Here is a 120,934-nt window from a genome sequence, read left to right as displayed (position 1 = left end):
TTGGCATTTAACAGAAGTTTGTCATTCTACTTGCAATAAATGAATTTATTAAAGCAACTTTTAAAGGATAAACACACACATATAAATCTAAGCTGATATCACAAAAATACAGCTGCTCACAAAATAAGATGTCCATTCCAGCTGTCATAGGGCGAGATGGGGCTAACACAGACAGGCAGGCAACCACTGATACATAACCCCATGCATGTGTTTAAATTGTGGGAGGATTCTTGAGCACCCAGAGAGAACCCATCCATGCATCCATCCAACCCTTCTCTTTTGCTTATCCAATTTAAGGTTGAAGGAGGGCTGGAGCCTATCCTAGCTGTCACAGGGTGAGAGGCTTATATACAAACAGAGAATATATAAGACCAATACAAATAAGGCCCTATGCTGGATTAAACCCATGAGCTTCATGCTGTGAGGCGTCACTGTTAACTGAAATGCAGATAAGACGGTTATAAGAATATAACAACGTATGATAATAGATTATAACCAGTAGTTTGGAAATTTGCTCGGCAAGCAGGAGTTGCTAGTTCAGTTCCAGCTGGAGACACAAATCTCTCTTTAGGGAGGAAGCGTGTCAGGTGAATGAAATCAAACATGCTGAGCTACCTGCTGTGGCGACCCCTTTTGTTAAAGGAGAAGCCGTACTGTTATTCTAGAATAAAAACAAACAAACAAACAAACAAACAAAGAAACAAACAAACAAAGAAACAAACACTTTAAGCTTCTCATACCCCCCCCCCCCCCCCCCCCAATTTTAGTTCACATCTGTCATAAAACTTTATCATAAACTAGTATTCCGAAAATACAGGTTCTTCCCCACGAGTCTTAAAATGTGGCACATTTGGCTGTAGTTTTGGACACGTTAATGAACTCGGACCAGGACGCGCCCATTAAATGCAGGGTTGTTTTTAGCACCATGGTCAGCGACACAGTTGCTAGGTAGCTGCCCTGTGTTTGTATCAGTCAGTTGAGGAGGAAGAGCTGTACCTACACTAAACAACGACCTGAAGATGTACGAAATCTCATTCGCAGTAGTGGTATCACTTTTCCCTTCCTTCACAGCTACTTAGTATATAAATATAATATGTGCTGACTTAACATATAAGCCGCTCAGGGTGCTAAATGTCACGTAGTTGCCAGATTGCGAATACAAACTTCAGCACTTCCTTCAGGCTTCCCCCCCCACTCTTACACAACGAATGGTTTTGCCCATGGACTCGCTCCAGCACTCCTAGCACACAAGAGCACTACAATATACAGATTTTTGTTGTCTGTCAGCCAACGTCTGTTTTTTGTTTAGTGGCGGTAACACGAAGCAGGCACTGTTAACGTCTTGTAAACAGTCCAGTGACTGGAGGGCTTCTGCAAAGACGTCTCCAAACGGTGGATGTGTCGTCCGGATGAGAGCAGCAGAAGCTACACTGCCAGCGCTCGGAATAAATAAGGTAACGTTGAGGGGCTACTTTGCTTTCGCCTGTGCATTCTTTGCTAGGCATTGCAGCTAAGCTAGCTGTAGAGTAGCCTGGGGGTCATTATGTTGTCTTTGAGTAATTGTGTCATTAGGGAATATATTATTTGTTTTTATGTTACAAAATTGAATAAAAATGCTCTCATTTGACTACACTGCAAGCGTTGCAGTGACGCTGAAAGTTAACTGGATGGTCACACTGCCAGGTTGTTTCCTTGTGCTTTGATTCTTCCACCTGACCTATGCAATAGCAGCCTAGCGTTAGCTACTGCTTGCTAGCAACTCATTCATGGCAGGAAAACACCTGCTCAGGCTATGTGACATTTCATTTGCGAGCACAAGCAGTTTTCTTGAAAATCCAATATATTACACGCGAGATTTTAAGTAATCCTATTTGGTGCTAATCTTTAAATACGAGGAAGATATATTAAAAAAGAGGGGGGGATGGCCTATAATCCCACCACTGATCTGGAAGATACCATATTGACTACTTTGCTGTGACATGCCGAGATTCCCCCTTTTACTCTTGTGCAGCAAAGCGTTTTAGCTCAGACCAGCTTTGCAAGAACCCCTATTTTATTTGCGCTAACATATGGGTGAGCAATGGGAAGCTTTAATTATATGATGAATACGGAGCTTGAAGACTGGATTGATTCTGTGCTTTTTGCAGTCTAGTGTGCCACTTGCAGACCACATGCCGACAGGGCACCCTGCTAGTGACCATTCCCATCCGCGCAGATGGATTACATGTTAATAACAAGCTTAACATATTCTGAATGTCATCCTGCCTGTAGGCCATATGCCAGACACACGGTTTTTGACATAAATATAAATATGATACGCTTAATCTCTTATTTTCATACATCTTGTGATGTGTAGTAGTAATATACTTTGTTACATTTGAGTAAAGGTTTCGTGTGAGCAATTTAACCTTACTTCAACCATTCCACAAATGCTAGTAGCATTGAAGAGAGGTTCACATTTTTACAAACTACAGGCGTGTGCTGATGGTTATTTTTTTACTATGGCCCCTGTGCTCTGTGCAAAATGCTTTGCATAGTAAGCAAATGATTTCATTAAGCCAAAGGCTTTGTGCCCTTTTTCTGTTTGTAAATCACTTTTCATTCAGAGCTTTGTGCAACTGTGGACTGAGCACTGTCCACACTGTCCATGTTTTTTCACCCTGTCCCATTTTATGTAGATAAAGCTTGAAGATTGCAGTTAATGTATTCAGTTAATTTCCTTTCCAAGGGGGTGGCTTTAATGTAACATTTGACAAGGTAGCATAAATTATTTCTGATGAAGTTATGCTTAACATTTAACTGTTGATGTATTTCAGTACCCTGTGGGCTGACAGCTCCCACACTTGTTCCTCTTCATATGTTGAGGAAGGCGTGAAGTCAGTGTTGGGTCACTGGTTGGAGCTAATTTTAGATCCACAGGCAATTCAAAGCTCTCTGCTTTCCTGTGAGAATTGGCCACAAATTTAGCCCTCATTATTTTTGGGCAGACAATGAGATGTCAGTGGTCAGATAGTTAACTAAATAAATGTAATTATACTATGTTTATTTTATTATACTTTCTGTTTTTCACCGTTAAAATATGCAGTGTCACTCTTACAGTTTTTCACATGAGCGACATTTATTGAATCCTTCCAATGTGTTCTCAAAACGTGGCAAAACTATTAAACACATCAAAACTCTTGAAATTTTATAAAGTTTGAAAATATATGGAGTAAAAATTACAAATTGAGCCCCCCCCCCCCACCGGCACTTAACGGAGGACAGTTGTATTCGGGGACTTTCCTTAAGTGATTTACAGAAACACAGTAAAGAGTCAAGATTACAGTAAACGAGAATCAGCTGGGATTGGATTGTTCAGCTCATCTTGCATTCACATAAGAAGAAGAAATAGAACAAGAAATGCTGTAATTGTGTATGTTTTATATGTGTTTTATATCTCACAGGATTTATATACAGTCATGTAAAAAAGAAAGCTTTCACATCCCACGATTCAGTAGCCCGCAGAACAACCTTTAGCAGCACTAACTTGATATTATCAGGGGATCATTTTTACAGTCATGTGAAAAAGGAAATGGAAACCTAAGTACACCCCATTATTTAATAGCTTTCAGAGCCATTTTAGCTGCAGCTACTTAAGTCATTGAATTGAAGTAATTGTTTTCTGTATATCTGTCATGTCTGAGGTAAGGAGGGGACCCAAACGCTTAACTCTAAAAAGGCAGTTCATTTATTTACAGTGAACAACAACAAATGTGCAAGCTCCAGCAGTGTGGCTCCCAAGATGATTCCTCCCGAATTCCTCACAGTGCAAAAGTGCATGGCGTGAATCGTGACGACAACGAACTCCTATCCCCCGCTGTGGCTCTGCTCCCGTGCAACACCCCGCTCCCGACTCCTAGTGAAAAAATTCCAAAACACAAACGATGACTAGGTAATCCTTTCGGTAAAGAGGTTTTCAAAAATAGAAAGCCGTGGCTGTACTAATGAGTCGAACTCAACGATCCACCGTCGACTGAAGCTCAGCTACTTGTTTAAGAAGAGACGGTGGTGCAGACTGTAATCAGCTACACCTGGCAACAGCTGATGAGCAGCAGGTGTGGCAAGCTCCAGCGCGGGAACGCTTCCAGGATGAACGGCCCTTGGTGCCCAAGCTTCCGGGTCCCGATCGTCCCGTAACAAAACATAAACACAGGGAGGGGAGGAAGGGAGAAACACACACAAAACATCACACACATACACAACAGCGGAGAACTGCTACACCGTGACAATATCAGTCTCTCACATTGTTGTGGAGGCCTGCTCCTCTTTACAAAGTTGCTTCAAAATCATTGAAGTTTGGACATTCATTTCTTGAAGAGACCTTATTCAGTTCTCTTGAGGTCTTATTACACCATGTCAGTTGGCAAATCTCTTTGACTGGGCCATTGCGACACCTTGATTCTTTTTTTTTTCTTTTTCTTTTTTAAATTTTTCAGTCATTCTGTTGCAGATTCGCCTGTATGTTTGGGATTATTGTCCTATTGCGTGAAAGAATTTTATGTAAGCTGTAGCTGTTTAATAGATGGCCTCACATTTGACTCTGGAATACTTTGGCATATAGAGGAGCTCATGGTTGTTGGTGGTTTTGGCTGCAAAACAAACCAAATCATGATCCCTCCACCACCATGCTTGCCACCAAGTGTTTGTGCCTGATACACTGTGTTTGATTTTCTCCAAACATGGTGCTGTGCATCATGGCACATCTCCATTTTTGGATGGGCTACCTAAAAGACTTTGTTCCTGAAGCTTTATTGTTTGTTCAGATCCAACTTTGCAAACTTAAGCTGTGCTGCCATGTTTTATAGAGAGAAAAGGCTTTCTCCTGGTATCTGTTTCAAGGACGCCATACTTGTTTCTAATTGTTTCTAATTGTACTGTCATGAATTTTAACATTTAACAAGATAAACAGGGCCAGTAGAATCTGAGAGCCCTTGTGTTTTCTGCACTTTTTCTGAACGTTGTGTGCTCTAACCTTGGGGTATTTTTGCTGCGAGGTCCACTCATGGGAACACTTTGGCTTTGTGTTAGCATGCCTGAATGCTTCAGACTATCAAACTACCAAAACATCTGATTTAAAGATCTATATTTATAGCAGTGGTCACAGTTGCTGGATAATCAATTAATCAAATTCATTTAATTAGCAGCATCTGGCTGCTACTTACCGTCTTAATTCCTATGGAAGCAGCAAGGGTAAAATTAGTTTGCAGAGGACTGCACAGAGTCCTGTGAAATGTTTCTTTTTCACATGACTATGTGTAATACTGTTATTTCCTTTTGAAAGTGTCCAGTTTCACTTTTTGCTTATCCAGCATGATTACAAGAAGTGTGAATCAAGTAAGTAGTTAAGTAAACGTGATATTGGGTAAGATGTTAAAGACGACTCTGCTGTAGCATTATAAAGTAGAAGAGCATCTCTTTGCAAAAATATGTTTTACTGGGTGAGAACAGGTTTGCAAAAAAGTTCAAATGAAGTCGGCAAATTGTTTCTAAATAGATGGAAACTGTTTACAATTTATATGTTTGATTTATGTTTACGAAAGAGCAAGAATTGGGGTTAGAAAAACTGTGACGCATGAAATGTCAAATGTCACTCACAGTTTTCTGCTTAAATTCTTTGTTTACTTTTGCATTTTATCTGTGATGGAGCCATGCTGTAATAGTACAACATGGCTCCATTCTTAGCCAGTGCCTTCTTCTGAATGCTCGTACATCCCCTGGGGTCCCATTGCTGCCGTAATGGCAGGGCATACTGTACATAGAAGAACTTCTGTCTGGAAATCCTGCTCTTTCAGTATAACACAAGGCTAAATGGTATTTCCCCAGGACTTTCTATTGATTCTGTATTTGATTTCTGCTTTCAAGATGTAGTTTCATGTTAGGCTGGAGGAATATAAAACAAGTCCCTCTGGGATGTACCACTAGTTGTTGACGGGACTTGTGTAATAGGTGTGACACAACCTTGTCATGTACAAACACAGTCTTCTGCTTAAGCTCTGCTTTTCCTTTGACTCACTACTTTCAGACTATTTACGTGGTCTTTGTGGATTCGTTTTTGGTATAAAAGAGGTTGTTTTAAAGAGTGATTTGCTGTCATCTTAAAATACTGAGATAATATCATCCTGTATTGCACGTTCCTCTATGGATAAAGAAGAACTGCAAACCATACCAGCAAAATGCCCCGACAGCCAAACAGAGCCACTGTATGGGTCAAGGACTCAATTGTTTTCCTTTACTTTTCCACTTTGCCTGTGTGGGGAGAAAACCACGGTGTGTAGTAGTATGACTTCACATTTACCACCTGTGCTGGATAATAAGGGTGAGATTGTGCATAACAATGCCCTGAAAGACAGATATGCATTTGTTGAGCAGCATGAAGAGCTGACTCGCTACAATGAAGCCTTTCTGTGTGGTGTGGCAGGGAGGGAAAGTGCATGAGCTAAGCATCCCTATAAGGTCTGCAGTCATAGGAGCACTGCAAATTCTCAGATGGCCCTTTGGCTCACCCTGTTGGTGAAAATGTGCTACTGCTGCAGAGGATTAAGTGGAAACTCCACTTTATTACGATTATATGTAGGGACGAATAGTAATTTGTACTTATAATGCTGTCAGTATTTATGAATATGACAAATGTGACAAATAGTTATTAAAACCTCCAAACCAGATTTTGTTGGTGTTTCTATTCATTACAGAGTCCTTTAAATAGAAATCTGAGGACCCGATTAACAAACTTACAGGGGGCCTGTGGCTGTTAAAGAAATGCAGCTGCTGCCATTTTCTGAAGGTTGCAGAGTGTGGTGCATTTACGGAAGAGGTTGCCTAATACTTCTGTGATTAAAGGAAGTAGGTGTTTTTGGTAACAAATATGGTTGTTATGGACTTGCAATGTATTTTTTTTGTAGAAAAGGCTAAATCATGTTTTTTCTAAATCGTGTTTTATATTTTATGTTATAAAATTTAAAAGCTGAACCTTTTTTTTAAAAAAATCCTGTGATATATTTTACATTTTAGACTGACTAGGATGATTGTCACAAAATAATGTTTTTTTTTAAGTTACTGTTAAATAACACTAAATCCTCAGCTTTCAAGTGAGTTCAGGTAAAATCAGGCCATCTCGTGGTTTATAGCCACCGCTACCAGCGAAACAAACGAGCAAAACAACAGCAGGCCTCTTTTTGCTGGATCATCCATCAGTGTGCCGCTGAAATGTCTCACCTGCAGTGTTGCCAACTCCTCAGTAAGGAAAATCGCTATTGGCTGTCCTAAAAGTCGCTAGAAGTCGCTAAATGACGTCATCACCTAATTTGCATAATTGGTCATGCTAATATAATTGTAACCTATGTTGTTGGAGAGAGAAATAACATCGTGGACGAGACATAAAGTGAGTAAAAAACGTCCTAAATGCATTTAGAGTTTATTTAGAACTACAAATTAAATTTCTTTTAGCAATTATTGTTTTTTTAATGTCACAATTCCAACCCTGCTCCTTTACCCGGGCCTGGACCAGCAAAAGTGACCCGAAATAGGCCCTCTGGTGGAGTTACTTTGTGTGTGTGTGTGTTTATAAGTAGTTTTAAACCTTGTGATCCACAAAACAGCATAAGAGTAAAAGAAGAACTGCCTGCGTTACAGCACCCGCTGCTTGTTGAGAGTAAAAGCATACCCGCTTTCACGTCTTTTTTAGCAACTTTTTTTTTTTAGAAAAAAAGTCGCTAGGGGGTCTGAAAACTCGCTAAATATAGCGACAAAGTCGCTAAGTTGGCAACACTGCTCACCTGTGACCTTATATGGTCGCAAAAACAAGCCTAGATAGAAAAATCCGTGTCGACATTTTTTTCCCTAAGATACAAGGAGGGGAAATTAAGTCATCTAATCAGTGACATATTTACCGACATACTTATAGATATATTTATGCGCATGTGTATCTTGGTTTTTTTGTTGTTTGAGGTTGAAGCAGGCTTTATTACAGTAGCTAATTTTTTAAAAAAGTGTAATTTATAATGTCTGTCATGTCTGAAAAATAATTATTATAAATCTTGATTAAAAACACAAATCCTCTACAATAATTCTTCTTCAAATTAGGAATAAATAACCCTGCAATACTGTGCAGGATAATTAAGAGTAACAACACGGCATTTGCCTGGGGACTGTGTATCATTTTCATTTTTTAAAATACTTGCATTAGAGATTGTGTGCACTTTCTGCTTGTATGTTAGTTTAGTTGCATCATATGTGCTTGTCAGCTCCACTGTTGTTCCTGAGGGTTCACGTGACACCAAGGTCTGCTGCTCCTATGGAGACAGTATTCCCTGCCTACTGTACAGAGAGCCAGTACACCGCTGGGAGGTGGGGGAAGATTGTCAACAGCACAGCTTGCTTCACTTTATCACCCTGACTCTTTGTTGTTGCTCTCCCTCCCTCTCTGCTGAGCTCACTTTAGTCTCCGTTCGTCCCAGGATCAATGCCGCGTGCTCTCTGCAGGCAGACCAAGAGGCTGACAGTGACGACTACTGAGTGATCAAGCAAGGCGATCAGATTGTTTCCTCATTCTAATTTGTCCAGAGGCTGCTGATGGGATCAATAAGGTCGCTTTGCAAGCTAGCCCGTGTGCTTGTGCTCAGCGCTCCTACAGGAGAGTGTGTGCGTGTGTGTGCGTGTGTGGACGGTAAACACTGGTCGATAGGAAATGGACTTTTCCGTGTGTTCTCACCACTAGAGGCTACTGTTGATCTCTTTATGAAATGCAGTAGAGACGCCACGAGACGGTGCACTGTAGATGTAGTATCACTAGTTTATGTTTCTTATGATTTATGTGCTCTTTATACAGTGTGACGAATAAGTATTTGCCCCCCTTACCTGATTTCTTCATTTTTTGCGTATTTGTCACACTTACATGTTTCAGATCATCAAACAAATGTTAACATTAGACAAAGATAATGCAAAAAAATATAAAACCCAGTTTTTAAATGATCATTTCATTTATTAAGGGCAAAATGCTATCCAAATCTACCTGCCCGGTGTGACCTATTGACTCAAGAGTCAAATAAAACTTGAAAAATTAATTGAGCTAAAAGATCTCAAAAATAAACCGATCTGCCTTCCCAGCAGTGGTTAGACTACCAAAATCACTCTATGAGCACATCAAAAACTCATCCAGGATGGCACAAAACAATATCTAAAGAACTGCAGGACTCAGTTGCCTAATTTAAGGTCAGTGTTGATGAATTAACATTAAGAAAGACTGGGCAAAAATGGCATCCATAGGAGATTTCCAAGGCAAAAACCACTGCTGAATAAAAAGAACATCTTGAATCCACAAGACGTCTGGGAAAATGTTCTGTAGGCTGAGGAGAGTTGAACTTTTTGGAAGGTTTGCTTCTCGTTACATCTGGTGTAAAACTAACACCAGTTCATAAAAAGAAAGTCAGTTTTGGAGTCCTTATTTAAATCCAAATGAAATTCTTTGGTGTGACTTTAAACGAGCCTTTCGTGCTTGAAAAGCCTCCAGTTTGGCTGGATTAAAATAATTTTGCAAATGATATAAAAAAATACATGATATAAAAAAATATCGCAAATGCTTGATTGCAGTTCTTTTTGTTAAGATTATCAATGCCAATTATCAGGGTGCAATTACTTTTTCACATGGAGCCAGGTAGGTTTAGCTTTTTTTCATCTTAATAAATCATCATTAACAAACTGCATTTTGTATTTACTCTGTTTATCTTATCTAATATTTAATTTGCTTGATGATCTGAAACATGTAAGTGTGATAAATATGCAAAAAAAAAGAGAAATCAGGAAGTGGGCAAATATGTTTTTATGGCAAACTATAATATATATCACTATATTTCACAGACTTATTAATCTGTATCTTGCTAACTTTGCTATGCTGAAAATCATATCAATTTATTTCAAATGTATGCATTATTATATGGAAGTCGGCGTTGTCCAAAATGCAACACATAGCATTTGTCATAGAAAACATATTTTAGTGACACTTTGCCTTTTAGACTTAATGGTTTGGCACCCCTAATTTTCTTCTCAGTACTGTGTCAACCAAAATTATTTTTTTGAAGCAAGACCCTCAAGATGTAATGTCATTCAAAAATAGTAAGAATGAAAAATTAAAATTAAATTAAAAAGTAAAAAAAATAAGTTGGTCACAGAAAAACAATCACAGCGTCTTGTTAATTACCTCAGAACCCTTCACATGTATCACGGAACCTCTTGTGGAGATTAAAAACTGTCAGACCATTAGTGATGGGTCGGTCACGAACGAAATGGCTCTTAGAGCCGACTCTTTGAAGTGAACCACGCGAGCCGGCTCTGTGGTTTGTTTGTTTTTCTTTCTCTCTCTCTCGCACTTTTTTCCGCTTCACTCCGCACGCGAGCCTTGTGCTTTGCGCTGGGCAGAGGGGGGAGGGGCGGTAGTTACACTCACAGTAGCATAGGAACAGAGCGGGAGGGAGAGAGAGAGAAAGAGAGCCTGGGACAACAACGTCACATTAGAAAGGTATAGTAATCATCCACAACTATTTTCAGTTGCAGATGATAAAGGATTCAGAAAGTTTATTCATGCAGGCCCATATGACAGAGAATATGCATCTTCTTTTTCATATTTTAATTTATATTTAATTGTGCTGTGGTTTGCAGTGTTTTGTGTTGTTTCATTTTAAATTTGTTTAAAAGGAAAAAGCTGAAAATTTAAATAGTTAAAAGTTGAAATGTAAATAGTTGGTTTTTGTATTATATGATTTATTTATTACATTTTATGTGGAGTGAATAAATAAAAGTATATTTACGGTGGCCCCTAGAGACAAAGCAGCATGTACAAACTTCAAAACACGTAAAAACTCAGAAGCACGTAAAAACTCCAAAACACATAAAAACTCAGGCTACGTCCACACGTACCCGGGTATTTTTGAAAACGGAGATTTTTCTATGTGTTTGCACCTTTCGTCCACACGTAAACGGCGTTTTCGGTCTCTGAAAACGGAGATTTCTAAAAATGCCTGTCAGGGTGGATATTTTTGAAAACTCAGTTTTTGCATTTACGCGTGGATGAGGAAAACGGAGAAAACGCAGCGTCAAAGATGTGCGCCTTTTTTGACGTCACACTGTGCGCCACGTTTTGTTTCGGTGAAATGAATTTCTACAATACTGTTACTGTTAATTGTACTCTCTGCAGTGTTTAAATGCTCACATATACACACACAGTTACTGTCCCTCCACACATACGACTCGGTTCTGCTTCTACGCCCCATCTTTATTTACTATTTCCCACCGAGGCTTCTAGACTTCTGATTGGCCAACATTTCTACACGTTTAGGAATATATCGGCACCTGTTGCTTTGGCATGCTCCTAGCAGCGTTTTCCTTCATTTCTGCATTTACATGTGGACGGGATTATTTTTTAAAACGAAAACGGAAAATCTCTGTTTTCAAAAATACCCGTGTACGTGTGGACGTAGCCTCAGAAGCACGTAAAAATTCCAAAACATGTACAAAAGACAACAGAAGTGCTCCAGAATGCTAGGCGCAGTGTTGAGCTTTTGTTACCTAGAGGCTACACAAGCCAGCAAGTACCAACGACCGGTGTGTGGTAGTAAGAGGTAAATGAACTTTTTTTTTTTTAATTATTTGAATATATATGAGTGCTTGTGTATAAATACACAAACAATACACATATGCTTTCAATTGTGTAATTTAAGTGATCTAGGTAGCTCTGTTTTGGAAGTTCAGTTAACGCTAGAAATGTGTTTTGGAGTTTGTACGTGCTTTTTGGAGTTTGTACGTGTCTCTGGGGGCCACTGTATATATTTATATATAAACATAAATAAAACCACTTTTTTTTACATTAGTAATTCCATTTGTGCATAATTTTATATTATTGTAATAATAAATTAATTAAAGCAACAAAACAACCTGAAGAGCCGGTTTGGAGCCGAAAGAGCCGGCTCTTTTTAGTGAGTCGAGCCGAAAGAGCCGGTTCTCTAAAAAGAGCCGGAAATCCCATCACTACAGACCATTAGTAATCATCACTGCTGACTCCAAATTCAGCTTCTACAAACTCTCCTTTTTACTTGTGACAATCACGAGTGGCTGAAATAGTTTGTCTATGAAAAAAAGAGGCATCCAGGTTTTTAATCCTATTCTAGTTTTGTTGATATTCAGACTGTAGCCATGATAAACTTGGTTATTCATGTGTGGACATTAAAGCACCCAGGCTTAATGGCTGCTATCAAATCTAAAATTTGACAGTCAAATTGGATTTAGCCATTGTATGAGATGATGAGAGTACTTGATCCTTTTTTGTCTGACATATAAAACTGTTACAACCTATGATGAATGAAAATGTAAGAAGTAAAGAAGAGACAAAAGAAACACCCTTCAACAATGTCACGAGTGCTGATGTTACATTATTTGTCCACTAGAGGGCACTCTGTAGCTTCGCTAATGGGAGTGTGTGTTTGTTTTTCCACAAACACAACAAGCAGCTGCTCCAAGCAGAGTCAGGCAGAACATATGAGTAAGACACGACTTCTTGTGACAGGTAAAAAAACATTATTTTTAATGTCATATTGTCATAGTTAAGAACAGCTACATACAGCAAATTTTAGAATCTATTTACATATTGGCCGTTTCTCAATTCTCAAGTACACAAACACTGCACGATCGTTCTGCAATGGGCATGGTGGTGTGCTCGATGACATCTCTGTTCCGGAGTTTTTAGCCATTCCCTCTTAATTTAGCTGTGATTAATATTTGCAATGGAATGATGTAATAGATTTTTTTAAAGAAAAAAAGATAATTTAATAAAGTATCTTAAGCACTTTGGCAAAATTTGCTTTTAAGCATCTGTTTCATAATGTTAAGCACAATCACTACGTGACAGAATCACAAGCTTAATCTCTCTCTTAATAAAAATAGTATACATGTATGGCTGAATAAAAACAAACAGGTGAGATGTTAGAATGCTTTTATTTTTATTTTAGTAAACACTCAAAACTTACAATAGACAGTTGCTGGGGTTTGGAAGAGAATTGAACAAATATTTAAAATAGAATCTGATCATTTTTGGAGCAGCCTTCGGGATCTCAATGTATTAACATGCTGAATTTGCTCCCGGTGAAAATGTTAACTCCCGAATTTAAATATTTTTAATGTTAGAGTCAGCTGTTTAAATCAGAACAGCACATTAGACATCAGGGGGTATGACAGGTGAAATTCAAAACTGACAGCTCTCCAAGTAAGACTTCAATATTAAATAAAATGGTCCAGTTATGAAGCTTAAATTTAGTCTTAGCCAGACAGATTTGCTCAGGAACTAATAAAACACTGAAAAAAACCAAACATTAACATTTAGAAGTTACCTAAGTGACTTATATATCATGTTTAACCTGAGTAGCGAAAGACCGGGGGTGTTGAAAACGATGTGCCGAGAGTCTGCTGTTCTCGCCGGCCCTAGTGAACATTGACCTCCCGGTCAGCTTTGGAGCTGGTGGGTAACAGACGTCTCCAAAAACGTCTGAGCACTTTTGCAAATATGTGATGTCTTGATTGACAGGGGATTTCTTTAAATCACCCTGCCGTTCTTTCTTTAGCCAAGACTCCTGAGGTAGAAAGCACAAACACTGCAGTTGCCTTTATACTCGCGAGGGCAGCCATGGACGCACGACCTGCGCCTCATCACTGTCTGCGTTCTTTATTTATACAGTTCTGTGTCTGTCTGTGTGTGTGTGTGTGTGTGTATGTCTGTACAAAGGTTACAAAGTGACAGGGGATTTCTTTAAATCACCCTGCCGTTCTTTCTTTAGCCAAGACTCCTGAGGTAGAAAGCACAAACACACTGCAGTTTCTTTTACTCGCGAGGACGGTCACAGAAGCGCTCGCACAGGAGACACTCATGGACTCGCGCTTTGTCACCGTCTGCGTTCTTTATTTATACAAGATTGTTCTGTGTGTATGTGTGTGTGTGTATGTGTGTGTGTGTACAAAGATAACAACATTATTCTCAGAACTCAGAGCTGAGGTTCCCCTTTTCTAAATCTGTATGTTCTAGAATAAAAAGAGGAAGCTGTAAGTTGTTTATCACAGAAGAGTTCATGTCAAAAGTTATTAGGTGAAAAGTCACGTAGACATGTGCTTCACTGATAAACATAAAGAATACATTTCATGTAACTGATCAAAACATAATTTTCTTCTGACACAAAGTTATTCTCAGAGCTGAGGTTCCCCTTTTCTAAATCTGTATGTTCTAGAACAGAAAGAGGAAGCTGCAAGTTGTTTATCACAGAAAAGGTACATGTCAAAAGTCACGTAAACATGTGCTTCACTGATAAATATAAAGAATACATTTCATGTAACTGATCAAAACATAATTATCTTCTGACATCCGGCCCTGTTTATCAGAGAAATGAAATGTACAATAAGTAACTACTTGTCTTTCACATTCTCAGTTAGTACATCATTTGTTACACTTCATCTTCATGATCTTCATTGATTTCAGTACATCTGCGTATGCTGTGAATGATAAACTCATCATCTGTGAGATTACAGCTTTCAAACAAGGAATAACTCAAATAGAGAAAACAAAATAAAATCAGGAAAAGTCCAACGACAATCAACAGTCTCTTTAGCATCTGAAGCCATGTTTGAAGAATGTACATTATCTGGTACGTAGGTGCAGCATGTGGTGTTGAACAAAACGCACAATCCTCCTTTCCCAGCCAGGATCATGTGCAGTGCTACACAATGTTGCATTACAGCAATTCTGAGAGCGTCTATTTCTTGATTTTGTCCCTCGTTGACCTTCCAGGATGCTTTGAGGAACAAGCCGAATCCATAGTCCATTATCTCACTTCTGAGAGCATGTTTTCCAACTCCTGCCCACAGGAAGAGTGAGTTGAGTATCTTTTATCCAGTTGTCCAGAGTTTGAATTCTTCAGGTACGTCGGTTCCCCAGATTGAGTCATGTGGTCTGACTGTTGAAGTTGAGCGTTTCTTCCTGGATGAGGATGATGATGATGTTGTTTTTACAAAAGTCATTCTGAAGGTGTGATCGGAGATCAGAATTAGTGCACCTGTTCCAGGGTGTTTCCCATATATGGTTGTGTTACTGTGCTCGGCATGTGCGAGCAGACGTAACAGTCTTTCTCTGTGGTTTTGTTAAACACATATCTGTATCAGGCATTTTTCATCCAAAGATGGATGTGATCTTGTGTCATGTCCATTAGGTGTAAGTTGTCGTACGTCCATCTTCTCTTTCTGCCTCGTGGCTCGGCTGCTGTTGGCATCAGCCGGGGTCCTGTAAGGGTGAGCCTTGTAGTCAAGGTAACCACCAGGGTTCCCCTTCACACCTACACCTGGCTGCCTAAAGTTGATCGGATAGAGAGCGGAGTGCGGGCTTACCCCACGGGGGCCCAAGAATCGCACTTACCACCCTCACCCCCGAAACAACCAGGCATAGGCGCTTCCTCCTTGGTGTCGGGGCTTCCCGGGACCTCAACCTTTTTGCAGTGGCTCCGATGTATCCAAGATGGTCTCTCTGCAATTTTACAGGCTATGGGTGTTGTCAATAGCACTTGGTTTCAACCTGCAAGAGACTGGAGAAGAGTCTTACGGCAGTTTATTGTTCAAAACAATATCCTTATTTTCTAGTAGTTTTGCCATCCATTCTACCAGAGTTGTCCCTCCGACAGATTTTTCTAAGGGTTCACTTGTCACTGGGAGTGGAAAAGGTCTCCCATGAACAACCTCAAATGATGTCAGTTTTTGAGAGGCTTGTATTATTTTCATCCACATTTTTACTAGGCCTATGCACTCAGGCCATTCAGGCCAGAATGATTGCATAAACATTTTGCAACTGAGATTGCATCTGCTTTTTTCACTGGATAAATCTCTGGCCATTTTGAGAATACGTCTATAATCACTAGAGTATAAAAGTGTGTATTAAGGACCTGGACTACCCCCCCGAGGACACATGGGTCACCCCATGTGTCACTAATGCTGCTGTTCTGCACAGGGACTTGGGGAGTATCGGTTTACCTTCACAAGTCATAAGATCATTTTCTAGCTGCGCTCCACACTTTAACCATTTCTTCTGTTCTGTAGTTGGTGCGGCTATTTGTTCATCTTTAAGTACATCAAGTGGTATTTGCATAGAGGATGCAGACATTAATGTGTCTACAGATTGTTGTGAGGCTAACTTTGCTGCTTGATCTGCAAAGTTGTTACCTTTAGTTATTTTTGATTCATCTTTCTGATGTGCAGCACATTTACATAATGCTAACTGTTTTGGCAATGTAATCACTCCTAATAGTGTTTTCAGAAGATTTGCATGCTGTACTGGATGTCCAGTAGATGTAATCACTCCTCTGTTCTGCCAAATTTTTCAAAGTGACGCTGCTGAAAAAACATACTGACTGTCAGTATATATATTTATATCTTGGCCTGTGTGTGTGAGAATGTCAACAGTTTCGCTTCCGCAGCTCTCTGTTGTAGTTACTGTATAGCCGATGGCTACTTTTAGACGCTGAGTCGTCTACAAAACGTCAGTGGAACCAGCTTGTGGTGTACAGTAAATGTCAGCTCGCGGCTTTGTCTCCTCATCTAGTTTTGTTACACAGCAGTGTAGATGACCTTCTTCGGGTGAGGCCAAAGGTGTGCTCGGGTTCAACTGACATCATTTATCAATTCTAATCTGTGATTACGACAATAAGATTCCATCATTTTAGAGTTGTCTCGCATGTGTGAGGTAAGACAAATGGGCTTAGATTAAAATTGAAGTCACTAAATAAACTATATTCATCTGTAATGCTAGTTTCAAGTTACTGAATGCTTCTTCTGTTTTATTTCTTTTCAGGTGCAAGACTACATTTTGACTTAAGGCATTTAGGTCATTTCTATTTTTTCAAAGAACTCACACATCTCACATATTTCAAACTGCTAAGTTAGGATTTTTTTTTTTTCTTAAAACCTCCATTTACTTCATCTACCTAGAGTTTAACTTGTCTGTCTCTCTTCTCTGGGTGCACACTTGTCACAGTGAGTTTTCCCTTTTATGGGCATGTAGTTCCTGTTACACACACTTCCTGTTACACACACACACAGGCACACAGAGCCATATTTCCTGTTTCTTCAGACTAATCGAACTCTTTGTTTTATTTTTAAGGTCTACCAACCCTCTTTAATTCTACTAACTCTTGATCTAAAATGTAGCATCATTCACACAATAATTTCATAATCGTCTCACACACACTACCTTTTAGATATACTAAATTCTTTGCATTTTTACTCACAGCATTCACACACTTGAACTGCGACAAGAGTTCAGGAATATAACTCAAAATACGCTTTCCTAAAAGTATTTTAGACATGCTTTTCAGAATCAGAAAGAGCAAGTCCAAGAAAAACAATTGAAACCTCTAATCATTCTCACAGCACACACATAACTGGAAAAAATAAATAAATAAATAAATGAATAAAACACACCAGCATTTATTGCTCAAGATAGGTTACTACTTAAAGTAATATGTTGGCCTTAGGTATTGTACAATACATTCAATATATATCAAAACTCAGTGAATTACTATACATACTGCAACAACTCAAAACTTTATTTATAGGCCTCTAATAAACATAAATGGCATCTTAAACACACACATTCAACAATGTTTGCAGCACTATTTGTGAAACCAACGGTGGTTTAAGCAGGTCACAGCTTACTCATTTGCATTTTCACATTCACACACAGTCTCTTTTATATTACTCAGACGTCTTTTATTTACAATCACTCTCAGGCCTGACAGCTTCTCAAACCTGTAGCTTTAGCTGTTGTATTCAGGGTTTGGCTTATTATTTGTTAGTATAAGTTTGCTCCTCATCTCAACAAAGTCTCATCTAGGATGACAGGTTTACAACCAGGTCAAGTGTCTCTATGCACTTGATTAGTTTAGGTATTTTCCTTATTTTCTTCATCTCATATATCATTGTACTGAGTTTGAGCAAACCTTAAGCTTGAATCAGACTACTTTTAACAATTATCCACCTCACATCATAACTGACTTCTTATTAACTTCTTATTAATAGTATGTCATGCAGCAATCAGACCTTATTGGAGTCACAGAAACGTGTCTGCTGTTTCCATCGCTAGGCTCGAAGGACCAATTTAAATGACAGGGGATTTCTTTAAATCACCCTGCCGTTCTTTCTTCAGCCAAGACTCCTGAGGTAGAAAGCACAAACACACTGCAGTTTATTTTACTCGCGAGGACGGTCACAGAAGCGCTCGCACAGGAGACACTCATGGACTCGTGCTTTGTCACCGTCTGCGTTCTTTATTTATACAAGATTGTTCTGTGTGTATGTGTGTGTGTGTGTGTGTATGTGTGTGTGTGTGTACAAAGATAACAACATTATTCTCAGAACTCAGAGCTGAGGTTCCCCTTTTCTAAATCTGTATGTTCTAGAATAAAAAGAGGAAGCTGTAAGTTGTTTATCACAGAAGAGTTCATGTCAAAAGTTATTAGGTGAAAAGTCACGTAGACATGTGCTTCACTGATAAACATAAAGAATACATTTCATGTAACTGATCAAAACATAATTTTCTTCTGACACAAAGTTATTCTCAGAGCTGAGGTTCCCCTTTTCTAAATCTGTATGTTCTAGAACAGAAAGAGGAAGCTGCAAGTTGTTTATCACAGAAAAGGTACATGTCAAAAGTCACGTAAACATGTGCTTCACTGATAAATATAAAGAATACATTTCATGTAACTGATCAAAACATAATTATCTTCTGACATCCGGCCCTGTTTATCAGAGAAATGAAATGTACAATAAGTAACTACTTGTCTTTCACATTCTCAGTTAGTAGATCATTTGTTACACTTCATCTTCATGATCTTCATTGATTTCAGTACATCTGCGTATGCTGTGAATGATAAACTCATCATCTGTGAGATTACAGCTTTCAAACAAGGAATAACTCAAATAGAGAAAACAAAATAAAATCAGGAAAAGTCCAACGACAATCAACAGTCTCTTTAGCATCTGAAGCCATGTTTGAAGAATGTACATTATCTGGTACGTAGGTGCAGCATGTGGTGTTGAACAAAACGCACAATCCTCCTTTCTCAGCCAGGATCATGTGCAGTGCTACACAATGTTGCATTACAGCAATTATGAGAGTGTCAATTTCTTGGTTTTGTCCCTCGTTGACCTTCCAGGATGCTTTGAGAAACAAGCCGAATCTATAGTCCATTATCTCACTTCTGAGAGCACGTTTTCCAACTCCTGCCCACAGGAAGAGTGAGTTGAGTACCTTTTGTCCAGTTGTCCAGAGTTTGAATCCTTCAGGTACGTCGGTTCCCCAGATTGAGTCATGTGGTCTGACTGTTGAAGTTGAGCGTTTCTTCCTGGATGAGGATGATGATGATGTTGTTGTTGTTGTTGTTGTGCACTTTACAAAAGTCATTCTGAAGGTGTGATCGTCCATCTTCTCTGTCTGCCTCGTGGCTCAGCTGCTGTTGGCATCAGCTGGGGTCCTGTAAGAGTGAGCTTTTGTAGTCAAGGTAACCAGTAGGGTTCCCCTTCACACCTACACCTGGCTGCCTAAAGTTGATCGGATAGAGATTGGAGTGCGGGCTTACCCAACGGGGGCCCAAAGAACGCACTTGGGGCTTCCCGGGACCTCAACCTTTTTGCAGTGGCTCTGATGTCTTCCAAGATAGTCACTCTGCAATTTTACAGGCTGTGGGTGTTGTCAATAACACTTGATATGGGGCAAGCTCCAATTTTTCCCTCTGGAGCACACGTAACAGGACCCAGTCGTCTGGTTTCAACCTGCAAGAGACTGGAGAAGAGTCTTACCGCAGTTTATTGTTCAAAACAATATCTGTATTTTCTAATAGTTTTGCCATCCATTCTGCCAGAGTTGTTTCTCTGACGGATTTTTCCATATGTTGGGATGAAATGATTGCATAAACATTTTGCAACTGAGATTGCACCTGCTTTTTTCACTGGATAAATCTCTGGCGATTTTGAGAATACGTCTATAATCATTAAGAGCGTGTTCTGAGCCTTGACTTTCACTTAGTTCAATAAAATCCATGTGAATGGTGTGAAATGGATGAGGTGGTGCGGGGAAATGTCCTCAGATTGCCTTGTGAGTTTCAAAATTTAGAGTATAAAAGTGTGTATCATCTGTATCATCCCTGCCGATGACACATGGGTCACTAATGCTGCTGTTCTGTCAAGGGATTTGGAAAGTATTGGTTTAACTTCACAAGTCATCAGATCATATTCTAGTTGTGCTCCACACTTTAACCATTTCTCCTGTTCTGTGGTTGGCGCTGCTTTTTGTTCATATTTGCATAATGGATGCAGACATTAATGTGTCTACAGTTTGTTGTTCGGCTAACTTTGCTGCTTGATCTGCAAAGTTATTGTCTTTAGTTATTTCTGATTTATCTTTCTGATGTGCAGCACATTTACACAATGCTAACTGTTTTGGCAATGTAATCACTTCTAATAGTGTCTTTAGAAGATCTCCATGTTGTACTGGGTTTCCAGTAGATTTAATCATTCCTCTGTGCTGCCAAATGTGTCTCTCTGTCTGCTTCTTAGACACAGTCAGCTCCTTTTATGGGCATGTAGTTCCTGTTACACACACGATTTCCTGTCACAGACACACCACAGGCACACATATTTCCTGTTTTTGCCGACTAATCGAACTCTTTGTCGAACTTTCCATATAGCGACAATAAGTGTCCAACATTTGAGAGTTGTCTCACATGTGTGAGATAAGACAAATTAGCTTATTTTTAAAATTGAAGTCACTGCGTGGGGTACTTGGATGATCAAAGTGTGGCCTAAAACAATGTCAGCTGACTTTTTTACTGCCTCTGCTGCAGCTGCACAGGCTTGGACACACGTAGCCAGGCCTGACACAACAGAGTCTAATTTGCAGGAGTAAAATGCAAGCGGACGTTGTTTTTCACCAAATGCCTGTGTTAAAACTGCTTTCATGTAACCTGCACCTCCATCTACATGTAAGTAGAAAGGCTATTTTCAAGTTACTGAATGCTTCTTCTGCTTTTTCTTTGTAGATGCAAGACTACATTTTGACTTATGGCATTTAGGTCATTTCTATTTTTTCAAAGAACTCACCCATCTTACATATTCCAAACTTTCAAGTTAGGAAAAAAACTTTGCATTGCTTACAGCTCATAGCTCACAGCTCTAAAACTAGGCATTAGTAAATCATATGCCTAATCATTATTTGTCATTGTGATCCACAAGTATGATCACAAATTTATTTTTCAAACCAACAAAACAAACAAACAAAAACAAAAAACAAATTGCCGATGTCATGAACGCTCTCCACACATGAGTCAGGACACAAAAAGAAAAAAGAAAAAGCTGCTGTCAGAAACAAAGCAGAAGTGTGAGGAAAAAACTGATCTCACAGGCAGCCACATATGTGAGCTTTTAATATCATTCAGCTTCTGCTCTGAAAAACAAATTAAAAAAAAATAACTTGCTGTGTAGCTTGCTCATCAGCTTAGTAGTGTCCACATATTTAATTCAGCTTCTCAAACCTGTAGCTTCAGCTGTTGTATACAGGGTTTGGTTTATTAGTTGTTAGTACAGGTTTGCTCTCCATCTCAACAAAGTCTCATCTAGGCTGACAGGTTTACAAGCAGGTCAAGTGTCTCTATGCACTTGATTAGTTTAGGTATTTTTTTTTTCTATTTTCTTCATCTCATATATCATTGTACTGAGTTTGAGCAAACCTTAAGCTTGAATCAGACTACTTTTAACAATTATCCACCTCACATCATAACTGACTAAGGTGCCTCATATTATTAATATTATGTCATTATTCATGCTATTATTGTTTTGTTTTGTTTTTTATAACAGCAGTAGCATATTACAATATTTTATTATGTATCCATCAGGGGCTGGGGGTGATCTGCAGCTTCACCCCCTCCCAAGCTGGAGACACTTTTCTTTTCACACACTTTCCTTGGCTGAACAATGGCACAGCCTTAATATACCTTATGCAACTCTCTATTTTATTTAATATGTTTTCGTGTGCATTATCTGCATTCATTCATTCTATGCATTCTGGGCATGGCTGTCCACCCAATTTTGTTCCAGTTGGTAATACCAATTTACAGGTTGTTATCCTTCCTATTATTAGTTTGAATATAGTACAGATAAGCTCTAATTTAATTTAACCTTTTGTTTATTACACCTATTTCTCTTGTATTTATATGTATTCAGTTGGGTCTGTATCCAGCCCTTTTTAAACTTTGATCTCTAATCTTTTATATGACGAGGGATTATTATGTTCTTCCTAGTCTGAACTGCTTCTTTGTTTCTTGCAGTCACGTACAAACTGTCCCTCTTTCCCACACCTCCAGCATATAGTAATAGAGTCACTTTTTGGTGTGTGTTTAGGTCTACCTCTACCTCTTGCTGTTCCACTATGCATTCCTCTGTCTTTCTTTTGGATTAGTCCTACTCTGGTTTGTTGTTTTCCTAAACATTTCTCATCAGGTGTTAATTTTGCTTGTTTATTCTCCATACTCAAAGATTTTGCTGGGCCATCACTGGCACGCTTGACTTCAGGGTGGTGGCTGACACGCCCTTCTACTCCGCGCACGGAGCGGTGTCAGTTTTATGAGACTAAGCTCAACCTTTTCCCTTTTGTCACCAGTACTTGGGCTTTTTACAGGAACACAAAGATGGAAGTAGTTCAGCAGTCTATTTGTGCTGTAAAATCAACTTACTTCCAAAGACATATACATATATACATACACACAGATAGACATTTGCGCGCTAATTTGTCACAAAGTATTTCACGGTCACTTCTAAAACCACTCTAAACACGGTTCCTTGTGGCGAACTTAAACCTTATTTGTCACGAGGTATTTGACGGCTACCTCTAAAACCACTCTAAACACAGTTCCTTTTGGCAAACGTAAACCCTATTTCACGCGTATCACGAAGTAATTCCGGCTACAGCAACCTATTTTGCGCATTTCACGAAGTAATTCCGGCTACAGCAAACCTATTTTGCGCATTCTCCTAAACCCTTCCGGCGGTTTAAAACCAACAGTGTTTTCTCACCCTCAGTCTTTTGCTGGTTATCAGGTCATCTGGATCCCAACGTCGTGGACCAGAACTAAACCACCGGCCTGGACCCGAATTCAACGTCCCAGGACTCTCACCTCTACCTGGAGAGGGCTGTCGACAGACTTCGGTGCTGGTTTACCCACGACGTCAGGATGCAGAAGTCAGACCTTATTGGAGTCACAGAAACGTGTCTGTTGTTTCCATCGCTAGGCTCGAAGGGCCAATTTAAATGACAGGGGATTTCTTTAAATCACCCTGACGTTCTTTCTTTAGCCAAGACTCCTGAGGTAGAAAGCACAAACACTGCAGTTACCTTTTTACTCGCGAGGGCAGCCATGGACGCACGACCTGTGCCTCATCACTGTCTGCGTTCTTTATTTATACAGTTCTGTGTCTGTGTGTGTGTGTGTGTGTGTTTATGTCTGTACAAAGGTTACAAAGTTATTCTCAGAGCTGAGGTTCCCCTTTTCTAAATCTGTATGTTCTAGAACAGAAAGAGGAAGCTGCAAGTTGTTTATCACAGAAAAGGTACATGTCAAAAGTCACGTAAACATGTGCTTCACTGATAAATATAAAGAATACATTTCATGTAACTGATCAAAACATAATTATCTTCTGACATCGATAAATCGAGCAGATATTTGAAGCTTACACAGCTACATTCTCGCCTGAAAATATCTTAAAAGTTTATTTTGTGACCGAGAAACAGGAATATTTTAAACTTTTTCCGCTTTCCTCCGCCATTGCCGCGTTTGAGTTTTGGATGAAATGCATTCTGGGATATTTGGCTGCACCAAGTTGACACAAGTCACCACCGATGCATGCTCGATAAAACGGGAGGAGCGAGAACACATTCTGGAATTTTTAGCATACTTGGCTTGATGCGTACTATGAATTGGAACAGTACTTGGTCTGCGACTGATGACATGTCACAAGTCCAGTTCTCATCTAGAACTGGTTTTCAGTTACCAAGTTGTAAGGCTGCATGAGCCAAGGAAGTTTCTGTCCTTTAGTGCACAGACATGGTACGCACCATTTAGATAGCTGGGACACTGAAACTAAGACACATGTAGAAGTATAGATGCCAAAGGATTCGTTAGTAACAACAGTGCAGGTTGATAAATGAATATTCAGCTCGGACAATCTGAATTGAAACATGTATCTTCAACTGATACATCAAAGCACCAACTTTTACGAGGAAACCCTGACAGGTTCTTTTTAACCTCTGTATGGACTGGTTCTTATATACTGCTGGTGTATTCAGTTTCTCACCATTTCAACCACCGTCTTTCTTTACAAGCAGAAAATGTTCCGAAATGTATAATAGGTGATTACATAATAATAATAATAACTTTATTTATAAAGTGCTTTCAAACAAAGTGCTGAACAGCTATTTGAAGATAAAAAAAAGATAAATAAATAAAAGCAATACAGAAAAAACAATGCAATTTAAAAACATACATACAGTATCCAGCTTTCCATGTAGTATATACAAGTTTCTCAAAACCACGATAAGCTCATGCTCAGTGCAACACATAACCACCAAACCCTAAAAATCAGCTCTGTATAAGCACACTCGGTGTATTACTTGTTAATCCATCACTGGATTAACGCGTGTGCAGTTTAGATTTTCGAGCCACCTGATGCTGCCTTTTTTTTTTTTTTTTTTACAGCTAGAGCACAGGGACTGCTGAAGTCATAGGGAAACATAGAAACGCACACAAATAATGCAGGAAATGAAGCCTAGTCCAACACGTGTCACTGTGAGGGAACATTACCAATCATCGAGACACTGTGCTACCCGAGCAGCAACCATTTTAATCTTCATAATGGTTGATTATATTCAAAAGAGGTTTAAAGACACACTCCCTGACCACAGCCAAATAATAACAGAATTTGGCTGGTGACTAGTGTTAATTTCCCACACAGTTTATAGCCCGGGGCATGTTTTTAACAAACCACTGTAAAGATGCCATCTGTTTGAATGAAGTGACCTCCCAGGCATACAATTAAACCCAGCTGGCACAACACACAACGAGTAGCAGAGAACTCTTTACTTGACATCCACATTAATATTTCACAGTGATTCCAAATAATGGCAATTATTACTGTAGCCATCACACAGCTTTATCTCATTAGTAGTATTGCAGTTTCGCGGCTGTATGGAGTTCTTACTGAACTCTGACAAGTGTCAGATAGACTGATGTAGCCTGGGTTAGGCCTGTGTGCTGCTGCTGGAGCTGCTTTACATCAAAAAGCACGTCCAATGCGCTCCAGTCGAAAGCACACACTGATCCACGCTGTGCACTGCAGTCACCCTTTGAGCAGTCAACCTACTACTACTGTTCTGCAGCTGTAAAATATGTTTTTTCTTCTCCTCCACAGGCATTCCTACCCGCTCCCCTCCCCCCCGTCCACCCCCTCCCCACCTTTCTCCTCCTGGGGATGTAAATAAGCTGGGGTTGTGCAGACCCTTGAGAAGTCCTCCCGCTCCCGCTCTTCCCAACCACTGCTACCCCCTCTGGCTTCCCTGCCCACTCACACTCTGCTGCTGCCGCTGCTGTTTATGCAGCTGAAAGGTGCCAGGGAGATGCTCAGATGATCCATTGGGTCGTTGTGAACCACTTCGTCCACACAGCCCTAGACAGGGAAGACTAACTAGTGTGAGTGTGAGAGAATCCTTGGGGGTGCTGCGAGCACCCTGTGAGGCCCGCCCACCTGCCAAGCCTGGCAGAAAGCTTGGCTTGTCCCTTTACTGTCACGACCTGCGGGATCGGCAAGGCGCTGATCAGCATCTCTCCACTCCTAGCCCCCCTTCTCTCCTCCTTTTCCTCTCTCTCTCCCCTTCTCTCCCCTGTTTTGCCGGGGCGGAACTCATGGCGGGTTCACGCCCTCGGTCCACGCCTTCCCGGATTGTGCACACCTGGGCCTCATCAGACCAGCTGGTATATTAGAAGGAGGAGATCAGCTGTTCAACGCTGGATTGTTGTGAAGGCTTTTGTCAGTACACACCCAGCTCAAGTTTCCTGTGCCTCTGTCTCAGAGACTTGACGTGTTCCTTTGTTCCTAGATTCCCCGGACCCGTTCCCGTGTTTCCCTGTGTGGAGTGTGGAAGGAGTGACAGGTCGCTAGCGGAGAGGAGAGAGGCTGTTTTGAGCACGTGTGTGATTTTCCTTTTTCCCTGGAGCCCTGGACCCCTGCCCCTCACGTCTTGTATATAGCACTAACCCCGCACTGTCTGTACATACACTTGGTGAAGATCTGTAATAAACAATCTCTGTTTGAACGCTACCCAGGAGTCCTGCGAGTGGATCCTCTAAGCAACCCGTGACATTTACTCCTCCAACCCCTGAGATGCCCTCCCCTCCCAATGATGGAGGTGAGTAAGAGACATTCAACTTTTTTGTGTGTGTGTGTGCATACACCACCTATAAAAGTACACATTAGCAGAAATACACACACAAATAATTTAGGGATCATGATGCATGGAGCTACGCCGACATAGATGCCGAAACATTTACATTCTAGCCCCATAAACACACCAGAGTAAATCCCCTGCAGAAATGAGCAAAATATATTAGAAGACTCAGTCTGGAGCACAAGCTGTGACTGTATCTAGCCTTGTTGTATGTTTTCTCCTCCTCCAGAGGATCAAGGAGCGTCCCCCGTGAACAGGCCATCTGTGGGCTCCTACCAGAGCAGCGGGAAGAGGAAGGTGCACACCAAAAAGAAAAAAGGCACCATTACCGCCAACGTCGCTGGCACAAAATATGAAATTGGTATTGTAATTTACTTTCTTGTATTTATTAGTGAGAAGCATTTGAAATTATTTGACAATAGAAAAATAAGAACAAAATAAGTCAATAGTTGCTAAAACAGACATACAAACCACTGTCTGGTGTCGGGAAAGATGAAATCTTCTCTCGCCATAACTGAGGAGCTTGTAAAAGATTCCACTACAGTGCGTTTAACGTAGAGTCTCCGAAATTCAAGCGTCTGAATCTTTATTTTGATTCATTCCTCGTGAAAATTTCATTTGTGAGTGAGACCAACAACTCGTGTGTTTCTTCTGCAGGTAGAATTAATGTTCTCTGACAAGGTGAATTTCTATTAATCTCGGAAACAGCCCTCAGTACGGCTTACTCTGTCTGTCAAAACCCCACAAATTCCAATCACAGTGTTTTCTCAACAATAAAATCTAATTTGCTGCGTTAGATTGTTTTTAAAGATACCACCTTTATTTAATAGCTTCAGTTAAAACTAAAAGAGTTGCAGTCCAGCAAAACAGTTCTCAAAGAGACAGCTTGGCTTCGTATACATGCATAAATCTTTGTTGAGGTAATATAACTTAGAGGTGAGCTTTTTTAGATTGGCTGAAATAGCATTGTAAGCATTCCTCCCATGTTCAATATACTGTGTGGCAGCAGGGCTCTCAGGGGTGAACTACAACCTATGAAACTAAAGAGTCAGCAGCAGAAAGTAGAAGTTGGATGCTGCAGGGATCTTGTAGGTAGATGGAAGTCCAGCTGTGAGTCAGTCAGCTAGCTGTGACGAGACCCTCACGGTGGCCATTCTGAGAGTAGAGCAGGGCTATTTTGGAGGGAAATTAACACTAAGGGCCAGATAGATGGCTCATTTTTGCTGTTACCTTTTTTTGCAGCTGTCTTTTTCTGTTTCAGAATTGATAGCATTACGAGAAAAGGTTAAAGGTTAGGGAGTATGTGGTTGGAAATCTGCTTTACACACACTGAGAAGGGAATGCCGACTCTTTACCCTGAGGATGTCTATTTAGTAAGATGTGTAAGAAAGGCAGATTAAATCTTTTTTTTGTAGTCAAAGCCCTGCTAGTTACTGCAAGCATAGGCCTGCTGTGATGTAAACCCTTCCTGTTCCAGTTAGCAAAACACTGTGAGCCTCTACCTACGTTAACAGATGGATGAAGTCACATCGGAAACACGCAACATTAGGCAAGCCTTCTCCAGGTTTGTGGAGGCTTTCAAGAAATTAATTAATACCTTGTTTCGTTAGGGCATATGAATTTTTCATTACTCGCTGAATAATGAATAGTTGTTGGATTAATGTCCAAATGGGCTTGCCACCTATCTCTCATACTATGGGGTTTCCAGTGGGATTTGAATGCATTACAGACAATTAATTTATCTTTTTGAAGAGAGGCATTACGATTGGCTGCTCTGCAACCATTCCATGAATGGTAAATATTGCTGTGAGCTTTTTGATCTATAATCTCCGGGTCTCATTCCTCCCCTAATGTATACAAAAACAAAATTTAAGCCTAGCAAAATGTTTGAGTGAAATATTGATCTGCAAAGCAGAAATAATTGATTTGTGGGTCCAGGTCATTTCTTATTCTTATTTTGCATCAATATCATTGAGTTGTTTTGCCCTCGTGAATATGTATAGTCAATCCTCTAGGGGTGTTTTCCTAAAATCAAAGTGTATGTAAAGCTTATTTAAGTGACTGCATGTCTCATTCTATTAATGGAATACAATCTAATGAGAGTGTTTCCCCCACAGTTCGTATAGTCATAACTGAAATGGACTTCATCAAAACCCGTGATGATGATGAGACTGCCAACCTCATCTGGAACGACTCAGCTGTGCAGCATGAGAAAATTGCTGAGCTCAGGAATTATCAGGTATACCGCATGGTTACCATGACAAGTCAGTGCACCTTTATTAGTGGTTCAATAGCCTAGAGGTTATAGAGGAGAGCTCTCTGGATAAGGGTTCAATTCCTCTGCTGACCAGGAAAATATGGCTCAAGAATATGGACCGGGACGTCAATTCCAAGGAGACAAATGTAACTTTAGGAGCAAGACGTCTGAAAAAGATTATTATTTGAGTAGGAAATGTGAGATTTTACCTTCCTCAAGAATTTAATTAGAAGAATGTGAAAGATGCCTCTGATTGAAATGCACTGTCAGTAAAAACAAGATTTAGATGTTGTAATAACCATGCTGCTTATAACTGATTTTTCTATTAAAACTCTCTTCAAATTCTACTTTTTAAGATGCCATAGACGGTTTCTTACATAGTCAGAACAAACTATTAATTGAAATGTGAATAAATCTTAGCTACCAGAGGTTTGCCAAGAATTAAAGATAGAATTTCAAAAAAAGGTAATTCGTGTGTGTGTGAAGACATGTTTAGTGTAGAAAAGGAGGGTTTGCTGCTTTATTATCCTTCGGTTGTGTAAACCACAGCATGTCAAATTTATAACGTGTAAACCTGCTGATGTTTAGCTTTTGATAAAATAAATGAATACAGGAACTATCATATGTACACTTTAGGAAACAGCTGTTTCCATGAAGATCGTGACTGGGATTGCTGAACCTGATGAACCCATGTGTTTCTGTACAATGTGGTTTCACTGACTACACAATCCCACCCAGGGTCTCTTTGCAATACCAGTCTGCCTTATTTCTGTCTACCACCAAATGACAACTATTAAACTGTAAGTATATTTAAAAAAGAAAGGAGGTGAGAACAGATGGGAAGGAGGCGGTATTTGGAGAATTTAGCCACACTGGAAGACAACTGAATGAGAGCATTCAGTTACAATAATAAAAATTAAATAACAATTAAATAAGTTATAATAGGAACAATTTAATAAAATATAACTGAACTAAAGGAAAAATGATAAGCTGGCAGAAGACAGAGTCTGGCTTCTTGCCCTCCTTAAACCATCAGAGGAGTGAGAGCAAATAGTAAGGAGGGGTGAGCCCAATGAGAGCGAACATCTTCCACAGAGACGGGAAGATTGACGGGTAAACTGACAAGTTGTGAGCAGCAGGGGATGTTTGGGCGGGTTTCAGACGTCACCTGTGATGTTGATAAGAAGGCCCTGAACAACAAGAGTTGCTCTGAGTTCTCCATGCTGGTCTGAGAGTGATCTTACCTCTGTTTGACCCCCCCGTCCTGCTGAGTGAACTTGGCTGATCCCGGTCAGCTCTGAGCATTAGCTATCCATCTTCTCGAGCGCTTATTTGATTAGACTGGGCACTAATGATCGATTAAATCACAGGCTAGTCAGGAATAGTATGGCTTGTTAGGAAAGGGGCAGCAAGAGTTCAGCTAAGTAGATTGAATATTACAAATACTGTAACAGCTTAACATGTTGTAATGTGGCTAATGTTTCACGTAGAACTGGTGATGTCAGGTTTTTTTCTTTTTTTTAAGTGCTCCCTCACGCTGCTGTGGTGCTTCATGAGATCATTTTTCAGAAGAAAAGTAGAAGTCCCTCAACAATTGGTTTTGATTTCCCCTCACGAGTCACGTCGTCTCGCAGCATTGGCATAATTGTGCAATCTCTTCCGAATCCCTAATTACGTCTGTCTCGTTTGGATAATAATCACGCATTCCCTTTACCCTCTGCATCCTTGTTTTTTTTCCTTTTTTCCCTCCCTTCTCCTACTCTTTCTCCCTCTTTTAATTTTTCCTTTTTTCCTTTTAGTGATGTACTGTGAGAGTTTGCTGTCAAGTTTCACTTCATATGAGCCTAATTAACGCCCCTGTTCAGGCTCATTTGGTCAAAGAATACAGAAAACCCAGAGTTTTTCCTATACCCCCACCTCCCTTTCGGCACATTCAAAGCAATTCATTCAACTGTCACTGCAGGAGCTTGCGATGCAGAACCAATTACCTTGGCCCCTCTGAGTTGAGATTGATCTTTTTTTTTTTCCTCGCCTCTTCCCTCCCCAACCTTTAAAGTATAAAAAAAAACCCATGGTAAACTAAATAAAGGTTAAGAAAGGTCTCAGCGTCACCTTTTTGTTTTGAGTCCGTAATTGGGCATAAATGTCAGAACATCGTAAGCTCACTTCAGGTTGCTGCCTTTAATGTGCTCATTTTTATGAAGGGGTGGGGGTGAAATTGAGTGGCGTAATGGCCCTAACAACATTATTATGTCTGCTTGTCCCGTCGCAGAGAATTAACCATTTCCCTGGGATGGGCGAAATCTGCCGAAAAGACTGCCTAGCAAGAAACATGGCCAAGTAAGTTTTTTGTTCCTCTCTTACAACACCGGCTAAATTAGAAGACGAGTTCAGTCGCAGATGTGCGTGAAAGCCTGCATGCGCTACAAGGTACAACAGGGTGCCTGCAGCATTGCACGCTTAGGAGACAAATAAGTAGACACTGCAGTGAAAGCACAACTTGCACCTTTAAAAACTACAAGTGGCTGACTCTAGATTGTTATAAAAGGGCAAAAAAATAAAACACATTTATGTTACTCCCCTTCTCTCATTTTTATCTCTCCAGAATGATCAAGTGCCAGCCTCAAGAGTACAGCTTCATACCCAAAACCTGGATCTTCCCTGCTGAGTACACTCAGTTCCAGAACTACGTCAAAGAGCTACGCAGGAAACGCAAGCAAAAGACCTTTATAGTCAAACCTGCCAATGGAGCCATGGGTCACGGGTAGGTCAGAGGCTAGCGAGCGCCCTGGTGCAATCTGTACGCATCCAGAGGAAAGCAGAGCGAGCAGAAGGAGAGATAGCTGAAGGAGATGATAAGTAAGTGGGTGAAGGAGGAAATTAGCGCTAGAGCAAATGGAGGACAAGCACAACAAAACAAGGCAATAAGAGGTTTGTGACCCTGACATGGGTGTCTGTGGAAATAGCATTATAGCTGGGACCAGATTGAGTATTTGAGCTGAGAGGGTGTGGTGAATCTCATTGTGGGCTTCATTGTCCTCGATGGTCACACTCTCCATAAATCAGAGGTTATCGCCGCCATTGGAGGACACACACACACATGCACACATGGTTGCTGGCAGTTACTGTAGTTCCCCCCCTGAAGGTCTCTGCATGTGATTATTGGAGTCCTTTATGAGGCACCATCAGCAGAGACCAGTCAGATTAGAAAATGGACAACGATGGCTGCTGCAGGGGACTCCGTCTCTCAATAGCATCACTTTATCAGAAGATGAGCCGGCTGTGGTACCTGAATGCATATTTCATACTTTGCAGTCCCATGGGCTGAGTGCCTATCTCATGCTTGTGATGTCATGCGCTCATTGTATGTTTTGACTACAGGAGAGTTGAAACATGAAGAGACCAAATGCAAGCACAGAGACTTGGATTTTTTTAAAATGTATAAGGTATACTTGTGCACTGTAAGCAAGCAAAGAGACAAAACCCTGGCAAGCAACACAACTGACCTAGTTTGAACTGTTTAGCTTTTGTTGATGAGCAACTTGAGTAACTTTCAAAGATGTAACCAGTGATGTTTTTGGCATTATATTGAGAGGTGCGCCTAAAGGAGGAGCCAGACAAAAATTATGCAAAACAGTGTGCGTTCAATAGATCCTGAGGAGGTCCAGGGGGTGGAGGGGCACAGTGCTCTGATGATGCACCTCATTCTTTTTTTGCTATTTAATATCGAAGAGAAAAAGGTAAATATCCTAAATTGTATTTCATATTGTGACATGAACCAGGCAGTCAGGGTCGATTTAACCTGTGTGGTGGTCACAGTCACATAGCCAAGCGGAAATGAAGTGAAGTGGTTTCGGTTTTAAATATTCAGGCCAGGCTGGTTTTTGTGACTAATACAGTTTTATAGGATAGAAAAATAAATAAATGAATAGATGAAATATTTTTAGAGGCTAAAATATGGGAAAATAATCTGATTTGAATGTTGCACCATTTCTATCTCAAGCTCTGTAGAATATGTTGAAATTTCTGAAAATACCAGATATTTATTTAATATTCTTTCTGACTTATTATTCTTTGAAAATATGATCCCTGAAGTGTGTGTATGAAGAAATCCTTTGGAGTGCCATCATCACTGGCGCCAATAGGTGGGGATATTGAAGTACAAATAACTCAGTGTGCTTCACCTCTCCCTCTAATTCTCTTTGAATTTGTCCTTTCTGGTATAATGTGCGCATTACTTATAACTCCATGCTGCACTAAGCCCTTATTTATTAAAGAATAAAAGGCAGCAAAGGCTGAATTATTGCAATACATTAAGAATATGAAAGATGATGAGTTTAGCTCGACCACTCAACGGCAGGCGGCTCACAAGATTAGATTTTTCTCTTTTTTTTCCTTTTTTTTCTTTTGCATGGTGTGACGCGGCAGGAAATTAAGTTATATCTACCCCCTGTAATTTATTTTTCCGTCAACCAACTAAATGAAGTTATTGTTTGTGTCTGAAGCCCAGCTTGTTATAAGGGAAACAAAATAAAAGCGCGTGCAGAGCTTAAAAAGGCGAGCTCCCCTCCAGTGCCAAATTAAATAGGCAGGGGAGAGTGGGCCGTGATTATCTGACACCCTGGCTCATCAATCATGTCGTCTCCTCTGCTACTTCCACTCGACTAACTAACACTGTTAACCCTGTCTTCATCATTCAGCTTTCTGTCTGCCTGTTTAGAAAGCCCCTCACATCGTCCATGAAATCCCCCCTCCACATAAAAACTGAAAAAACTTCTCCCTGTTCTTTTCCGTTTGAGTGCTGCAATAAGCAGGCAGGTAAAACGCTCGTCTATAGTAGAGAAGTCGGCTGGTGCCACCGCTAATTGATAAACCCAAAGTAACAGCGACACTATACTCGGATAGATCTACAAGTAATGAATTTTTTTTAATCAAGCTTAGCTAAGACCTTATTTGATCATAACCTGAAAAACTAAATCTAATCCCAATCTCAATTTAAACTTCTCCTCTTGGATTTTAGTAACCCCCCTTGAGGCTTATCAACAACAGTGCGGTGTTCTGGTAAGCTAGGAGTTGATGAAGTTGACTGAGCAGCTACATTCTTAAACTAAATAAGAATATATTCTGATTACCTAGGGCCGAATAATTTTTGACCTCTGGTAGTTTTCTACCACCACTCTTGAATATGTTAAATTACTTTTTTGTGTGTGTTTGTTTTGGAGCAATCAGTTCTTCACATTTTAGCCCTGTGTTGCGTTTATGTGTGCAGTGTTCCTGCTCGCTTGCATATAATGGAGCCTTCCTGGCTGTGCACGTAATCAGGTTAGCCCAAGTCTGCCTTAACTATGAGTGATGGTGATATAGGTCAGTCGCTTTGTGCGCGCATAGTGGAAGATTGTTTAAAAATGACCCCTCACCCGCACTGCACACGTATGTACACCACACACATTCAGACAGACGCACACTGTTGCGCATGTCACCCCCCTCACACATACAACCACATGGACGTACACAAACTAATAAAACACATCTTAAGTCCAGCCGGCAACAGTCTGGTCTTTATAAGAACTGAGTGCCAGTGACATGAGACCAAAGCAAATGAATTAGAGTGGAGGTTAAAAGGGAGCGCACTGTCTGCTGCTATTAACCTGCGCATGGCTAAATGACCCTATTAGAACATGTGATGCACTGTGCCATTTAGACAGAATGGAGTTTGGCTACAGAAAATCACAATAATCTCCAGATGCTGACCGGCTATGGCCCAGACAAACCATTATTTGCGCTGTACCTGTCTGTTTCATGCACAATCATTTCTCAAACCGTTCTCTTTAGATGGCAAGGTAATGAATAGAGTAACACCATTTTTGGATGGTCGAATGCGTCGTAGTGCCAGACAGCTCGTCCTGCTCAAACTAGACTGGATTGCACTCATTTTTACATATTTTCACTGAAGGTTCTGGGGCTGTGGAGGCTCACTGAATACCATCAGGGCATGCCTCTGACCCTCTCAGCTATTAATGCTAAACGCCTTTATTATAAAAGTATTTCTAATCATTTTGTGCTCAGTAAGGACATACTGTTATCTTCTCCTTCCAACTACATCTATTGATTAGTAGGCTAAAGCTATTCTTGGCATGCGAAGATTTAAAGTATCACTAGTATTGGCATATGCGGCAAGCCAGAAATATATCTCCAACTTTTCCAGATGACTTTGAAATGAAATATTGTGTTGAGACACATAAAATCTGTATCTTGTTTGCCCCCCTCCTTTTTTTCCCCTTCAACATGTATATAAGACAGTGCCAATGTCATCAGTCATGTTCATGGTCTCTGCTGTGCTCCCATCTATCATTTTTTTAATTATCTTTTTTGTCTTTACTATGCCATATTTTATTATGCTGCTGACGACACCATAATTTCCCCCCCGAGGATTAATAAAGTTTCTCTCGATCCAGGATTTCACTTATCCGTAACTGTGAGAAGCTGCCAGCGCAGGAGCACTTTATCGTTCAGGAGTACCTAGACAAGCCCTTCCTGATGGAGGGCTACAAGTTTGACCTGCGGATCTACATCCTCGTCACTTCCTGCGACCCTCTCCGCATTTTTCTTTACAACGACGGCCTCGTTCGTATGGGCACAGAGAAGTACCATGCACCCAGCGAAGCCAACCTGGTGAGTGACAAATAATGAAGCTACTATTATGCAGGTATTCACACACACCTGCGACTTTTTCTTAAGCTTGATAAAAGTACATGGCACTGTGGTGCATTTATATTACTGAAAAAAATACATATATAGTGCTCAGCGTGTTATAAATTCAGTAATGCACTATTAACATTTTATTTATTATGCACTTCCATGACCTGCAGCCATAGCCTCATGCAACTCAGCACAATCAGATTAAAAACAAACGAAACAAAGGTTGGAAACAGTGTTGTCTTTACATAAGAACATGCATGCACACATATAAATAGTCCACAATTGGCAATAACTGATATTGTTCACATGTACACATGCACACACACACACACACGCACACAGACGCAAAATATGCAGACATACTGTATGCACACAAATGCCCACATGCCAGATGTCTCCTGTAATATCAAGCCGCTCGTATTTGCCTTGAGGTTCTGCACCTGCTGAAGCACAGTCTGTTGCTGATGATGGGATACATACGCACATGCACACACGTGCACACACGCACACACGCACTCGTGTATCAGTGAGTTCAGAGGACATTATGGTGGCTTACACTCATTTCCTGTAGGTTTGCTCTAGTCTTAACCCTTACTGCTATTTGCCGAGCCCTGACTGCTGCCCTGGCCTTAACCCAACCTTACCCTGTCTTTAAAATTTGTCTTCACCTTAAATTTAATGAATTACGTTATGGGTGCTTGCTTTTTGTCCTCATAAGAAAGGCACGGCCTCATAACGTGTGTAAATAGATTTACATGAGTAATGCCTGTATCACCGCTTCCTATCAAGCACGGTACTTATCTAAAATATGAGCACGCACGCACGTGCACGCATAGACATGCAGGACCTCTCCCATGACATGAAGCGTGCATTGTGTTAGTCTGTGACATATGATGGAGTGAGTCATGCCATGGAGATGGATGTTTAATCCCACAGAGAGTGGCTTCCAGACAGCCATCAGGTGCTGGAGTGGCCTGCGGTCACAGCGGTTATTACCTTGTAGGCTAAGGACAAGGATGTATTGTCTTCAGGTGTAAGGGATGGTGTTTAAAGAGAGGGATACAAAAAGTTAAAGACAACCATCCAATAAAACATTTTAACCATACACTATTGGGCAGTATAACTCAGATTTTTATTCTTAAGATTTTGCAGGTCTGTGATTGTAAGATTGAGCTATTGGCTTGATTTCCACTTATTCTCATGAGAATAAGTGGAAATCACCCAAGGAGCGTTTCTGAAATACATCACTGATAATCTCCCGGTTCACACAGTGATATATTCTTTATTTCTTTTACTATAACACTCATTCCACCATCTCAAGTTGCCAAGGGACTAGCATGCAATATTTTTACTTCAGTCTTATTTACCTACTTTACTTTTAGAGAAAATGTTTTGCACCATATTGGGGGCTGGTGCTCTGTAGTATAAAATCACGAACACTCCTGAACAGGTTGTTAGAGCTTGTAAAAAGAAGTTTTATTGTTATTCACTCCAAACGCTGGATCCAGCAGTCACATTTAGTCAAATTATCATCAGATATATTGCATTCTTCCATATAAAGGGTTAGCCTCGTTTCGCGCCGACAGAAATGTAGCCCTGTGCGGTAAGACTCGCAGTGGCGGCTTGTGTGTTTACATCAACGCGAAATGGTGCAAGAACTCTGTGCTAGTTTCTAGTTATTGCTCATCGCTGGTGGAGTTTGTGACTGTTAGATGCAGACCTTTTTATTTACCACGGGAATTCACCACTGTTTTCATTATCGGAGTGTACATTCCACCTAGCGCTAATGCTAAGGAAGCGCTATGGGAACTGTATACAAAGATCAGTGATCTGCAAAATACACACCCGGATGGACTGTTTATTGTTGCTGGAGATTTCAACCATGCAAATCTCAAGTCAGTGCTTCCTAGATTCCATCAGTATGTGGACTTTGCAACGAGAGGGGAAAACACGCTGGATCTTGTTTACACAAACATCCCCGGCACATATCGGGCAGAGCCCCGCCCCGACCTCGACTACTCAGACCACATCTCTGTTATGCTAATTCCAGCATACAGACCACTCGTCAGGCGATCAAAACCGGTTCTGAAGCAGGTGAAAACCTGGCCAGCAGGAGCCATCTCTGCTCTTCAGGACTGTTTCGAGAGCACTGACTGGAACATGTTTAGGGAGGCTGCAACTTACGGTGACTTCACTGACTTGGAGGAGTACACGTCATCAGTGTCCAGCTACATCAACAAGTGCCACTGTCTCCAAGACCATCATCTCACGACCCAACCAGAAACCGTGGATTACTGCGGAAGTGCGTGCACTTCTGAGGACCCGAGACTCTGCCTTCAAAGCGGGAGATAAGGTGGCGCTTAGAAGAGCTAGGGCCGAACTTTCTCGGGCCATCAGAGAGGCGAAGCGCGCACATGCCCAGAGAATCCACAACCTTTTCAAGGACAGCGGCGACACACGGCGCATGTGGCAGGGCTTACAAGCCATCACTAACTACAGGACGACATCACCTGCCTGTGACGGTGACGGCTCCCTCCCAGATGCACTGAACAACTTCTATGCTCGGTTCGACAGGCAGAATGACGTGGCGGCGAGGAAGACCACCCCTCCTCCGAACGACCAGGTGCTGTGTCTCACTACAGCTGAGGTGAGGAAAACTCTACGCAGAGTCAACCCACGTAAAGCTGCTGGTCCTGACAACATCCCAGGCAGAGTGCTCAGAGAATGTGCTGAACAGCTGGCAGATGCTCTCACCGACATCTTCAACATCTCTCTGAGCAGTGCCGTCGTTCCCACGTGCTTCAAGGCCACCACCATCGTCCCCGTGCCCAAGAAGTCTTCTGTGTCCGGTCTCAACGACTACCGTCCTGTTGCACTTACACCCACCATCATGAAGTGCTTCGAGCGGCTCGTCATGAAACACATCAAGACCCTGCTGCCCCCTCTCACTGGACCCACTGCAATTTGCGTACCGCCATAACCGCTCAACGGACGACGCCATCTCCACTGCACTCCACCTTGCCCTCACACACTTGGACAAGAAGGACACACACGTTCGAATGCTGTACATAGATTTCAGCTCAGCATTCAACACGATCATCCCCCAACAACTGATCGGTAAGCTGAGCCTGTTGGGCCTGAACACCTCCCTCTGCAACTGGATCCTGGACTTTCTGACCGGTAGGCCTCAGTCAGTACGGATCGGGAACTGCACCTCCAGCACCACCACACTGAGCACTGGGGCCCCACAAGGCTGTGTGCTCAGTCCTCTGCTGTTCACACTGCTGACTCATGACTGTGTAGCAACACACAGTTCAAATCACATCATTAAGTTCGCTGATGACACGACCGTGGTGGGTCTCATTAGCAAGAACGACGAGTCAGCGTACAGAGAGGAAGTACAGAGGCTAACGGACTGGTGTAAAGGCAACAACCTGTCTCTGAATGTTGACAAGACAAAAGAGATGGTTGTTGACTTTAGGAGGACACGAGGCGACCACTCACCGCTGAGCATCAACGGCTCCTCTCTGGAGATCGTCGACAGCACCAAATTCCTGGGCGTCCACCTGGAGAAGGACCTCGGCTGGTCCCTCAACACCAGCTCCCCACACAAGAAAGCCCAGCAGCGTCTCTTCTTTTTGAGAGGACTGAGAAAGGCCCAGCTTCCACCACCGATCCTGACCACCTTCTATAGAGGAACTATTGAGAGCATCCTGAGCGGCTGCATCACTGTCTGGTTTGGGAACTGTGCCACATCAGACCGCAAGACCCTACAGCGGATAGTGGGAACAGCAGAGAAGATCATCGGGGTCTCTCTCCCCTCTATTGAGGACATCTACACCACACGCTGTATTCGCAAAGCCACCAGCATTGTGGCTGATCGGACACACCCCTCTCACACACTCTTCACACTCCTGCCATCTGGAAAAAGGTACCGAAGCATTCGGGCACACACATCCAGACTGTGCAACAGCTTCTTTCCACAAGCCATCCGTCTCCTCAACAAAAAGGGACTGGTCTGATAAACACACACGCGCGCACACACACACATTATCACTCAGCTTAACTCAACTACCTCAAAACATTGATAAAACTGGTGTTGCTCTTTTGCACAATATTATTACTGGACTTTTTTGCACTAACTTCTTTACTTCCTAATTATTGCTGCTACACTAAGGAATGTTTACGGTTCCTCCACTATGTTTACTGTTCCTCCACTACCTCAAATCATCACCACAAAACCTTATTATTATGTTACGTTGTTGTCACACTGTCACTTGTTGCTCTTGTTTGCACATTTGCACGTACACTTTGTCTGCTGTCTGCTAACAAAAAAAGAAAAGAAAAAAAAAGTCTTCCTTAGAATAGTTAGTTTTTTTGTTAATTTATGTTGTAATTTATGTTAGGTCAGTCTGTCTTGTCTCTGCTAGCCAGCTAACTTGGCCTCTTAGTTAGCTAGTTTAGTGTTTTTCTGTTAATTTATGTTGTAAATTTATGTAACATGTAGCACCTTGGTCCTGGAGGAACGTTGTTTCGTTTCACTGTGTACTACCTGTATATGGTTGAAGTGACAATAAAGCCAACTTGACTTGACTTGACTTGACTTGATAAATGAAAAGGGCAAAGCTTGTTTTGAGCATATTTATTTATATCAGGCTACTTATGTAAAAGAGACACGTGTAATTAGTGATGGTAAATTTGATTCTTTTTACTGAATCGAGTTTTAATGAGTCACTCACCAAAGTGAATCGGGTTTTTTGAGTCATTTGATTCACTGAGTCAGTTGACCAGAGAGTGCAAAAAATGTACATTTTCACTCAAATTTAATTTCTTTTCTCTTTTCATGTAAATCCTACTGCTAAGATGAGTGATTCTAAAAGAAAACAACAATTTTATAAAGCAAAAAAGAGCAAAAAAATTTCTAAAGGGAACATTTATCTTGTTTACTTTTATTTTATTAGTATTTTCCTTAAATGTGTCAAGTATATATTTTCTCATCTAAATGTCCACTGAGCCGTGAGCCAGGGGGCGGTAATGCGCCTTAACATTGGTTGCCAACCAAGAAGAAGAAGCTTTGAGCCCGGAGGGAGGGGGTGAGTGAGTGAGTGATTCGTTTGCTCTATGATTCAGCACAGGAGGGAGGGGGTTAGCGAGTCCTGAGTGACTCGCTGGCTCTACGATTCAGCACAGGAGGGAGGGGGTTAGCGAGTCCTGAGTGACTCGCTGGCTCTACGATTCAGCACAGGAGGGAGGGGGTTAGCGAGTCCTGAGTGACTCGCTGGCTCTACGATTCAGCACAGGAGGGAGGGGGTTAGCGAGTCCTGAGTGACTCGCTGGCTCTATGATTCAGCACAGGAGGGAGGGGGTTAGCGAGTCCTGAGTGACTCGCTGGCTCTACGATTCAGCACAGGAGGGAGGGGGTTAGCGAGTCCTGAGTGACTCGCTGGCTCTACGATTCAGCACAGGAAAGGAGGGGGTGAGTAGCTCAAATGTGCTGTTAGCATGTTAGCAGAGCGATGCTACTGTGAACCGAGGAGCTATTGTTTTGATGTGAGCTTCTACTCGGTTTTTTCTTCCAGTTCAGAGCAGAAATGTTTTTGTTAAGATACTGGATGTTGTGTTTTTCTCCACAATTTTAATTATAAGCTAGATATATTGCTGCTAACAGCAACAGGGATGAGTCAGTGAGTCAGTTGGGCTTGTGAATCATGATTCATGAGTCAGTAAAGTGATTCTCGAGTATTGAACGATTCGTTCATGATTCGCGCATCACTACGTGTAATGCAAAAAGCCTCTTATTGTTCCCTTTTCTCTCCACAGAGCCAGCTCTACATGCATCTGACCAACTACTCGGTCAACAAACACAACGAGAACTTTGAGCGAGATGAGACGGTGGACAAAGGCAGCAAGAGGTCCATCAGCTGGTTCACCGAGTTCCTCCGCACCAATGACTATGATGTGGCCAAATTCTGGGGCGACGTCTCTGTACGTGGGCAGTCCACCCAAAACACGTGCAAACACAGATACAGTTACACTCAGACGCGCTGCGCCTGACGTGCACTTCACAAACACTTTAACCTTGTTCATTTTCTTTCATCATTGTCTGTTTGTAAAATTCCTTCACCTTCTGTGCCTGATTAATTTTTCTTTTTATCTATTTTTCCCTTCTTTTTTTAAATTTGTACATCCATCCATGCCGGTCATGTGCCTTTTTATCTTTCTGTTTCAACTCTTTTAGTTACTCCTTTTTGTTTGACCCATTTTTTTTTAGGTCCTTTTCATGCGCTCAGTATTCAGTATCATTTTCTCTTTTATTCTTGACCTTGAGTCCTTGTCCTGCTGTCCATAATCATTTGAGTTGTGTGGTCCCTCAGTACTTGTTCCCTGCTTTACGGCCTGCTCTCATGCTACCACCACTCAAAACCAAAATGAAATCCCTTTGGTTATTATTCTGTACTCGAGGCAAGCTTTTATCTCTTCTCCTTACTGCCTCTTTTTTTAATTTTAATGTTTCTTCATGTTCATGTGGCATGCGCATTACTTGCTGGGAAAATTTGTTGTTTAGATAACATTTTCTTTTCTCCCCTCTTTATTCCCGTCTCATGTCCACATTGTGTGATGTGTCCATGTGAACTAACATTTCCTTTTCTGTATTTTACTTAGTTTTCTTGTTTTTTTTGGTTGTTGTTTTCTGTCTGTTTTCTTGTCCTTTAGTAACACCGCGTGTCACCTCCTGACTCAGCCAGAACGTCCACCTCTCGTCTTGCTCTCTGCATTGTTTTTTCTTTTCTTTCTCTTTTTCTCTGCGCTTTCTTCAGAAGTTGCACCACTTTGGTGTTAGTGCTGTACATTTGCACTCACACACTGTGCTTTGTTTCAACTCCGTATTTATGCTCTCTGCGCCCTCTCCCCTCTTCTTCTCTTTTCATCTCTCCTCTTACATTTTGTTACCATGCAGACCTAGCAGGCTGCCCCAACTCTTCCTGCCAGTGTTCATGGTCAGGCAGTCAGAGAGTGTTTGCCAAAAGATTTGTCTGTGCAGGTTAAGAATATTATACATATGTCTATATATATAGATATATCTATATCTATATATCTCTATATCTCTATATCTCTATATATATATATATATATATATATATCTCTATATATATATCTCTATATATATATATATATATATATATATATATATATATATATATATATATATATATATATATATATATATATATATATATATATATATATATATATGTACACACACACATATTTCTATTTTATGTGAAACACTGACATCTCTTTCATATTAAGGCATTATTGATGTGTTGTATGGGACCTAGGTTTCTGAAGAGCTGTAGCTTTTTTCTTTTTCTTTTTTTATAATGTGAATTTTGTTCGCGAGAACATGTGCAGGTTTAAGTCTATCAACACATACAGTCTCCCTACAACCCCCAAAGTCTCAAACAAAATGCTTCTGACCCGATTCCAAACCCTGAACGGGCCGTCATACAGCAGATGCAGTGGTGTCCTGTGGGCATCATCCCTGACAAAAACAAACTTAGAAGTTTCTAAAGTCTTTGGGTCAAAGGTGCACCGGACTAGGAACAGGAACCAGTTCAGCCTGGGAAGCACCAAGATCCTCCTCAACCGCAGCCCCCACAAAACCCACGGTAGGGAGTCAACCCAGTTGCCATCTGTTAGTGAAGCACGGAGCACAGCCTTAAGCAACCTGTGGAACCGCTCACATATCCCGTTAGCTTGCGGGTTGTATGTGGTGGTGCAGTGGATCCTGACCTCCAGGCCGTCAGCCATGGCAGCCCAAAGCTCCGAAACAAACTGGGGCCTCTGTCAGAGGTAATGTCAGCAGGGGAAACGCGAAACCCAAGTTGACAAAAATGCCACCACCGCCGCGGTCCTGGATGACAAGGGAACCGCCTCTGGCCACCAGGTGGTACAGTAGCTTGTAACCTTGCGGTAGGGGACCCATCAGATCAAAGTGCACATGATCAAAACGTTTGCCGGGGATGAGGAACGGCACAAGGGGTGCCTTAGTGTGTCTATGGACCTTTATGTGCTGGCATGGAACGCACGCCACTGCCCCTTCCTTCACAGATTTGCGAAGGCCTGCCCAAACAAACTTGGAGCTGAGGCCCGGACCCCCGGGTGTGATAGAGCATGCGCCGATTCAACAACACCATGAAACGGGAACCACCGAGCGTGGGCGGCTGTTGAGAGAAAACTCAGGAGGCAAGAAACACAGACTCAGCGATATTGCATGTACATGGACGAATGCCCCAACACAGCCTCACACAGTGACGTGTATGAGACGAGTCACGGAGGATTCGCGCCGGGGCATTGGCTTGTTCTTTATTATATAGTCAGACAGCTTGCATTCCATTCTTGGGTGGAGCATACAAAGAGAAACAACTCCCTATATGTAAACCGAAGATATGTGAGTTCGTTGGCCATATCAGGGTTTGTCCAGCAGCTTCCTCATGCAGTGATCACACTAATGTCACACACACACTAAGTTTAAATGAAGCTAAACACTATAAGAGTACAAACACTTTAAAACAGTAATAGAAAAATACAAATTTCCTTTAACATATCCCTCCTGTTTTAGCAAATTTAAACTGTATATGAATCACACAGGTTTTATCAGAACATGACTACTTGCGTTTGTTGTTGTAAAGTTCTGTACACAAGTATGTCTTCTCCGTAGTTCGGTTCCAGCAGTCTGGTTCACACAAGCAGGGAGATTGTAGCTCATCTGTGAGGCTGTAACTGCCTTTAAAAGCGTCATGTCTCTATCGTTGCAACTCCCTGTTAGTGCTATATACATGATACACATACTCTGAGTAGGGTTTGGTGTTTTGCCATAGATACTCGCGTGAACTGAGGTCGCAGGCATGTGTGAGCAGATGTAACAGTTCCTTTCTGCAGTTCGATTATATACATATCTGTACCATGCGTTGTTCATCCAGGGGTGGATATGATCCAATGTCATCTCTCTCAGGTGTGAGTTATCATGTGTCCAAGCTCTCTTCTGGTGTTGTGTTGGATCCGGGCGGAGCAATAGGAAACGTGCTGTAATCAACACAGCAAGAACAAGTGTGGCGAGGGACAGCTTCTTCATGTCGACCTGGCGCACCTGACCCCTCTGATAAGTAGACTAAAGGCAAGAAGCAAAGGGCGGGATATACCCGATCAGCCCTTCCTTCACCTATTAGATTACCAGAGAGTAGGGGCGTCGGCGTCTCTAGGCCAAGCTGTCACTCACTTTTTTACAGTGGCTTTGGTGGATCCACGACGGGCGCTCTGCTATTTTGCAAGCAGTGGGGGGTCACAATCGGGACTTGGTATGGCCCCTTCCACCTCGGCTCACTCCAAGACTTTCGGTTCAGCTCTCGGACCAGGATCCAGTCACCAGGTTGTAGCCTGCAAGAGATTGGAGACCCATCGTCTGGCAGTTTATTGCTCAATACAATTTCTCTGTTCTGAAAGAGTTGGGCCATCCAGTCTGCTATCGTCATTTCTCTGGCAGACTTCAGAAGTGGTTCGCTTGTTATTGGTAAAGGGAAAGGTCTCCCATGTATTATTTCAAAAGGTGACATAGGGCCACTTCCCTTTGATATTCTCATCCAAAGTTTCACTAAGGATAAACATTCTGGCCACAGTTTCTTAGTTTCTTCCATTACTTTCCTTAACCTTTGTTTGATTGTACCATTATTTCTTTCTACCAATCCTGCACTCTGTGGGTGGTAAGCACAATGGTTTTTTTAATGTGAAACCTAGAACTTGTGATACATTTTGTATGACTTCATTCACAAAGTGTGTGCCATTATCTGATCGGATCAAACTTGGTATGCCGTAGGTTGGAATAAAATGATTACATAAACACTTTGCTACTGATATAGCATCCGCTCTCTTTACTGGGTATATTTCTGGCCATTTAGAAAACACGTCAATTATGACCAACGCATATTTTGACCCTTGGCATTCGTTCAATTCTATGAAGTCCATGTGAATAGTGTGAAAAGGATGTGGTGGAGTAGGGAAATGACCTTTCTTTGGTCTTAAGTTCCCTTGAGCGTTATGCTTTTGACATATCATGCATGTTCTTATGAATTCTTTTGCTGAATTTTCAAAATTAATGACGTAGAAATGTTGTTTTACAAGAGACACTATCCCTCCTGTTGACAGATGCGTCGAGCCATGTGTCACTAATGCTGCTGTTTTGTGTAAGGATTTTGGCAGTATTGGTTTTCCTGCGATTTTCATTATATCATCTGTGTCTAACTGTGCTCCATGTTTCAACCTAGGGCTGTTCGATATAAGGATATATATCGGATGACGATATAAAAACGTCTATCGTTTCATTTTACACTATCGTTTGTTTCGTGGTGTCGCAAAATAAACTGTTTACGGCAATATTTTTTCATCGTTTTGATGGTCACTGTAGTGGCTATATTAATTTCTTAAAGTTCCCTCTTTCTCTTATATTTTATATAACCACACTACGGACGGACAAGCGCCTGTTTTTATACATTGTCGTTAGCAACAACGACGGTAAAACCATCGCATGTCTGGTTGTTTATTTTCCACATAAATCTTTCACAATAAAGCTCAAGATCCTGTTGAGAATTTTCAACATAAACTGAATCATGTGAAAGAGTCTGCAGAGTATTTACGGATTAGAAGCAAAAAAGAGCCGTCAGTTGCTAAAAAATAAACCTTAGACTCAAATGTTAGAACAGGCTTTTCCCCGCAGCACGCTGTGTAATAAATACTCACAAAGAAAACGGCGGCCGTTACAACTTATGTCTAAAAATGCATCCTTTAATGCATCCGTTAAAACACTCGACTCCAGGTACACGACACCCAGCTGGGAACACTTCACGCAAGTCGACCTGCCCGAGATTCACAGAATTTACAGAAAACGTTAAATCGTTGTGATTTATATCGTTATCGGGATGATAGATGTCTTATATCGGGATATGAGATTTTGGTCATATCGCACAGCCCTATTTCAACCATTGTTTCTGTTCTGTGTTAACGCTGCTTTCATGTATTGCTTCTTTCCTTTTGTTTAACAACTGCTTTCCTTCCCCTGACAGTGTATGTCCCAAATACACAACTGATGGGCTCCACAGCTGTAGTTTATTCATAGACACTTTGTGTCCCTCCTGTGCTAGGTGTCTAAGCACTGCAAGGGTATTCTGTTTACAGTCTTCCTGTGTGTGTGAGGATGTCAATGCTTTCACTTCCACAACTTTGTCTGTTGTAGTTACTGCATAGCCGACGGCTACTTTTAGACACTTAGCCGTCTACAAAAACGTCAGTGAAACCAGCTTGTGAGCTTTTAATAACATGCACCTTCTGCTCTGAAAAACAAATAAAAATTATTTAAAAAAAAAAATAAACTAGAAAAATTTGCATTTCCTGCGAAAATGCTGTGTGGATGCTTTAAAGCTGAAGCTGTCTGCTGAAACTAGCTGAAAAAGCTGAAAAGTTGCAGAAATTGTAAAAACTTTGCTGAAGCAAAGGAACTTTGCTAAAATGTAATTACTTAGCAGAACTGCAATATCTGAGAGGAAACATAATACTTGGCAGAAATACAATAGCACAGCAGAACTTAGCAGAAATATTGTAACTTACCAGAAACAAGATAACTTCTCAAAAATACAAGAATTTAGGATAAATAGTATAAAATAACAGAAAGAATATATTTAGCCAAACATTCTTAAACATTACAGAAATACTATGTTTTAGAAAAACAGTACAACATAGCAGAAATGCTGTGATTTACCAGAGACACTGTAATATACTATGAATATTGTAATTTTAAATAAATACTATGTTTTAGCAAAAATACTCCAGTTTAGCACAAATATTATAATATAGCACAAATACTATTCTATAGCAGAAATGCTATATTTAGAAAGAAAAATATAATATAGTAGAAATACTATGATTTAGCAGAAATCCTACAATATAGCTTAATAACAATGATTTAGAACAGATACTATGATTGAGCAGAATAGTAATAACTTAAGTGAAAATATTGGAAAGGTAAAATGATAAGCTGAAAAAAAAGGAACATGGTTAAGTTCGCTCAAAACTAATTTTTGTTCACCTGTGAAAAAATAAAATAAAAATACATTTAGAAAAAAAACAAATAAGAGCAGCCAACAGATACACACAAAATCAAATATGGATACACAAATGTACAGAGAGAGACACAGACAGGGTCTATGCCAGTCAACCAGTCTGAATATATTATATTTTTATCCAACAATGAGATGCTGCCCTAAAAAGGGTCTTTGTGTGTGTGTGTCTCTCTCTCTCTCTCTCTCACACACACACACACACACACACACACACACACACACACACACAGCAGCAGCAGCAGCAAGTGAACAGGATGTTTCTAGGTCAGTCAAACAGCTGTGAGCTTCTCAATTTGAATCCACCAATCAGAGAGGCTGTGTACTTTCTCCCGCCAAAACTGGTGCACTAAGTGCAGGCTTTTACACACGCAGCACAGAGAGAGACAGGATTTTTGCAATCTATTTCTCATAGTCAGGATTCCCCTCAAACAAACAGCCATAAATTCCTAACCGTAGGGGCTAAAACGGTCATTCTTAGACCATTTTGTTCAGAAGACATGGGGGAATCTTGAAATGTTGACCATTTAAAATAAAAATATAAAATATTATAGATATATGACATAGATGATTGGTTGGCTTAGAAGCCATTCAAAGCAAAAAAAAAAGAAAAAGTCTCCTAACTCAAGAGATGAACCAGTGTGTCCCCACATAGACAACTTAGAAATTTTTTTTTAAATGTTATCTTTAGGTAATTTCTTTCTAGCAGCCTGTCACTAATACACATCACTTGTTTCCATTTCATTAATTGAATCTATGAATAATGCCAAAGATAACAGTGACAGGCATAAAATAATATTTTTAGAACAACAGTATGATTCCCAACGACCTGAAAACCTTGCATCTCTCAGCATGGTGTGCAGTGTCCTTGAAAAAAAATAAAATCTGAGGTAAGCGAAGCACAAAAAGAAATCGCAGCCATGAAAACAGAAAAGGAACATAGAAAAAAAGACTACCTACAGCAGATCAGTATCTGAAAGTCTTGTCATGTTTCCGTTGCTTAAGAATGGTTATTAAACCAAATGACACTGATGCTGAGGCATGCCAAATTACACAAAAGCTGGACTTAAAAACAAAATCACTGGAATCATGGCTTGTGGAGTAAAAAAAAAATCCAAAATGGAATTTTTTGTTTGGTCTACAGTCATCTGTAAAACATGGTGGAGGCTCTGTCATGGTTTGGGGCAGCATTTGTTTGAGATCTTCTCACAACTGATGAAATTATGAACAAAAAACAAAGAAAAACAAAAAACAGTGGAACATTAACAGTCATTGATTTGCCTCCCCAGAGCCTGGACCTTAACATTATTGAAGCAGTGTGGAGTCATCTGACAGAACAAAATGCAGAAACAGCCAAAGAGGACCTTTGAATGTCCTTCAAGAAGCCTGGAGAACTATACCCATATTGCTAGTAAAATACAAAGAATGAAGAGTGGCCCAAGATTTTTGTTAAGTACATATAGTTTAAAAATTGCAATGCTGCAATGCCAGTCTTCTACATTAAGTTAAAGCCCTAATAAAAGTGTGGAAATGACCAGAATTATGCAAACTTACAAATATGCTGTCAGTTCGTTTGAGTGATGGCACATCTGGGTCAGCAGCATCAGAGTATGAACTTTCAGGAGTGATTATATCGATGTCAGTATCACCCTCAACATCAACAATTATTTCCTATGGAGAGAGGGGGGATGTAAGACATTGACAGCAATGACTGTAATACATCGAAAAAGATATCAAACCTGATTTTTAACTTCTCAACCCAAAGCGAATTAAGAGAGAATTTTTTACATTTTGAGTTCTGTAAGTAAACTGTAACAACCTCATGTGTTTGATTTGAATAACATATCTAGATATTTTAACTTTCCATACATTTGCAATCTGTGTAGTAGACTTATGCTGACCTCACTTGGACATTTTCAGGTAAATGAGAGATTTGTTTGGTTTCTTGTCCTGACTGGCACTAAAGATGTGTCCCAAAAAGTAGGCTGCATCCTCCTGAGGACGCATTTGTAGACCGATTACATCACAGCGATGCCCCGAAGGCTGTCCCAATTCGTAGACTCCTCCGAATCTGGCCGACAAATGCGTTCTCCTTTTCCCCAGATTTGAATGATGGGTCGGGTGTATCCTTCATGCGCCACCGTATCCTAGAATTCATAGCATGACCCAGCCAATTCCAGTTTCCAACAATGGCGGCCGCTACTAAGTTTTAATATTACTCTTATTACTCTTTCTGGGTCACAAAATAAACTTTTAACATATTTTCAGGCGAGAATGTAGCTGTGTAAACTTCAATTATCTGCTCGGTTTATCAAGACATCGCATATTTGCAAAAGTGCTCAGATGTTTTCGGAGACTTCCGTTACCCAGCCGCTCGATAGCTGACTGGAGGGTTCAATGGTCACTCGAGCCGGCGAGAACAGCAGAGTCCCGGCTTCATTGTTTTCAAATCCTTTCACTACTCAAGTTAAACATGATATACAAGTCACTCAGTAACTTAAAAATGTTATTGTTTGGCTTTTTTCAGTGTTTTATTTGTTCCGAAGTAAATTGGTTTGGCTGAGATCAAAGTTATTAGGTTAGATTAGATTAAATAAAACTTTATTAATCTCTGGGGTGGGTTGCTCCGGGGTTTTCACACAGCTAAATAAACGTCAAACAGAAAACTGATTAAACAGAAGTGTGAGATGGTCGAGAATTTACGGCAGTGTCCCGTCATATGAGTTTATAAAACTCCACCGAGACAGCTGGTGACGCAAATCTGAAGGTTAGACCGTCCCGTTTCACAAGCCTCGCACTTCCGGCCTTCTCGGTCTTTGAAGGACCCGGCCCACGTAGACCGCGAATGCCGGGTCTTCCGAAGGATGCGGCCTAGGTTTTGGGACACAGCTTGAGTGTCAACATACTTTGCACACCATCTTAATATACAACCAATTTCTACAGAATGCAAATTTTTTGCAAGTTTCATGAGCTGCGGAGGATAACAAACTCACTTTAGCATTAAATATAACTGTGGAAAATTGAGTGTGGTTTAAGGGGGGTAATGAGTTATGGATTCTCAATCATGAGGTATATCCTGAAGTCCGTTTCATTATCACTACTGTGGGCTGTGCTCTTGTGCTTGTGTGTCAAGTCCTGCTTCTGTCACCTACTTGTGTGTCAACATAACCCAACTTTTATACAAATTAGGCTAACATGCAGAGAAAGAAAGGCAGAAAAGCCACATAATGACTGGCAGCTGTCACATTTATTTATTTATTAATCAATCCCAGCACCACCGCTAATTTTTTCATCTATATCTACATGGTAAACTGTTAAACTTGTAGAGTACTGAGCCTGTTATATACCACAAGTTGAAATCAATTTGCTACTTACCAAAGTCTTGGAAGCTGCAAGTTGCTTAGGTGAGAGCTGGGGTTGTGATGAAGTCTCACCCTCTTGGTTTGTTCTCTCCGATGGCTAAACATTACAGAGACAAACATTTCTTTTGATAAGGTTCACAAAAAGGTGATGAACAAGACCAATACACTCCTAAATGCATCCTCTGTTTTATTTAAACCTAATGCTGTGTAAGAAAACACAGCATTACTACACATACCTTGGTTTTGAAGTCTAAATTCAGAAGGCTTTAATTACAGCACAACCAAAAGAAAAAGAAAAAAAAAACCCTTTCTATTAGCCTATAGTTGACTAAACATGGCTCCATCTTAAAAAGTGGCCCTCAGTACTGCTGTAAACTAAGCTGTAGACAATTTCAGCTTGCACTGAGTGATGGAATGTACCAAACATTTTTTTCAAGTACAGAAGTACAAAAAAATAAATAAATTTAAAAAAAATGAAAAGCTGAATTTCAGATATGATAATCAGCCAGGCTGATAACACCCCCTGAAATACATGTAGTGTGTACACGCTTTACTTTTATGTATACATTTGATATTGAAGTACATTATTTGCCAGGTAATATTTATGATACTTAGATACATATATCGGATATTCAAGAACTTAATGATGTACTTACATGACTGCCTCACTTTTTTACCAAAGTACTAGTTTACTACAAACATTTACATTTTAGTTTAGAATGACATTTGGGTACTTTCTACAATGCAGCTTCTACTTCTTTATAAAAGGCTAATATGTCTTGCTTAAATGTCAGTCCTGGGTTTGTACACTATCCCCCCTCCTCCCACACTTGGCAAAAGCCATTTCAAATTAGTTAACTAAAGAGCTGACCCGATGCTAAAGTTGCTTGGGTGAAACTCGGGCGTTACAGAGGCAAAAAAAGAAAAAGAAAAAATTAGGCACCTGGCTTTGGTGAAATAAATAAAAAATAATAATTTTCAGTACACCTGCGTAATCAAACCAACACACCCGTACAGAATGTTTTGGCACATGCATTCATACTGTCACAAATCTAAGTCAGAAGCACCACTGTATTTATTAATATTGTAATATGGGAAAAATCAAAACCCAATCATGATTACCTGTGTTTGGTGTTTTAAGGAGTCCATGGCTTTTGACAAGCATTTATCATGATGGTCTCTCAGGTGTTGCAAACGTGCCTTCAGTCTGGTGGATCGTTTACTCTGGAGGAGGTTAAACACAAAACAGCTAACATAACATGTCCATACCTGAAGTACACTAGTTTTATACATCAACAAGTAAGAAATACACACTTAGTGATAATGGGGATAGTATTTAAGGTGACATCAATAGGTCTAATCACATATGTCAGTCTCTATAAAGACGTGGTGCAAATATGAATACGGTTTTATAAAAATCAATCTTTTGAATATTTGTCATAGTTTAAATGAAGCTGTGCAGTAGTCTGTTCACATGCTTAATATTGTTACATTTATTTATCTTAATTAACTATGATAGTAATTTTATTATTTAATATTTTTAGTACTTCATCATTTGTGATTAACAGCCATCAAGCAACTGCAGAAGGAAAATGGGTTTTTTTTGTCTATCAAAAACAATCACAACAAAACTTAAACCACCACCAAATTACTTTCCACGGCTGAATATTTAACTGAAGTCGGTCCGTCTGCTGCTCTGGTACTGTCGCTGCCCCCGCGACCTCACACACCCAAAAAACAGCCGAGAGAGCACAGACTTTACGCCCGTGGGTCCACCTCCCCTGCAGCGGCACTGCAGACCACGCCCCGCCACACACATCAAACATGTAAAATAAATATTTATGCACTTTTGCATTCACTTTTTGTTTTTTGTTTTTTTTACACAGTGTTCTGAATGATTCACAATGGTCTACAGCCAATCTTGTGTATTATTATACAAACTTTGGTTGTAAGATGCAGATAACTATTTAATAAAAAGCTAAATATTTTATATGAGAGTAAGAAAGAAAAGTATATCTTTGTGTCTCCCTTTCCCTGTTAATGCTCTACCTGGCCCCCTGGCAAAAGCTTTGCTAGATCCGCCCCTGCACAGTTACCAGCTGTCAGCTGATCAGCAAACATCAGCTGATACTAGAAATTAAAATCAAATGAATTCTAACAACAGCTGATCAAACTTAAACGTGATACTGTTGTTTAGCGCGATAAACAAGAGCGAAAAGCCGATCATTGATCAGTTTCATGATTGAAGTTGCAACAGGCGAGAGAATGACACGGGAGGCTTCCTAACGACAGAATAAATCATAATATTTTCTCTGAATGTGGGACGATTCCCTTTGTACGGCAACTCTACGAACTAACCCTTATGAATAAAATAAAGTTCAACGTCAGTAACTTAGCGCGCACACAGCTGTATAGAAACTCCCGTCGTGCTAGCTAGCACACAGTACGATTGTAAAAGGTCAGCACAACAAAAATAAACTACACCTAAACTCGGTTTATATCTGACCCAAATAGAGTGCAGTTCATAACTTCTTACCTGAAATTCAGTTCACCTCACGCTCCTGCCTTCGGTTTCCCTGATCCACGATTGACCTCTGCGTTAGCTACCACCGGTCGATCGGCGGCCGCCTCGTATGTCTCGTTCCCAGCATGTTCTTTCTGACACACACCGGTGGATATCTGCCCTCGGTTGTAGCTCCGCGTTAGCCAAGACCAAACAACTCAGTTATTTTATCCACATGACCAGCATCATCGGCCCATATAAATGAAAAATAAGTCCAGCTAAGACACAGACTGCTGGTGAGCGATCGGGTGATGAAACGAGCGTCAGCAGTCTCACTGTAAGCTAAGCCCGGGTGCTCGAAGGGTCACTAGCTAGCCACGCTAGCTAGTTAGCCGGCTAGCAGCAACATCGTCAGAGAAATGTTGCTAATATGGGATGTCTTGATAAAACGAGCAGATATTTGAAGTTTACACACCTACATTCTCGCCTGAAAATATCTTAAAAATTTATTTTGTGACCTGGAAACACTAATAAAAGACATTTAAAACGAAGACGTGTCCGCCATTGTTTAACTCGGCAGAGGTGTGCTATGAATTGTGGGATATGGAGTTTTCCACCAAGCATTGCGGTTACCGTAACTATTCAATGGTTCGCGCAACCTTAAAACTTCCAATGGTTCCTGAAAGCAGCGAGGCTGTGGGCGCTATTGATATTGTCGTCATTACGGTATCCAAATAAGGGTAGACAGGATGTACCACTCCCGGCATACCACTAGAGAGAGCCAACACACCACAAATGAAGTCTGTTTCTATGGCGCCAAAAGGAGAATCTTTCTAAATTTGCACTAAAATATTAATATTTAAAAAACTATAAAAGTCATGAACACCAAAAGTCATACCATACTAGTCCAGCTCCAGCCGCACAAAATGATCTAACATATGTAACCCTATTGTCAAAACTGTGTGCCTCTTGGCATAGGCACACTTAAATAAATAAAATGATTTTAAAAAGGAGCAGGTTAAACCATTCTAGCTCAAAGCTAGCAAGATACAGGCACGCATCCACACACATAAGGTGCGAGGCAGTGGCCAGTGCTGGGGGCTCAGGATAAGGAGGGAGGTGATGTGGGCAGGGACAAATGACACACACGCGCGCGCATACACCAGCCACTGCTGGGGACTCTGGGCATAAACAGTGGTAGTGGGACCAGGTGTTTGTGCTGAGCAGCCTGTGGGGTCAGACGGGTGGATGAATTGTCATATGGTTGGAGGTGTGTGAGCGACAGACAGATAGAAAAGGGAGAGGGGGGTGCAGCCTTATCAGGCCAGGGCCAGACCACCATACACCTCTCCTGCACCCAGCAGTCAGACTGGACTGGGCAAACTGCAGGCCAGCAGCACTGTGTGGGGCTTGACTGGTGAGGGTAAGCTATGTGCATCGTGTTTGTGTGTGTGTGTCAGACTGAGCATGTTTACCCCAGTTGCACGCTGGGAGTAGGCAGGCTGGTAGCAGCCAGCACAGATAGGTGCAAGCACAAACATGCGCACAGGTTGGGCACCACAAGCAACGGAGATGGACCACCACCAACTTTGGTGAAAGTCTCTGTGTGAGAGCAATTCAAAAGGCTTTAGCTTTTAAACCGACAGACTGTCTTTATAACGCATTCGAGTTCAGGATTAAATAAACATTTCATTCCCGCCTCTGTGGAGCATGTCTGTGGGTTGCATTTCTAGTGTGTCCGTCACGATTGGTTCATTGTCAGTTTTGTCCTAAATACAAAGGTACAATCCCTTATCTGCAGTTTTAAAATGAAATTAAAGCAAAGAGTTTTAATTTCACCATTTCCTGATTAAGGAGACCTTTTAATCAGCAGCTATAAAGCCCACAGCCTATGGCTTCTTAGGATAAACGAAACCTACTAAAGAAAAAAAGTACAATTGAGTTCTCTTTGTAAATGCAGCTGGCTGATTCTCTCTGGCTTTGTGTGTCTGTCTTGCCAGGAGCTGGTGGTGAAGACATTAATAGTAGCTGAGCCCCACGTGCTGCACGCCTACCGCATGTGTCGCCCTGGCCAGCCACCGGGGAGTGACAGCGTCTGCTTCGAGGTCCTGGGCTTTGACATTATTCTGGACCGCAAACTCAAACCCTGGTTATTGGAGGTATAATTCTGTTTATTTACAGTATATGTACAGCATGCATGTGTGTGTAAAGCTGGTTAAATTGGAGAAGTGTGTTTCTCTCAAAAACTGCATTTTCTAGAATATATTTTGGAGGTGTAATTTCACTAGATAATTTGAGATATTTAATTTCTAGACTACTATTACTATTTTTCTGTATACTGTTAGTATGTCGTGCTAAGCTACTATTTGTGTGTGCTATTTTAAAAACATTTTCAACAAATAGTGAAGGTACACGTGTATTTTGTCTTCTGTGATTTCTAATGTTTCTGTAAAGTCTCACCTGTCTGCGCTGCTACTGAAGTGACAGCGGCTCCAGACTGATGTAATGTGGTATAAGCAGGAGACAGGGAGACGTTACCGCACACTGACAGAAAGCATAAACACACACTGATTTGTGCCCACACGCTCTGGTGCCCACACACAAACACCCGCACGGTCTGAAGTACGTGTTTACGCGCTTCCGAACACACGGAGAGACTCCCGTAAAATGAAAGGAACTCACACAATCGCAGCCATGCATGCTTGATTACACGCATGCGGGCATTCATGCACACCCATAGATGCATACAGAAATGCATGAATATACAGCAGCCTATAAGACACGATAAAGACACCCCACCCCATACTCCCCTGCAGGCTTTAAAATATAGGCCAGAATAGCAGGCTGACTAGTAATTCTTCAAGTGTCAGTCACTGGAGTGTCAGGCATGCAGGAGATTGAGTCAAATTCAGATTCCACTCCAGGATTTCTATCTCACTGCTCTGATGTCAGCAAGTGAGTTAAAGTGTGACCTAAATCCTTTAACCCAAAGTGGCTGCACCTCCACCCCCATCCCACAAATTGACTCGAGGATGGGGAAATGCCTTGGGGATAATTGTTTGGGGTTTCTTCCTCCCATCATGCCAACCCAAAATAAAATTTTTAGGGTTTTTTCTGAGATTTTGGAAAAACAAAGTGACATTTGATAGTTGGTTGGTATTTTCAGGCGCTGGCATTTTCTGTCATCTTGGAATTAGGGCGCTATTATTACCCTACGTGACATTTCTTGTGTAGCTGAGCAGTTGTAGTATAAGACAAAAGGATGTACAAGAGAGAGCAAGAGGATGGTGTTCCTTTTGACTGCTGGTGCACCGTGACAGCATTTGTGAGCATTTTGTGTGTGTGTGTGTGTGTGTGTGTGTATGAGACATAGCAAACAGCCGTGAATGCAGTTGTTCCACTCCAGCAGTAATGATCCCCCCTGTGCTACTAGCAGCTCTCTATAAGTCTCATCAATTAACATCCCACGCACACACACACACACACACACACACACACACACACACACACACACACACACACAAACACACAACCCTGCTTCTCTTTCACGCAACATTTACAGCAACAATAATTTATTTCCCAAATTCAACTGATTAGTCAGGGGATAGTTGCAAGCAAAGAGACCCCCTCTCAAATCCTCACTGCGTACACTGTCAAGATTGAAAATAACTTTATTACCACTTTTTAGCCCGTCGACATTTGTTGCTATTCAGCAGGGACGCAACAAGCAGGCGGGCCCATAGGCTGGTTTCCACAAACGGTACCCTATGGCAAGCCCTTAGGTCTAAATTTAATTTTTCAGCAGATCGCTTTGCAGCATTTTGTAGTAAACTGAATCTATTTCAGCCCATTTCACCATTTGTTTTAACTTTCTGTTTTCTTCCTGCCCTCGAGTCGATATGAAACAGTAAAAATTAAATTGAACCACAATCTAGGTCTTACAGGTTTGTTCTGGATTTGTGGACGCCCACCACTCAGGTTTCCTTGTTGGTGTCACTGTGAATTACACGTGCCATGCTTCGTTGGGGCTTTACCCAGACTGCTGTTCCGACACTGTCCTCTCTTGCTCTTTTAAATGTCAGAGTTGGTTGTTGGACATTCAAGCTCACAACCAGGAAATGAAAGTTCAACCTGCGTAGACTCAAAAGCTAGTTGGATACGTGAAAGCTAGATGGTATCATATACAAGAAACTGTCAGATCATATTATCCCTGTTCTTTACATTTGTGTTTTTGTCAGCTGTTTTTGAGAGCGTGTAGGAGGATGGAGAGGGAAGAAGAAAAAGGTTGTGTTTCACATCCTCCAATTATACCTTCAGAAAGGAGATACGAGGGTTTTTTTCAGTGGGGCAGCGTGATATTCAAAATAAGGCAACTCCAAACTCCTGTGTTAGAGGATGCATTTGCCTCTTTGTTGCAACTGCAAAAAAAGGAAAAAAACCCTGTGTGATACAGTACACTATCTCTTTGTAAGTGGACACAAGCACAAAGAGATATCATTGGAAATATACTGATAACAAACACAGAGGAATAAAGAGGGACACTCCACAGACCAGCAGACACCTGCTAAGTAGCTTGTCACACCGGTGAGTAGAGAAAAGGCAAGGGGTGATGAGTCTCAAACCACGGCCAGCCATCAAAAAAGGCACATTGTGCTCAAAGCAAAACGAGAAAGGGGAGATGGGAAGCTAAAAACGAGAGCGAGGGAGAGAGACAGGCTTTTGTGTGATCCTTATCTTAATTCAGCAGAGTTTTCAACACAAGTTTTACCTCCTATTGACATTCAAAACATCAGCACTACATAGGCACACATACACACAAAGACACACACATACACGCACTTGCTCAAATGGCGTAACCTGAGACATTCACTTTCATTAAACCAGCCCAGACAGCATCTGTGTTTCGTATAGGAAAGGCGTTTCATTGAGCCGGGATCTTTGCTTCATGCAGGCGCACACTCGAGTGTGTACACACACACTCACTTGCATTATCCAAGCACACATTCAAACACGCCTCTCTGCCTAGACTGTAGTTTCTATCGTCAAGGCCAAGGCTTTTGCTTTTAGCGGTTCATTGAGTGTTTTCTTTCTCTTTTAAAAGCAAAAAACCCAGAAAAAACAAACAAAAAAACTAAGCAAAGCAGGAGAAAAAAAAATCACTGCACGTGTTTTCTGTTTAGCTCATTAATTGCCTCGTGGCACAAGCTCATGAATTCTGTAAGCATGTAGTGGTGTTATCAGTGGCACTATACAGGTCAAAAGGACCAGAAAGTTTAAATTAATCCAGCGTCAGGTGTAAGGAGTGCATTTACTTGTTGGCGAAATGCAGCAGTGGGACAATATTATGTCCCCGCACCCCTCGACCCTGCAGCCTCTTTAGGACCCGTGGTCTGTAAGCTGGCATGACAAATAGTTTCAAATTTACAGAGAAAAATATAAAAATGGGAAAGGACAAGACGTATACACGCACACACACACACAAAACTATTGCCTTAAATTTTCCACCCCTGAAACACAATCTGACAAAGAGCGCAATTTAGCGTTCTCACGAGGTCCTGATGGGTATCCGCGGACCCCAGCACAAGGACCAGTGAACTGAGGCCCAGCCTCATTACAGGCTCTGGCTCACTTCATTTTTTTTAAGCTGTTTCCCCACATGCAGCATAAAAAAGCTCCAGCTGGTCAACTCTAAATAAGAAGAAACAAGTGTTTGTAGTGAGCATGAATAATTAGAAACCTCCCCGGTCCCCGCGAAGCTGTCTCTCTAGTGCCGGGCTCCAGGCAGCTTAGAGGCTGGTCGGCCTGCTTGTTAGGGCTACAGTCAGCATGTGACGGTGTGCTTGTGTCTCTGTGTGTGCGTGTGTGTAGAAGTGAATGTAAGTTAGCGTGTCTAAATTTGATTTGCACTGTGTGAATGTGTGCAGTGTTTGGTACTGTACACGTGTTCGGCTGGACGTTAAACACACACCATGAGAGATACAGCCGAGGATGTGTCTGCGATTTTGTGTAAATCTTTCTACTCCCTGTCCGCGTGTGTGTCTGTGTGTGCGTGTGTGTGTGTCTGGATGAATGGTCTTTGCCCCTCTGGGAATAGTCCTCTGCAGTGTGTGGTACGCTACCCTCATCTGCTTACCGACTCCAGCCCATAGTCTTGCCTTTTATTCAGTGAGATTGGCAGGTTTAACTCTTCTGAAACACACACGGGCCTATTCAGGAAGAGAGAAGGAAGAAGTTGGGCGACTTTCACAGCGTTTTATGTGTCATTGTGTCATATTAAGATAGCATTGCACAAAGGCAGCTTGATTATTGATGGCAACAATTTAACTACCATCCCCTCATCCATCTCTTGTGCTCTTTCTTCGTGTCCTGTCCCCCTTTTTAGGACCGCTGTGCAAAATGATTGGCAGCTAATGAGGCGGGCGTGGTTAGGCAAACTGTGGCACGGGTTTGCTTGTCACGGGGTATTTGTGTGTTTGTATGTGTGACTGGCCATTACAAAAACAGACCAACAGTCTCCAGCTGGGCTGCTTCCCCAAGGGTGGCGATTTTTCACCCTTCCCCTCACCCCTTCCTGCAACTTTCCCCTCTTTGTGTGCTTTGTGTCTCCGTTTGTTTCAAGATGAGTTTTGGTTTGTCCTTCCAGCCCATCAGCGCCAACATAATCCAGACTTCCTTTTTCTTTGGAGTGTTTTTGTGTGTGTTTGGGGGAAGTAATCTGCATTGGCAACTGTAAACAGATGCACAGAGACAAACACATCGATAGTTTTCACACTTTCCTATTTTCCAACCACATACAGACACCAAATGAGTTGGATCTGAGGAAATACTGCTAATGCCTTGGGTGGAATAAATAGTTGCTCACACTTGTTCAGATTTCCAGTAGAAATTCTATTTCATCTGTGGAGAATGAGGTAAAAATGTAATGTTCTTATAGCCTTTCATAAAAGTGTAAAGAGTAGAGATGTTTTCCGGGTACTCTTAGAGGATGGATTTAGAGGTTAGCCTGCCTTTCACATATTTCCTGAGGAAATTTCAGAAGTGTTTCCTAACACCTGCTACAGCCGACTCGAACATTATTGTGTATTCAGAGTGATTAAAGAGGAATTTACTTGCTACCTGTGCTCTCCAAATAATTTTCATCCCTTCATGATTGAATTTTCTAGGGTAAATGATAGAGGAGAATACATACAGTTTGATATTCTCAATTATCTTTCCGAGTCTCTTTTGCCCCCTTCCACCTTTCATTCTCCTTTTGTCTTTGATTAATCTTTGGCACTTAGTGGGATTCATTCTTGTTTAAATGTACATGGATATCGTCCTTACTCTCTGAGGGGTTGTCCTTCCACTTGTAGACCCTAGGTGGCAGTAGTGACCTGCGAGCCACTCCCCGGCTTAAAAGAGGTTTATTAAAGAATAATTAGAATGATGTATGGGACTGTCTGTCTCTATCCATTTTCCCCCAACATGACTATTTCATGGAATAAGTATCAAATTAGGCGCGCACGGGCTTTGTATGTGGGGCAGTTGAAAACATACACCAACTCTTAGTCATTTATCATCAGGCGTATATGGCAGTGCCAGTGTGTCTGTGTGCGCACGTGTGATTGAGAAGGAAGATGCACATTTATGAGTGACATAGGGAACTGTAGTAGGTACAGCTGGATCTGTGGCATATTTGAAGGGAAGACATGTTTTCCCTTCATGTTTATGACAGTCAGCTCTGGACTTATTATGACTGATGATTTATTTTTGTTTGAAGACTCTTTGGCATTTTGAATATTGTGTATAGGTGACTTACTAGATCCACTTAAACCTCATTTAACTACCTTGGATTGTATCCCTTGCAGCTTTTCCATGTCTTCAAAAAGCAAGGGAGGTCAGCAAAGCTAAATAGTGTCCCACTCACTTCCAGGACCTTTACCAGACTCCGCTAGAGTGTCCCTGCATCCGAGTGGACCACGTAAAATGCCACAAAAAGAACAAAACGGTGATTGATAAGACGGCTGAAACAAGAGAGCGACTTAACAGGGTGGCTGTCTGTCTGTCTTGCTGTCGCTCTACTACTCATGCTCGGTTTCCCCCTCTCCCTTTCTGCCTCCCTCTCTCATTCCACCATTGTGCAGCAACAAACACTCCATTCTGACAGCGGTTGAACTGTGCCGATACCCTTGAGCGTGCGGGGCAAAATAGGAGGCTTGTCAAAGCAGTGGTTGTTTACACTCTGCCAGGAATAATAAGAGGGGGTCGTTTTTCTGAACCGATTAATCACGAGCAGCCCTTGTACTTGTTTTAGAGAGCATTCCAGACGCAGAATAAATGTCGATGTGGGGTAGCAATTTGTTGTGGAAATAAAGCAGCTGATTGTTGTTGATCCGGTGCCGTTGCTATATTATTAGGGTCTGTGTGGCGAAGCTGCAGAAGCCACAGGTACAAACTGTTTAACGTCCGCTGCATTTTTAGCAGCGAGCGAGACGCATCATCATCGCCAGGTTAATGGTTTTATTCATAATTGAAGTGATAACAACAGACAGAGATGGAGCATCAGTTAGCGTCTTATCATAATACAAGTGGAGACTTTATTCTCTGTAGTTGTGCAGAACGACCTATGACCCGGTTAATAGTAATCACGTTGTTAGGCATTTATTGTGCTGTTTGGCTCATATTTGCTTACTGGCTATCCTTGGGCAACACACTTAGTTCTCAATTACAATGTTATAAAGCCGTGACTTTATTATGTGTTAAGTGCCCTGAGATGACTTATGTTATGATTTGATGCTATATCAATAAAACTGAATTAAATTTACTTGAATGAGATGCTTCAAGGGGCCAAACATCAACAGATCCATGTTCAAACCAGTGGCTGAATGGAATTTTCCACTTGGAAATTACCAGGCATTATCAAATTAAATAAGCCATGTAAAATTTACTGGTTGCATTTCTCCCTGTTTTGTTTGTACTTTAGTGCTCAAAATAAAGATCAGTAGAGGGACTTGCTGTTCACCGAAAATTCAAACCAAATGGATGGTTTAAAAAAAAAGTCTCACGAGGCTCCCCGGCAACAGCCTGTATTTCACAGTGGTCTTTATGAACGATGGCAGGTTACAGTTTTTTCTTTTTTCTTGAGCCATCTCAATCCCACGACTCAAGGTGCTGAAAATAAAAGCTTTACATTTCCCGTCTTTGTTGTTGTTATAACCCTTTCATCTCTGTACGTTTAATTCAGTAATCAGATGGGGATAAAGGGTCCTGTGAAAAAATTAAAGACCGATATGCTTTTTGACCAAGTGATATTTTGGCTACAGCGATGCGTCGCTGAAGCTGAACCGAATCAAAGAATGAGTAAAAAGGAGTTTCTAATCTTTTCATCTGACGTTTTTATTGAATGCATCTTGGAGCAACCAAGGGCTCCTTTAAGACCCTGCCAGAGTCACTTAAGGAAATCAGAGTGGGGGGTTTTGGGAGCCTGCAGGGGTTCATTAGGACCAGACTGGTTCAACTTCCTTTTGCCAGGGAGGAAATAGCGAACACAGAAACACAGAGAGAGAGAGAAAAATGAAGAGAGGTAACGACCGGAGAATGAGGGCTAGCACGGGGAGGGAGCGGGGACGGGAGGGGAGCGCAGGGTCAGTGGTGACCAGTCAGAAAAACACGGTGAGAGACAGAAAGAGTGGAAATAGAAACTAGGGAGGAGTGCAACTGGCAGCAAGAAGAAGGTGAGAGACAAAACAGCTGAGGGAGAGCAAAGAAAGCCAGCGAGCGCTGCAATGCCAGTCTCTCCTGTGACAGCTTGACACCACGAATCAAACTAAGAAATGAAGACAAGTAACGAGACGAGCGTCACCAGGATCGCTGCCAGTCTGGCTCTTACCTATAGGCTACGGCGCTCTAAAGCCATACTGTTTTCACTGTGGCTGTCATATTGGCGAGCGCTCTAAATGAACACAGACCACCTTTTTTTATTTATTTTTTTTTTAGTAATGTTTCGCTTACTTTGATAAGATAACTGCAGGATGAAGTGGAGCTCTGTCCTCCTCGGCACAGAGAGGATTGTATACTTCATTCTTTTGAGCGAAAGAGTTGCATAGGGTCTCTCTGTTCCTGTTTTTCTCTTGGCGCTAGAACACATTCATCACCCCCGTACTGATAAATGGCTGCTGTATACAAAATAATAAAAAAACACACACACACCCACACTTACAAGGGCACTTCCGTACAAACACACTTCATATTTGTGAGGCTTTTGTAGCTCACCTATGATATTTATGGAGTTATTACCTAAACTAGTTAAAGGGACTCAGGCAGTGACAGCCCAGGGAAGGCTATATGTATATTTACAGACAGCCACAGCTCAGTATAGAGTTTCTGAGGAAATAGCAAGAATAAAAAGCTTCCTGGTATCACAACAGTCACGTTTCTTAGGTCAGTTTGGGTGTAGCTGTTGATCGCTGGAAGGTGCAGATTTACATTTTTTCTTCTTTATTTTATTTTCTATAGCTGCCTCGTGATCCTAATGCGCAGTCTTTCAGCAGTTACGGCCTTTTTTTTGGGTTACGCACACAAGCGCTCTGGCTCTCGCAGTTCCTGGGAGTCTAGCAGCGGTGTAAATATTATCTTACATCACTGTTCCCGAATCTGCCACACAGCACTGAGCACCTTTATGTCAGGATTAGTAATGGGTAGTTCAGATGTAGGAGAGAGAAGGAGGGATGGAGTTACAGAGAGCTACCCCCACAACCCTTGAGAGGCTTTGCATGCCGTCTCCAAAGGGGCTTTCAAATTTTGGTGCTCGGGAAAACCTTATGGTTCCAAATAGCTCGATGCTGCACGCCAGCCTTTTTTTCCCCCATCCATCTCTTTTACCGTCCTTTACCCCACATTCCTGATTGGTGGATAGAACGGGATCTGTAATAGACACTAAAACCTGTGATTAGCTCAGTTTTGCTCTGTTACTGAAATCCCGATTTGTGATTGGCTGTTGTCCTGCTTTGATGTTTTCAACTGTATCCAACGGCTTTTTTCCAAAGGAAGACGGGAACTAGAGGAATAGTGTTTCTGATACAAGTACTCACGTTGACTGCAGAATAAGGCTACTGGGAGAGGTTGAATTTCCAGCTAGACGCCCAGACAGTTGGCTGTAATTTTCATTCATAAAAGCAGATAATTTTGACTTCAGGGTACATAAACATTGTCAATGAATTGAGAAAGAAAAACGCTAAATATATTAATAGGAGGACATTGTCTATTAAGGTGATGTTAACTGTTACTTAGAGTTACTGTTCATAACCTGATTTTGTTGGACTGATTTATAGCAACAAAGTGACAAAATTCCCTTCGCTACTCAACAAATAAACCCTTATTACAGATCCCATATGATCACATCACCCAGACATTAAAAAGAAAATGGGCGGTCTAAGACTTTTGGACATTGTTAATAAAAGAGCCGACTTATCTCCAAAATCAAGCGGTATCAGACTCGGCCAGCCTTTCGTTGGGCATCTGTTGCATTGTCATTTGAAGTCAGCTCATAGAAAGACACCATTCCACTCACGGTTGCCAGTTCATTCACCCTCCCTCTGCACTTCTCTTCCATTTTTTGCAGCCTTTGTTGTCTCACATAATCTCTTTCTCACTGTGGGAACATAACAAAGAGTAAAAAGAATTGATTTGTTGTGTCAGGTATAATAACTGATATTTGAATACCTTGCACCAGTGCTGGAAATTGTTCCGTTAAGAATGGTACATTGCTCTTGAATTTCTCCCCAGACGATACCTGCTTTTGTACCTCGAATCCGAGGTGGCTCTTTCTGTTTCTTGCTGAGCAGAATCTCTCTGAGCGCTCTTGATTGTCCGTGATGGCACTGAGCTGAGCGACGGCAATTCTCTGATGCTCGCAAAGACGTGCGCGTCGAGGCGTCGGGCTGTTGCAAGCAATCTTAGGATACAGAGTCAGGAACCAGGGTCAGTTATGGGGTGAGCGATTAACCCACACAATCTGTTTGTATGCATTCACTCTGACGCAAATATGCTCTTCTAAATGCACGGGCATACACTCGTCAGTGCCAGAGTGGATTTATGCCCAGGCAAAGGCTAAGAGTTCCAAAGTGTCCTTCAAAGAGAGAAAAAACCCTCAACTTTCATCTCTTTCTCACTACTTCTCTCCTTGCTGGAACAGATCTTTTTTTTTCTTTTCTCCAAAGATGCTCTAAACTCACTCCTGTAATTGCGTAGCATGCCTGTCTGTTGGACTGATAAGAAAGGAAAAAAAGTGATATGAAGCAGGACAAGAAGAGAAAAAAATACTGAGCATCCTTTGAATGTGTCTGTTCTCTCTTACCTGACAGATCAATCGAGCTCCGAGCTTTGGGACAGATCAGAAGATTGATTATGATGTGAAGAAAGGTGTGCTGCTCAATGCCCTCAAACTCCTCAACATCAGGTATTGTTTTCCACCCTGTCTTACACATACACACCCATGCAAATAGATACCAACAAATTGCATCTACGGTTTGCAAATCCTGCCCCCGGCCCTTTTGCCCGTCTCTAGTGGCTCCCTGTGGCTTTCACAAAAATAAGTAGATGAATAGAAATATAGAAAGTAACTATGCTGCTACTGTAAAAATGTGGAGCCTTTACATTGAATTAAAAAAAATTTGTTCCTCTCAGCCAGTCGGTCACCTGCTGCCTTCTCCTCTTAGTTTTGCTGGAAATCAGTAGAGGTGGCTGGCATGGATGCACGTAAACACATAAATGGCTAGTCTTGACTTAGCTATGCATTCAAAAAGAAATAAAAATGACAGGAAAACAAAGAATTTAACATGGAAAGATTTGTTTCTTTGCTGCTGGCATGCTCAATCTGAAGCCTACAAGATGTTTTATCAACAAACTTCACAATTGCTCTGTTTAGTTGGTGAGGTTTTGTGCGCAGAGGCACTCGAAGTTTGTATCAAGCTTTTCTTTAAAGGGCTTGAAATGCTCAGAATTTCAATCGGTGCTTAGGTTTCTTTTATTTATTTATTTATCTTTTAATTTGACAGCCGAGCAAACTTAAAAATTATTTTGATGCACAGTACAATCCGGCCATTATCTTGTTTTGGTTTCAGACTGATGAGACAGTAGTGACATTAGCGTGAACGCAGCAGGAAGTTGAAGCTTTGGACAAATAAATTGCTGTCTTTCTAAATTTGTGTGTTGGTGTTTCTGTGGTGGATAAAAACGGATAATGGCCAAGGTACAAAGCCATGCAATACCATCTACTGTGTGCTTTGTGAACCCTTCAATCAGAGATGCTGGGTGTTTGTGAGTTTCTGAATGTGTCTTTTTTTTAACCTGTGCGCTGATCTGTGGTTCGTATATCTACATACGCTTCCTCTGCTGCTCTTTGTTTTGGTTTGTGGGTGTATTTCATTTTTTAAAATGCACACTGTTTTTATTTTGGAATGTATTTGTCGTATAGGTAGGGTGCGTGTTTGTGTGTACGTGTGTGTGTTTGTGTTTGCTGGCGTGCTTTTCTGTCCCCTGGCTACGGAGAGTCTGTCCTCTGATTGATCATTGTACACCAGACCTCTGCTCTTTTTTCCCCTCTTTTCTCTGTGTGCTCGTCCTCCTCTTACTGCTCTAAATATAGTCTCAGCTCTGCTAGTCACACACATATATACAAACAAAGTGCATACACACACACACACTGGATCAATTACATGCAACATCGTATACATCTAATTTGGCCAAGTGAGGTGCGTGGTGCACCGGGCCCACATAAAGACTCGCTCCATCCTCCTGAATGGATTCATGTGGGCCAAACAAATCTCTTCTCAAAGTGATTTGCTACATGGCTGATGTTTAATGTGCTGCCACAGATTAAAAAGGGAGATCTGGTTATTTTATGACAAATAAGTCGTAGGAGGGCTTGAAAGGCATGGGGAAGCTCTTTCCACTGGACACGCTACATGTTCACGCTACAGTGAGGAGGGGGGGGGGGGGGCTTCGCTCACTTTTTCCTTGTATAGTAATGACTTTGCTTCCCCCAAAGGGAGGAGCTGGTGCTGTGTAGAGGTAGGCTTGGCTCTTGATTCTGCTCACCACATCAACTGTATCAAATGGGATCAATTCAGACCCGGTCGGGCATGGACATTGATAAACCTCAGTCCCCCAAAAGCACTCAATATCCAATTTAAAGGACCAGCGATTGACTAAAATGAATTGCCCTTTCTCTAGACCGCAGTGGCCCACTTGTTCAGAATTAGCTGTCTGGTCCTGTTCATCCCAGAGTTGTTTGTGTCTCAGCTTCATCTCTGTTTTTGTATTGTTGAGTGTTTTGTGGGGGCTTTTTTTCTGTCTTTTTTTTTTTTTTAACCAGCACAATGATGTGATAAGGCAGATATTCAGGTCAGCTAGGGAGGAGGCCCACAAGCTGTCACGCTTTATTATGACACTTTTAAAAACCCTTTTCCGTTGATTATGTGTGTGTGTTTTTCTCAGTACTGTCTAGTGTTACAAATAACCATTACATGCAAAGCAAAACAAAACTAAACAAAAAAAACTTTGGTGACAGCAAACATTAATAATCAGTGCTCTTAAATCTGAACCCTTTCCGTGTATGTGCGATGTTAGTTGTCTTGCTTTTTGTTGATCCAGGGCGAGTGATAAGAAACGCAACCTAGCCCAGCAGAAGGCAGAGGCTCAGAGACGGCTCTACGGACACGGATCCATGAAGAAACTCTCGGCTGCTTCCTCGGACTGGGAGAAACAACGTCACACGCTGGAGCGACGAAGAGAAGAGCTGGTGAGGACGAGCAGAAAGAAAGAGAAAGCAGGAGGGGAACAGAAGTCCATTCATTTAAAACTTTTCTTTAAATTCACAAATACTGGGCTTTATATTCACTCATTCACACACACTGTCCCACCTGAGATGTAAGTAAAACCAGAGTTGTCTAAAGCGCTGGCTGGTATCAAACTGCAGGGCAGCATCTGCGATGCTAAGCACCTGTACAAGGTGGTGCTCCTTAACTGTGGTCGAGGGAGTTGAGAGCGGTACTCATTCATTTCCCCACCCGGACATTCAAAACCGGCCTGGGGATTAAAACAATGACTGCACAGTCTCGAGCGGCGATCATAAGTCATGAGATACTTTTAAGCTTTGCAGGCCACACGAAAACGTGCACAAAAAGGTGGTTTGGCTTCAGACAGGCTCACATCAGAGATCTGTGACGTGTCATTAGAGACATTTACTTAACACACCTATCAGCTGGTACATCAATATATTTGATATATAAATTATATGTCTCAGCACCCTACTGTATTATGCACTTGAAACACAAGTCGAAAGCAGAAACTCAGTTTCAATTACTTCTTACTTTGTGTCAGAAGACTCAAAAGTTTCTGACACAAGCATACCATTTAATTATTTTCTCTTTGAAATGAAGTCGGGGAGCTTTGCTCATGTATATGGGGAAAAGTGGCAGCTACTAGTACTTTAACGCCTCCCACCCTCTTTGATTAGCCTTTTGATTAGCCATGGCACTAATCAGTGGGAATGAGGAAAGATGGCGGAAAGGCACCTTTTAGAAAAAGGGCATCGAGTGCTGTTATGGCTGAAGTGTGAGACCAGGTTTGGTTCTATGAAAGGCACACACTGCTTAGAGCTAAATGAGATTGCAGTGCTAGTAGGAAAGTGGTCCCCTCCTTTCGTCTTTATGCCAAATTGGCCAACTGAGCTCCACAATTACACCTTTGTAACATACTAATAAAAGAGTAAATGGACTAAATTATGAGTCATTGATGAGTGAGACTCTTTGTACTCTTTTCTTTCTTGCAGGAATTCATTCTGTGTCTTTGCCTCTAATAGAATATATTGTTTTGTTGGCACTGACTTTCATCTGGAAGAAGTTGTCATTTGTCTCTTTGCTCTTCTCTTATGTTTAGAAAGAGCGGCTGGCACAGGTTCGCAAGCAGATTTCAAGGGAGGAGCATGAAAAGCAACATCTGGGGAACTACAGGTAGGAAAGAGGCAGACAACTGGGGCGAAGAGCCTCTCCCTCCAGGAACACTACTTGTACTTGTGCCAGTGCTCTTGCATTTATGGGGGTCATCTCGAAAGTGCCAGGCTCTCAGGAAAATAAATAAAGCTGTTGCAGAAAGAACAACCAAATGCGAATCTCTTGTTTGGAGAGAAGAACTTAACTGAACGAATGACGAGAATGAAAGCTGTCCAGTGATATGTAGGAACAAGGATCAAATTGTTATTCTTCTATGCACAGTGTGCACAACTTTTTCACAAAGTTACTTTAGTGTACACCTTTCTTGACAAATGGCAACCGGCTTTCCCCACACTTTTATTATCTCCCCCCGAAATCCAGCAGGGACACTGGAAGACATTAAGCATGTCAATTTTTAATAGTCAGCTCACAGATGGAGCAGATTCACCTTACAGCATGACTCAGCAACACAAAGTTCAGATTTGCTGCTTGTCCCTTATAAATTGTTAATGCTCTTTCCCTCCCTCTGTGTCTCTTCCTGCCTTAATCCAACACATACACCCCCCCAACCCCCTCGCTTTTCTCTCCCAGTATGTTCCTCATTCACCCACTTACACACAAAAACAAAGACAAACAGTCACAACTGGCTCACACACACAACACACACCCTTCTTGCTGTCTTCCCAACTCTAAGTGACTTCTTGACTCATCACTTCAGTGAATGGCTAGTGAATGTTGAATGCTGATCCAGGCCTGCATGAAGTGCTGTCACCTCCTTCCTATTTTTCGACAGGCAGTCAGACAGTCAATCAGGCAGGCTGGCGTCTGTCTGGAGCACCCTGGTAAAGACCTCTTAGCATTCAGATAGTGTCCCTGCACAACGCTGAAGTCTGATTAACACAGTGCTTCTCATTAGATGAGTTTGGGTAATGAACTGACTTACATTGTGCTATTAGATGAAACTGTATCAGGTACAGACAAGCCATGACCGTGACACATCCGAGGGAAACCCAGCAGGTATTTGCGCTTCATTTTGGATTCTTTAAAGGGTACCGCTTGTGTTTTATATATACATATAATATATATATATATATATATATATGTTTGTATGCATAGCACAAAGAGGTACGCTTACAGTTGAGAATGCTCATATTAAAATAAAGAATATAAATAAAAGGTCAGCATATGTAAATTAATGTGAAAAAGAAGGTTTCGGAGACAAAAGACTTGTAGACCAACTTCCTTTACACAGACAAAACCAAAGTGGTGATAGCTGGCCCATCCTTCGGCCTAAACTGGGCAATGCAACAGCGATCCCACCAAATCTACAGCAGACAACCCGATTGAAATGCTGTGGCAGACCCTCAATCAGCTGAAGCAACATCATAAAGAAGAGTGGGCCAAAATTCCTCCACAGTGATGTGAGAGAGTGATAAAGTCATACCGAAAACAATTACTTCAACTTATTGCTGCTAAAGTGGTTCTATGAGCTATTGAATTATGGGGTGCATTTAGGTTTCCACTTGCCTTTTTCACACGACTCTACAGTAATCCCCGTGAGCAGAACCTCAGACATCAGACTACTCTAAATGCTCGTTTTTAGACAGTTTTTTTTTTAAACTCTTGGCACTGTCGACTTAATGTGAGTGGCTAAAGCCCTGTCTGCCTGCTGTTTGTATCTTTTGCTTGCAAGAGGGAGCCAATCAGAAAAAGTTTCCTACTATGGATGAAGGTGAGAGTGTGAGCCACATCCCAGAGTGAACGGGTCCCTTTAAATGTCTGGGGACGGCAAACTTTAAAGAACTGTTGACCAAATCAAATGTTTTTATTCAGTAGAGTTTCAGATCCATGTAAATGGTCTATGTCAGTTTTACTTTAACTCCAGTTGAGGACTGAAAGTAAGACCCAGCAAACGTTTTAGTTAAACAATAGTGAGAGGTCACCCCCACGTAAAACGTCCATTTGCTCAGAGATGGACGCTGCCAAAAAGACTGAGCAGTTAACACCCACTATTAAAGTGCCTCACCTTAAGCTTTTCAGTCGAGTGATTCATGACGCTCTTTAGGATTGAAAAGTTCTGGCTCTTTTCATATGTTATGAATCCATTTTAGTTTATGTGACCGTTATAAAAATGTGTCTTGGGAATGAAAAGAACCATTACATGCACCTTAAAGAAAACGTACCCTAGAAACTGAGAAGTCTCACATATAATGAATTCAAGGGATGGGATTCAAATGGCAGCTTTATCTCAGGTCTCAAAATCAGTGTACCTGTTTGCATAATACTGGGTAACGGCTTTGGTCCAATTAAATAGTTCAGCTTTATGTGGCATTACACAGAAATCCGCTACACATACGCGTGTATCTGTGACTAGCTCAAAGCCTATTAATCAATATTTAAAAAGATCTGGCCTGTCATTGTGCCATGGTAGAACATTTTCCACTGCTGTGTCCTTGCTGTGACTTCATTCATCTCTATAGTTTTGTCTTTTAATCACAGGTCTGTGCTTGTGTGAGTGTTTTTCTAACCAACTTGAGGGGAGTTTAGCACTTAATATTGTCTGTGCAGACGCCAGACTATATTCGTGCTTTTGCAATAACTAAGGCCAGTTCTTATCTTGATTAAAACAGTAACCTTGTTTTGACTTAATGGCTAAAGCGATGACATTGGGAGTTTGTAGATGTATTATGAGGGTAACCAGGCAGAGGTTTAAGCATTGTTCTAATCCCCTCAGGCCTTGGATAAACACCCAGCACTGTTATTTTAGTCTTAAGGGCACAAATGTGAATGTGTGAATGGGCACATTAGCAAAGACTGCAAAAGCAGTGAAGCTCGTGCACACGTCGGTGAGGGTGAGAGCGTGTAGAAAGCTGTTGTATTAATGCACCATGTGAAAAGATTGACTGATGTTCATGCAGTTTCTTCACTCAAGGTCTCATTAATATTCTTCCGTCTGTATTTGCTCTTTGCTGCCTCCTTCCTCATTCTTCGCTCTCACCTTTTGTTTGTCTTTCTCTGCACTTGCTGCACCTTGACCTTTCTGTCTCTCCCACCAATTATTGTGCCTCATCTTTATCTTTCTTTCTATCCCTGTTCTTTTTTAATTTTCTTTGTCTCTCTATATCTCTTTACCCCCTTTTCCCACTTTTTTTTTTACCCCCACTGACTTCCTAAATATTTCACGGCTCCTCTTTCCACCCCATATCCCTCTTTTTCCTTAACCTGAACCACCCTTTTTCTCATTCTTCCACTCCGTCTCTCTCACCTTCTACTTTTATGACCCCATTTGTGACCCATCATTTCCCTTCCCTTTTTCCATCGTTCCTCACCTCGTCTTCACTCTCTTCTCCTTTCTCCCTCCTTCTCTGCGGTCCACAGACGTATTTACCCCCCAGACGACAAGCTGCTGTTGGAAAAGTATGAAAGCCTGCTCTCGGCCGCCTTTCAGACCTTCCTCGCCGGGCGAGCTGCCTCACTTCAAAAGGAAATGAATAATCCTCTGAAACGAATGAAGGCACGTACGTCAGTGGCAGACTGTCACGGACTCACACACGCACAAACACACGCACACAAGCAAAGAAAACTGCAGAAACCCACACCCAAACATATTCAGACACTTGTGGACAAGCAAATGTAAAAGAAAAGAAGCACACACAAATTTCTATTAAGATTCTGCCCATAGAGACAAAAAAGGATGCACAAATAACGCGAAAGTGTGCCGCAGCCCTTGGTATTTGTTAGAACACCTGAAAATACGTCCTTCTTCTCCTCTCTACCTTTCCACTGTCATTCACCCTTTTCACAAATATTCATTATGTTGTGCACATGAGCTTTTAAAATAAAAGAACAATGTCACTTTTATTACTTCATTTACTTTACAGTTACACCCTGTTTTCCTCTTTCTTCTTCTGTGTTTTTCTACTTTTCTTCCTTTCTGTAAAGGTTAACCAAGTTGCTGGCCACACATTTCAATGCATTTTTATGCAGTTTAATTACATATTTTATCGCACTTACACACATATATATGTAGGTATATACACTCAGAAGCTTGTGCGGTCATGCACTTATGAAATTGTAAAAGTCATTGTATGCTTATGAATACCAGCACTCTGCAGTATCAAGAGGAATGCATCTTCAGTTAAGCTTTGAAGGTAAAGGTATGAAGAGAGGACAACAGCTGATTTACAGCCATGTAACTTCAGAAAGATGAGAATGGGAGATGAAGGAATGATAAGCGGAGGATTGAAAATATAGTCATAAAGTAAAAAAGATGGTGAGACACTGATAGAGAGTTGTTTTGTTACTATTGTTTTGACTTGACTAGAGTACAAAAAAATGGAGAGAAAGGGGCAATTTTTGGTTTTCATGTCTGGTTATGTATTCAAGAGGAACAAATCAATGGAATGAAAAGACACAGGGGAGGGAATTGTGGGATATTTAAAAACACGGAGCGAAGAAGCAATGATGAGGAGGAATGATGCAGATAGAACAAAAAACCCTTAACTGCGTTTGGCAACTGAATAGCAGTAGTGAATACTGTGCTGAATGTGGATATTTTTGACAGTAGTATTGACATTACAAGTACATATCAAAGTACTGTCATATGGAACCATCGGAGCTTTTGTGGAAACTGCCTCAGCAGTTTGTACCCTGTCGCAGTATTTTTTTTTTTCAAAAACTTATTGTGTGTCCTTTAAAGAATGGAAATCTCTGCAGAGCATTTTTAGAGATGTCAATCAAAGACTGGTCAGAGCCGAAACAAAATATAAAGGGAGAGAGTGTTGCTTTTGTGTTTCCTATCTAATAACACGATCATGAGTGACAACTCGACTGTCCTTATTGAGAGACAGAGTGTGAGATACTAATCTTAACCATTTATGGGGAAAAAAGATGTTCCTGAACTGCAGTATGATATTCATCAGAGCACAAAAAACACATCTTATGCAAATATTTTCTTGCCTCATGTTTAAACATTTCCTCTAGTTTTGAGCCAATCTACGGGTTGTTTTCAGGTACCTTTCTAAAAGCAGTGGGGGAGGGGGCTTGTGGAGCCAAGCTCTATGTTTATGCACTACTCAGCCACTTTAATAGGTACGTCGCACTAGTAGAGAAGAATTAACACAGAATGGAGAGAATGAAAGTTATCCACAGACGGTCTGAAATGTTATTCTTCTATGCACAGTGTCAAATGTTTGTTTGTATATGTGTCTTTGTGTCTTTCTGGCTTCCCCTTGTGGGATAATTAAAGGATTATTCTATTCTATAACTTTGGACCTATTCAGAAAACTGCATTAGCATGTACACATTTCTTGACAAATGCCAACTGGCTTTCCCCACACTTTTATTATTCCCCCACAGAAATCCAGCTGGGACGCTGGAAAACATAAAGCACGTCAATTTTCAATAGTCAGCTCACAGATGGAGCAGACTCACTGTAAGGCGTGACTCGGCAACACAAAGTTTGCTGCTTGTCCCTTATAAATTGTTATACACTAACCAGCCACTTTAATAGGTACACCTTGTTAGCACCAGGTTGGACCCCCTTGGCCTTCAGAACTGCTTTAATTCTTTGGCTGCATCAATTCATCAAGGTGCTAAAAAAAATCTCCAGAGATTTTGGTCTACCTTGACAAGGTTGCGTCACAGTTTTTTTCAGATCAGCATCCGTGACGTACGTCGTATGTTTCACCAAATCCCAAAGGTGCTCTGTTGGACTGAGATCTGGTAATTGTGCAGGACATTTGGATACAGTGAACTCAGTGAAACCAGAATAAGATGATTTAGAGTTTTGTGCCACGGCACGTTATCCTGTTGGCCATCAGACGATGGATCCACTGTGGTCATGAAGAGATGGACGTGGTCAGAAACAATGGCTAGGGTGTTTAAACAACACTCATTTTCTACTAAGGTGTCCAACTGTGCTACAGAAATCGTCACGCATCAGAACGGGTGTTATTTGTACAATTTCCTCCGATGATGTTTGTGAGCCCATGCTGCTGTTAGCTGACAGGATGGCACCCGGTGCGGTCTTCTGCTGCTGTAGCCCATCTGCTTCAGGTTTTGATGTGATGTTCAGAGATGCTCTTTTGCATTTCTGAACTTGGTTGTAACCTGTAGTTATCTGAGTTACTGTTGCCTTCCTATCAGATCGAAGCAAACCGGCCATTCTCCTCTGACTTTGCCTTTTTCTGCTTAAATGCACTTAATTGCTGGATATTAACCTTATCAAGCATTTTTACAGGTGTGCTTAACAAAGTAGATGGTGGGTGTATATTTCATAGTTATTGGTAGGAATTCACCAGCTTTTTCAGTCTGGATACAAACACATTTGTCTTTTGCTGACAGTCAGTAAAGAGTATCATTACAATTCAAATGCTAAATTAGTGAGCTGCACCGGGTTTCTTTGTAGCTCAGTGTGCATGCGTCTGCTGTGTGCTGCTGTCGTGCATGGCTCTACTAGTTTCCCTCCCTTCCATTGCTGTTCTTTGTTTTATTGTGTGCCCTTTGCAAAACACACCTAGCAGAGCAGATGAGAGACAAGTGAAAGGAAGATAATGTCATTCGAAGAGATGACAACTTGTTATGTTACTGTAAACAAAAGCTTCCCAACAAGTGTTAAACCAAGCATAACAAAATGAGAAAGAGAGACTGAGAGAAGCCAGAGCTGTTCTGTCATTGTCAGCGACTGAGACTGTTTGACAGTCTAAATTAAATCAAACAGAATTTAAAGAGAACCGAATAGAAAGTGTGTAAAAATGAAAATACCTCCAGACTGGTTTAAGTTAGATTAGCATTAAAAACTTAATTTATTAGGGAATTTCATTACTCGTGATGTTGCTTTTTTTCTTTGAGACATCATTCCTTAGCTCTGCTTAGATGGTAGTGATGGGATTTCCGGCTCTTTTTAGAGAACCGGCTCTTTCGGCTCGACTCACTAAAAAGAGCCGGCTCTTTCGGCTCCGAACCGGCTCTTCAGGTTGTTTTGTTGCTTTAATTAATTTATTATTACAATAATATAAAATTATGCACAAATGGAATTACTAATGTAAAAAAAAAGTGGTTTTATTTATGTTTATATATAAATATATACAGCGGCCCCTAGAGACACGTACAAACTCCAAAAAGCACGTACAAACTCCAAAACACATTTCTAGCGTTAACTGAACTTCCAAAACAGAGCTACCTAGATCACTTAAATTACACAATTGAAAGCATATGTGTATTGTTTGTGTATTTATACACAAGCACTCATATATATTCAAATAATTAAAAAAAAAAGTTCATTTACCTCTTACTACCACACACCGGTCGTTGGTACTTGCTGGCTTGTGTAGCCACTAGGTAACAAAAGCTCAACACTGCGCCTAGCATTCTGGAGCACTTCTGTTGTCTTTTGTACATGTTTTGGAATTTTTACGTGCTTCTGAGGCTACGTCCACACGTACACGGGTATTTTTGAAAACAGAGATTTTCCGTTTTCGTTTTAAAAAATAATCCCGTCCACATGTAAATGCAGAAATGAAGGAAAACGCTGCTAGGAGCATGCCAAAGCAACAGGTGCCGATATATTCCTAAACGTGTAGAAATGTTGGCCAATCAGAAGTCTAGAAGCCTCGGTGGGAAATAGTAAATAAAGATGGGGCGTAGAAGCAGAACCGAGTCGTATGTGTGGAGGGACAGTAACTGTGTGTGTATATGTGAGCATTTAAACACTGCAGAGAGTACAATTAACAGTAACAGTATTGTAGAAATTCATTTCACCGAAACAAAACGTGGCGCACAGTGTGACGTCAAAAAAGGCGCACATCTTTGACGCTGCGTTTTCTCCGTTTTCCTCATCCACGCGTAAATGCAAAAACGGAGTTTTCAAAAATATCCACCCTGACAGGCATTTTTAGAAATCTCCGTTTTCAGAGACCGAAAACGCCGTTTACGTGTGGACGAAAGGTGCAAACACATAGAAAAATCTCCGTTTTCAAAAATACCCGGGTACGTGTGGACATAGCCTGAGTTTTTATGTGTTTTGGAGTTTTTACGTGCTTCTGAGTTTTTACGTGTTTTGAAGTTTGTACATGCTGCTTTGTCTCTAGGGGCCACCGTAAATATACTTTTATTTATTCACTCCACATAAAATGTAATAAATAAATCATATAATACAAAAACCAACTATTTACATTTCAACTTTTAACTATTTAAATTTTCAGCTTTTTCCTTTTAACCCTTGGTAGAACCTCAAATTCCCATCCTTTCGTGGTCCTCGCGACAAAAAACGGCCACGCCCCAAAAAGTGCTCTAAAAATGTTATATATCAATATTTTTTTCTACTTTAAATTAGTCAGTCTTTTAAAACTACTTCTGCTTAAAACATCCATATCAAGTTTTAATTATATTTTCATTGTTTTAACACTTTAAATCCCAGTTTAAGTACATGAGCGCCCTGTTTTTTAACAGAAAAAAAAATAAAAACTTAAATATTTTCCATAAAATACATTTGAAGTAATATTTGATTGTTATTATAATTAGGCCTTTAGATGGTCTAAACATTGGCACCAACATTCATTTTGATCCATTATTATTTTTTCTGCAAGAGCACATTTTAAAAAATCCATCCTTTCGTGGTCCTCGCGACAAAAAACGGCCACGCCCCAAAAAGTGCTCTAAAAATGTTATATATCAATATTTTTTTCTACTTTAAATTAGTCAGTCTTTTAAAACTACTTCTGCTTAAAATATCCATATCAAGTTTTAATTATATTTTCATTGTTTTAACACTTTAAATCCCAGTTTAAGTACATGAGCGCCCTGTTTTTTAACAGAAAAAAAAAAAAAAACTTAAATATTTTCAATAAAATACATTTGAAGTAATATTTGATTGTTATTATAATTAGGCCTTTAGATGGTCTAAACATTGGCACCAACATTCATTTTGATCCATTATTATTTTTTCTGCAAGAGCACATTTTAAAAAATCCATCCTTTCGTGGTCCTTGCGACAAAAAACGGCCACGCCCCAAAAAGTGCTCTAAAAATGTTATATATCAATATTTTTTTCTACTTTAAATTAGTCAGTCTTTTAAAACTACTTCTGCTTAAAATATCCATATCAAGTTTTAATTATATTTTCATTGTTTTAACACTTTAAATCCCAGTTTAAGTACATGAGCGCCCTGTTTTTTAACAGAAAAAAAAATAAAAACTTAAATATTTTCCATAAAATACATTTGAAGTAATATTTGATTGTTATTATAATTAGGCCTTTAGATGGTCCAAACATTGGCACCAACATTCATTTTGATCTATTATTATTTTTTCTGCAGGAGCACACTAAATGTCATATAGTGCCATATCAGGATTATCATTTTTTGCCATACACCAAATGCTTTTTACTTTTTTGTTCTAAAATAAAATAAAAAATTGTCTAAATAACAATACAAGATCACTTTGAACCAGAAAAACATTTATTTTAGAACGATGAACATGAACATTTAGGTTACTGGAAATCGGAGAAAGCTGTGTGTCCGGGGGCCGTTGCGAACACCTCCAGAGGCCGGCACTAGCAGCACCCGTTCCCCGCTTCAAGAACCACCATTCCCCGTTATCAGTAGCTCCGACGGTGGGATGGTGTTTGGGTCTCCCCAGCACGACACTTCCGATACCATGTGAAAACAAACGTATAATTTTTTCACTCTTTTTCACTCTTTTTGCTTCTCGCAAAACAAAGATACTTTGCGCATACTCGCAAACCAGTGCAGTCTAATTTGGCACGACATAGCACATGAGAATAGTAAGATTCAAGATTCTTTTTTTGGCACATGCATAGTTACACAAGTAAAACACGCAGTCAAATGTATCAAAAAAGTTCCTTACGCTTTCCCCCGGGGCGCTTCTGTGTTATGCCCCTGTGTCGAGCAGCGGCCTGGCCCGCGCTGCGCGCCGCGCCGTGGGGACGACAATGGTCGGGCAGCCGATCAGGCTGGGTCGGGTTTCAAAGTGTCCAAGGTTACATGCGCAACCTTATCACCAACGTTTAGAAGTGATGTAGACAATAAAACTAGAGGATTTTGGGATGTAAAAAAAGAGCAAAACATAAGTAAACAAATACAAACGCGCATAGTAAACAAATAAAAAAGGCGCATTAGACCGGAAGGACGTCACGGCCATCGTAACATTTAAAAATATAATTTTCTGTTGTAACCTTCAAACTAAAATGGTAATCTAACAATACTTACTTTGCACTTTTCACGGAAACATCAGCATTTTTCGTACATCCACTGCGAGCGGGGTCTTTATTCGAGACTTCGCCATTTGGCACGGCACGGAGTCTTAACCTGTGCGCGCCGAGTACGGTGCCCAGCCTCGCCATTGTCCGTCATTTTTTCGAAATTCTACTGTGACTGTTCCTTTGGATCTCCTCTTCGCTCACAATTTGCAGATAGTTGTGTCGCTACCCGATTTGTAGCGACACAACTATTTGCAAAAACAAACGCATGCTTCCATGCGTCTGTTTTTGCAAATAGTTGTGTGTTTACAAACGCTTGAAATGGCTTTCCGTCAGTGACTACTTCCGGGTCATAGTGTCCGGGTCATTTAACCGCAGTAGTTTTTAAAAATTGTATTTGAAGGGAAAAATAAACTAATTTGGTTTTGGTCCTTGCTTTTATTTAATTTGTTTATATTGCAGTGTGGCCATCTGAGAGAGAAAATACTTTTGAAAGAAAAAGTGTGTTTGTGTGTCTTTTTTTTCTTTTTTAGACATAAAGGCCTTTATATTTTTTAAAAAAGCACAGTTACTGTTATCCAACATCATTATTCAACACTGATAGTGGCACACAACACCAATTTTTTCACTTTTTGTTGCAAAACAACACGCTCAAAATGTCACGGTTCTGGGTCTATCTGACCCAGTATTTTGAGTTATGTTTTTGGTTTATTTTTGAGTAATGGATTGTTTTCTTATTATCTTGTTGTGCTGATTATGGTGGTGGTGGTGATTACTGGTTTCTGTTTATTGGTGATTAGGATTTGTGTTCTCATGTGTGGGTTTAGGTGTCATTTTCTGTCTGTCTCTCAGTGTCGAGTCTGCGTCTTTGTGTAGTGTTCTTGTTTCCTGTTTTATTGTGAGGGTCTGCGTCTCATGTGAGTGTGTTCAGTTTTACCTCTGTCTCGTCTCATTAATTACTCCCAGCTGTGTCCACCACCTGTGTGTAATCTCCCTGTGTTTCTCTGTGTATTTAAGTCATGTCTTCAGTCATTGTAGTTGCTGGTCCGTCTGTGTATCTACCCTGCTTCGTTCTGTGTGTTTCCCTGCTGTCAACCGTCATCTGTTTCCGCCCGCTCTCATCCTCCTTCATGTTCAGGTCCTGGTTTGTGTCAGTAGTTTAGTTGTTCTCAGTTTAGATAGTTGTCGGTCCCGTTTGCTGTTTTGTCCTTTTCTTTTTGTGTTTAATAAACCACCCTCTCACCTGTACAAGTGCCTGCATTTGGATCCTCCCTTATTTTCCACACGGCTCATCTCACTCGCCGTGACACAATCTGTAATTTTGGCTGAAGTTTGTTAATTGCTTGAAATATGAATAAATGGCGCCACCTAGTGGACAAATGAAAAAATTACAATTTTAAGGCTCGGACTCCAAAATGATACCAAGACTTAGAGAATTTCAATAATCCTTATAAAAATAATCGTCCAATGAAAAATAGCGTTTATAATGGGTTTCAATGGGGCAGAAATCGGCCACGAGGTTCTTTAGAGGATGTATTTCTGTAGCTCAGCCATTTAAGCTCATTTAAGAAACTCAGACTGAAATTTTACAATAAAATGAAAAAAAAATACATTTTTGAAAATTTGGCTATATTCCATTAAACACAGTGAAAATGGCGTGGAATTAAAAAACGCAATGGCCGAAAAACGGCCCGAGGTTTTAAAGAAATTTAAAATGAAACAACACAAAACACTGCAAACCACAACACAATTAAATATAAATTAAAATATGAAAAAGAAGATGCATATTCTCTGTCATATGGGCCTGCAAGAATAAACTTTCTGAATCCTTTATCATCTGCAACTGAAAATAGTTGTGGATGATTACTATACCTTTCTAATGTGACGTTGTTGTCCCTGGCTCTCTTTCTCTCTCTCTCCCTCCCGCTCTGTTCCTGTGCTACTGTGAGTGTAACTACCGCCCCTCCCCCCTCTGCCCAGCGCAAAGCACAAGGCTCGCGTGCGGAGTGAAGCGGAAAAAAGTGCGAGAGAGAGAAAGAGAAAAAAAAAAAAAAAAAAAACACGGCTCGTGATAAGGAGCCGGCTCGTGATAAGGAGCCGGCTCGCGTCGTTCACTTCAAAGAGTCGGCTCTAAGAGCCATTTCGTTCGCGATCGACCCATCACTATTAGATGGTGTCAACCATACGGCCCACGGACCAGATGTGGCCTGCAGGACAATTATATCCGGCCCGCATTTCATATGTCAATTATTAATGGGCGTTGGAATGTGGGAGCTGAATCTTCAGCCCTGCCCAGAATCCATGAGGCAGGGGTGGGCCTTTACGTTGATGGGCACACCATGCGGCCAATCAAATGCAAAGGCAGATTGGGATCATACGGGATAATCCTGTGAAAGAAGGAAGGGGGCGTTTCCAAGACAGCAAGTGTTGTGGTACACAAGAGACGGGAGCCGGTCAGGAAAAATGGAAGAAACAAGTGAAGATGTAAAATGAGCAGCACCTGGCTGCATTTCAGTGATACTGGGTTTCTGATTGTTTAAATGAATCTGAATGTGCGTTTAAAGCCATTTATGATTCTTAACTTGTTGAATCTGCCGCTCACCACAACAAGCACAAATTTTGCACTTTTAACTGTTTTTTCACAAGTTTCACAGCTTTTCCTACTGATAAAAACCTCCCATATGGCCATTTATACTACACAAAGTAATTAACCAATAAACAGTTAACTTGTTGAACCCCAATGCCCCCAGTACTGGAGGCGAGAGGAAGAACATCTGGTTTAACGGGAATTACCGCCAGATGTGTTATTTAAATATAGAAGCGTGTGGTTTTCACAGTAACGTCAGAATCTCATCCAAAAGCCCACAAAACCATTTCAACAACCACCAAAAAGCTAAAACAGCAAAAAGAGCATGTAAATACCATCCATCCATCTTCTTCTGCTTATCCGGGGCCGGGTCGGGGGGGCAGCAGCCCCTGCAGAGAAGCCCAGACCTCCCTCTCCCCAGCCACCTCCTCCAGCTTGTCCGAGGGAACACCAAGGCGTTCCCAGGCCAGCCGAGAGATATAATCTCTCCAGCGCGTCCTGGGTCTGCCCCGGGGCCTCCTCCCGGTGGGACGTGCCTGGAGCACCTCGCCCAGGAGGCATCCTTGTCAGATGCCCGAACCACCTCAGCTGGCTCCTTTCGATGTGGAAGAGCGGCGGCTCTACTCTGAGCTCCTACCGGATGGCTGAACTTCTCACCCTATCTCTAAGGGAGAGGCCAGCCACGCTTTGGAGGAAGCTCATTTCCATCGCTTGTATCTGTGATCTCGTTCTTTCAGTCACTGCCCATAGCATGTGACCGTAGGTGAGGGTAGGGACGTAGATCGACCGGTACATTGAGAGCTTCACTTTTACACTCAGCTCTCTCTTCACCTCGACGGACCGGTACAGCGTCTGCATCACTGCAGCCGCAGCACCAATCTGTCTGTCTCCCGCTTCCTTCTGCCGTCACTTGTGAACAAGACCCCGAGATACTTAAACTCCTCCACTTGGGGCAGGAATTTGTCCCTGACCTGGAAAAACACAAAACACAGATCCGTCTGTTCACCTGACAGCATGAACACAGACATGCTGCCAGATGCTGAAAGCCGTCATCTCACAGATTCTGAAACTGCAGGTTTTTGTCACTTTCTGACCAAAATTCACTGAACCAGCAGCTAAAGTAACCCAAAACTACGCTTCACACATCGTCATGAATTCCCTCTTGCTTTGGCTGTCTGTCTTCCACCACAGTAAAATTGCACTTCCTGCACAGCTCGATCTCTGTGTGTTTCTGAGATCCTAATTTCTGCCTATTTCTGCTATTCAATACAGAAGAAACTTTAACTTTCACAAATTAGGGAAAATTGCAGAAAAGTTTCTGTTTTTCTTTGAAAAAGATTGTTTTTCATTTTCTGCTGTAGAAATTTCTACAGTTAAAAATAAAAACCCTGGACAGTCTGGGCATTGAGCTACCAGAACTTATTCTGTCATTTTACTCATTTATTTCTCACAGTTTCAGTCCAAAGAGTCGTGCTGAGAGATTTCTTTCTTTGTCACAGCAGCTTTTTCTTTATCATGTAGAAAAACAATTAAATATGTAACTTGTAACTGACAGAAAGTCAGAGTTTCACTGGCCTCGCCCACTTAGGATCAAAGTGGGCTGTATGTGGCCCACGATGTAAACTGAGGTTGACACACCTGCTCTACTTGTTTTCATAGCTGACAGTATACATTTCTGTACCTTTTTTAACCATATTCACTCTTAGTGTACCTATGAGTTAAGAACCTCTGGCCCAGATTAACCACGCTAAAACTTCTTTAACTGAAAGTTTACAATTTTGAGTACAGAGCTATGTCCATAATTGTTTGGACAAAGGCACAATTTTTGTATTTTTGCCTCCACAGCGTGGCGTACACCACCAATAGTGGAATTTAAATCAAGCAATCAACATTTCATTGAAGTGAAGACTTTTAGCTTTAATTCAGCGGATTTTACAAACGTTGTCCATTAATCTACAATTTCAGGAATTACAGACATTTTTATATGCAATACTCTAGTTTCAAAGACTCAAAATGGACAATCAGAAAATGACAATCAGTTTCATAGCCAGGTAAGGCCTGTTCCCTGACACGTTCTTAAAAGGAATGAATGCATTGATCAGCTCAGCAACACCCAAAGATCACAGAAAACAGCTAAAGTGCATGATGACAGAATTATTTCAATGATTAGGAAAAAAACAACATATAACAAAGTCAAGAATGTTCTTAAGGACCTACATGTTTCACTGCCAGAGTCTATGATCAAGAGACGCATTCATCAGTGACAACAGAGGTTTACAACAAAGTGCAAACCACTAGTTACACTCAAGAAAAGAGCCTGTATACGGCCTGTAAGACAGATAAAACCAACATGAACCAGAATGATGACTGCAGAGGATTAGCATTAGTACAAGTATTAAAAACAATCCTTGTAATTAATTTCTGTTAGTTTTGCCAGTAAATTTAGTTAATAACGAGACTGTGTATTAACATGTGTGTGATTCCTAAACAGTTCAAACTCACTGAAATGAATCCAGAAAGCCTGCACTCCAGTGACATGATGATTATTTGATTTAAAATCCACTGTGATGATGTAGAGTGGTAAAACTACAAAAAAATTGTATCGTTGGCCAACAAATTATAGACCAAATTTAAATCTAATTTAAATCTACTCATCTTAAGCTTTACTTTAAACAAAACCATTATTATTGGTAACATAAATAATATCTCGTGTTTTGCATGTTTATGAATTCATCATCTGGCAAGCTTTGCCTGCTACCTTAGGCATTTTTTTATTTAAAATAGGCCAGAGGTTATTTGCCAGCATGCCATTTATCATGTTTGACAGACACTGTACCTGCAAGACTCACGTTTGCTGCCTTTGAGGGCTTCTTGGGGCCATGAATTGAAAAATGTCATGGATTGTCACACGATCAGAGGAAAGTAAAACCTGTATTGTAAACATGCTGATTGACTGTAGAGCACCCTCCTGACTTGGACCACTGTGCTACAGACAGCCCAGCCACAGGTTACACTGGTTTCCACTGGGTTCGGCTCACCTTTATTCCTTTTCTGATTACAGTTAGGTGGAACAGGTATGAGTCAGGTTGTTAGTCCTCTCGTCTATCTTAGCCACCAGTGTTTCCCTGTGCGCTCAGGTGACGTCTTCCTAATCCTGCAACTGTTTCACTTGGATACTGACTGAAAAAAAAAAGATGTAAAGCAGATGCACGCTCAGTTTGCCTGAGGAGCTCTGCCAATGAAACAGAACAGCACAAGTATACAAACTGCACAAGATGTCTCCAAGCACTTTAGAGCAATTGCAGAGCCCATGAAAGCGGTAAGGGGTGCAAATATATGAAATTAATACAAGAATGGTAAGAATATGTAGGTCTCGCTGTATTTAATATTTAAAAGCAAATTGCAGTGTTAAAAGCCAGAGAGGGAAAAAAGGTTTGTCCTAAAGACCTCTGCGTTACAAAATTTGTTGTCCAGTGACATAAAAAGAACTGTCTTTGTAAAACACAGTTTATTATCCTACATGGATCCTACATGGACAGAGACCATTAGTTGTGCAGTACTATAACATGCAGCTTATGTAACATGCACACAGGCACACGGTTGAAAATGTTTAATTTGGGAGTAAAGTAGAAACAGTGTAGCAGGTCACAGCCTAAATTTCATGTACACTCAGTTTTATAAACACTTAACAAAAGTACTTAAGAAAAGGTAAATAGCTCTCAGCTTCTCTTAAATTCTGTATATGCATAAGATTTGGTTTTCCCACGTACTGTAAAGCATTTGAAAGCATCCATGTAATCCGCTTTGGTGAAATTTAACAAGGTAATGGTCCTTCAGTGATTTTAAAACTACTGTGGGTGGGGAAGCGCTCACCTCATGAAAGGAGGCGAGCATTGAGTTGGCATGCTCTTTACTGCATAGAAATGGCTGCAAGTTGTAAATGAATTTATCAGAGCAATGCAAAGTAATGCCACAATATAAACATAGTGTTTCAACTTCACCAGGGCGACACATTTATGGCTGGACACAACATTAAGGACATTCACTGCAATAGACGGCGGGCAACACTGAATGTTGTTATCATGAAAAACTTAAATACAGCTTAAAATGACAGACTTGACTCAGACTGAGTTCATACAGCAGATTCTTCTCAGTCTGTGTCTTTTTTCAGTCACTGTAATGATGAAAGAGCAAATGCAGCAGGCTGGGGAGAAAGCCTTGCACTCGGCGTCATTTTCAGAGCACTCTGACGTTTTTTGCAGACGCTTCGGGACCTTGTAGTTGAAAACTTCAGAACTTTTCAGAAAGGCACTGGCGTTCTCACTTCTGCTGCTTTTCAGGAAGCGTGTCATACAGGCGGTACTAGTCACCCCGATAACCAAGAAAACGAAGGAGAAGTTTGTCCCTGCTGTGTCCATTTTATGTTTCAATAATAAAACGCGAAGGAGTGATGCTTTTCTGTCACATGACAATGCATGGAGCGGCGATATATTGTCAAGATATTGTTGTCATGGAAACAAAACCCACACACGGTGACGGAGTACTTTTTGTTTGTTTGATGAAGCTCTGTGATGGAGCTCCTCAGCGTCCTGCCAGCAGTTTTCTGCCAGAGAAAATATATGGACGCAAGGCCTAAATAACTCAGCAGTTACCTGTTAGCTCTCCTTGTGTAATATATCTTTCTTTTTCTTTTACTGGGCTTCTTAAATTACGAGGCTTTGATGAAGAATTGTAAATCTGCATGTGGCTCTGGCTCAACTAGCAGCTTTTATAACTGCACAGTGCCGATTCGCCAAAACAACCAAACCGAAAAGCCGCATGGCATTCAGAAAAAAGCAAAAACTTACAAACTGTATGAACTCAGTGATGCATACTTTTACCATAAAGTACAAAGTCTTCCAGACAATGAAGTATGCCACTGTGAACGTTCACACACTCACCAACACTGTGAGCCAGGGGCACACTGACCTTTTCACAAACCCTGAAAGCAGCTTGATGGCTTATCTGAGAGAAAACAATCACTTTTCATCTGCATTTGAGCAGCAAGTGGGAGCTTGTTATGTCGCAGCCATGAAGCAACATTAATCACCTTTGCCTGCATTTCAGCAATGGCCAAATGGCCAAGGCTTCAGTGTATTGGCGACCGCCATGACGCTGCCTTCACGAGCGCTGCCAGCGAGCAGTGCACGCTCAGCCGGGGCCTCGCTTCTAACCCTGCACGCTCCCAGATAAGGCTCGCATGGCTCTGAAGTGAAACTTTTTCATCTCTTCTTCTTTTTTGATGATTTAAGTTTTCTTAAAAACACTTTTGACTTCAAAGCAATAAAGTGTGAAATATCAAAGCATTCTTATTAAACTTTATCAGTGCCTCCACGAGGTTTTAACTACCCCGTTAAACTCTGTTTACCGAAATCAGCACCTTTGCCATATTCTCATCTCGTGTTTTCTTTATGTGTGTAGGAAGAGGACATCCTGGATCTGCTGGAACAGTGCGAATTGGACGACGAGAAGCTGATGGGCAAATCCTCCAGGCAAAGAGGCCCTAAGGTGGGTGAGAGAGAGAAGACACAAGCTACGAGAGAATAGGGGACACATGCATCAGAGGACCTTAAAAAAATGTGCAAAGAAGAGTGACAGAGGCAGAAAGAGGGAGGGAAGAGGGTGGCAGGTAGTCAAATGCCTAGAGCTAACGCCCACAGAAAGCACATAGGACGTGATTCAGAAAAATAAAGAGGAGGGGGTCTTGGGTTAGGAAGAAAAGAAAAGAATCAGATAGAGGCCCAAAGAAAAGACCCAACTCCCTTAGGGGAGAGCTGTCAGGCTGTCTCTCTCACTCTCTCCCTGCTATCTTTCTTTCTGTCTATCTCCCCCTTTTTCCTCTTTCTCTCTGTCACATGCACCTATACGCCCCCTCGATTTCCCACGACAGCACATTACTCCCTCCATCACCTTGCTTCACTCTCCTCCCTTCACCTCTCCATCCCTTTCTCTTCCTGCACATCTACATCCATCCCTCATTCGAGAGCTAAATTGGCTGGAACACTTAGAGCGTGTTAGGGACTCGACAGGGCAGTTCAGCGCCACATTAGAGAGGCCTTAGCTGGAATGAGGACTTGTTCAGACACAATCGCTGTTGTCCAAATTAATTTGGGCCCCGTCAATTTCGATGTTAGCGTGCGCGCGGAGAGAGACATCGAGAGGAAGGAAAAGAAAACGCTGTGACGGATAGATTCGCTCCTTGGGGTGTAGCGCTCTCGAGCCATCTGGTGAAACTGAACCGACGAGTGTGCGAAAGCCAGAAAAGAGGAGCGAGGCAGAGGGATTAGGAACAGGATTTTTGAGGGAAGGAAACAAAGCTAGGTTTGTTATTGCTGGGGAAAAATGTTCAGGCGGAGAGAGAACAAAAGGTGGAGAAGAAGAGAAGCGGGAAGGCACAAAGAAAGCGAGCAAGTGTCCTCGGGTTTTCTTTCCCTTTTTCCTCTTATTGACTTTCTTTGCTCTTTCTTACTCCCAACTCTACTAATTTTGACATATAGCTTATCACAGTTGGCTCTTATCGTGTCACCCTCGATGCCCGCATCTCTCCTCAGCTCATCACTTGATTTTACCCAGTCACTCCCACAAGCTTCCTCTCTCTCATCTCATCCTTTCAGGGCTCTCCCTTTGTCTTTACCCTCCACTGTTTATTCACTGTCTGTCCTCGCATCCTTTTCTCTCTGTCCTCTTGTATGTCAAGAGCTCCTTTCTCTCCATGTTCATTTCCGTTTCTCTCCATCTATTCAGTGCCTCCTCTCTGTATCTGCCATACTCAGATTCACCTTGTCCTCCTCTTTATTTCTCAGCCCATCAATCTGATGTTCCCATCTTCCCTTTTATTCTCCTCTCATGTATTTAATCTCTCTCTGTCTCTATCCTCCATCACTCACCCACACAACTACCCAGCAGTGGCTGTGTAAGCCCCGTGATCACTTCCTGCCCATTAATTTGGGTGGGCTGACAGCATTGCCCGAGCTGACTGTTGAATAACAGATGTATAAATGCTTTATTAATGCTTTCAGTGTGTCCTTTTCCACACACTAAATTTAATAAACTCAAAAAGTAAAACAAACCAAAGCAACAAAAGAAAGCTTGCGTTGTGAAGTCAAGCATCACCTCTTAAAAGAGCAAGGTGAAAATACTTACAGAAGCAGATATTACAGCAGCAAGTTGGTGTCAAAGGCGCTCTTAAAAGTTTCCAGAGCTCTTGCTTTTTCATTTGCACAAACAAATTTATTAAACTAGTTAAAGAAAAAAACATTACAATATTTACAAAAAGCCTGCTTCACTTTAAACTTGACCTTTACGTGTCTAATCAGGCCACATTTGTTCTGCGCATGAAGCCAGCCATGTTCCTTTTTATAGGGACAGCTTAGAAAGCAGCGAAGGTGTGTGATTGTGTATTTGTGCATAATGAGCCTGCAATTACGTGCACACGTGTAGGCATGCGGGCTAGCCGTGTCACCGGCAGGTCTCCCAGTGACAGATGGTAATGAGCTTCGGGTGAGGCGAGGCTGACAACGTCTCAACATCTTCATATTTATGTGTGTGTGTTTGTGTGTGTGTCTCGTTGCACTTTTGTCCTTGTGAGCTTCTGGTGGAGTCGCAGACCTTTGGAAGGAGGACGCGTTCCCAAAATGAGGTCATTTTGGATGGTTTGGTTTTAAAAAGCAAATAAATTCAGTGCAGCGTCCCAGGAGGATAAAAGCAAAGATGTTTATGTGTGCAAGAGTGTGTATCCATGTGTGAACTCTCATTTCTTTTTTTCCTGTATAATTATGAATGTACGTATACTCCTGTGTTCTACTCTAATTTATAGTATGACTGTAAATACGTCCTGTATCTGTGTACTCTTGCCAGCCCCTGACCGGCATGCCAGAATGCAGTCAGACTCCAAGACGTCAGCGACCAGACTACCTGGCTGACTTCACCAGCGGCAGCAGCGCTGATAACTCCTGCTCCTCTTCAGACGAGGAAGAGGAGGAGGAGAGGAGGAAGGCGGGAGGAAGAAGAAGTGGAGAGAAGCGAGGGGAAAAGAAAGTTTCCTACGACCTTGGAGAGAGCAAGGAGAAGAACTTGGCTGAGCGCTCAGGTAGAGGAGCAGGATGTGTAAAGGTGTCTAAGAGCGTGTTTAATACAGAAAGCAGCCAGCCATCCATCCATTGTCTTCCGCTCGTCCTTATCGTGGTCATAGGTCACCAGGGCTAACATATAGAGACAGACAACCATTTGCACTCACATTCACACCTATGGGCAATTTAGAATCATCACTTAACCTAACCCCACTAACTGCATGTCTTTGGACTGTGGGAGGAAGCCGAGTACCTGGAGAGAACCCACGCAAACATGAGGAGAACATGCAAACGCCACACAGAAAGGGAGCTGTTATCTGTCCTTGTTTACTTTCTTCTGTGCTCGCTTGCTTTCTCTCCATTTCTTAGTCGCCTCTTTTCTTTCTGCAGTTTGTTTATTTCTTCCTCTTTCAGCTGAAGCCGTCTGATTACGAGCATTACCCTAATTGCTAAAACAACCTTGTTTTTGAGATTTGTGAATGTGAACAGTCGCACGCCTACATATTTGCACATTTTTAATATTTTGTGTTTGAATTTCAGCTCTGTCAGGATTTACTTTGACTATGACAGAGACTGAGATGTAGACTGGAATTATACAGTGGGACTAATGTATAATGTATAACAAAGCTGACATGTATGTCCTGACCTTTGCATTTATAATTTCAGGACATACGATACGTAGCCTGAGGGATGTACTACAAAGAGAGATTAATTGATTAGCGAGCTATATTGAGCTTTAAGCCAGATTTCAGAGAGGTGGCTCTCTTTTTACCTCGTAGATCACCATAGTAACTGATACTGAAAGTATCACCTGGTCCAGAGAAGATTATGTTCAGAGTTTCAGTTCAAAATCAGCTGCAAGTGTCACCTTTTCACTGGCTGTTTCATTTAAACTATATGAATATGGTTTTTTATTATATATGCAACCTGTTGAGCCGTAGTACCACCAGTTGAAACTGTGCTTTACATTGGTTATACTGTACTGTACATTCATTCAGTAACAGAAATGTTTGCATAATGCATTAATGTTTTTATGCTTGGCTGTTTCATAGTGTCCCAATAACAACTAATAAAGCACTGATTAGGAAAGAACCTACAAAGCCTGCTAATGTATCTTTGATCAGATACATTTGTAGGTTTTTTTATCCCCGAGAATATCTGTACAATCAGTGAAATGGATTTCACTAAAGTGATTTTAGCGTCTTCTTTATTAGGCCACAGGAGAGTGTCAGAGCTAAACACAGCGAGTAAGCTTTAATGTTTAAATGGATGCACTTTAAAGTTGCAGTGCTCTAATGTGCAGCTGTCGCATTAGGAATGCATCGAGAGCACACAGAGCTCTAAAATAAATATATTAACTCAAGTTGGTATATTTATTTTACCGCTCTTGGTGCTCCTGTGATGATCGCGATTTCAAAAGAAGTGAATTTCTGCAGCGTTACTCTCTAATCTTATTTGCAGCAACAGCGTTGTATTTTTTATGTTCTGTATAGAGCTCTAACATCCATTCCTCTCATAATTTCTCTGATTGGGGTGAGAACTTTGCAAGAGAAGAGTCGAGTGACGCGTTAAACTCGCCCTTTTATGTGAGCATGCACACAAATTTAACAAAGAAAGTTTTTTAAGGCGGTGACTGGGATTTTAGGTTTTGTGAAGCCAGCTAACCCAAGGAAAGCCTGGTTAGGTTGAACTTGCTTCGTAGTGCACCCACTGGTGTATCTTTCAAATTTATCAACATGTGAAAAAACATGTTTAGACTTGCAAATTCCCATTTCCAGTTACACGGACACACACAAATGCTGAGAACTGCTGATTTGATTAGCATCTGTGGTGCACGCTCTTCAATAACAAAGCAGGTCAGGTTTGGTGGTTTGAGTTGGCAAGTGCTGCGAACAGGTGTTCATCAGCCTTCTCGTTGTCTAATTAAAGCCTAAGCTGAGTGACCGTGGCCTGTGACTTGACGAACGTGGATCTTTGTTGCCGAGCTGCTCACACTAAAGACGTCTCCTTGCATCACAATCGTGGACCTACACATACACAAATGCTGCAGCGCTGAAAAGCACTTGAGGGAAGAAAAGTGTCCTGACCAGTGCAGTTCCAGTGAATAGAAGGTGAAAGCAGAGGCAAAGATGAAGAGAAGGAGGAATTTTTATAGAAAGAGAAAAAGGACTTTGTTGTGCACCTTGAAAACACCTTGAGTTTAATGCTGAAATAGTCTATTTTATAGTTAGAGTGATAAGTCTCAAGCATTCCCTCAATTTCACATAAGTCGCATACATCAACTCACTTTCAGCTCTCAGAAGTGAGAAAGGGAGCACCTTTCATTGCAGCCTATGTGGCGACCTTGGAAAGAAAGAAAGAAAAAAAAATTCCTGGTTGCATTATGGGTTGCCATTCCAGACAAAAAAAGAGGACCCTTGCATGAGCTCATTCTAGTTGTTACAAAGTAAAGGACAAAGCCATGAAAAAGCCCAACTTTTGGACAAAGCGTCTACGGATGTGTGTGTATGCATGTGTGTGCAGAGAGAGACGGCAACCTTGCCAAGCCCTACTCCATACCAAGCCACCAAAGGACTGCACGGCTAAGCCACATAATGCTCTCATTTGGCAATGGCCGATCCTCAGAAGGGTTAGCGGCGACATGGACACACGCAAACACACCCATACTTGTGTGCACACTTGATGTCAGACACACACACAGTGCACCAGCAGAAAGCACACACTAATACACTGGCTTGTGGACAAACTGGAAGAGTTTCAAGGGTGATAGAAAGTGTCACTGTGGGTTTTCTACTTCATTTTCCATCTGTGTACATGTGTTCATCTAATGTGTGTGTGAGACAGACAGAGGCATGCTCTTTAATCCATCCCCAAACCAGACAGGACTAATGTTTAGTTTCTGGTTTTGGCTACACATGCTGCGGTTGTTAATAACACACACAGTGGATCACTGGGCCAGTGTGCCAGAGTGCAGCTGTGGGAGTTTTAATGCCACACTTCATCTCCAAAGCCACCCAGAGACAGATAGAAACCAGAGGAGAGAGCCTGACAGTGACAGAGGCTCTGAGACAGGCTGAAGAGAAGAAACTGAAGTGTGACAGTGAGTCACTCTACTCTTTCCATCTCTTCTGTTTCTCTACAGGCCGCATGCATTGGAAACCTCCAATCAAGTCGCTCAAAACGAGCACTGCCCCGTCCACGTCACCATCGCTTTCTGGCCCAATCCGGCGCTCCATCTCGTGCCCTCGTTCCATCGCCTCCCTGTCGTCACCAAATGAAGTGCGGGCATTGTCCACCAGGCCTTCCCCTACGGTTCCCGTGGCCACACCCCTCGTCAGGCCGAGCTCCGCCACGCTTCGCTCTCATTCGCTGAGCCGCAGCGGCTCCGCTCACCGGGTGCCTCACAGCAACAGCCTGGGGACCATCCACTCCAATATAGTAAGATACTCAACGCACACACAAAGTAGGGTTAAACTTCAGAATATGTCACGAGTTGTCAGTCACAAGAAATGTATTAAAAAGTTACGAAATTTTGCAATCTTCTGCCGATCCACTACTCCAGCTAGGATTAAAATAAACAATCGAGAATTACTCTACAGCTTTATCACTAAAGATCGAGGTGCGTATTCCATCATATCGTTACCCTTTTCACCCTTTCTGACATATTGTACCCAGACCCGCTTAGTATCGTTTAAACAGTCCGGTCAATACTGTATAGGCCCGCTGGAGCCCACAACAATAACCTTCTGTTATGTTGCCATCTGTTGCTTTCCACCTGTCTCCTCCATTCCCCTTCCTTTTTTAAAGTGCCCTGGTAACCTTTGGATGCAGTGGAATCAAATAAAATAGAGCCGAATGAGTTTTGGCATTGAGAGCAGAACAAAGTGGAAAGCCTTCATACTGAAAGAGGCCATAGTAAGCACCACAACACGTAATGTCCTTCCACATGAATACGAAATGACATGAGATCCATTATTTCACCCAGAGTTTTTCGCCATCTTGCACACTCGCGTTTCCCGTGTGAATCAACTGCACAGGAAACTAAATATAGGTTTAGCAGTGAACACGCTGCTATAGCATAATGAGCTGTATTTCACTGAGCTCATTTTGAACGTTACGGAAACTCAGGCGGGAGCAAAATTTATTGGTGAACCTGGCAGCACATAAATCTCAAGCAAAATTTACTGTGATAAATAGAAATAAATAATAACTAATAATATATTTATAACACATATATAAAATGTGAGCAGTATAAATACATTAGTCAATATGTATAAATGCTAAAAACGTAATATTCAAGTGCAACTCTTAAGAACTCAAAATGTGATAATAAAACAAAAATAGAATTTTCTCGTCACGTTCAAGAACATAATACCATTAAGTAATGAGTAATTATAACATAAATAATCTGGTAATGGCCCAGATTTTTTTAGGCCTAATAAACACATCCGATTACACAATATTATTAATTACAAGCTGTTTTTTTTGTCGAGTTTTAATGCTTTGCCTTTACGTGTCTGCAGGGCGATCCGTTGATAAATCTGAGGAGTAAAGAGCAGGAGGCAGAGCTGGTGCGTCAGACCCTGGCAGTGCTCACCGCCATGAGGATTAGGTTTCCGGGCAAAACTGAAGAGGAAGCCGAGGGTGTGCTGGATGAGGTGAGTCAAGGATCGCCATTGTGCAATATGTGCCTGTGTGAAATATTTCACAAAATAATCAAAAGGTTATTTTTGTGTGTAAGAAAATAGAGAGACGGAAAAAAGGGGAGAAAAATAAAGTGGAAGACAACATGGAGTAGTGTTGAGCGGGAGTCCAGACTCGCGGTATTCCCAGAGCCCCTCTGTGACCAGGTGCGGTCACTGTACAGCCTAACTAAAAGTGACCTCCTCACTTCCCCTCACAATAGCCTGTCTGCTCTGGCTCGGTTCCCATTGTCTTTCAAACGACCCCAGCAGCAACCTGTCGAACAGTTTACCGCCCCGCACTATTCCCCACTGCCCCTTTGTATAAATCAGTTCCTCCTCTGCTTCTGGTCAGGCCTGGACATCCTGGTGTGTACATGTTTTCACAGGTGTGATTGTGCTACAAATTATTACTTGAATTTATGTAAAGAAATTGGCTCATAAAGCTAAACCTAGGAATTAGGAACTTAAAATAGTGGTCAATGAAGGATACTTTTGTTTTCTTTAAATATCTGTTAAAACAATCAGCATCCGTATGCTAGTCCTGGGAGCTTGCAGGTAGCTAAAGATTGGGATTAATACACACATTTTCCAAATGATAGTAACAATAATAATAGTTTCTCAAACAGAGTTACACAAGCCAGGTAATAAAATGCAAACCATGCAAAGCTCGAGGATAAAACTTACAAATATATCAAGCAAAGTAACCACATTCTTAAAATGCAATAAAATAACAATGACAGAAGCAAATGTAGTGTTGGTCTGGATCCAAGCAAGTTGAGACGCACACCGAGTTGAGGCCTAAAAAAAAAAGAAAATTAGGTCATCATGTGAAAGGTCAGACAGGCACTTTATTAAATGTTAAAAGTTAAATGATCATTATGTTTAGGTAAGTCGTGTAAGAATGGCCAAACAAGTGGACAACTCCTGAAAAATTAACAGCTTTCTTTTTTTTTGTTAGGGCAAGCCACCAGCACCTTATTAGTGGCCTCACACAAACACCTTAAAGCAAAATGTGTGTGTGTGTGTGTGTGTCTGTGTGGGTAACATCTGGGTGTGTCAGGGTTGTGGGAGACAATTACCTCCACACCTGTACTGTTAACGAACCCTAATGAGAGCGCCGTGGAAACGCAGATGAACAGCTGCACCTGTACTGTTGACTCTTTGCCTCAGGAGAAAACGAGTGTTCACTTGGCATGAAAACAATCTTTGGCGTTTTTTGCTTTCCATGATTTAAACTTGGGTCTAATTGGGCTAATGATGTGTTTGTATCCGTGTAATTGGCTCCTTTATCTTTCATTCAGAACCGTCTCTTTTGCCGTAGTTGGAACCAATAAAAAGATGAAATTGAGGGTAATTTGTGCCTGTACAAAACACATTGTGACAAATGAGCACGCAGCTTACCAGACAAAAAAAGACCCCAAAACATAAGAAGCGTTAGATGTGCTGCGGTAACCAATTTCCCACCTTGTTTGTTGGGTTCTTACTGAGAGAGAAAACTAAACAAGTAAACAAGCAACTTTCTAGAATGTGAACAAATTTTTTGCTGCATTGGTTTGTCTGTGTACGGGTGTGTACATGTGTTACTCGTGTAGGGGGGGTGGGGGGCAATAGATATAAATGTTTATACTGTCACACTGTGGGGACTCGTCTCTCTTTTGGGGATAAAAATGCAAATTGTCCAAGTTTAACTGCAGACTTGGTTTAATGTTAGGGTGACAGGGGCAGGCAAGAGGTAATAGATGGGGTAAATGTAAAGGAAAGTCAATGTAATGTCCTCTGAAATGATGGAAACCCAACTCTGAGCGTGAGCGTGTGTGTGTACACAAAGTTTGCGCTGCAGCTTCCCGATGGGAGCAGTGTTTGCAGGGGATCTAGCACGATACGTGTGAGGTATGTGCACCAGTGGGGAGATGTAGACTGTGTCAACATGACAACAATAACAGTGCCTTTAGTTACACAGTAATGCTGGCAGTGGGAGCTTGTGCATTGCAATATCCAGGACAGCATAACAACACATGCCTCCAGGATTTTTGACTCATGCGCAAAACATATGGTTTCTGCGACACAGGGTCATAACCTGTAAAATATCTATTATCTCTTATGCTACATTTAAATGATATATTTTATGTGCATTTTTCTTATTTAGAGCTTTTCTGAGATACTCTCCCAGTTTTAAAGTACTGTAAAAGTGCAGGTTTAACTGTTCTCTGGCACAGCACTCTTTAACTTGGCAGTGATAAGTTGTTGTATAGTATCTTAATGAGGACAGGGAATCTCTACAGAATAAGTTTGACCAAGACCCGCCTGCCCTGGAGTTAAAAAGGTGCGTCCGTTTCCCCCTGGAGGTGTATTCCTGGCCTCGTATGCTTTCTTATTGTGACCTTTTTTGGTTTGTTTTTTTGTTGAAACGATGCAGAGGCTGTTATTAATAATTGCACTTCTCTGCAGGTAATCTGTAGCAGTTTTTAAGGTTACCTTTCAGTTTTTAACTCCTACTTTTCTTCCACAGATTCTGGATAACTGGAAATATCATAAACCAAAGGTCGCCTCCTACTGGCTAGTGAAGCTGGACTCAACCAAACAGCGGAAGGTGAGTGTTAGCGCCAGCTTTGAAATGGCATGCGAGAGCAATCAAAAGTTGCGCTGTTTCCTAAACCCAGGCTAAGTTTGTTCGTGTCAGTAAAAAAATAAGACGTGCTTTTTTCCCGGCGTTAAAAATAGGTGCAACTACCAGTAAAAGTAAAGGTTAGTAAATCAGTTTGTGCGCTTACATATTTTGGACATTGAGAAAGGAACTCCCAGAAATACATATACGAAAAAGTCGCAAAAATCTTGCAGCTGTGTGACTCTTTGTAAATGCAGACGGGGCTTTTTTACACCAAACCTCTTAATCTGTACAGACGTCCACATTTCAGGAAATCTGAGCGAGTTCACCTGACTTGTCATTCATAGAACAGTTTGGCTCCAGGTCTGTATCAGCTCCCGTTGTTTTGTTTTTCCCAGGATATCTGATTCAAATTGTCATTTTCTGGTGGATTTAGGGCCAACTGAGTATCACTGCTTTTGGGAGCAGACAAGAAGGCAATCCCAACAAACAACAAGAGACGGTTGCAAAAAGAAGAGGAAAAAAGAGGTTATAAAAAAATAAATTGCAAAGTTGTAGCTTTTTTTTCCATCTGCAAAGACAGATGGAAATGTGGACTTTTGAATTCCAGAGAGTAACGTCCCAAAACCTGATCTTTGTCTAGTTATTAACCGTTATTAGAACTTTTTAAAAATACTCATCAAAATACTAATCAGTACCTCATACACTGTTGTCAGAGGCGTCATTCTCGGATATGTTAATCCTGAAACGGTAAAAAACAAAAAGATCTCCATTTTTCTTTTGTCACCTGCATAAATTGCCTGCCTCTGCCCTTGCCGGCGCCGGGTCTGCGCTGTCACCTTGTACAGAATGGACGTTGTTAAAACCGGCGAATGTGACAAAAATGTCACCTCTCCTACCTGTTTCTCTGAAAGCTTTTGTACAACTTTTAAAGCACGAAAATAACCTCGAAATCAAACTTCAGAGAGCGAGAGAAACAAATAAGACAAGCATGAAGATCATTACCATGTCAGACAGTGAGAGGCAGACACACCAAATAGGATGTAAACAAAACACAAGAGGGGACAAGACATGTAATGGCATCCAGTAGGCGTGTCAGTAATGATGTGATCTCTCAGCCAGTGCTTTCTGCACAACTGCGCTTGGCCGTGTTGTGGGCTGCGGTGGTGCGAGCTGATGTTTTATTTGGAGTGGAGCAGCCTAATGAGCAGCAGGCAGAGGTCAGGAACATAGCGCCCACCGCTCTGCTATCTGATTACCATACCAAAACATATCTGTGTGTGTTTACTCATCTATCAGTTTGGCTGAGTGTGTATGCATGTCTCACTCGCCTCATATTGCTGTTGGGAAATCTCGCCTCTTCGCATCCCAAACACACATGCACGCACACACAGTCAGATGGGCACTTCAGTAATGAGGAGCGAGGAATCAAAGTCAAAAGAGCCACAGTGCTGCACTCTGAGCGGGGTGAAAAGAGAAAGAAAAGGAAGGAAGAGAAGTCAGCGAGGTGGGGAGGGATGGTAAAACGAAGAAGGGATGACGGAAGGCTGGCGCAGGTGTCCTTAGACCGCCCGGGAACTTCTGACACCTTATCTCCAAGACTGACGTTGGTGCAGCAATTAGTCCTCTCCCGTGCTCTCCACCGTCTGCCCCGGCACTTTTTGTCCTGCCTGTAGAAGAGCCTTAAAAGCACACAAATGAGAAATAGGCTGCATGTCTCTGCATGCAGTCTTGCACGAGTCCACAGGCCTGAATCCAGAGATAAACCCGCTCAAATCATTTTTATCTTTCTTTATGCACATTATATGTGTGATTGCAAGTTTGCTCTCTGTGTTGGCCTCCGTCATTGCTGATTTTAAGGTGAGATTAAAAAACGAAGGAGAAAAGAAATGACAGGTGTAGCATTATTTTCCCCTCATTGTCCCATTCAAGCCTGAGCCTCTCTGTCTTTTTCATCCCCAACTCCCGCTCACTCTCTCCATCACTCAGGTGCTGGACATTGTACGTACCAATGTGCGCTCAGTGCTGCAGCGGATCTGGAAGGAGCCAGACGTAGAGAGCCTTCACCTCTACCGGCTTTTTAATCGCGTCTTCAACAGGCTGCTCTGGAGCCACGGCCAGGGCATGTGGAACTGCTTCTCCAACACCGGGTAGGTCCAGTCTGAGCCAGATGATGGACTGGGTTCGGCCACAGTCACCCTAGATAAATCACAGCTGAAGACCGCTGTGCGACCAAATTTGTTGCGACCGTGTGCAGTCAACTTGTCTCTGAAATGGTTGCTTCAAGATGGGAGCAGTTCTGGGACCACTCGCAGTCAGTCGCTGTCATCAAACCGACTTTGATGCATTGAGACGGAGTTTGATTAAACAGAGTCAAGTTGGAATTTCTGTGTAATGTGTTCGCGATAATGCCACAATTAACTGTGAAACACCTATTGCAAAACAGACAGACACAGCTTCTTACCTAAATCCCTTTATTTCACTTTGCAAACAACAAGAATATGTTAACATTATGCAGCTTCACTTTTCACATAGTAAATCTGCAACAGGATTTAGAGCTACATAGCTTTGTACACCAGTTTTTCACACTTATTAAATATTTCTGACTGAATATTCTGATTTCCTGTGGCTCCCCTACTGCATTCTTGCCACTCCATTTAAAATATTCTGGAAATGCTCCTGGCTCGAAAGTCTGAGTAAAAAAGCGAAACGACAGAGCCAAAGTTTGGGGATTTTTTGCTCACAGCTTTGAGACATCCAGCTGTGTGAATTACGGACTCATTCCCTCTCCTTCCAAAGAAATAAACACTCAACGTTGCAACTATCACTCGCATCTTGAGTGCAAAATAAGAAATGCTTTACGGTGTTAAATTTTGTACAAATTACAGTAAATTTCCTGCCATAAATGTTTCATTATTTCATGGAGTAGGGGACTTTCACTCTTTGAATCCAGCTGATCACAATAATCTGTCTGTTTATAAATTAAATGGAAATTAATTGCAAAGCTTGGCCAATCCTTTGGAGAGTGACTGCCTCACACCAGGTGACCTGTGCTTCTAAAGACTGAGTTTGAGTTTTCTGCACACTGAACCTCTGGGCAACCAGTTTGTCAATGCAACTGCTTACAGTGGATCCCAGCCAGCAAAGAACTTCAATGCGATCAGTCTCTAGTGTTTGTCGGAGGCTGCTGTCCTATTTTTACTCTACTGTGACTGAGGCCTTAGAATGACAAAGGAGTTATTGGTAGATAAGTTTGGGTGTTTGGACGAATATATCGACTGTCGTCGATGGGTTTTACAAGGGCCATTTATTTATTTAAGTAAGTTTGCTGATAATGTTGGTTGAAGCTAACAGAAGCAGTCAACAGAAATAAATATTACCACTGTTTTAACGGCACCCTCCTCAGAGTGCACCCAAAAGTAGCAGCGATTCATTTACTCAAACTCATGACAGAAAGAAAGAACAGCAGTAGCCAATGTTCAGAAAAAAGCATTTTATTTAAATAACAAAACACACAATGGTGGGGAGGGAAACAAAGACAAACTGGCTTCTTTTTTCCGCTATACCCGTGTTTACAGGCCGTTCCAGTGTGTATCTGTCTGACACACTCGACCAAACAACAAATAAGTTAAAAATCGAAATGTCTCTTCCAGCTGCGATGTAACGTTAAGTCTTTTGTGCAATTCGGCGCATCTCAAATGAATAAATAAATGAATAATCCAAAAAGTAGCTTCATTCCCTCCAAACAAAACTTAAATTCTTTGACAGGAAAACAAGCATGTTTCCCGTTTACTGCGATGTTTGCGGAGGTGGTTAACAATATTACCAGCGCTGTTGAACATGCGTCCTGAAGGTGTGCTTGTGGCTGGTATACAAGGATATTTCCGTGCCATGTGTGACATCACTGGGAGATACATTGTCCACCAAACCAGTGGATCGTCTTCCCCGTCTACGACCTCCTCGCTGAGCTAACAGTCCATTTCTATCTGCGCCTTCGCCTCCAGTGTGTAATTTGGCAATTTGTTCGTCCATGTTTGGACTTCTTCTGTGTTCTAAACGTGCAAATCAGTCTGTGCATGATTGCATTGCTCCGTCCATCAAAAGGTCTGTGCATGTGCAAATGTTTCGCGTATGGTCGGTTATTGGACTGACAATTGTCAGTTGGAAAATTTTTACATTTCGCCCAAACTTATTGGAAGCGAGCTAGCTCATCCACCCTGGTGCAATTTTATATTTCAAGGTAGAAAACCTCCTAGAAAGAGACTGGATGGACAGAAACAACTTGAAGATAAGTTGCAGAAGCAAAAAAGAAAAGAAGTAATTAATTGATGAAGAGACCTCTGCACAGAATCACTAAAATCACACATCGGATCTTTTCATTGAAATAAAATTCAGGTTGAAAATCTATATTTACTGACATGCACTGCGTAATTTCTCTCTAAATGGGCACTAAAAAGATCAACCTCTTGAAGGCTGGATACACACCAAATATCAAAGTCAAACGTCAGTTGTGTGCATGGATCCAACAAGCAGGTTTTATTGCAGACTCACACAGAGCTGCGCTACAATGGAGATAAACAGACAATTGTTGCTGATATTATTTCCACTGATGCTATAATGGTTTTTTCAGCTGAGCGTGCTCCAGGGTCATGCGAAAAAAATGATCAGTAAAAACTAATCTACGCACCTCTGAATGAAACCAGCCTCGGTACCTATAATGTGACATCGATTTAGACGGTAAGCAATTACTTAAATCAGGACTTAAAAAAAGAGACTTTCAAAAATTGCCCGTGTTATCAAAAAGAACTCGCATGAATGAATGAAAATGTTCGGGGAGTCTAATTCTTCAGAAACAACACAAACAAGTGATTACGCTGCAGGCCAATTACCACTTACTTTATTCACTGCATAATGTCACTCTTCCATCTCCATAACTAGAGGTTCTTGCACTACACAATTTCCTCCATGTCCTTAAGCCCAGTTTTCATCAATATATCAGTTTCACTGACAGCAGGGACAATTTGCCATTTTCTTTCAGTATGACTGCGGAAGAAATGGCAGCTGAATGACAGAGAATGAGTGACAGACCAACCAGACCTAACTGCACTTTTCTGAAAGCTCTTGGGCATGAAAGAAACATGTTAGTCTTTGTAGACAGGGTGCAAATTCAGGTCACAAATCTGGGCTGTTAATCAAGGCTTTTTCACTGGTGAGAGCAAGAAGAAAGCGAGGGGAGGGACAGAAGCACGGGGAAGGTGAATGAAGGCCTCTGAGTTCCTTCACTTTAGGTTGTTATCTGATACTCTGAAGTTTTATTGTGCCTTTATTTATTTATTTCTCCGCTTCTTGAAGCGACAGAAGATGAATCCTCACAAGATGAATCACTGCGGTCACAGCTCACTTGATCATGTCAGGAAGACACACCGTCCAGTTTCCACTTGCTTAAACACGCAAAAAGTAGACACGCATACCTACAGCGGAAAAAAAAAAATATTTTTATTCTACGAGACATGTGAGACACTTTACTTGCAGTGCAATTATTTTCTGTTTCCTGTAAAAGCCTGACTTGTTACCCCCTTATTCTAGTGTGCCTACCTTTAAGTATTCGTAACTATAATTATGCTGTAATTTCAAATAAAATACATTGAAATTCCATTAATTACATGGGAATGATGCCCTTAGTCGTGGGTTGTATTATCAAGTGTTACTGAATTTTCAAATTGACACCATAAGTATGAATCTCAGTGATCTCTACCTGCTGAACATTTTCCAAGTGCAATCATTTAGGAAGGAAGTCACCTACTACTTTTACATTTATTCCATAGGTGCATCTGCTAGGAGGCTGAGGGGTAACGCTGGTGACCGCCAGTATTTTTTTCTCTTCTGGGATAAAGGTGTGACTTCCTCACATCTCCTTCCTTCCATATTCCTTACAGTTCACTTGTTCAGCAGCGACTTTTCTCTTGATGCAGTGGGCTCAGAGGATGTAACCTAAGTCGCTGCTCTAAGTTCTCCATTTGTCCCTTCTCAATTGAGGGAGACTGGGGAAGAGAGTGAGAAGGTGATAGAGATTAAGGGGTTGATACGCAGTGAGAGAAGAAAGACAGCAGTTGGACAACTCCAAACTTTTATTTGCAGGAATTTGACCGATGGCTGTCTACGTTTCGGGTCTTAAAGAGCCCTGAAGATGATGCAATTTAGTCCACCGACCATTCACACAAAATCTGCTAGAGCCTACATCTTCCCCGCAGCGTGGTGCAGAGGTGTAGAGGGCTGAGTGTGTTTGTTTGTGCGTTAAAATGTTACCACAGTCAATAACTCTGCTCCCTCCTTCAGTTTAAAATCGAATCCTTTTTCTTTTGACTTCCACTACTGATTGCAGCTTTCCTTACAAGGTACTGTATACTGGGATCCACTAAAACTCTTCCTAGTGTACTAAATAATATGGTAGCAATGATTCTGGAACACATAGCCTCTATTCATTCACTCGACTGACAACTTCTGCTCTCGCTTTTTCTCATCCGTCTCTCTCGCGGGCGCTCCCAGTCTGAACGTGGTGTTTACAGACAGTAGCCGATAATTCCTGCTGTATTTCTGAAAGTAAGCAAACATTTTATTTTTTTATTTATTTTTACTGTGTGATCGCACAGTCAGTCTCAGGCCGGCTAAAATGCTCCAAGTGCTCGACCAATCAAACATTTTTTATCGCTTCAAGCTCCAACCCCAGAGGACCTGAACTTTCAGAAAATACTACCTTCCCAGGGCTTTTAGGGGGCTAAACTAATTACCCCGGAACTTAATTTAGACCCGGTTCCCTGTGGTTGAATTCCTTCAAAAAGTGCTACTCCCTGGTGAAAGCTTCCGTTTTATGGAAGTGTGGCTAGAGAAAAAGTGGAGGAGCGACTGAGCGAGAAAGAGACGGTAAAAAGAGAGCAGAGAGATTGGGCAGAAGGGGTATTGGCTCATGTGGCTCATGAGGATTAGCCAACCCTAGCCTCAGCCACCCCCATCATGCTGCACCCCGTCCAGCTTTTGTCTGATCACAGCCTGCCCAGGATCATCCAGCTAGCTTGCTAGCCTATCGTCTGGCCCCTCCCTACAGCGGGCCATGGCCCCAACATGGATGAACCCAACAGGGGGCCCTGATATCACATGGAGACAGTGAAGCGGCGCACCTCGGATAGCACACGCCAAATCCAAGGGAAGCGCTCCCCCCGCAACCTCCTCTCTGTCTGTTGTTTGATATTTTATCTGAGGGACTTAACAACAATCAAACAGCCTCGCAGCTATTGTTGCTGATGAATTCAACAGGCTTTGAAAACGACTTTGAGGAAGAGAATGGAAACGCACACTGTTTTGAACCCTTTCAGAGGAGCCACCCCCACACCCACCCCCCACCTCCCAAGAAGTGAAACGGGGTAGACATCAAACGTACCCCCCGGGGTTGTGTTTCTCAGTTGTTGAGGCTCTCTCACAGTCAGGGGTATGTCCGGGGTTGTAAAGGGGGTTAACTGTACCAGGATTTGTTTTATCCCCCCTCAGTGTGTCTGTCTTCTTGTATGTCTGCGCTGTGTACGCACGCATGGAGAGGGAAAGGCTGCGTGTTTATGTATGTGGTTATCATGCATACACTAGATACTGTACATTAAAATGATACTTTTTAAATGCCATTGACATCCAGCTGGTAATTTTGTGCCTGGAGGGAGACTGAATTAGCTCGACAAAGACTTATAGGGAACTAATTTAACAACAACGCTGTCATTACATTGTGCAAGCAACATTGACTTCATAATGATGAGTTAAAGCAAAAAAGAAGAATTTAAATATATATATATAAATATATATATATATATATATATATATATATATATATATATATATATATATATATATATATATGTGTGTGTGTTTGTGTGTGTGTTAAACTACTTCTCTCTGCTCTGCAGTTCATCTTGGGAGACCATCTTCAGCAAGAGCAGTGAGGTGGTGTCACCCCAGGAGCTGCAGTGCTGTCGCAGGCTGGTCCAGCTGTGCCGAGACTGCCTGTTGGTCGTCTACAAGTTTGTCTCAGAGTCTCGCGGGTCTTTGACCGGACTCAGCCCGGAGTGGGATGACACCAGGTGAGATGGACATCCGAGCATTTCAGCTGTATTTCTGAAAGATTCTTCTAGCTTCCCGCTGCCATAGAGAGCTAATTATCCATCCTCCATACTGTATAAGATCTGAGGGTGTTCAAATGTTGTAGGTATCCTCGTGCACAATGTTGAGATTAACTCCTGCAAAGAAAATTGAATTCAACTGTTAAAAAAATGGTAATGGATTGGTCCAGGAGGCATATTTAGAAATGGGTCTCAAATTCATTATTATTACAGTTAATTACCAGCAATAGTTTAGCCATAATGGTATCGCAACAAATTAAAGGAATTACACATTATTTGCTCTGCACATCTCTCCACTGGGCTTCTGAACAAAGATACTTATTTCGGTGTCTTCCTCCGATATTTAGGTCTAGCTGGAAACTTGTTAAAGCACCTATTAATAAACTTACAACTCTGACAAAAACCCACTGAAACAAAACTGATTAAAGTCAGTGATACAGACAGGAAAAAAAGAATTTCCAGCCCTATCATCATTATACCTCTGTCAGAAAACATTTCCTCTCTCGCCTCCACAGAGCCTTAAAGACATCATCTTCATTAGGAGACCCTGATAAAAACAAACAAGCAAAAAAAAATAAATAAATAAATCAGCCTCATTCTGTTTTTTAAGGTTGATCCCCGCAGGAGACAGCAGCTTGGGTTTGTAATGAGTGAACTTTTAAATCACATATGCTTTGGGCTGGCAGACAGGGAGGGAGCTGGGTCGGCAGTGGGAGAGAGGGAGTGTGCTGTTAACAGGAAATAATGGCCCACAGATTAGCGCTCAGGTTAGCCCGGGGCCCCTCGAGGCCTGCTTAATTCAATTAGACCCCAGATGAGCCTGTGCAGCAAATGACCTTACGAGAGAGAGCTCCTTATTTCCTGGGGCCTCACTTTACATGATTCATAACTCTTGCGCATATTTTAACAGGCTATCACTTTGCACCTACTGTATAAAAACCTCAGCTGTTAAAAAAGTATTAAGGGTTTGTGTATGGTTGAAGAGCCGGTTTAGGTTTTGACTATCCTGCTGTTGCCACTCATGTTTTTATCTTAACTCAGTTTGTTCAGATGTGATAACACGATGAAATAACTAACAACTAGAATTCATAGCTCCATCAAGCCCAGTGTATCCATATACTAGCTGTAGGTATCCTTTAAGCATGCGTTGGTGTGTCTCTCCCTATTTCTTGTGTCTATATATGTCTGTGTAAAAAAAGCTTCCCATTTGCTGCTGGACCAACCTCTACCCATGGCTCCACTCCTGCTGCTGTCGCTGCCGCTTCTTCCTCCTCCTCCTCCGTCTCTTCGCCCCTCGATGCAGGTCTCTGCTTGGTTTAGTTCCGCTAAACCCCCGCCCCCCCTCCCTTTCCCCGCCATCTTCCAGCACTGTCCCTACTCACTGCTTTCTGCTGCCTCCACCACCCTCACAGCTGTAACACAGGCTTGATCTCACTTGCCCAGAGATGGTTGCTTTGGCTGCACAACCAACAGTCTAGCATGGTCTCCTCTTCTGTCCCTCACTAGCATTTAATAAATAAGCCACGCTGAGATTAATTGATACAGCAAAAGAACAGGATGTGTTTTAAATGCTCAAATAGACCAAAACTGTGACAAAATGTGTTCAGAGGGAAAGAGGCGTATTCAGGCTGTTTGGAGCTCTGCTGGTCAACCCCGCAACCATTCGTCCAGCTTGCAGCGCATCACCCTTTTTTAACCACATGCTTTACAACTGCGCCTTTCACTCAGTGCTTTTTATCAAGAGCATCTCACCCCGAGTGCATTTTCAGTACGAGTGGCCTCGGCGGGAGCCGAGCGTCTCACCTGCACCGCATCAGTGCCATGATCAACCCTAAGCACCCCTCTCTTCTTGTCACAAGAAGGCAGAAATTGGCTCGGCTTCACATCGCGTGGCTTGCAGTTTCACGGCACAAGTGGCTCGCATCTCTCCATCAGGCATGCAGGGGACAGTTGCAACCCACCACCACTTCAGATAGCTGAGAAGCAATTAGGATTATTTTGTCATTGATGCATAAGCTTTTTATGAGAGGGTAAATTGTGTGTGTATGAGAGCGCGTGGGTGTGCATGCACATGTCATGTGACTGTTACACAACGATCATCAGTCCCTCTTCAGTAACTCGCACTCCACTAACCTCCAACTACTTTTCCTTTGCTCTATTCCCATCCAGCTGCACAGGAAATTTGGAGGATATGTCACTGTTTGATTGAGTTTATCTGTTTTTAAAGCAACATCTTCCACAAAAAGTGAAATTCACACTAAACTTTGGAAGGTGCTTGCTTTTGTTTTCTTTGGTGATGCGACATCAGCTGGACTAAACACACTGCATCTTTGCATGAGAGACAGATTGTGGATTTTGCTTCTCTCCATGTCTTAAATTAATATTTGCATCATTAAGGACACAAGTAATGACCATTATACCTAAACATTAGAATGTGGTTAATGGTTGCTTTAATTGAGACTTTTAAATAAATACATTGTTACTAATTACTTTACAATAATAAACTGAAGCTTTCAGAACTTTTCAGGCCTGAATTAGAAGAATTAAATACACTCTTCCACCTGCTGTTGTCAAAGACTACAACACTACAGTATAATAAGACCATATTCATTATTGACACTCATATTTCTTATTCCTCAAAGGCTGTTAAGGACATGTTTTTCATAGAATGATCCATTTGTATTTGGCTTTCCTTTTTAAATACAACATGTTATAGATAGCTAGCTATGATGGTCTCAAACAGTTTGCTATGCAACATTTAAATCACTGCATTGAATTTTGTACTGTAAATTCAACCCACTGTCTCATGTGCGTGCACACACATACACCAGCCTTTGTCACACATCAGCGTTGATCGGGTCCACGGGGTCTCCATTGTTGACCACACCTGCCTGCTCAAGTTCAAGCATCCTCCCCCCGAGAAGTGCCCCAATCAGGTGTGTCAACAGCCTGGCGGGGTTATAGGCAAGTCCTTCGTCCTGTGTGGGCAGATGAGAAGAAGTAGCCAAATAGCCCCGCTAATGACTTTCTTGTTAAGCTTGGAATTGCTGTCAATAACCAAAGACAATTTTCCCATGATGACAAAAGTTTCAGATCCTATTAACTTTCATTTGTCTGAAAACTGTGGCAGTAATTAGGGTTAATTGGGGTGTGGAGCTGAATGAGGGCTGCAGATAACCTTCAAGCCTCTTTTGTACCTCTTGGTTTCTGATTGCATCAGCTATCGCAGCAGTCTTCTTCTCCTTCCTCAGTCATGGTGTTTTGTTTTGTCGGGGCCTCTGTCATTTCACTGTGGCAGTTGCATTTTGATGGAGGACTTAAGATCGGCCTGTCAGGAGGAACTGCACTAGATTGTAGCATTGCATGTATGGATTGGTGCATAGAGTGTGTGCCTGTCAATTGATGAATTGAAGTAAAGCACAAGTGCATGAATGAGCCACAACCCACTGGCTTTCAAGCATGCACATTGTTGCCAGGACCTTCTTAACAATCAAACAGAGGACAAACCTGGAAGAAGCTGAACGAGGGTCCAATTAAATGCAGCCTGCAGAGATGACAGCCATTTGGACATGAGAAGATACCCCCCCTCATCTCACCCCATCTCACCCCTTGCCAGTATCACCACAGTGATTCTTTTTATGAGCTGAATATTCTCAAAGTGACTAGCCGAGGATCTCAGAGAACACACACTTGGCCCCTAATGAATGTTCAGTATTCAATTTTCTTATCTTTTTTTCCTCCCTCATGTCTTTTCTTGGAGTTTACAGCAAAAACTTTGGAAACGAAATGAAGCGTGACACTGCAAAGCTACAGAATTCCCGGTGGATGTAGGGTGAATCTTTACATGTTTTAAGGTGTCGAGCACAGAGATGAGAAACATAAGTAAAGCAGGAGTTAATCCAAAGGGTGGCACCCAAAACCGTGCTATAAAATCGTTAGAAGACTCTTTTAAGAGCGCACTTTGAGCTACCTGCTGGGAAAGGATGTGAAAGGCCGAGAGCAGAGCGTATCCTGCAAACCTCTCTGGGGTTTAAGTGGAGAACTTTGAGATGAAGTGTCGGACTGAGCCATTGTTCAGCCGAGTCCAGTCGCAGATGAAGATGATGTGCTGGAGGGATACCTGCGGCCCACTTGAAGCCGTTTCAAGGACACTCTCATTGGAGTAAATCAAGTTAATTTGAATCCCTCCTAACTCTCCTGGGTCTGGGGCTGTGTTGAAACAGATGCCCTTAGCGACATGCCTTTTTTTTTTTTTCCTCCCCTTTTCCGGTCGACTTCAGAAGAAGCTGCTCAGCTAATTTGTCCAAGAGCTATTTCACAAGAAACGAGGGCTGTCAGAGAAAAAGTGTGCTATCGCTGCACTGGCTTAAAAGGAGATATTATTTCTTCGCTCTGTAATCCTCAGCGCCAGTGGCTCCCTTTTGATTAGATTGTCACATCTTAAGAGCTTCCATAGGGACCATTCCCTTTGACCATTGTACTCATTTAACTAAACGAATATTAGATGTATTTTTATTATTAGCTTAGGATTTTTGCCGCGGATATAGCAATAAGATCGCATAATGTCTAATATCACCATATGAAAAGTGTGCTGGGAAAGCCCATAAATGTAAATCTTGTTGTAAGCGATCAGTCTAGAAGAATCCAAGCATCCCGTCTCATGTCTTCTGAACGCTACCCTAACATTTGCATAACCTTCAGTTAACCTTGTCCAGGATCCCGATCATCTCATCTGACATTTCTCTGACAACCATACCTGACTCATTTCCCTTAACTAAGGAAGATGGAAGCAGGGTTCAGCCCTCGCCTTGACTCTGTCTCAACCTGACACTGGTCTCATTCTCAGGTACTGGAACGCTGTTAGCAGGAGCTGCCTCACTGCTCTGTCTCGGTGGAAGGTGTCATAGAAAAGTCTTAGAAAGGTACTGACGTCTATGCCTCGGAATGATAGGTGAGGATTTTATGTTCATGATACCAAATAATGTAAGGATCAAAGCTGAAAAAACCCAAAAAACAGTTGTACTGAGAGAAAAGACAGTCGGTATGAGGTCCATGATTTATTACTGTACGAGCAGATGCATAATTACTGCATATAACCTAATTAAACAGGAGAGCTCTGTGTGTATGATACTTTAGATTTGGTACATTACACAAAACTGGAGCTGAAAAGATTAAAAGATTAGAACATAAATCATTATTTTGATAAACGCAAGAATCGCCAAGCAAAGAGAAGAAAGCCAAATGTTTATTATTTTCAGCTTTTTCAATGTGAAGATTTTTTATTTGTTTGTTTTGGTTATTTGCGATTTAAAAAAGACTATTTGGGACTTTTGGACCGTTGAACTAACAAAACCAAACATCCGAAGATGTCATCTTGGTCCGTGGTGATATGTACAACTGGCATTTTTAACTTTCTTCTGGAATTTTCTAAAAAAAAATAACGTAGCTGTTTTAAAAAGTGCTGCAGTTCACGGATCTCACAAGTCTCCAGTTTTTCATTTTTTCTACACTTTTTCCCTTTTCTTTCCTTTTCTTTCTTTTTTTAATCTTCAAATTTCCAAGCAAATATTAAAGTTGAATTGTGCAAATGGAGATGGTCATAAGTGGTAGAACCATTAATGAAAAGTTGGCTATATGCTGTCTCAGTGCCTACTCAGGCGCCCCGACCTCTAAATTGTGACCTTTGCATGACTAATCCTCTCATTATGTTCATCCTCTCTCCTAATCCCTCCGTCCCTCGCTCTTGTCCGTCTGTCCAGGTATCTGCTGCCAGTGACCTCCCAGTTCATCATGAAGTGGCCTTCGTCCAGCTTTGGCAGCATCTCCTCAGCCGTGCCACGCTCCCGTAACCTTTTTGCCGCCAGGATGGGCCACTTCTGAGGTCACCGTGGCAACCCTGGCCTTTTGACCTCCCCTCTCCTCCCCAACCTCGCCTCCCTTGACTTTTTTAACCCAGCCAAACCCAGATCTTAGGTGTCCTGGTATAGATCTGAATTTGGTGCTGCTCTGGACCCCAGGATGGGGCCTCGTTTTGGCCCAGTCTCCTTGTGGAAGATCAACAAAGCAAGGCTGGATGATTTGGGATCACTAAAGGGAGCTGCTCACTCTGCTCAGCAGACCACCATTACCCTCGGTCCCCTCCCTCTAGCCCCTCGAATGCCAGGCGATGGGCTTGCCCCTCGTTTCTCATTGTAACTGCTGTATTATACTCACTGTACAGTTACAAGTCATGGTACTGTAAAAGAAAATAATAACAAACACTAAAACAATGCAAGGATTATTTATTTATGTACTTATTTATTTTCTAAGGTTTTTCCATGACTGCAGTGAATGCTGATGCATAATGCACATGGACTAACGAAGCTATCCATCATTTAAATAAAAAAAAAAAAGTGGATGTACAAATCTTATTTTTGCCGACTATAATCAGTTATTTTGTTTCCATTTTCTGAAATGTTGAAATGTTATTTATTTCGTAACTTATAAGAGAGGCTTTATGTTAACAACGGTCACTTTATGTTCTAGCTTTTGGAGGTTTTTTGCAGTCCAGATGTGGTGCCCGGAGGACCCGAAAACGGGTCGCCTTTTGAATGCTAACGCTTCATGTGTTCCCTGTGTGATATTATTAAGTGCAGCACTATTGAGCAACACAACGGTTAGAATGTCAGTGTAGTAAAGCCAAGCCTATTTGCCTCTTTAGAGAATGAGACAACTTTAATGCCACAGCATCAAGAGCCAAACCTCTCAGAGAGCGCACACCAGTTCCTAATATGCACTTTGCAGTTTGTAACAGAGAGAGAAAAGTGGCTGCACATTAGTAGTGCTTGCATGCCTAGATTTTAGTCCCTTTAGACTCTGATGTAGTGGTTAGACAAAGGAGCTGCATTTGGAATATACTTGAAGTTCTGCGTTGACATTAATTATTCTCGTCTTCTTTGTGTTTGGCTGCACTGAAAAGAAGACACTTCACTTTTATATTTGTCGTCTCGAGTTTGGATGCGTTAGGGATGACGAGGATCTGTTGCACGATTTAGAGATTGTTCGACACGCTGAATTACTTGGCTGATCTGTTCAAATGTACTGTACTGTAACAGCAGAGATTTGGCTGGGATGAGTAGCTACAGCCTCCCCCCCCCAACACCCACCACCGCACTGTAGTTAAGTGCTTGGGATTTCACAGATGTGCCAATAATACGCACGTCTGCATCATGTGTTAGTTGACTTTTATTTAAGGTTAATGTGTCATGAACTACTGTAAGCCTTCGGTTAAATGATTAAATGTTAATAGGGAGAAACATTGTGTTCCATGTTTAGTAGTTTACTATGTGTACTAGCCCATGAGTTGATAACTAGAATTTCAAAGATGGTAGTCTGTACGCTACGGTGCAGTGTGCATTTTGTAACAATTTTGACTAACAAGTGTAGCAGCAATGCTGCGCTAAATCTGCTCAAACTGAACTCTCCCCTCGTCCCCAACATCCGTTCATAATGCCAAACATTTTTATTTTGCCTGATTGATTTGTCTTATTTAAGAGCCGTACTTTTTCATTGGAGGTATGAGATTTTTAATTTTACATAGCAATAAAATATTTAAACAAACTGATTTCACCTTTTTTGTCATTCATTAATATTATTATTACTTTTTTACACTATTTTAAAAAGTGGCAGTGTAGTTACAGATTGTGCTCTGCTTTTCTTTTCAATCAAATTTAGCCTTGGTACTGAATTGGAAAAATTACAGAGAAAGCAGATTAAATGGAAGATTGTGAAAAGGAGACGCAATAAGCTGAGTATGACTTACATTTTAAAAAAGAAAATGTTAAGAGGAGTTTTGCTTTTACAACCCCGTCCCCGAACCCTTGAAAGCCACATGAAAATGGGAAATAGGTGCAGCAAAGTCTGAAAAACTTCAAAGTCAATATTTGTTATGACCATCAATTCAATTCAATTCAGTTTGTTTTATATAGCACCAAATCAGAACAGCTTTGTAATGTGACAATTCTACAATAATAAAGAGAAAACCCCAAAATCAGATGACCTGCTACGAGCCAGCACTCGGCAACAGTGTGACGGAAAAACTCCCGTTTGACAGGAAGAAACCTCCGGCAGAACCAGGCTCAGGGAGGGGCGGCCATCGGCCACAAAGAGTTCTCTAGGCTTCTCCAAGGACATTCAAAGCTCTTCTTTGGATGTTGGCTGCCTTTTGTTCCAGTCTCTGTCGAGATGACCTTTCATCAGTGCTTCGATAATGTTGAGGTCTGAGCTAATCCATGACTGATAGTGCTCCATTTTCTACCCATTTATGCATTTACTGCAGTGGCTGAAAAATGAAAACTTTAATCTCTAATCTGATTGCACTTTTTTCTTAAACTCAGCAGATCCCCAACACCGCACGCTGAAATGCTCATGACAGAGCCTCTGCCTTGTTTCACAGATGACTGTAGACACTCACTGTTGTACCTCTTCTACATATTGACAACGATTTGACCCCAAAACTTCTAATTTGTATTCATCAGTCCATCAGACCTGCTGCCACTGATTTTCAGCCCAGTTCTCGTGTAATCTGGCGTACCTCAGCCTTTCCTCCCTGGTTCCTTAAGAATGGCTTCATGAAAACCGCCCTTCCACTGAGAGCATTTCTGATGAGGCTTCAGTGAACAGTAGATGGATCAACTGAAGAGACAGATGCATCTCTTGAGTCCTGTGTCAAGTCTTTGCTGTATTTTCTTCTTAAGGGCATGACTTTCAGATCCCGTTCACCTGCTGTAGATCAATTCTAAATTCAAGCTCGACACTTCTTCTTTTGTCTTCCACTTGTTCAGTTCTCTCAAAAGATTTAAGAACACACTGCACACTATGCTGAGCTATGCCAAGTTTTTTTGGCTAATAGCTCTTTGGGAATCACCTTGCTGTTAAAAAATACTATTTTATGCCTGTCAAACTGAGTTATCTTTGGCATTTTTCATAGATTCAGCTAAAGAGATTGAAAAAAAAGATGTTTTGTTTTTTTGTGAGAGGCTGCTAAGATGCAGTTTAGTCCTTTACTGAGTTTTTTCTGTTATATGTAAACACACAACAATGTGCAACACTGCTCATTCCTTGTATTTGGTGCCTTTTTTTGTGCCTGAATGATTCAAAAATTTGTGTTAAGTGACTTAACATAAAAACATTCCTGTGAAAATTATCAGCTACAAGGACTGGACTGAAAATGAGTGGAAAAAGCAAGAAAAGAAAAACTCTGAACGTATTACTCCAGACCACTTAAAAATTACAGGTGGCTCCATAGTGTGGCGGTTATACATTTGCAAATGAAAACAAACAAATGATTCCCAGTTTGATCCCGGGATAAGACATCAATCCATTTGGGGGATGCATCAGGAAAAAAGCCAAGTGTAAAAAGTCCAACCAATCAAAATATGCAGAGCTACCCGCTGTGTCAACCTCTTGGGAATAAAGGAGCATATAAAAACTGACAAGTCTGGCTCCTTGGATGCAAACAGTACTGTACAGGTGGACAGGACCCTCTATTTCTTGCAGTAACTGAGTCAAATACTGTTGTGGTATTTGAGTTGATGGATTACTTTTTACGTTTTCGAAGGCGACTCTGAACGACTCATGTAAACTTTTTTTCTCTCCTAAAGTATCTGCCTTATTTAACTTTTGAACTGTAGCATGTAGTTTAGGGTATCAAACAGCCATTCACTGCTGGGGTTGGTTTCCAGGCTAAACACATAATTAGCTGCTCAGCTGCAGCGCTTTTAACAGCATCTAAATGTAAATGCAAATGTCACTCGGGTCTGGTTAGATGCTGGTGTGGTCCTCACTCTTCACAAACACACTGTCTGCCCGTGACACAGGAGAACAGCTTTCTTTACTTTGGCTCTCGCTCCCTGCTGTAGTGCTGACACTTTGGCAGCAGCTGGCGGGATGCCAATCAAACGCACCCCCTCCAGTCAGCTGAGAGGAGGAGAAACACTCCTGGAGGACCTTTTTTTTTCTTGCCTTAAATTGTACAAAACTGTCAACAATAAACACAAAGTCAGACTTTTTTGTGATGACTAAGTGGGAGTGGGGTGACTAAATTTGCTTTTAGCTTTCAGAGCCTGAACACAACCTAACCACGACATCAAGTTCAGGCTAATTACTGCAGATGAGTGTAAACAAAAAAAAAATGCTGTGAAGTAACTTAATGGCCTGCCACGAGTCTGGGAACTCGAGGTGTGGATAACTTTGTCTCTTATGCTGACCTGAGACAGTTATGTTATAATTGAGCGAGAACCATTAAGTCAAAAATCTGTGGGTGTTGAAATGGAAAGTGAAAAGAAAAAAAACAAACAAACAGGCAAATTCAAGTGTAACTAAGTGCAAACACTTAATTTAAGTGCTGCTGTACTCTAATGGTTTTCAAACTTCCTGTCCATTCGATATCCATGTGGGCTAACCTCCAAGTGATATTACATTTCACAGCAGAGGCCGTGCTGGACAGGTGACACTCCTGACCCGCCACTTGCCTCAGAAATGAGAGCGTGTGTCCATCAGCTATTTCTTGTTCTGTCTTGACCTGTAGATACCCTGCACTGTCTGTGTGTGTGGCGACAGAGGACAGAGCCAGTTTTATTTAGACCTGTAACAGCAGCTAACCTTACAGATTCTTGTGCCCTTTCTACCTCGCCCTCCCCGTTCCTGTCAACAGAAGAGTTGCAGGGCGTGACCTTGAGGCCCTCTGGCCTTCGCCTTGGCCACGGCCCCCACAACCAGACGAGAGCAGGGGCAGTGACTGTCTGGCTCTGCGACCCTGCCGCGCCATCCAAAAATACCCCCACCCCCACCCCACCCCCCCTTGCAATGGGACTGCACTGTTCAGTCCTGACCTTTCTATCCGTCACTCCCCTCATCCCCATCCCCACTGATTGCTCCATCCCTTTCTCCCCCTACCTGTGTGTGGTCCAGGCAGCTTTGCAGCCAGAGTCCAGCCTGGATTTTTTTCTTTCTTTCTTTTTTGAGCTAAACCCAGATGACCCAGTTTCGGGGCCCTAAGCCGACCTCTTCGGCTTGGAGAGTACAAAAGCGACTGGGAGCTGTTTGAGAGGTGGATGGTTCAGATGAGATAAGGAAGCACACTCTGGTGCAAAACACAGATGGCAAGGCTTCAAATCTGCTCTTAATCCACTATTCCAAATGACATGGAGGGAAAAGAGCAGCGTGGTTTATTCTGTAATTATGACTGCCTGAGCGAGGTGTCCAGAAACACGGATGCCCTCCTTTTTCTTTCAATCGAAGCTTTAAAAGTGGAGCTTGTAGTGGTCTGTGTGCATTCGAATAACAAAAGTGACCTTTCTTATCAGACAAATATTGCCTGTTTACTGCCTGTGTATGACATGGGGTTTGTGTGTGTGGATTATGACTCTGTCCTACCAATGGGGTGTGTAATGGCAGCATGCGCTGTACACTTAAGCCAAAGCATTATGACCACCCTTGCCTTATTTGCTGTTGGTCCTCTGCTTGCTGCCAAAATAGCTCTGACCCACACAGGCAAGTCTTCTGCAAGTGCCCCGTGGTATCTGGCAACAGGAAATTAGCAGCAAATCCTTTAAGTCCTGAAAGGTGTGAGGTGCAGCTGCCGCAGATAAGACTTGTTCTGACACATCCTCTATTGCAAGTTAATGGTTTGTCCCTCCTTGGAGACATGTTGGTAGGAAATCACTGTTGCTGACTAGGGGGGCCATACGTTTTGCTGTTTCAGAGCGGCTCTGACCACAGACCGTATGTCCCTCCCTGAGCCTGGTTCTGCCGGATGTTTCTCGCTGTTTAAAGGAAGTTTTGTCTTCCCACTGTCACCAAAGTGCTTGCTCATAGGGGGTCATATGATTGTTGGGTTTTTCTCTGTATGTATTATTGTAGGGTCTATCTTACAATATAAAGCCCCTTGAGGTGACTGTTGTTGTGATTTGGCGCTGTATAAATTGAATTGAATTGAATATAAAAAATGGACATAACCAACATCTCCCACTCAGGCCTGTCACTCGGTTTGAATGGGGTGATGCCACGTGTTGCTGAACTGAATTACAGATCTGGTGCTTCGATTTGCTCATGCTAAAAGTTCTGAAGCATCAGCCATACTATACAAATATCATGAGATAGCATCATGGTTACCTGTGCAGTTTGGTGTCATAATGTGGGAGAAGTTGATCACTGCAGTGAACAATTAACCTGGTCTGGACAAACAGAGTTACTAACAGGAAGCTAGCTTGGCTGATGCTATCTGCTAATCAAAGTGTAGCTAACTTTCCTTGTGATGATTTGTTATCATTGCCATGACGATATCGTGGGCAGAGACACCCCCAAACATCCGAATCGTCCACAGTCATGAGTTAAACCCATGCCTCTGTGTGAGTTCTCTCTAACATATTTAAGCATCTCAAACACAGAGATGTCCAGCTTAGATTTTAGAGCTAGAATAGAGTAAATGAGGAAATGATCCAAGTCTACGGTGGCCCTGAGAGGCCAAACACACAACTTAAGAAAACACCAGCAATAAGAAAAACGCTGCAAAAGCACACAAAACACAACGGAAATAGGAAAAAAGAAAACAGAAATAGGAAAAAACAGATTTCCAAAAGCACAAGGGAAGTGTTTCTGGGGAAACAATAACCCGACGGACCAGTTGCAGGAATCAAAATATGCTAAGACACTTAAAAGAAGTGGAGGATCTATCGGTTTTGTGAGGAAAGAAAAGATGAGAGGTACGTGTGTTAGCCTAACTATTAGCCTAAAAATCCGTCATCAGTATTATATGAATCATGATAAAACACGACCTAGCATGTTTTGGGTTCCTGGTGACTGCCACTAACCTCCAGCAACCACCAGTTTCCCGTACTGACTGACGGTTACCGCAGGGTGGGAGGGGTTTACTGACTGCTTTCTAGACCTCTGTGAGCAGCCTCAGTTTCACAGCAGCTACTAAGGTTAGGCTGAGCTAGAGGAAAAAGCGTGCAGGTAGAAATGAACTATAAAGACAAAAAGCAATTCTCTGGATAATGCTTTGAGTTTTCACGCAGGAGTTTTCTTGGATTGACTCGCTTTTATTGCAAGCCTCAAGTGGGCATTAGAGGAACTGCATTGTTTTTCTACAGGAGCTTCATTTCTGAGGCTGTCGCTCGTCTCTGACCCTGACATATGGCTATAATGACTTTGCCCTTGTTAAAGTTGCTTAGTCCTTTACTGTCCATTTCCACCACATCCAATTCACTACAATAACTGATTCTACACTAGCTCTGTAATACTCTGTGTTCCCCACATGTGGTGCTGTGAAAAGAAAATCAATTATATTTTGGCTCATTGTTGTATGTGTGTGTGTAGCATGTTCACATAAGTTGTATTTTATTAGTTTTTCAGGCCTCACACCTGCCTCACTGTCCTGACATCATCCGAGTGTGTGTGTGTTTTTATGTGTATTCTCACTGGGACACACACGTTGCAGTGCATTATGTGTGGTGCCTTGATAGCAACATCTTTGCTCTCAGCAGGGATCCTGCATGTAACTGACACATAAACAAACACATGCACGCCACGGAGCCTGGACGGTCTCATCCCGCCGGCTCGAGTTATTTACTGCATGTGCGCTTCTGCCTCTCCGCAACAAATTGGTATTTTCAGAGTAAAGTTTTTATTTTCATATATTTTACAGATGAGCAAAAATTTTAAACTGGGTGTAAAATTATTTAAATAAGAGGTCTCCGTTCACTTCCCTGGGAAACTGATTAGCCGTTTTGCCTCGACTTTTCCCCGCATTCAGCCGCTGCTCTGATTTATTACCACAAAGTAATGCGATCAATCAAAGAGTGTGACCTGCTGAGCTGAATCAGACAGATCCTGATGCATCTCATCCCATCATTAATGTAGTTAACTAGATTATGGTCTGAACAGTTTGCTCACTCTTTAAATAGAACGGCTCTGCTGTGAGCATTAGCGCATCTGCTAATTTTCTCCAGATTTTAATATATATATATGATAACGGCTCCTCTGAAGTTAGTGGAGGGATCTCTTTACTTCTTCTTTATTTCTATAATAACCTGTGGCAGGCTGTGCAGTAATGCTATAAAAATGGGACACAGGATAGGATAATCCTATTATTCCTCAGATGAGTGTCTGTAGGAGCAGTGCTCAAACACAAAGTGCGTGATTACCAACAATTTAAATAACGGCCTAATAGATTAGGTCATTAATTGAATGGTTAGAGCCTTTTCATATTTGCTTCAACAATTCTTTATAAATGTCACACAACACACTTTTAAATTTTTTCCTGTTTCCATTTTGGAAACTCACATTTCACTGTTTCTACAGTCACGAGAAACGACTGAGAGGGGATTTCTCAGCTGGTCCAAAGGCAGCAGCTCGGCTGCTAACAACGCTTAGACATCAGCCCTATTCTTGCTCCCCTTCAGTTTCTTCCAGTGAAATTCAAAAGTAATATAAAAATGTTATCAATATCACATAAAGCCCCAAAAGGCCAGTGTACTGTGTATACAGCAGTAGCTACTAAACTTTGGAACAGGCCTATTCGATCGCCTGAATCTGTGGTTTCTGTGCTGAAAACTCATTTCTGTTTGCACTTCTTTAACCTTTTTCCCAGTTTTTTGTAGCTGCTTGTTCTTCTAATATGTGTGCATAGGACTGTGTATGCAGGAATGAACCAAAACCATGTGTTTGTACGTTTGAATATGTACAAGACAACCTATTATTAATATCTGTACAATTTTGAACTACTGGTTAGAGCTAAACTTCCTACAAGTTGTGCAGCTGTTTTCCAGAAGTGGAATGATTGTACAGCATATGTCTTTAATGACTTTAAAAAACAAGAATTGGTCGCACAAGTTTGAATTTATTTTAGACTTTTCTAATCCACACAGGATCACATATATACACTGAACAAAATTATAAATGCAACACTTATGTTTTTGCTCCCATTTTTGATGAGCTGAACTCAAACATCTGAAACATTTTCTACATACACAAA

General features: G+C 41.6%; 1 protein-coding gene across 9 annotated transcripts; it reads left to right on the top strand.

Moving 5' to 3' along the window:
- Positions 1 to 1,221: 1,221 nt before the first annotated feature.
- Positions 1,222 to 113,512, top strand: ttll7 (tubulin tyrosine ligase-like family, member 7). 9 transcript variants are annotated; one of them, XM_063496242.1, is made up of 26 exons: positions 1,222 to 1,454; positions 23,197 to 23,338; positions 25,564 to 26,178; positions 26,249 to 26,338; positions 26,475 to 26,557; positions 26,826 to 26,957; positions 28,714 to 28,835; positions 31,126 to 31,193; positions 31,459 to 31,617; positions 35,309 to 35,525; positions 41,373 to 41,537; positions 55,585 to 55,743; positions 65,926 to 66,020; positions 68,216 to 68,363; positions 69,503 to 69,576; positions 72,934 to 73,069; positions 87,822 to 87,908; positions 90,258 to 90,489; positions 93,612 to 93,907; positions 94,993 to 95,127; positions 97,664 to 97,744; positions 99,749 to 99,909; positions 105,706 to 105,879; positions 107,118 to 107,221; positions 110,765 to 110,869; positions 111,678 to 111,787. In XM_063496242.1, exons 5-25 carry the CDS (start codon positions 26,533 to 26,535, stop codon positions 110,845 to 110,847), a joined length of 2,853 nt encoding a protein of 950 aa, XP_063352312.1. In that variant the 5' UTR covers positions 1,222 to 1,454; positions 23,197 to 23,338; positions 25,564 to 26,178; positions 26,249 to 26,338; positions 26,475 to 26,532; the 3' UTR covers positions 110,848 to 110,869; positions 111,678 to 111,787. The 9 variants fall into 9 exon arrangements, with proteins under 9 accessions (XP_063352312.1, XP_063352313.1, XP_063352311.1 ...); XM_063496243.1 differs by lacking the exon at positions 23,197 to 23,338; XM_063496241.1 differs by having other exon boundaries at positions 23,197 to 26,178.
- The last annotated feature ends 7,422 nt before the right edge of the window (positions 113,513 to 120,934 follow it).

Source organism: Pelmatolapia mariae, linkage group LG15 (genome assembly GCF_036321145.2).
Source record: "Pelmatolapia mariae isolate MD_Pm_ZW linkage group LG15, Pm_UMD_F_2, whole genome shotgun sequence".
In the NCBI taxonomy this organism is placed as follows: Eukaryota; Metazoa; Chordata; class Actinopteri; order Cichliformes; family Cichlidae; genus Pelmatolapia; species Pelmatolapia mariae.
Note: the sequence above shows the minus strand (reverse complement) of the source record. Positions and strands in the feature narration are given on the sequence as shown.

Bases quoted from the DNA above. Each gene is read 5' to 3' on its own strand.
- ttll7 (XM_063496246.1), top strand. From the start codon at position 26,533: ATGCCCTCCCCTCCCAATGATGGAG. The intron at 41,538-55,584 runs GTACGTGGGCAG...CTGTCTTGCCAG, and splicing joins AATTCTGGGGCGACGTCTCT to GAGCTGGTGGTGAAGACATT. The intron at 105,880-107,117 runs GTGAGATGGACA...GTGTAAAAAAAG, and splicing joins CCGGAGTGGGATGACACCAG to CTTCCCATTTGCTGCTGGAC.